Source organism: Homo sapiens, chromosome 2, assembly GCF_000001405.40.
Source record: "Homo sapiens chromosome 2, GRCh38.p14 Primary Assembly".
In the NCBI taxonomy this organism is placed as follows: Eukaryota; Metazoa; Chordata; class Mammalia; order Primates; family Hominidae; genus Homo; species Homo sapiens.
In genome coordinates, this window is record NC_000002.12 from 112,717,155 (window position 1) to 112,855,674 (window position 138,520).

At 43.6% G+C, this 138,520-nt stretch overlaps 4 protein-coding genes, 2 long non-coding RNA genes and 1 pseudogene across 42 annotated transcripts, besides 17 other annotated features; 3 read left to right on the forward strand and 4 right to left on the reverse strand.

Annotated features, from left to right (window-relative positions):
* Window positions 1-1,721: 1,721 nt before the first annotated feature.
* On the forward strand, window positions 1,722-25,725 carry NT5DC4 (5'-nucleotidase domain containing 4). Of its 32 annotated transcripts, none has more exons than XM_017005477.2 (17): window positions 1,722-2,029; window positions 4,664-4,737; window positions 4,832-4,949; window positions 5,029-5,124; window positions 5,329-5,435; window positions 5,560-5,617; window positions 5,927-6,020; window positions 6,264-6,314; window positions 6,565-6,648; window positions 6,940-6,972; window positions 7,627-7,752; window positions 8,020-8,086; window positions 8,228-8,398; window positions 9,084-9,135; window positions 9,524-9,584; window positions 12,473-12,550; window positions 23,366-23,692. In XM_017005477.2, coding segments are annotated over exons 1-17 (1,425 nt in total). In that variant the 5' UTR covers window positions 1,722-2,027; the 3' UTR covers window positions 23,519-23,692. The 32 variants fall into 32 exon arrangements, 22 of the variants coding, with proteins under 22 accessions (XP_016860966.1, XP_016860965.1, NP_001380584.1 ...); XM_017005476.2 differs by lacking the exon at window positions 1,722-2,029 and adding an exon at window positions 3,866-3,999; NM_001393655.1 differs by lacking the exons at window positions 1,722-2,029; window positions 23,366-23,692 and adding exons at window positions 3,866-3,999; window positions 21,759-21,941.
* Window positions 8,941-9,660: an enhancer, noted in NCBI's record as "H3K4me1 hESC enhancer chr2:113483672-113484391 (GRCh37/hg19 assembly coordinates)". NCBI's record gives its function as "activates a minimal SCP1, AML or CMV promoter by ChIP-STARR-seq in primed H9 embryonic stem cells {active_cell/tissue: H9 hESC(primed)}" and the evidence as "EXISTENCE:reporter gene assay evidence [ECO:0000049][PMID:30033119]".
* Window positions 9,661-10,379: an enhancer, noted in NCBI's record as "H3K4me1 hESC enhancer chr2:113484392-113485110 (GRCh37/hg19 assembly coordinates)". NCBI's record gives its function as "activates a minimal SCP1, AML or CMV promoter by ChIP-STARR-seq in primed H9 embryonic stem cells {active_cell/tissue: H9 hESC(primed)}" and the evidence as "EXISTENCE:reporter gene assay evidence [ECO:0000049][PMID:30033119]".
* Window positions 19,195-47,455, reverse strand: CKAP2L (cytoskeleton associated protein 2 like). Of its 4 annotated transcripts, NR_130712.2 has the most exons (10): window positions 47,408-47,455; window positions 45,349-45,415; window positions 43,559-43,610; window positions 39,739-40,060; window positions 38,823-38,980; window positions 35,113-35,320; window positions 29,266-29,421; window positions 25,552-25,615; window positions 23,664-23,853; window positions 19,195-21,894 (listed from the first exon to the last, which is right to left on the reverse strand). NR_130712.2 is itself a non-coding variant. In NM_001304361.2 (9 exons), the coding sequence occupies exons 4-9, from the start codon at window positions 39,719-39,721 to the stop codon at window positions 21,669-21,671; spliced, it is 1,743 nt and encodes a 580-aa protein (NP_001291290.1). In that variant the 5' UTR covers window positions 39,722-40,001; window positions 43,559-43,610; window positions 45,349-45,415; window positions 47,408-47,455; the 3' UTR covers window positions 19,195-21,668. The 4 variants fall into 4 exon arrangements, 3 of the variants coding, with proteins under 3 accessions (NP_001291290.1, NP_689728.3, XP_011508968.1); NM_001304361.2 differs by having other exon boundaries at window positions 38,823-40,001; NM_152515.5 differs by having other exon boundaries at window positions 38,823-40,060.
* Window positions 32,851-32,900: an enhancer, noted in NCBI's record as "active region_16398". NCBI's record gives its function as "activates an Ori minimal core promoter by ATAC-STARR-seq in GM12878 lymphoblastoid cells {active_cell/tissue: GM12878}" and the evidence as "EXISTENCE:reporter gene assay evidence [ECO:0000049][PMID:35858748]".
* Window positions 47,085-47,224: an enhancer, noted in NCBI's record as "active region_16399". NCBI's record gives its function as "activates an Ori minimal core promoter by ATAC-STARR-seq in GM12878 lymphoblastoid cells {active_cell/tissue: GM12878}" and the evidence as "EXISTENCE:reporter gene assay evidence [ECO:0000049][PMID:35858748]".
* Window positions 47,675-47,834: a silencer, noted in NCBI's record as "silent region_11876". NCBI's record gives its function as "represses an Ori minimal core promoter by ATAC-STARR-seq in GM12878 lymphoblastoid cells {active_cell/tissue: GM12878}" and the evidence as "EXISTENCE:reporter gene assay evidence [ECO:0000049][PMID:35858748]".
* Window positions 56,771-67,339, reverse strand: IL1A (interleukin 1 alpha). Of its 2 annotated transcripts, none has more exons than NM_000575.5 (7): window positions 67,289-67,339; window positions 66,570-66,624; window positions 65,562-65,610; window positions 64,450-64,672; window positions 62,342-62,512; window positions 60,833-60,957; window positions 56,771-58,113 (listed from the first exon to the last, which is right to left on the reverse strand). In NM_000575.5, exons 2-7 carry the CDS (start codon window positions 66,614-66,616, stop codon window positions 57,913-57,915), a joined length of 816 nt encoding a protein of 271 aa, NP_000566.3. In that variant the 5' UTR covers window positions 66,617-66,624; window positions 67,289-67,339; the 3' UTR covers window positions 56,771-57,912. The 2 variants fall into 2 exon arrangements, with proteins under 2 accessions (NP_000566.3, NP_001358483.1); NM_001371554.1 differs by lacking the exon at window positions 67,289-67,339 and adding an exon at window positions 67,161-67,246.
* Window positions 73,138-73,432: an enhancer, noted in NCBI's record as "tiled region #10892; HepG2 Activating DNase matched - State 8:EnhW". NCBI's record gives its function as "activates a minimal TATA promoter and a strong SV40 promoter by Sharpr-MPRA in HepG2 cells {active_cell/tissue: HepG2}" and the evidence as "EXISTENCE:reporter gene assay evidence [ECO:0000049][PMID:27701403]".
* Window positions 76,441-76,530: an enhancer, noted in NCBI's record as "active region_16400". NCBI's record gives its function as "activates an Ori minimal core promoter by ATAC-STARR-seq in GM12878 lymphoblastoid cells {active_cell/tissue: GM12878}" and the evidence as "EXISTENCE:reporter gene assay evidence [ECO:0000049][PMID:35858748]".
* Window positions 76,561-76,610: an enhancer, noted in NCBI's record as "active region_16401". NCBI's record gives its function as "activates an Ori minimal core promoter by ATAC-STARR-seq in GM12878 lymphoblastoid cells {active_cell/tissue: GM12878}" and the evidence as "EXISTENCE:reporter gene assay evidence [ECO:0000049][PMID:35858748]".
* Window positions 76,902-78,101: an enhancer, noted in NCBI's record as "BRD4-independent group 4 enhancer chr2:113551633-113552832 (GRCh37/hg19 assembly coordinates)". NCBI's record gives its function as "activates an origin of replication core promoter dependent on BRD2, P300/CBP, MED14 and CDK7 cofactors, and independent of BRD4, by STARR-seq in HCT116 cells {active_cell/tissue: HCT116}" and the evidence as "EXISTENCE:reporter gene assay evidence [ECO:0000049][PMID:35650434]".
* Window positions 86,697-86,756: an enhancer, noted in NCBI's record as "active region_16402". NCBI's record gives its function as "activates an Ori minimal core promoter by ATAC-STARR-seq in GM12878 lymphoblastoid cells {active_cell/tissue: GM12878}" and the evidence as "EXISTENCE:reporter gene assay evidence [ECO:0000049][PMID:35858748]".
* Window positions 88,154-88,263: an enhancer, noted in NCBI's record as "active region_16403". NCBI's record gives its function as "activates an Ori minimal core promoter by ATAC-STARR-seq in GM12878 lymphoblastoid cells {active_cell/tissue: GM12878}" and the evidence as "EXISTENCE:reporter gene assay evidence [ECO:0000049][PMID:35858748]".
* Window positions 88,346-88,846: an enhancer, noted in NCBI's record as "H3K27ac hESC enhancer chr2:113563077-113563577 (GRCh37/hg19 assembly coordinates)". NCBI's record gives its function as "activates a minimal SCP1, AML or CMV promoter by ChIP-STARR-seq in primed H9 embryonic stem cells {active_cell/tissue: H9 hESC(primed)}" and the evidence as "EXISTENCE:reporter gene assay evidence [ECO:0000049][PMID:30033119]".
* Window positions 88,494-88,833: an enhancer, noted in NCBI's record as "active region_16404". NCBI's record gives its function as "activates an Ori minimal core promoter by ATAC-STARR-seq in GM12878 lymphoblastoid cells {active_cell/tissue: GM12878}" and the evidence as "EXISTENCE:reporter gene assay evidence [ECO:0000049][PMID:35858748]".
* Window positions 94,459-95,658: an enhancer, noted in NCBI's record as "P300/CBP strongly-dependent group 1 enhancer chr2:113569190-113570389 (GRCh37/hg19 assembly coordinates)". NCBI's record gives its function as "activates an origin of replication core promoter dependent on BRD2, BRD4, P300/CBP, MED14 and CDK7 cofactors, with strong dependence on P300/CBP, by STARR-seq in HCT116 cells {active_cell/tissue: HCT116}" and the evidence as "EXISTENCE:reporter gene assay evidence [ECO:0000049][PMID:35650434]".
* On the reverse strand, window positions 99,915-107,325 carry LOC124907871 (uncharacterized). The gene is made up of 2 exons (XR_007087195.1): window positions 107,107-107,325; window positions 99,915-102,286 (listed from the first exon to the last, which is right to left on the reverse strand). It is a non-coding gene; the product is annotated as an uncharacterized LOC124907871 (long non-coding RNA).
* Window positions 100,918-101,212: an enhancer, noted in NCBI's record as "tiled region #10273; HepG2 Activating DNase matched - State 5:Enh". NCBI's record gives its function as "activates a minimal TATA promoter and a strong SV40 promoter by Sharpr-MPRA in HepG2 cells {active_cell/tissue: HepG2}" and the evidence as "EXISTENCE:reporter gene assay evidence [ECO:0000049][PMID:27701403]".
* On the reverse strand, window positions 112,597-119,625 carry IL1B (interleukin 1 beta). 2 transcript variants are annotated; one of them, NM_000576.3, is made up of 7 exons: window positions 119,554-119,625; window positions 119,029-119,090; window positions 118,412-118,463; window positions 116,220-116,421; window positions 115,508-115,672; window positions 114,138-114,268; window positions 112,597-113,419 (listed from the first exon to the last, which is right to left on the reverse strand). In NM_000576.3, exons 2-7 carry the CDS (start codon window positions 119,073-119,075, stop codon window positions 113,207-113,209), a joined length of 810 nt encoding a protein of 269 aa, NP_000567.1. In that variant the 5' UTR covers window positions 119,076-119,090; window positions 119,554-119,625; the 3' UTR covers window positions 112,597-113,206. The 2 variants fall into 2 exon arrangements, with proteins under 2 accessions (NP_000567.1, XP_047300131.1); XM_047444175.1 differs by lacking the exons at window positions 116,220-116,421; window positions 118,412-118,463; window positions 119,029-119,090; window positions 119,554-119,625 and adding an exon at window positions 115,963-116,187.
* Window positions 122,638-127,049, forward strand: AMANZI (a master non-coding RNA antagonizing inflammation). Its single transcript, NR_197592.1, has one exon. It is a non-coding gene; the product is annotated as an a master non-coding RNA antagonizing inflammation (long non-coding RNA).
* Window positions 132,627-133,189: an enhancer, noted in NCBI's record as "OCT4-NANOG hESC enhancer chr2:113607358-113607920 (GRCh37/hg19 assembly coordinates)". NCBI's record gives its function as "activates a minimal SCP1, AML or CMV promoter by ChIP-STARR-seq in naive H9 embryonic stem cells {active_cell/tissue: H9 hESC(naive)}" and the evidence as "EXISTENCE:reporter gene assay evidence [ECO:0000049][PMID:30033119]".
* Window positions 134,044-134,637: an enhancer, noted in NCBI's record as "H3K27ac-H3K4me1 hESC enhancer chr2:113608775-113609368 (GRCh37/hg19 assembly coordinates)". NCBI's record gives its function as "activates a minimal SCP1, AML or CMV promoter by ChIP-STARR-seq in primed H9 embryonic stem cells {active_cell/tissue: H9 hESC(primed)}" and the evidence as "EXISTENCE:reporter gene assay evidence [ECO:0000049][PMID:30033119]".
* XIAPP3 (X-linked inhibitor of apoptosis pseudogene 3) lies at window positions 136,172-137,160 on the forward strand (annotated as a pseudogene).

The window sequence follows — 138,520 nt, forward strand, 5'->3', positions numbered from 1 at the left end:
GTGTCTGTTCATATCCTTCGCCCACTTTTTGATGGGGTTGTTTGTTTTTTTCTTGTAAATTTATTTGAGTTCATTGTAGATTCTGGATATTAGCCCTTTGTCAGATGAGTAGGTTGCAACATAGACCTTCTTTTTAAGAAATTTTGAAATTTGGAAGTAACTTCAAGTTTATGAAAAGTTTAAAGGTAAAAAATAGTACACAGACTGTCCTTACAGGCTTTACCAAGATGTACCTGTTGCTAACATTGTACTCTGTTTGCTTTGTTGTTTGTCCCCTGCTCTATATGAACACACATGGGTATGTATGTATGTATGTGTATGTATGTATATGTGTGTATGTATGCATGTATGTGTCCATCTGTCTGTATGTATGTGTATACACACAATTATTTTTCCTGAACCACTTGAAGGTAATTTACACTTATCATGAGCTTTATCCTAAATTCTTTAGTGAGTATTTCCCAGGAATAGGGATATTTTCTTACATTACCACAATATAGTCATCAAGTTCACAGGTTTACATTGAGACAGAACTTTCATCTAACCCACCACCCACACTGCAATCTTATTTGTTGACCCCATCATGTCCTTGGCACTATATGTGCCTGCAGTACAGGATTCTGCGTAGGCTTGAATATTGCGTTCATTCACCGTGGCTCTTTAGCCTCCTGTAATCTGGAACATTTCCTCCACCTTTCTTTGTCTTTAACGACATTGAAAAGTCAAGGGACTTTTGTGATGGGCCATGGGCAGAGGCGGTTTTGCCTACCGATTAAGAATACGGATGCTGGCACCCAGCTGCCTGGGCTCAGTCCCACTCTGCCATTTATCAGCCTGGTAAGTGTGGGAGAGTTGCTTAACCCTTCTGTGCCTCAGTTTGATCATTCATGAATCCAGTGAACAGTTAGCCTGTCTCGTGGGGCTGTTAGGAGGCTTGGCACACAGTAAAAATGGGCAACCATTTGCTTATTGTTATGGTGGCAAGTCTTTTCTTGAAGGGGCTCCCAGTGCATCAAGCCTCACAGGGGTGCCTTAGCATTGGCTCAGGAATCAGGACCAAGCGGGGCCTGTGGCAGCCTGCAGTCCTCCCTGACTGTACATGCGGTTAGCCTAAGGACTCTGTGGTCTGGACAAGCAGCCATATCCTAAGACGGTAGCAGAGACCATGCCAGCCAAAGACTCAACAGGGATGTGGCTACCTTAACAGACAGCAATGTGAGGACCTGGGACCCTCCAGGAAGTGAAGCCCTTCCCAATTACCAGTGTGGCTGCGGATAAGTCCCACACTGTCGAGTTGACCCCAGAAGAGGTACCTGGAGAAGGGACCCGAGAAACCACTGAAGTGATTCATCGTACCTGAACGTTGCTGGATGGCTTCACCACCCTCAGGTGCACAGAGCCTTCAAGATAGAGCCTAAGTTCAGCTATAGGAAAGGCAGGTTTTGTACAGCTGCCATGATGCCTCCCAGTGGAAGGGCTGAGCAACCCCTAGAGACTTCTCCTAACCAGGTATTACTCCTCCTTCTCTTTTCTGACCTAGAAAGGAGCCAGGCAATGTGGAAAAGGGGCTTAAAGGGCTCCCATGAGATGAGCAGAGCGCATGGAATAATGAGTGGAAGCGACTCCAGACAGCCTCCTGATTTCTGAAGCTCAGTTCTCCCCTGACACCTTCCGTGAAGGCTGCTGTATATAGCCTGCTAACCATCAGCCCGTCTATCCACGAATCTACCCATCCAACTGTCTGTCCATTCACTCATTCATGCATCCACCCATCTCTCCATCCATCCTCCATTCCTCCATCCGATGAGGAAACACATATCCTACAGCCTCCATATCCTTGCCTCACCATCTTAATACAGTCATGCGGGGCTTGACCACAGGGATCTGTTCTGAAAAACGTGTCATTAGTCGATTTCACCATTGTGTGATGTCATAGAGTGCACTTACACAAACCTAGATGGTACAGCCTACTACACACCTCGGCTGCAGGGTACAGCCTATTTCTCCTAGCCAGCATCACCACAAACATGTGAGTGATGCTTTGCATTATGATGGCGATGAGGTCACTAAGCCATAGGAGTTGTTGAGCTCCTTATCACCTTATGGGACTCAGTGGCATACGCAGTCCACTGTTGGGCGGAACATCGTTCCGCAGCACACAACTGTGCTTGCTCACCTGGCTTTGTCAAGGAAGGAGCTCTTCCATGGATATGTTTTTCTGTTGTTGTTCCAGATAACTTTTATCCTTTTAAGAGTGCCACCTTCATTTAGTTTAGTTTAGCCATTTTAGAGAGAAAGTGCTGAAACCGACTGTAAACTTGTCTGTCTTTTTTTTTTTTTTTTTTTTTTGAGACGGAGTCTTGCTGTGTTGCCCAGGCTGGAGTGCAGTGGCACGATCTTGGATGACTGCAACCTCTGCTTTCTGGGTTCAAGTGGTTCTCCCACCTCAGCCTCCTGAGTAGCTGGGATTACAGGCATGCGCAACCATGCCTGGTTAATCTTGGTATTGTTAGTAGAGATGGGGTTTCACCGTGCTGGCCAGGCTTGTCTCAAACTCCCGACCTAGTGATCTGCCCGCCTTGGCCTCCCAAAGTGCTGGGATTACAGGTGTGAGCCACTGCGCCAGGCCCTTTTCTTTCTTCCTTTCCTTTTCTTCATTTCCTTTCCTTTCCCTTCCTTCCTTCCTTCCCTCCCTCCCTCCCTCCCTCCCTCCTTTCTTTCTCTTTCTTTCTTTCCTTTCTTTCTTTCTTTTTCTTTCTTTCTTTCTTTCTCTTTCTTTCTTTCTTTCTTTCTTTCTTTCTTTCTTTCTTTCTTTCTTTCTTTCTTTCTTTCTTTTTCTTTTCTTTTCTTTTCTTTTCCCTTCCTTCCTTCCTTCCTTCCTTCTTTCTTCCTTTTTCTTTCCCTTTTTATTGACAGGATCTCACTCTGTTGCCCAGCCTGGAGTGCAGCAATCTCGGCTCATTGCAACCTCCAACCCCTGGGTTCAAGCAATTCTCCTGCCTCAGCCTCCCGAGAAGCTGCCAAGAGGCTAATTTTTTTTTTCTCCTGCCTCAGGCTCCCAAGAGGGCAATTTTTTTTTTCTTCGTATTTTTAGTAGAGACAGGGTTTCACCATCTTGGCCAGGCTGGTCTTGATCTCCTGACCACGTATCCACCCACCTTGGCCTCCCAAAGTGCTGGGATTACAGGCGTGAGCCACTGTGCCCAGCCTTGTCTTTCTTTTTAAAAGAGGGCCTGGCACTTCAGTTAAGTCTTTCTGGATGATCCAGGTCACCGCTCCAAATGGAAGTCACATGCTTGGTTGTGGAGCCAGTGGTATGGGCCCTCAGGGAGTATTTAGAACTCTACACTAAATGGCCCCAGTGGTTCTGCTTTTTGACACTTCCTTTTGTACTTTCTGCCACCCCCCCATTCTGAGATCCCAGTTATCTTCCCAATTCTTATAGCCCTTGGCATGCTTCTAGCAATGTCTTCTCTAAATGGCCTTGAGCTGGGAAATTTGATAACCAAATGTGTCAGAATTGTGCATAAAGCAAGAGTACTGAGTTATTTCTTTTATCATGAGTACAGTACGGAGCCTCCTGACTTTGTATCCCGTCATTTGCCTCATTCTGGGTTCTCCGCTACTCTCCAGGCCGCTGAGGTCCATGGATGCATAAGCCCTAGGAATGAGGAGGGTGCAGTGGACATGAATTGCTCTTCCTAGATCCTTGCTGCTTTTGCTCTAGAGAAAAGGATGGGATACCAGAGCCTGTCCTGGCTGACTCCTCCCTCAAAGGGGCTCGGGGGAGATGGGAGCACAGGGTGGGGCCAGCTGGGTCAGTGGTGCCTGAAGCTTCTGAGGGAGAGGAGAGTGGCTGGGCCCCACTGATAGTGTGCAGGAGGCTGAGGAAGGGACACTTGCCTCCTCCTCACTCTGGGTGACGATGGCCAGTGTAGACTGGAGAGAGCCGGAGGGACTGGTCTCCCCTCAAGGCCCGAAGCAGGACTGGCACCAGCGGTGAGATGGGCACCTGGGGTGGGGGCCAGGGGTCTCAGCCCATAAACACCCCACACGCCACAGCAGCACACAGGGGCTCCTTTAAATACACAGCTATGGGGACTCCCAAAATGCAGACGTACACTTGCACTCACAAGGGACGCACTTCCATAGCTGTAACAACCCATCAGGGAACTGACCACACACACTCCGGCGGGAGGTCCTCTTCACTTCCTTCCCTCCACGAAGATCTCTCCCCTTCACCACGGACACAGTGACATGTGCTATCCAATTGTGACAAACACATCATCTCTGAATTTGGACACTGGGGTCCCATTTCAGAAGGTGACAACCCTCACACCAACAACTGCACCTACTTTCTTACAGGGTTGGATGCCTATAACATGCCTGCATGGTGGGACAGCAAGCGGCTGATTGCCCGCACACACTCAGATGCACGCTTGCACACATGCTCACACATGCTTACATGCACACTCACACTTGCCTTCAGACACACATGGGTCCAGGCAGGGCCCTGGCTTGGCCTGACCTGCTTCCCCTGTGCTTTCTGCAGCTGCAGGGGGTGCTCTGCCCTCCTCTGCGGGGTTTCCACCCCCTCTGTCCTTGGGCCTTGGATTCTGGGGGGCTGGTGGACTGATGCCAACATCCTCCTCTCTCTCCCCAGGATTTTTGTCAACCGCAGCCTGGCGCTGGGGAAGATTCGTTGCTTTGGCTTCGACATGGACTACACTCTGGCTGGTAGAGAGGGCTGGAACACAGCGTATTGGGAGCTGGAGGGAGCAGGGGTGGGCAGCTGGGCACCAAAGCCCTGATTCTGTCCGGGCCTCTGCAGCCTACAAGTCCCCAGCTTATGAGGCCCTGACCTTCGAGCTGCTGCTGGAGCGCCTGGTGTGCATTGGGTACCCGCATGAGATCCTGCGCTACACCTACGACCCCACCTTCCCCACCAGGTGTGTGGCTCAGGACAGGTGGGAGGCCACCCGGCCTTGGTACCCCCACCCACAGTGCCCCCCGACCCCCCGTCTGCAGGCGGCTGGTGTTCGATGAACTCTATGGGAACCTGCTGAAGGTGGACGCCCACGGGAATGTGCTGCTGGGTGCCTATGGCTTCACCTTCCTCTCGGAGTAAGGGACAAAGGTGCCGGGAGAGTGGCAGGCCAGGAGGGGAGGACTGCTCACCTTGGGGGAGGACAGAGGGAGGGAGGGAGGAAGGACGCAGGCCCACGGTGGAGGCTCAGCACAGAAGGGATGCGTGGTGGTTGGAAGGGATGGCCAGAGCCTGGACAGGCCTCCAGGAGGCACTGGGGAGGGGTCATTGGCTGCACCCAGCCTACCCCTCCTCAGGGCAGAGATCTGGAGCTTCTACCCCAGCAAGTTCATTCAGAGGGACGACCTGCAGTGTTTCTACATACTCAACATGCTCTTCAACCTGCCTGGTGGGTGGAGGGTTGGGGGCACGGGAGGTGGTCCTGAGTTCCGGAGCTGAGGGTCCCAGCTCTGTCCTGGTGGAGAACTGTCTGGCTCCCTGGGCTGACAACTGACCATCCTGTCTGCCCCCAGAAACCTACCTCTATGCCTGCTTGGTGGACTTCTTCTCTGGCTGCTCCCGTTACACTAAGTGCGTCTTGTGCCCTGCCCAGCCCTGGGACGACCAGTAGGACACTGCTCAGGGACCAAACCCCAAAGAGGGGCCCCCCAAGGGCTCCCCAAGAGGCTGGAAGGGCTCCAGGAAGCTCAGTGGGAAGGCCTCTATTGCAGGCTAGCACACACCCTTAGCTCTGGGTGATGCCCCTCCCAGGATGTCTGGGACATAAGCCCAGTGAAGGCCCCAGTGTGGCTGGTGGGGTTGCTCTGGTGTGGGACTCAGGGTTGGAGGTCATTTCAGGCCCCCTTATTGGCCTCCCCGTCCCCTCTTTGCCTGCCCCAGTTGTGACACCGGCTATCAGCATGGGAACCTCTTCATGTCCTTCCGAAGCCTCTTCCAGGATGTGACTGATGCCATGAATAACATCCACCAGTCGGTGAGTGAGTGGTCCAGAACCCCCGGACCCCTGACCTGTCTGCTCTTGGTTCCCCGGGCAGCCTTCAGGCCTCCAGTCCCCATAGCGTTTCCATCCTCTTCCTACTGAGGACTGAGGTCTGGTCTGGGCTTCCCAGAGCCGCCCACTTTTCTCATCTTGGACACAGACATGTGGGTGGGTACACATGCACACACACACACACACACACACACACACACACAGGCACTTTGCTCCCTCCTGCAGGGCTGTCTCAAGAAGACCCTGGAGGACTTGGAGAAATATGTGAAGAAGGATGTGAGTGGCCACAGACCCAGGGCCATGGCCATCACCCCCAAAGCAGCAGGGCTGCCCCCGCAACCCTTCTCTGGCTTTCTTCGAGGTTTAGGCTGAGCTCTGCTCCCCGGATGGCTGGGGATCTTTCTATGGGGCCTGGTGCCTACCTGCCTGGGCTGGGGTGGGCTCCCAGAAGGCTGAAACCTGAGGAGAGGATCCCAGGGCAGCTCTGGGAGTCCCACCCCTGCAAGTCCCTCTATCTCTGCCCCAGCCACGCCTCCCCATCCTGCTGGGGAAGATGAAGGAGGTTGGGAAAGTGTTTCTGGCCACCAACAGCAGCTACAACTACACCAATGTGAGTATGTGTATGGAGGGGTGGACCGTCGGCCTCCTTCCTGGCCCCAGGGGACACAGTGGCACTGCAAGCAACAGGGAGGGGTGGGGCGGGGAGCCAAGACCCTCCTACCCCCACCACTGGGCTGGTCTCCTGGACTCCATTTCTTGGCCTTTCAAGGCCTCAGAAGAATGAGCAACTTTCTCACCATCTTGCTCCTGTGGCCACCAGTGTGCTGGGGGGATGGTGGGTGAGGGCAGAGGCAGGTGGTGGCCCAAGCTTGGTGCCCTGACGCTGCCTTGTCCTTGCCAGGCCATCATGACCTACCTGTTCAGCATCAGTGAGGTGAGTGTTGGAGTGTTGCGTGCACGGCTGGGGTGGGCTGTGCAAAGGGCCAGGGTGCCAGGCTGCACCACGATGCTGAGGGCCTCTCCCACGTCCAGCCTCCCTTTGAGGAAGACCTGAGTGTGTGAGTGGTCATTTCTCATGAGTGGAAGCTCCCCAGTGGGTAGGAGCCTGGTGACCTCAGCCAGGCCCTGGGAGGAGCCTTTGGGGGTGATAGGAGGCAGTCAGGTATGTGGGGACGGGCGGCAGAAAGTGGGTGAGACGAGGGCATGGCAGGTCAAAGGGAGGGGTGCTGGGAGTGACAGGTCCTGGGCACTGGGAGTGACCAGGTGTCACTGGGCAGGCAGCAGGGCCCTAACTAGGTAGCCGTGCTGGTGCCACCTGTCCCTGGGTCTCTGTGCTGTGAGGAGCTCTGGAGCCTGGCCTGAGGCTGCACATGATGTTCAACACCCACCTCCACAAGGTCCTTTTGAGCACTTCCTAGTGCCCAGCTTGGCTGGGGAAGCTGGGCAGCGAGACCGGGTTCCCAGGGGCTGAAGAGGTCTCATCCAGCTGGGAGGTTGGTGGGGAGAGGCAGGCTGTGGTGGGTGACTGGCTGTGGCAAGGTCAGATTTACCAGGCTGTGTGTGTGCAGCCCGTGTGCACCCCCAACAGGCTGAAGCCTCGGGCAGGCCCTGGAGGTCCTACTTTGACCTGATCGTGGTGGACACGCAGAAGCCCCACTTCTTTGCAGAGGGGTTGGTCCTGAGGCAGGTCAACACGGTAATGGCAGGTGCAGAGGTCAGTCCACCTGCACCCATGGACCACGGTTGGGGAGGGCAGCCTGCCTGCCCCTTAGACTTGACCTGCCTTTATAGCTGGCAGCTCTGCTGGCCTGTCTGTCCCTGGAGGCAGGGAACCCGAGGCCGCCTTCAGCGCCCTCTGCTGCCTCCTTCCTCCCACACCCCCCATGGTTACCTCTGCCACTCCCAGCTCCCTGCGACCCTCCCTAGCTAGAGACCAAAGATGTGGTTCTCCTGGCTCCAGGGCACCCCTCTGCCCCTCCAGGACTCAGGAAAGCTCCACGTGGGCACCTACACAGGGCCCCACCAGCACTGTGCTGTCTACTCTGGAGGTACCAGCTCCCACCATGCCCCATCACTCCTTGGGCACCCTCCTTCCCTCGACTAGGAGCCCAGGCCCCTCACCTGCCCCGAGTCACCTACCCCAAGGCAGGAAGGGCAAACGAGTGTCTGTCCTCCCCTTGGTGGGGCAGGCTCTTCGGACATGGTGTGCGAGCTGCTTGGGGTTCGGGGGATGGACATCCTGTACATTGGGGACCACATTTTTGGGGACATTCTCAAGTCCAAGAAGCGTCAGGGCTGGCGGACTTGCCTGGTGGTTCCTGAGCTGTCCTGGGAGCTGGACATCTGGGCCCAGGAGAAGGGTGAGCTGTTGGGGTCTGGAACAGTCAGAGGGGCACTGGCCTCCCATGCAGAGGCCCCAGCACTGCCTTCTCCTTTTTCCCGTGGGGGGTTAGTAGTTGTGACCAGGAATCCTGGCCACTCTGTTGTTTCTGAGGGAGGAAACAGACAAAGACATACAGACCCAGAGAGGCTAAGCGGCCTGCCCGAAGTCACACAGCCAGTAGGGGGAAAGCTGAGAGTCAAATCCACTTCTCCTGACCCAAGAATCCCGTGGTGTTTCTGCAGGCGGTGCCTTCCTCCTGCACCTGACCCCACCCTCCCCACCCACCCCAAGGATGTTCAGTGAGTGGAAGGTACACACCTTCCACCCAGGTATGACTTGAAGTCATCCTCCAGGGCAGGGAGTTGTGTGAGCCCACACAATTTGGGCTTTGTCCTGAGAGCTGAGGCTTTAGGTTTGAGTCATTGCCGTGTGACCTCAGGAAGGTCACCTGACTCCCTCACCTGTCCCATGGGGCCTACGGGGCCTATGCTGTCCCTGCCTCAGTCTGGGCAGAGTCTCACGTGATGTAAGGGGCCAGGGGTGTTATGCACACAGCTCAGGGTGTGCAAGTCCTCCGCTGGGCCAGGGCAGACACAGGCAGGCAGGGCCAGTGGGTGACACAGGCCGTCACTCACCCCCACTGACCCCTGGTGGCTTTTCAGAGCGGTTGGAGGAGCTGAAGAGACTGGACACGCACCTGGCAGACATATACCAGTGAGACCCTGGCCTTTCTGGGGGTGGGATGGGGCAGGGAGAGGTATGGAGGGGCAGTGGCTCACATCCCTGCCTGGCGGCGAGGTCCCGGCCAAGGTTGTCAGAACATCAAGATCTGTTTCAGGCTGGGCTTCCCTAGCAAACTGAATGTGGGGACCCCTCTCACCCCCTTGGGACTGCTCACACTCTGTGACCTCTAGGCCCTTCCTCTGAACCTATCCAGCACTCAGGGACCTGCCCTCGCACGCATGCACACACCCAGCCCGGCACCCCCACTGGATGCCCGCACGGTGTCCCCCCACCCGACCCCTGCTGGGGTCTAAGGAGACTGTCCTGGCACTCGGAGGCTCTGTGCCTCCCCTGGGTCACCTAGCTATTTTTGTACCAGGCACATGGATGGGAGCAGTTGTGAGCTGCAAGTCATCAACTTCACCAAGAGAGAGATCCAGGTGGGAGCTGGGTGGCGAGGGAAGGGACAGGCCCAGCAGGGGCGGAGCCGGGTTCACTTCCCCACTGCTTGCCTGTCGGCTTTGTCCTCGGTGCCAAAGGCCCAGTTACCCCATTCTCCTCAGCCTCGCCTGGGCTCCACCTGCCTTGTCAGCCAGCGCCCTCTGCTGGCCGACATTCCAAAGGGCAGCGGTACCCTCTTGAAGGGCTGAGTTGAGCCTGATTTGCAGGCTTTGCCTCCAGTCCCACAGTCTTTGCCAATCACCCTGCCCGGGAAGTGCCTGCGTGCTAGCTGGGCCCTTATTGACTGACTAGCCAGTTCTGATAGGAAATGTGATTTAGGGCCAGTGAGCCCAGGGTCCTTGGAAAAGAGAAGAAAAGACAGTGTTCCCTTGTGGCATTACTGACCGGCCACCAAAAAGCTGGAGGTGCCCATGGGTCAGCCAGGTGGAGGGAGTCAGGTCACTTGGTCATCCCAAGCCCAGCTGGGGCCGATCACAAAGGGTCTTTGCAGAGCCTTTTACAAAGCACAGCCGTTTGATCTTCCCCACAGCCTTAAGAGGTGGATGGAGCAGGGATTGTCACCTTTATTTTACAGATGAGGAAACTGAGGCTCAGAGAGAGGTCATCCTGGGAGTAAATGTTGGAACCATTCTCTAGGCTCTAAAAGCAGACAGGAAACAGGGCCTGGTGGCGGGGTGGGGCCTGCCAGGATAGTAGGAGCGAGGCTGGGGGTGTCGCCTTGCCAAGTCCTCTGTTGGACTCAGATGGTAAATGAAGCTGTGGGTTTAGTCCTGGGTGGTCCATCTTCAGGGCCAGGCAGGTAACTGTGATGGAAAGCTGCAGCGGGGCCTGTGGCAAAGTGAGGAGCTGCCCCACCTCCAAAAGCCAAGTGTGCAGCCTGTGGGTCTACAACATGCTGCTCCTTCCTACAGAGAGTCACAGGTTTCAATGTCCCCCGGTGAGAGGCCCAGAGAGGCCAGGGTTGCCCAGAAAGGGAGTAGGCCAGGTCAGGCCTAAGCGGGCTGGGATTTCAATTCAGTGTGTTGCCCCTCTGGCCAGAGGGTCACCCAGGAGCTGGACCTGTGCTACAGCACCATGGGCAGCTTGTTCCGCTGCGGTTTCCGCCAGACACTCTTCTCCAGCCAGCTGATGCGCTATGCCGACCTCTACACTGCCGCCTGCCTCGACCTCCTGTACTTCCGAGTGAGCTCAGCTCTCTCGGGCGGCCCCGGAGTTGGTGGGTCCCTGCGGAATCTCCACGGCTGTTTGTGAACATTTATCCTAGAAGGACCCACTGGTCCCCAGCCTTGCTAGGAGCTTGCAAGGTCACCAGCCCTAATCTCCCACCTTCAGACTCAGTGGGATCACAGTCTTGCAGATAACTGTCTGTGTCTTAACAGACGCATGGGAAGAGTTAGGTTTATACAGATAAGATGCCTCGGCAGGGATGTTCTTCCTCATGCCCAACCTTAACTCCTGCTTTAGATTGAGACCACACTATCTCGTCATTTCCTTGGTAGAAAGGATATCAGTTGCAAGGAGGAAGGCACAGTCCTCCTACCCTCAGTAAACATACAGTGGCTTCCGAAGGGGTGGAGGAGGCAGCAGATGATACAGTAAACACTCTGGCTGGTTTTCCTCTGGGAGACCGGAGGATGCTTCTGGGTTAAAAACAGGGTGGTAGAGGTGGCTACGATGGCACTGGGCAAGGGTTAGTAGGAGTCATGGGACTGGCCAGCTCAGGGCTTCCCTGGAACCTGCACGTGTCAGTCCTCCCAAGTTGGCATCATCATTTCCATTTGATAAGACGTAGAGCTTGCAGTTTAGGATCTGAACTTGAAGCTAGACCTCTGAGGCTCCCTGTCGCCTGCCTTCCCTGCTGCCCTTGGCTGCCTTCCAGACGTTTGAGAGGGGAAAACCATTTATTGAGTGTCTGCTGTGTTTCCTGCACTGGGCTGGGTGCTTTTCATCGATTATGCTTAATGCTCAATATAACTCAGCAAAGTAGGTTTTATCTTCCTCATTTTATCATTGATGAGGAAGCACAGAGAATCTAAGTGACTTGCCATCACACAGCTAGTGGACCACACAGCTGGGATGTGAGCCTGTCAAGCTCCAGGGGTCACACTGTGTCTCCTGCACTGTGCTGCCACACACATGGGGGAACTGGCTTTCACCGGGCGGCCTCATCTCATCTCTGGACTCTTAGATGGGCTGGCCCAGACCGCTCCTGTGGGCAAAGCTGGGGGTCCAGGCATAGCCCTCTGTGCTGGTAGATATTATTGTTAAAGTAGAGACCAGACAGGTGAAGAACACACCAACCCCCCATCCCCAAAAGTGACAAGGCGAAACACTTAAAGAAATTTGACCTTGCCAATCTTCCTGGCTTGGGATTTTTTTTTTGGCCAAGTCTAGCTCTGCTGCCCAGGCTGGAGTGCAGTGGTGCAATCTCTGCTCAATGCAACCTCCACCTCCCGGGTTCAAGCAATTCTTGTGCCTCAGCCTCCCAAGTAGCTGGGATTACAGGCATGCACTACCATGCCCAGCTAATTTTTATGTTTTTATAGAGACAGGGTTTCACCATGTTGCCCAGGCTGGTCTTGAACCCCTGGGCTCAAGTGATCCGCCTGCCTCGGCCTCCCAAAGTGCTGGGATTACAGGCGTGAGCCACCGCGCCTGGCCTTGGCCTGGGATTTTTGAGGAAGTGAAGTCCAGCTGCCAGAACCTTCCTGCCCCTGCTGACCTTCCGAGGTTCCTTCCTCTGCAGCAACATCGTTGGGCAGGAAGTTGGCAGCTGTGGGCAGGGGAGCCTGTGCATAGCTGAGGAATCCTGGAAGGCCGTACCCGGGACGGAGTGCTTCACCTCCACCTGCATTTATCCCTACAGATGCCACATGAGTCAGTTGTGGAGCAAGAACAGGCCAATCTAGACCCTGCCTCCTGCCTCCTCTCCTGCAACCAGAGGGTGAGTGGCTGTGGCCGACGAACTCTGTGGCTTGGGGTCCCATGGGCTAGAGTAGTGGTTCCCAGTGGGGTTGTATCAACCCCAGGACGCATGAGGCAATTGGTGGGGGGGCTTGTGGGCTTGTTTTTGTCTGCAAGCATAGTCATTCCTCATTATTTATGTAAAAATGCGTATTATTTTATTGTAAAATGCTTTTCTCTTTATTTCTCCTTTGTTAGAGTATTATCTTGATACTTTAAATTATAGAGATGATAATTGTATCGATGAATTTCAATTCAGGATGGAAAAGTAGAAGCTAAATATTTGTTTTTAAAATGGGATATTGGAGCCAGGTGTGGTGTTTCACACCTGTAATCCCAGCACTTTGGGAGGCTGAGGCAAGTGGATCACCTGAGGGCAGGAGGTCGAGACCAGCCTGGCCAACATGGTGAAAACCCGTCTCTATTAAAAATACAAAAATTAGCTGGGCATGGTGGTGGAAGCCTCTAGTCCCAGCTACCCGGGAGGCTGAGGCAGGAGAATCACTTGAACCCAGGAGGCGGAGGTTGCGGTGAGCTGAGATTGCACCACTGCACTCCAACCTGGGCAACAGGGAAAGACTGTCTCAAAAAAAAAAAAAAAAAAAAAGCGACAGTTGGATCCAAAAGGGCGACAGGTTCTGCTCAGCAGTGCTTTGTGCACTGTTGGGCCCTGCACCCCTACGGACTGCTGTTGGCCAATCCATACACATTATTCCCTCCAGGGGAAGTTGCAGGATGTGCCCTCTTCCACATTGAGGCTTCCTCCCCAGACAGGCTTTGTTAACATTAATGACTAGTGGCTCTAGCTTCAGATCCCTTTGACACTTTGTGAGGCTTGACCCGCGTCTGAGCTGAGACAGGAGTGGATGCCTGGATTCCTCGTTGGGTTCTGCACCCCCAAAACCCTGCATAAATGTTCCTCTTTCTCCCTTGGCTTTCTGGGGGCTCACTTTAAAAGATGTGTATCCCATAGGTCCCCTTTAGCTGGGTTGTACCAGGCACAGTGTTTGTTCTTTCAACCAGTATTTACTGAGCACCTCCTGTGTGCCGGGCAGTTTAGAAAATAAAGTGTAAGTTACTTCATTCCTGCCTAGGAGAAGCTCAAAATTCAAGTGCATTCACAGGCTTTAATCAGTGGTTGGCAACTGTTTTTCTATCCTAGCCCAGCAGAGAGATGGACACACTCCTGTCAGTAACAGAGGCTTGCTGGGGAAGCCTGTGGTTTGATCCCTCTATATCCTCACCCCATCAGGATCCAGCCTAGGGCATTTTGACACATTATCTACCCCTGGTTGGGCGTCACTGTGTGAGCTTGGGAAGAAAATATCCATAGTCACTTTCTGTGTTTCTTATAAGGGTTAGGGCAAAGAGAGAAACGAGGATCAGGAAAGTTACATCGAGGCTGACGGAATCCTGGACATGGGCTGGCATCACGGGCCATCTTCTACTTGAGATATTTTTCAGATAACACAAGTATGGAAAAAGGAAAAAGCAACTGTATTGAAATCTCCTAAATGCAGCAGATTTGGAGCCTGCAAACACTTCTTTTAGGGAGGAGGCAGTATTGCTCTTAACCTAGAAGGCATCCTCAATGGTCTTTGAGACGTTTGGAAACGTGTGCACAAGTGAAATTATTTTACCTACTTCTCTTGAACGCATGATGTCTCATATCCAATTTTATTTCTAAACATTTCTTTTAAAAAATAGTTATTTCTGTGCACTTCTGATTCTGTTACTAGTAAGAACAGTAAAACCTGATTGGCTATATATTGCCTCACTAACTGCTCTTTCATTCTGGGTCACTACGAAAGATGTTAAATGAGATAGCCCAAATGTCTTTGAGTTTGTGTATACACATTAAAACACATAAAAAGTCATACTCATGATTTTAAAACTTGACTCTCGAATGTGTTAGAAGCTTCTCTGTGGTATTAAAGTGCTGAAGCATCATTGCTCTGATGTCACTGATTTCAGTTTACTCCTACAGTTTACTTTTTGTCTGTTAGTGGTATCATCTGGCATTCTGTGGAGACCTAGGTTGAATCTGCATGTTTGAAATGACAAAGTAAACCCTTGAAGGAACAGGTCTGAGGACACACTTCATTAGCTTCATTTTCTGTGGATAAACAATGGCAACACTTAGATACCTGAGGATAAATAAGGGACAACGGGCCATGGAATCAGAGAGTTTACTTTTTTTTTTTTTTTTTTTTTTTGAGACAGAGTCTCATTCTGTCACCCAGGCTGCAGTGCAGTGGCACGATCTCGGCTCCACCTCCTGGGTTCAAGCAATTCTTCTGCCTCAACCTCCGAGTAGTTGGGATTACAGGCATACTCCACCACACCTGGCTAATTTTTGTATTTTTAGTAGAGACAGGGTTTCACCATGTTGGCCAGGCTGGTCTCAAATTCCTGACCTCAAGTGATCCGCCTGCCTCGGCCTCTTAACGTGTAGGGATTACAGGCGAGAGCCACCGAGCCTGGCATTTTTTTTTTTAAAACATCTTCTTTGCATTTCAGAAGCTTCCAGGTTTGACACTGCCAAGGCCTTTTCTTCCTTTCCCTGGTTTGACTTTCAGGTCCCAGAGCCTGCAGGGGCAGGTTCTCCAGTAAATCCCAGGTCTCACTGGCCTGTGTCTTTACAGGGGCAGGTTCTCCAGTAAATCCCAGGTCTCACTGGCCTGTGTCTTTACAGGGGCAGGTTCTCCAGTAAATCCCAGGTCTCACTGGCCTGTGTCTTTACAGGGGCAGGTTCTCCAGTAAATCCCAGGTCTCACTGGCCTGTGTCTTTAAACGCTTGATTCTTAGTCAAGAGCTAAAGGATAGTATTTATCAGAAAAACTGCTCAGACCCTAGAGCCCATACTTTTCCGGAAAGGTCCTGAAATATAGTGTGGTAGCTAACACTACAAAAGTCAAATCTCAGAATTCCTACCCAGGGTAGAGAGGATACAGAAAAGGACTGAGGGATAAACAATCTGGCAGAAATGCTTTAGGGGATCCTAGCGAGGGAAAGGAGAGAGGTGGCCAAAGGGCCTTTCTTGTGCTTTTCCTATGTCTGGCCCATTCCCTGCCTCTTCTCCCTGTTACCTCCGCTCTCCCCTCAGCGAAGATCCCTGACTAGACCAGTTTCTCTTTAGTCCCTCGCTCATAGGCCTCTATTTCTCAGGACTTGGAGTCTTGCATTTGTGGTTCCTAGATTAACACGTGTCCTCACTAGACTCTCAGCTCCAAAAGGTAATGTCCTTTTGGCTCACCGTTGTGTCTCTGGCATCTACGTACCTGTGTATTTTATTGAAAGACACATGTCACCCAGTTTATTATTACTCTTGTAGAACTGCAGGGAAAGGGCAGGACAAAGAATATGAGAAAAAAGAAAGTGGAGAAAGGATATAGGGCTTTGGATTAGAATGCTACCTCCTACCCAGACACATTCATGAGAAAACTCATATCCTTAGACAAACTCCTAATTCTGTATCTGTCCTACCTCATGGGTAGGAGGTAGGACAGATACTTCTATTTGGGTAGTTTTTTTTTTTTTTTAAACTTAATGTCACCTCTACACTCCTGTTTTATCTATACCTTAGGGACAGAAGCACACCATTGCTTCCAAGACTGTGTGCAGACACTGACATTCATCTCCCATTTCTGGAAGAATTTTTAGCTGGGCATGTGGCCATCTGATACACATTTCCCTGCTTCTTTAGATGGGGTGGGAGGGGGGGACATGGGACCAAGTTCTGGCCCCTAAATTCTGGACAGAAGTAATGGTCCAACTTCCAATCCGTGACCTCAGGAGGGGCATACCTTCCCGTTCCTCTCTTCCCCCTTCCAGCTGGCTGGAGAGTGAAGTTGGGTGGGAGCCTTCTTTGGCCACATGGACGAGGCTGCCTCCAAGGGATGGTGGAGTCACAAGACAGACATAGGCTGGGCTTGGCAGTAGATTAGCATTGGGCTGTCACTTGGATGGCTGATGTGAGAGAGATGCATTTCCATTTGGGACTAGTGACAGCAGCTGAACTGACATCCTCATTCTGGCATCGTCTTGAGCAGTCAGGAAATGAAGAGAACAGAAGCAGCATCTCTGTGGTAGTGAACTAGTGGTAAAAATGTGATCATTTATTTGTAGAATAAATGACAGTACTTTGGCTGTCACAGTGATTCCTGCTTGGTAAACTGGGAACAGTTCAATAATTTATCTTGCTCAGATGTGTTTCCTTATCATCACCTTAGTCCTCATTTCCTTACTTTAAATAGAGATAGGAGTTAAAAGTTCTGAACCTGGAGCCAGACAGCCCTGACTTTGAAATTGCAGGACTGACATTTATTAACTACTCTATTTCCATAACCATGTCATAAAGCTATTATAAGGATATAGTGAGATAACGGACATGGAGCTTGGCCAGAGTAAGCACTAAATAAGTGTTTTCTATGCTATTATATATATGTGTGTGTGTGTGTGTGTGTGTGTGTGTGTGTACATTAGTCAGGATTTTTTCTTTAGCAACTGAAGGAAACCTAATGAAACTGGTTTGAGAAAAAACAGAATTTATTGGTTCATATAACTAAAAAGTCCAGGGTTAGCCCAGCTCCAGGCATAGCATTAACCAGGGAGTCAAATCAATGTCATTGGACATAGCTTGCTCTCTCCAACTCTCAAGTTTATTCCATGTTGGTACTATTCTCTGGCAGGTTTTGTCCATGAGGTTATAAGATGGCTGTTCCCAAACTCCAGATTTCTATCTTTATCTTTTCAGCAACTCTACCAGGAAGCATCTTTCTAATGAAAGTCTGGGAAATGATGCCTCACTGGTTGTGACACTATCCCATCCTCCAATCAATGCCACTGGCCAGGGAGATGCCAAGTTTGGCTTTGCCAGGACTGGGTCACATGCGCATACTGGGGTTGAGTCCATTCTTCTTAACCATGTAGATTGTCAGCAGGAAATGGGTGGTAGTAGGGAAATTGGGGTGCTTTTTTTGTGAGACAGAGTCTTGCTCCGTCGCCTAGGCTGGAATGCAGTGGTGTGATCTCAGTTCACTGCACCCTTTGTTTCCCGGGTTCAAGTGATCCTCCTGCCTCAGCCTCCCAAGTAGCTGGGACTACAGGCACACTCTACCACATCTGGCTAATTTTTGTATTTTTAGTAGAGACAGGGTTTCACTACGTTGGCCAGGCTGGTCTTGAACTCTTGGCCTCAAGTGATCTGCTCACCTCGGCCTCCCAAAGTGCTGGGATTATAGGCGTGAGCCACCGCACCCAGTCTGGGGTGCTTTTATTGGAAAAGGGAGTACATGCCAGGGAGGCAAGAACATTTTTTTTTTTTTTTTTTTTTTTGAGACTGAGTCTTGCTCTGTCACCCAGGCTGGGATGCAGTGGCATGATCTTGGCTCACTGCAACCTCTGCCTCCCAGGTTCAAGCAGTTCTCCTGCCTCAGCCTCCTGAGTAGCTGGGATTACAGGTGCGTACCCCCACGCCTGGATAACGCCTGTATTTTTAGTAGAGACAGGGTTTTGCCATGTTGGCCAGGCTGGTCTCAAACTCCCGACATCAAATGATCCACCCGCCTCGACTTCCCAAAGTGCTGGGATTACAGGCATGAGCCACCATGCCCAGCCTCAGGAACAGTATTTTATAGTATGTAAAAGACTCAGCCGAGTGCCTGGCATAGTGAGCACTAACAAATGTGAACCATCATGCCTCTCCTCTGTCTTCTGGTTCATGGTCATTCTGCACAGAGATGCTATATATAATCCTCCCCCCCCTTTTTTTCTTTCTTTAAAACTTGCTTTACACTCACCTCCTCTAAAAAGCCATCCCCGAACAACATTAGACTTATTTTTGCAAAGGCCCATATTTCCACTACAATTCCCTATGAATCTCCTTCCCAAATCATTAAGGGCCCACCTTCTTTCCTTCCCACTCTCCCTCCTTCCTGCTCCCTATGTCTAGGAGCAGCTATTTACTAAACAAGAGGGTTACTGAGTATCTACAAAGAGTCCCAGAATTAGGGTGCAGTTTTCTGCAGCTGCAGTACCATCCACAATCATTTCCACAACCTTTTGTGTCTGCAAGACTCTATAGTCTGACGAGGCTGATCGAAACCTCCAATGTGCCATTTTGAAACTTATAATTATTAGACACCAATAGTTCAACCTACACTGTTATTGTTGGTACCCAGGGTAATACTGTGAGACATCCTGCAAGGAACTAGCAATAAAGAAAATAAAACTGCTCTTTTGGGAACTAAGCTGTAATGTCAAGACAATGGTTTTGAGGAAAGACATAAAACCACCATAAAGAGACAACTGACTCCTAGGCCTGGGGTCAGGGGAGGGATTTAGGTAGCAAAGATGGACCACTCTAGAAGCCAGAAAAAAAGTAAGTGCACAAGCAATGGATGGCACTGCAGGATCGATCATGAGAACCTGGTCGACGGGCTTAGGACAGTGTCTGAGGTTCAAGGCAAGAATATTCCTAACACAGGACTCACTTCAGACTCTCTAAGCCTGGTGATTTTGAATATTTGATGCCTCTACGTCCTATGTTCAGATTTTGTGATCTCTAAGCAGCCCTCTGAGCATTACTTGGCTTCACAGGTAAAGTTAACTCTAATTCTTGCATTTTGGTGACAATTTTATTTTATTAGGTATATTTAAGATTTACAACATGATGTTATGGGATACATATAGATAATAAAATGGCTGCTATAGTGAAGCAGATTAACATTATCATCTCAGTTTTTTTGTGATAATAGCAGCTAAAATCTACTTATTTAACAAAAATCCCTAATACAATTGTATTAACTTTAGCCCTATCTCTAGACTTGTTCATTTTATCTGCTATTTTGTATCCTTGGCCTGCATCTCCCCATTTCCTCTTCCCCAATCTGTGGTAAGCACTTTCTCTGTGTACTTGAGCTCTTTCTTAAAAAATTAAATATTCCATATGTGAGATCATGCAGTATTTTTCCTTGGGTCTGGCTTATTTCACTTAGCATAATGTTCTCCAGGTCCATCTATGTTGTGGCAAATGGCAAGAACTCCCTCTTTTCCAAGGATGAATACTATTCCACGGCATGCATATGCCGTATTTTCTTTATTTGTCCATTGATGGGCATTTAGGTTGTTTCCACATCTTGGCTATTGAGAATAACACTGCCACAAACATGTGAGTGCAGATATCTTTATGAGGTGATGATTTCATCTTTTTTTTTTTTGAGATGGAGTCTTGCTCTGTAACCCAGGCTGGAGTGCAGTGACGCAATTTTGGCTCACTGCAACCTCCACCTCCCGAGTTCAAGTGATTCTTCTGCCTCAGCCTCCCAAGTAGCTGGGATTACAGGTGCCCGTCACCATGCCCGCCTACTTTTTGTATTTTTAGTAGAGACGGGGTTTCACCATGTTGGTCAAGCTGGTCTTGAACTCCTGACCTCAGGTGATTCACCCACTCCAAAGTGCTGGGATTACAGGTGTGAGTCACTGCGCCCAGCTGGTGATTTCATCTTCTTTGGGTACATACTTACTCAGAAGAGGGTCAGATAACAGTTCTATTTTTAATTTCTTTAGGAGCCTCCATACCGTTTTCCATAACGGCTGCCCCAGTCTACACGCCCACAAACAGTGTACTAGGGTTCTCTTTTCTCCACAATCTCATCAACATTTATCTCATGTCTTGTTAATAGCCATTCTTATAGATGTGAGGTGATAGCTCACAGTGGTTTTAATTTACATTATTCTTATGATTAATGATGCTGAACACCTTTTCATATCTATACCTACTGGCCATTTCTTATGTCTTCTTTGGAGAAATGTCTGCTCAGGTCCTTTGCCCATTTTTAATTATTAGTTTTTCCACAATTGAGTTGTAAGAGTCTCTTATTGAAAGTCTGCTGGTATTACAGGTTTATAGCTCAGTTTTTTGAGCTTTATTATAAATCTGACTTTCAGAAATAGATCTGCTTCCCTTAAAAAAATCTAGTTCCTGGATGAGGCTGATAGACCTTTGATCAAAGTCCATTCTCCTTGGTAATGAATGCTCCTTGTTTCTTAGGACAGCCAACTGGTATATCCTTAGACAAACTCCTAATTCTCTATGCAAAGCCATTATCATGGTTTTCTATAATAAATAAGATAAACAAGCAGGAACTAATAGAAATTTAATGTTGTTTTAAGATAATACTTAAATATTAAGAAAGCTAAAATTTAAAATGTGTTGACTAGGTTTTTCTACACAATTATATTTACATAATGACTAAGGTAAAACCTTTCCACAAATAGTTGCCCAGGAGGAAGAAAAAGCAACCTACAACAGTCTCTGGGGCTTGCACTGCCTTCTCAGGCCAGCTATACCCTAGCTGAGCAAAGAACTGAAGAAGCAAGTGTCCACTCCCCACCCCTCTCCCCTGCCCCCCTTTTGTTACTTGAAGTGTTTCTGAGTAACAAATGCAAAACTAGGTTTGAATATAAAAGCTAGACGACCATGCCAATTCAGGATTGTGTTTCATCTGAGGAGACCTGGCATAGAAAAAACAAGAATTCTCTCTCATTTACAAGGATACTGTGATGAAAGTCAAAGATCACACATAAATTTATGATCTCTGAGCAAAGGCACAGCTAGCATAAACTCATCTGTAAAATGAGGGGTTTTGACTTGGCCATCTGTCAAGGTCCATTCAGCCTGTCAAGCTAGCGTCAAAGTTCAGATCTTCCACGATGAAAGAACTTGCCCTCTGCTAAGGTGGATGCAGAAAGAAAAGTCCCATTATATTGTGGGACCAACCTTCTGATATAAAAAACTATGTTGGGATTAAAGTAGATCAATAAAGTATAAATATTTATCATAGTTGTAGGGTAAATATTCAAAAGTTTGAAATTTATGTATACTGTAAAACTGGCAAACTGGTCTTAAACACATAAAGCAAAGATTTTCCCATGGGGAGAGAAAATTTGAGAGTAAGCCCAGTGAATTACTTAAGTCCTGAGCGTCCATAATCTGCATCCATGATGCCTCTCTTTTTTTCCAGGTCACTTGGACAAGAATATTTCTTGTCTTATGTTGGTTCTGAAACACCTTTTTTAAAAAAAGCATCAAGAAATTATGATTCAGGGGTTTGAAACCCCAATGTTACAGGCAGCGCCTCATTTCTACGGAATATAAAACATTTTGTTTCTTCCACTTCTAACAGTTCATCAAGAGAAGCCACTACTAAATCGTGTTCCTGCAGCATTTCTGGGTAGCGGGACACTGCTCGCTCAATCCTCGACGAACGCCGTACAGGAGTGATAAATTTCATGTCTTGCACTTCCGGCATCCCATTTATTCTGAGAGACAGCAAGAGATGCATTAAAAACCTTATCATTTAAAAAAATTATCTTTATTATTTTTTGTTTCTTATTCAATAATAAAACAGGGAAGACATTTTAACATAGGGTGATACAAGAGATATGTCTAGAGCAGCTTTCATCTTCAGATGGCTTTTTCTAGGAGTTCGAGACCAGCCTGGGCAACATAGCAACACACTATCTTTACCAAAAAATATAAAAATTAGCTGGGCATGGTGGCACACACCTGTAATCCCAGCTACTCAGGAGGGTGAAGTGGGAGGACTGCTTGAGCCCAGAAGGTCAAGGCTGCAGTGAGCTATGATTATGCCATTGTACTCCAGTCTGGGCAACATGGCAAGACCCCAGTCTCAAAAAAAAGGCTTTTCCCTGATTTCCAGAATGTACTGGGTGGTGTCCATCTGTTCTTGGATGGTGTAAGCATAAGGATTTATTGAATGAAGTATGAAGTGTGGTTTTTATTTGAAGTCAAATATTTGGCAGTTGGTGTTCATTTATTCTATAAACTTTCAAAACAGATGACAAGTTTTAAGGAAATGGGGCCTAATACCAAATTTGGTTGAATTAATGAATTCCAAGATTCTTTCTAGCTTTTTCTTTTTAAAGACAGGGTCTCACTCTGTTGCCCAGGCTAGAGTCCAGTGGTGCAATCACAGCTCACTACAGCCTCAACCTCCTAGGATCAAGGCATCTGTCCACCTCAGCCTTTCAAGCTGGTGGGAGCACAAACGTATGCCAGCATGCCTGGCTAATTTTTTATTTTTCATAGAGTTGGGGTCTCCCTATGCTGCCCAGGCCACTCTTGAACTCCTAGGCTCAAGTAATCCTCCTGCCTCGGCCTACCAAAGTGACAGGATTACAGGCATGAGCCACCATGTGCCCAGCCTTTTCATTTTTTTTTTGAGATGGAGTTTCACTCTTGTTGCCCAGGCTGGAGTGCAATGGTGCAATCTTGGCAGACTTGCCTGCTAGTTTTCCTTAGGCTAATGTAATTAGTGGTTTTGTGAATTCTAGAGCCATTAAGAGGTAGTTTTTGGATTAACTGTTTTCATCTACTTATGAGCTGACTGTAGTTCATCCACTTATGAACTGAACTGTTTTCATCCTCTTATGAGCTGACTGTAGTGGGAAAATGGTGTGTGTCAGAGAGTTTAGGATTGGAAGAGATTCGGCTGTGCTTTCCAGGTAACTAAAACAAAGAACTGTTGTCTTGGTGCCCTTGTTTGGAATTCTTTCCAGATCATGATCAGAGAAGAGTGGTGCTACACTCACATTTTAGAAAATGACACTGACGCCCTGACATAGCTCCTTAAATTACTATGGATTCTGCCTTAAATTTATATTTGTTAAAAAATAAAACGTTTCTGACTTTATGAGCAGTCTCTGACTAGTACATACTCCACTGCTCTCCGTTCTTAGAGGGGTATTCACTGTCCCTTTTCTCCCACAGCTACAGAGTTTGCTCCCGCTTGGGACTTTGTGCCCCATCTTATCACCCCAACCATACCCAGCTGTGTCAGGACTTGCAGGAAAGGCAGATAGGATCTGCAAGTGCAGGACAAATGAGAGTGAAAAGGTAGGCGAGACCATAGGACGGGGGTGAATGCATTCTAATACCCCTCCTGACTCTGGCAGCACCTTCCTCACTGCAGGTCAGGTCTCAGTTACTCTAGATCTGTGAAGGAAAAATCGAGACTTGGACTAGAATTAAGTCTGTGAACACAAAGTCTGCTTTAGAGTTTGCTTACCTAGGGATTGGACCAATCTGTAATTTGATACCAGGATAATTATGCTGTTCTGCCTTGGCTATTCGGGGTGTCGCCGTGACTTGTTCCCTCTCTTTTGGAGAAAGACAAGACTTCACAGATTCCATCTTCTTGGCCAGCTCTTCCACTGATGTTATACTAGTTTCAGCAACTAAAGAGTCAGAAGTAATCCCTGTGTATGTAAGATCATGAAGGAAAGTAAGATTTACCAATTTAATACTTCAACTAGAAGTCAATAACATGAAAAATACATACATACAATGATTTCCCAGTGATCTTCATGGGCTCCACATACTGAATAGTGATTGATTTGAAGTGTGACTTATAACTTGTTTTTTCACGTTAAGCTCTGTAGCAGTGTCTTGCTACATCAGGCTACCCTCGTAGCCAGCCCCCGAGACTGCTGTACGTAGATTCTTGACACCCTTTCAAGACTCTGAACATATCTCCAGTCTCCTATTCACTCTCAAGAGAGCTCTCTTAGGGACTAATCACTGGCCTTCTACCCTTACACCACACCTTGGATCAATTTTCTTGACTCACTAAGGTTAACTCACACAACCTCCCAATCCCATTCCTCCCCAGGATGACCACATGGTTACTGCCTTGGACAGTGGGCAAAAACTGTCTTGCATTAATAGTTTTCATGGTAGCCCAAACACAATCACCAAAATGAAAGGAAGGAAATCAGACTGTGCCAGGCACACTGTGGCTAGAGGCTGACACCCTAAGTGAGGTCAATAGGGTGCAACAAAGGCATGGATTCCTGTCTTCTCTTTTTATTCCTTTTAAAACACTACCATGTTTTAACCAAATAACTGAATTGTAGCCTCATTCTCAAAGAATCTACTATTATCTATTTTATGTCCTTCTTACCACATGTAGTGGGTTACTTAGCTACATGACTTGATTGTTCCCCAGTTAAATCTACTCTTTTTTTTTGAGATGGAGTTTCGCTCTTGTTGTCCAGGCTGGAGTGCAGTGGCGTGATCTTCATTCACTCCAAATTCCACTTTCTGGGTTCAAACGATTCTCCTGCCTCAGCCTCCTGAGTATCTGGGATTACAAGCACGCACCACCACAACTGGCTAATTTTTCTTTTCTGTTTTTTTTTTTTTTTTTTTTTTTTTTTAAAGACAAGACAGGGTTTCACCACGTTGGTCAGGCTGGTCTCAAACTCCTGACCTCAGGTGATCCACCTGCCTTGGCCTCCCAAAGTGCCGGGATTACAGGCGTGAGCTACCGTATGCAGCCTAAATCTACTATTAAAGGAAAAAGATTTGTCACCTTTTAAGATAACAAGAAGAATCCAATTTATTTTCTAAAGATAGCTTGTTTTTTCTTTCCATTCATATAACAAGTATCGTAAGCAATTATAATGTCACTCGTGTTTGGCACAATATATGTCTCATAGAAGAGTCTTCTAAAGGTTATGACCACTGACAGTGATGGTCATCCAATTGAAGAGATTCCTGAGATAGCTATTTTTAAAGCGTAACACAAATTTAGATGAGTATGTTGGTGGGTTTATTATGATTAAACATGTAACTTAAGGCATTTCTCCTTTCTGCCTCAGTCTCTTCCAGCAAAGAGCTGTTTGTCTTCTGCCATCTAGGATTCCAAGGAAGTGGGACACTCCAGTCTAGGCTGTTTTGGTGGAAACAACCTTTGTTCAGTATTGAGTAGTGCATTTACTTGTAATAATACAAATAAGTCAGCTGATGACAATGGCTGAAAGGGCCAGGTCATGGAAACCAAGAAGTGAGAAGCATTTCAGGGGATGATTCTTTTCTTCTTTTTCCTATATGTCCTGGATGATTTTTACTGGTACAGCTAGAGAAGATGAATTTAAATTCAAAAATAATAGTACCTTCTGTGGTTCTGTTTGAGTCTTGCAAGATATTAAGAACAACTTTCCGCAACTCTTGTATTGGCTGGAAGGAAGGAAGAAAACATACAAAATCTTAAAAACATTCATGCAAAAAATTTGCTAAGGAACTTTAACTTCAAATACATGTTTTATAATAAAAGTTTCCTTTTAAAATCTCGTCTAACTATAAATCTTTTGTCTAGCTTGACAGTTTTATAGCTTCATGAGAAAAGTAAAGGAACAGAGAAAATTCTGATTAAGTGTTGGCACACTCGACTTAATGAACAGATGTATTTAAAGTTGTCCATAATGTAATTTGTCTACATCAAATTCTATTTTCCTATTGATTTGTATAATACTGTCAAATATGTATTCCTACATAAAAATTCTGGCCCAATGATGTAAAGCTAGCCACACAGAAAATGCATTTTATATATAGATATAGATATATTTTCTTGAGACAGAGTCTTACTCTGTCCCAGGCTGGAGTGCAGTGGCGCGATCTCGGCTCATTGCAAGCTCTGCCTCCTGGGTTCATGCCATTCTCCTGCCTCAGCCTCCCAAGTAGCTGGGACTACAGGCGCCCACCACCACGCCCAGCTAATTTTTTGTATTTTTAGTAGAGATGGGGTTTTACCGTGTTAGCCAGGATGGTCTCGATCTCCTGACATCGTGATCCACCCGCCTCGGCCTCCCAAACTGCTGGGATTACACGAGTGAGCCACTGTACCTGGCCCCAAACACAATGTTTTTTGAGATGGAGTCTCTGTCACCCAAGCTGGAGTGCAATGGTGCGGTATCGGCTCACCACAAACTCCACTTCCAGGGTTCAAGTGATTCTCCTGCCTCAGCCTCCCGAAGAGCTGGGATTACAGGCATGCGCCACCCCATCTGGCTAATTTTTCTATTTTTAGTAGAGACGGGGTTTCGCTACGTTGGCCAGGCTGGTCTCAAACTCCTGATCTCAAGTGATCCGCCTGCCTCAGCCTCCCAAAGTGCTGAGATTACAGGGGTAAGCCACTGTGCCTGGCCCAGATACAATCTTTGTAGGCATTTTGAGTAATTTTCTCCAGCTTTTCCTGTCTTTCTTCTTTTATTTGTTAACATACTTAGAAAAAAAAACCTTCATGGAAAAGTAATTTTCTGATAAAATTATCTGAGATAGGCTTTATTTTTCAAGTATGTAAACCATGCCATGAAGCAGAAGCTGCACTTTCCCACAAGAAAATTATAGTTGGAGGTTTGTCTTCCTTACCTGGAACTCTGTATCAAATAGATATAAACTGACAATAAAGCATAAAAGCAAAGCTTTCCGTACATTTTTTCAAAATCCAAAATAGAATTATGATTTCAGCTAAATGAATGGGAATAAATGTATAGAATATATTACAAAGAGTGAATTCTATACAACATTCATCAAGCATATTTTATATTTGTATAGCCTTCTGGTTAATGATGGTGGATTAAATATACGTTTATTTCTAATCTCTCTTGAAAATCGACTGAAAGGATAATAAAGGGATTAAGAAGAGGCAATAACCACAAAACATAGGAGAGAAGAAATGACAATAAGGTTTTGGAAGCTGCAGTGCAGAAGGAAGAGAGGTAAACAATTTGATCTACTTGAGAGAGTTGAATCCCAAGCTGGCAGTGTGGCTAAGAAACAACCTGACAGAAAGGCTAAGGAATGGGTGGTAGGGCCCAAATTAGGAGGACTCTTTAGCATCTGTTCAAAAAGCAGTCAGACCTCCAAATCCATCCTGCACCCCTAAACTCTATGCAGCCTAGTAACTGTGTCTGACTCCCTTCATCCTAACAGAAAACTGGGAATGTATTCTGCAAGTCTCTGAGGGATATCATGCAAGATTAGGATAGGGTGCTTTCTGAGAAAAGGAGATAAGCAAAAGTTTCTATGTTGAGGGTTGAGACTCCCTGCTCTCTTCTCTCCCACAGCACTGGCAGCCTGGTGTCTAGCTCCCAGGAAGGAGATTGGAACAGATTTCTCCAGATAACTTGACCAGCTTAAGAGGAAAGACCTAAAGATACTGATATTGAGGGTTTTCTAACTAGTCAACTCAGCCAGATCACCCTGTGTTGAAGCCCCATCCATGTGTCTCGGGCTTTAAATAAGCTTTTTCAGACCCACCTTTTATATGTGCAAACAGCCCAGTTTCACCAGCATCTGTGTAAAGCCTTTAAAGAATAATAGAGAACAAAACAAAAAGAACAAACAAACAATAACAAGAGAGAAAGAAATGAAAAACATTGGAGAAGAAATAGACAATGTAGGAAGAAGAAAACTAATATGGGTTCTAAAAACAAGGGATCCACCCAACTTAAGAAGGATGTAAAGGGAATCTAAAGGTGATGGTAAAGAGATCCCAGAAAGACAGCTGGTGAAGACGGCAGTAAAAAGTAACTTGTTCAGTCTGGAATAAGCCAGAAGGGTCTAGGAGAAAGCTCTTTATCTAAGAAAAAGGAATCAATAGAATATCTGATGTTTTCAAAGTATTGAGGAACTTAGACAATTAGCGAAGAGTTTGTGAATTAATTATATAATAAATACTCAGAAAACTAAGCAAAGGCAAAACAAGACAATAACTCCAGGAAAAGTAGAAAGTTGTGCTTGAAAGGCAAAGTAATCATAGTATATATTGCATGGCTCAACATATTCATGTATTTTTTTTTTTTTTTGAGACAGTCTTGCACTGTTGCCCAGGCTGGAGTGCAGTGGCCCGATCTCGGCTCACTGCAAGCTCTGCCTCCCAGGTTCATGCCATTCTCCTGCCTCAGCCTCCCGAGTAGCTGGGACTACAGGTGCCCGCCACCACGCCCGGCTAACTTTTTTGTATTTTTTAGTAGAGATGGGGTTTCACCATGTTAGCCAAAATGGTCTCGATCTCCTGACCTTGTGATCCACCTGCCTCGGCCTCCCCAAGTGCTGGGATTACAGGCGTGAAACACCGTGCCCAGCCCATATATTTCTTATATATTCATAACAATGTGAATGCTAAATAGTGACCAGAATTTCCATGACTCTAATGAAAGTATAAGGAATGGCAAAGGTCTATAAGGATGGTAAATAGGGGTGTGTATTTGTGTGTGCTGGGGATCTGTGTATGTATGTGTGAAAGAGGGCTAAATCTTCACTCTGCATAGCTGGAAGTCCATAAATCATATCTAAAACTGAAAAATCAAGAAACAGAAACACGTTTTCTGAAACTATAGAGGTTAATATAAAAATAAATCAGTTTGCTCTAGGAAGGGGAAAATGGGAGGGAAGGAAGGCAGAGGTCTTACTGAACGAAACTTATCAAACTACTTGACTGCTTAAACTATGTGCATGTACAATTCTGATTTTGAACCATTATGGAAAAAGGTATCACACAGAATACAGAACATGACATGGAAAATGACATTTTAAGGAAAAGCATTATAAAACTATTTGATGCAGTTTTTGTAAATAATAATTATATAGTTTTTTTTTCTAAATTTTAGAATTAAAAGTTATTTCATGCAATGGCTCTGAATTATTGATTTAAGGATGCTGACGTATTGGGTTTAATATATTTTTAAGTTCTTTATGGTAAGGTATGACTTTATAAGTGTTGGATATTGATGTTGCAAACTTCTAACCATCATATTACAAACAACAACAGAGAACTCACATGAAAGAGAATTTTAAGAAGTTACCCACCCAAGACAGATACTCACTGTTGCCCCATTTTTAATGGCCTCTTCATATAGCCCAATAACATCAAAGGTGCCTTTACTTGCCAACAACTTTGCTTTGCAGATCCAGAATTTAGCAAATTTTTCAGCTTCAGGAATGCTGGACAATATGTTAAGTATTTCATTAGAAGGTACACCCTGAAATAAACCAAAATATCCAGAGGTAATTATTACCATTTCACTGTTAGTCTCACATCTCCTAATATTTATTACAGCAGGTATGCAGAAATTGGTTTGATCACTAATATTTTTGAACTTTTAAAAAAATTTCAATTTTACTGAGGTACAATGTACATGTAATAAAATGCACCTGTTTTAATTATCCATTTTAATGATTTGAGATTAATAATAATTATTATTTTTTTTTTGAGATGGAGTCTTGCTCTGTCGTCCAGGCTGGAGTGCAATGGCGCGATCTCGGTTCACTGCAACCTCCACCTCCCAGGTTCAAGCAAGTCTCCTGCCTCAGCCTCCCCAGTAGCTGGGACTACAGGCACATGCCACCACATGCTCGGCTAATTTTTTGTATTTTTAGTAGAGATGGGGTTTCACCGTGTTAGCCAGGATGGTCTTGATCTCCTGACCTCGTGATCCGCCCACCTCAGCCTCTTAACGTGCTGGGATTACAGGCATGAGCCACCATGCCTGGCTTAATTTTTCTTTTTTTTTTTGAGACAAGGTCTTACTCTGTTGCCCAGGCTGGAGTGCAGTGGTACGATCACAACTCGCTGCAACCTCTACCTCCTGGGATCAAGCAATCCTCCCACCTTAGCCTCTCGAGTAGCTGAGACCACAGGCATGAGCCACTGAGCCTGGCTTCCTCATCATTAAATTTTAAGAGTTATATGAGACCAAATAGAAAATGTTTATCATAGCTGAAGGTAAGAAATATGTTCATTTTTACATGGTACAAAAACAAAACAAATCCTAGAGTAAACATTTACATATTCATAATATTCCATATTTATAATAACGAGAACACTGAGTAGTGATGAGAATTTCCATAGGACTAATAGCAGTGTAAAGAATGACACAGGCATGCGAAGGTCATAGGGGTGTATATGTGTAAGTGTCAGGGATTTATGCAGGTGTTTATGAAAGAGGGTTAAATCCCACAAAAAGATAATTTGAAATGGATTCACTGGTTTGGTTCCCTTCTGGCTTGTGCCGTAAGCAGGACAGTGACATGGACCCAACGAATGGGGAGCACTACCATGCCCAGAAATCCAGGTACTGGCACACTCAGCCAAGCAGCACCTTCTACTGCTAGAAATGGGGGAGACGCAAAGGTAAGTTCACAATTGAGAATCACTAACATTTGAGAAAACCAACACTACATGAAAGAGGCATAAAACTCAACAAACAAGAATGAACACTGGAGCAAAGAGGAATACTTTTAAGAGTATCACAGTCAATATCTTCAGAGTGATAAGAGAGAGTATTGCTATCCTAAAACTAGAATGGGCTGTTATGAAAAATAACCAACAGAAAGGCAGAACAACTGCATGGACAGCGCTGAAGAATACATCTGTGAGCTGAAAATTCAGCTGTGAAATCCTCCTAGAAACCAGTGTAATAAAACAATGAAGTGAACAGTATGAAAACAACATTTAGAGTTCTGAAGGATATATCCATTACTCAATAACTCCAATATCCATCTAAGAGAGTTTCTAGAAGGAAAAAAGTTCAACACACAAAGTGGTTGTAGAAGAAGAATTTCAAGAAATGAACAAAGAAACAGTTGTTCAGGTTGAAAAGGCTCTCAGATAGTTAAGCAGGATGAATGGGAGAAAAAAATATAATAGAAAACCAAAGATAAAAAGAAAATCGTACAAGCTTCCAGAGAGGGGGAAGAAAAGGATTACCTATAAAGGAATGAGAATCAGACTGACGTGAGACATTAACAAATCAACAACTCCAGATGCAAGAAAGAAAATGAAGCAGTCACTTAAATTTTTCCAGGGAAAACAAGCTGAAATTAAGAAATTTCCCCCAGCCAAACTATGATTCCAGCATGAAGGCAAATAACAAGTTTCACAAGAATACAGACTCAAAAGGTTTGCCATTCAAAAATCATAAAGTCACTAGTGAGTAAACTTTAGAATTCACATGAAAGACTTGAAATAAAAGTAACTGCAGGCCAGGTGCAGTGGGTGGTTCACACCTGTAATCCCAGCACTTTGGGAAGCTGAGGCAGAGGACTGCTTGAGGCTAGGAGTTTGAGACCAGCCTGGGCAACACAGTGAGACCCTGTGTCTACAAAAAAATGTAAACTATAATGGGTGTAGTGGTGTGTACCTGTAGTCCTAGCTACTCAGGAGGCTGAGGTGGAGGATCACTTGGGTCCACCCAGGAGGTTTAAAGTTGCAGTGAGCTATGATGGCATCACTGCACTCCAATCTAGGCAAAAGAGTGAAACCCTGTCTCTTAAAAAAAAAAAAAAAATGAAAAAAGGAACTGCAAGAAGAATATGATATATATTCTGCAAATCATGTTTGAGCTTACATCTATCACTTTATTTTCATTTCAGTGTATTATTTTATGAAATAAAACTAGATTAAACACAGAAATGAGGAAAAAATAATTCATGTAAGCTGAATTACAAAATAAAATAGCAGGCATAAGTTTAAACATACAAGTAATCATAATAAATGTGTACGAACTAAATTTGCTTTTTAAAAGCAGAGAGTTTCAAATTTGTTTAAAACATTTAACTGTGTGCATTTATATGAGACATACCTAAAATAAGTCAGCCCATGAAGGCTTAAAGTAAAGGGATGGAAAAAGAGCTACCAGAGCTACCAGACATATTCTAACAACAAAAAGCAGGTGTGGCAAGATTAATCAGACAAAAGAAATCAAAGCAAGTCATGAATCTTTCTGTACCTAACAACATAACTTTAAAAAATAGAAAGTAAAAATTGACAGACATATGAAGAGAAATTGTCAATGATTAATCACAGTGCCAGTGACAGACTTTGGCATATTTCTTTCAGAAAGCAATAGATCAAATAAACAAATAGGATATACATTATTTTCAAACACTTTTGGAACATTTACCAAGAATGATCAGATATTAAGGCCACAAAGAAAATTTCAACAAAATCCATCAAGTAGAGTACACATAGGCCACATTCACCAACTACAATGCAATATAATTAGAAATTAACAGCAGAAAAAAAAAATCTACACATCTGGAAATTAAAAGATACTTTTCTAAGATATTTTTTGGGTTAAAGAACTCAAAATGGGAATCTCAAGCTATTTAGAAATGAACAATGACAAGATATGTCAGTTATGAAGCTTTTGTCTATTGGCCCCAAACCCCATCCTCTGCTTTGTGATGCTGGGGATAAAACTCTGTAAAACTTTCTGCTGGGCAGCAGCTCCCTGCTCAGCTCTGCCAGCAGGGGGCACGAGAGGGAGGCTGCAGGGATGGAGAAGGAAGACACTTGCTTCTTCCTATTTGCTTTCATCACCCCAGCAACGGTCCCTCACCCTGGCAGTAACAGTTGGTTCTAGCATCTTTTTTTCCCCCTCAGAGCCCACCTCCCTGTGCAGCTTCAGAGCAGAAGCACCAAATGGATAGCATCTTTTCCTCAAAATCTGAGCCCCAGCCCTGCAGGGCCTCTCCTCCATCATCTGCTGGGTAGTATGCCTTCCTTACAGTTGGAGTCCCATTTCTACCAGGGTTTGTCTCTCCTGCTTCTTGGTTCTGATACCCTAACCTCTCTTTGTTCTCCTAGACCCAGTGGGTACAAGCTGCTTCCTACAGTTATCACATTACCTCAGGTTCCTGTGTGCTGTCAGCCCTGTGTGTAGCACCCACACTCCTTCTGATCCCTTCAGCATCTTGTGCACACAGGCTTACCGCGTGCTTTCACAGCCAGCATCTGTGCTCCCTCGTATGTGCCCAGAGAGTGAGAAGTGCCTGACAATTCTTGTCCGCCCGAGGCAGCCATGAATAAATGACCATGGAAGCTTTAACAATGTAGCTCCCTTGCCTCTGATCAGGATGACTCTGAGAGATGTGACCTACACTGTCTCCAGAGCTCCCCTGTGGGGCTGTGCCAGAGTCACCGTCCATGGATTCGCTTTTCTGATCCTACAACTTCACTCCCCTCCCAGTTTTCCCTGGAGTGTCTTCCTAATAAACTACTTTCACATGGATTCTCCTCTTAGGCTCCACCTCTAGAGAACCCACATAAGATACTGTGTAACCAATTACATTCTTTCTGTGGTTTGTTTTTCAGACTTGATCCTGACTGATAAAGAGTATTACTTAGTCAAATCTGAGGGATATGACCAAAGTAAAATTCAGAGGCAAATCTGCTATAGCACTGAACATATTTATAAAAAAAAAAAAAAGAAAGACTCACTTTTAAATGATCTAAGGTTTCAATTAAAAAGCTAGGAAAAGAGCAATAAATATAAAAATAGATGCAGACATTGATGCAAGAGAAAAAATAATCAATAAAACCTGAGGTCTTTTAAAAAGATTAATGAGAAAAAATCTTTGGCAATAAAACCTGAGATCTTTTAAAAAGATTGAGAAAAAATCCCTTTAAAAAGTCACAAAATTACTAAAGTTGACTCAAGATATATGAACTCTAGAACAATGACCCCATAACAAATTGAGAGGATATATACAAAATTATCCTCCAAAGAAACACGGTCCAGATGATTTTTATGGGCAAGTTTTTATCAAACCTTCAAAAAATAAAAATAATTCTCATGTCATACAAACTATTTTCAGTTTATAGGGCAAAAAGGAAAATACTCAACTCATCTGCCTAAGTCAGCATAACATTGGTACTAGGAAAACACAAGAAAAGACAACCAAAGTACACAAAAATGTGAATAAAAGAATTGCAACTCACAAAAATATAATACTTCATTTCTCGACATACCTATACTGTATGGACATGCATGAAAACAGAATGAATGACTGGCAATGGTGGTCACCTCCAGAGAGAAGTTTGGGATGCCTAAGTATGTATGTTTGTAGAGGGAGAGGGCTGATCATTTATCTGCATTACTTGAAATGATTTCAATAATAAAAAGGTACTCATTTTTAAATAATACAACAACAAAAAAAGAGGATAAGAAAAAGAACTCAAGTTCAATTCCACAAGGAGAAATAGTTAATATTTAACTGGATGTTGTGAAAATGTTGCCTGGAGTAGACTTAAACTGAACTTTTCCTTTTTTTTGCTGATGTTCAACATTACCAGCCAAAGGACTGAATGAGTTTTGCTCTAGGCAAGGATCTTAGAAGTTTATTCCATCATTTTTTATTAATATATTTTTCCTTCAGGAAAAATTTCTCCTAAGGATCATACTCTTTGCCTACCATCTATTTTATCCTTATCTGCAGAATCCAAGATAAAATTTAAATACTATTTGTAGCTACCCAGAGTATTCAGAATACTCCAACTTTACACAGAAACTTGCCTTCTGACCTCAGTTTCAATGTTAAATGTGTACTCTTCAGAACTTGATACCCAAAGAAAGCAAAGTTCCTTTTGGAGCCAGTTTGTTTGGATTAGTTTTCCAACTTCTTTGTGCCTCAGTTTTGTTTGTAAAGTGGTCATAGTAACAGTGGTTATGATAATTATGTGAGATAATCTTAGCTAAGTGCTTATAAAAGCACAGATACACAAAAGACACTGTTTATGGGCATGTCATTATTATTATTACTCTGTATTTACAAGAGTAGCTAAATTTCTACTTAGATGAAGGCTATCTCTCCTATATTATATTTAGGAATATGTTTAAAAATTATAAGACTTTGGGCCAAAGCTGGAGGAGCTTATCTTCTTCACTTACCCCTTCGATGAGGTTCAGACATTCTGTCAGAGTGTTGTTAATTTTACTGGACAGTTCGAGTTGTGCTTTCTTTTCTTCCTCTTCTTTTTCAATGCTCTTCCAGAATGAAATATTCATTTCCTTTATTACTTTTCTTTTTGTTTTAAGTTCCATAGGAGGCCGTTTATAGGTTTTTCCCTTAGATTTCTGCCATTCTTCTAGTTGTTTCCTGAAATTCAATTAAAGGGAGAGTGGTTTTATTTATTTTTAAACATAGTCAAGCTGCTAAAGTATATGATATGTATAGATAGAGTATAATTAAATACTTTCAACTACAGACAAAATCAGGAGAATGGAATTAAAAAACAATTTACAAATGGGTAATGGCAGCATTGGGTTGCGCCCACCCACGAGAAGGCAGACACCAAGATTCTAAGATCACACGTGGCCAGCACTTCAGACTTCAAATAGAATTCGTGATTATGCATTATTTTTCTCGGAAAGTTTTCACTTCACTATATGCTACTTGACACTTGCTTTCCTAAGACATCCCTCTATTTTTGAGATGACTAACTCAGCAATTCATTTCTCTCACGCATAAGCTGTCACTCAACCCAAACCCACCAAGCCTGCATTCTACCCTCAATAAGGTCTTGGTGTGTAAACTGACCCACTTCACCTAGTTCCTTAGCCCTCTCTTGACCAGACATGACTCTTTCATAAGCTAGACCTATAAAGTCAGGGCTCTTAAGTAGCTGATCTCTGATAGTGCCAAGTGTCCCCCACTGTTCACATTTTCCACTCCAGCTTCTAACAGGTGATAGACTGCTTTTTGGGGGTAGGGGCACCAAGACATATAGACCTCATGTTTGGATGTAGACACTCCAGTTTCTTTAAATTACAACTACATATTAATAATGACTTCCAAGTGTACATTTCAGTCCAGATCTCTCCCTGGATCCCCAAACTTTGTAAAACCCACCGCCTAGTTGATATCTTTTGATGTCTGACAGGCATTTCAAATTTAATACTGTCACAAACAAAGTTATTGATTTTCATCTCTGCATCTGTTACAAATTTTTCTTACTTTGGTAAATAGCACCCCAGGCTGTGTCACTGCCAAGAACTTTCCACAGCTCTTGGAATAAAATTCAAAATATTTTCCAAGGCAGAAAGGCACAGTGTAATCTGGCTCCTGCCTACCTCTCCAACCTCGTATCACACTAGTCTCCCTGTCACTCACCCCCTCCAGGAGCTCAGGTATCCTTAAAGTTTCTTTTCTTTTTTTTTTTTTTTTTTTTTGAGACAGTTTTGCTCTGTTGCCCAGGCTGGAGTGAAGTGGCATGATCTCAGGTCACTGCAACCTCCGCCTCCTGGGTTCAAGTGATTCTTGTGCCTCAGCCTCCCAAGTAGCTGCAATTACAGGCGCGTGCCACCACACCCGGCTAATTTTTGTATTTTTAGTAGAGATGGGGTTTCACAATGTTGGCTAAACCGGTCTCAAACTCCTGACCTCAAGTGATCTGACCACTTCAGCCTCCCAAGGTGCTGGGATTACAGGCGTGAACCATTGTACCCTGCCTCCTTGAAGTTTCTTGATCCAGACTCATTCCTGCCTTAAGGTCTTGCATCTTCAGTCCTCCCCTCAAATGACACCTCCATGAAGACGCAATTACCTGTAATTACCGTGTCTTATTTAGTCAATGTGTTGGTTTTCTGTCTCCTCCACTAGAGTGTAAGCTCTATGAAGGCAGAAACCTTGGCAGTCCAGTTCCCAGCACAGTGCCTAGCACACATAGGTATTTAATAACACACAGTAAAATTCACCTTTTAGTGTGCAATTCTGAGTTTTGACAAATGCATCAAGTCATTTAAGTCTGACTATTATCAAGCTATAAGATGGTTGCAACACTATCACTAATTCCCTCATGCTCCTTGGTAGTCAGTCTCACCCCTAACGCCCCCCTCCTGGCAATCACTGATCCGTTTTTTGTCTTTATAGTTTTGGTTTTTCCAGAATGCCAATAACTAAGTTTTGAATGAATGAATGCTATTAACTCTCATTTCTGACTCCAGAGCAACATCCATGCAATATTTATTATTTCAGCCCCAAATACTGCCCCCTCACCTTCACTCCAACCACCTACTTGATGATACAAGGTGAGACATTTGGCATGTGCTTCCTCCATGTTCCTAGCATTTTCCCTATCTCCTTAGCCTTCCTTCTAATCATAAACGAAGAGTGAACTTTCCCTTTCTAAAGGCAACTTACTCCTAGGACCTCGATGCCATAATTTTGTTTCTCTAGTACTTTCTATATATACACCAAACAATTAGCTCCAGAAAGGTAAAGACTCACTGTGTGCTCATCACTGTGTCTCCTAGCGCCTGGCACACTGCAGGTGCTGAAGAAACACCTACAGAATGAGTGAATGAATCTCTCCCTCTCTAGACTCCTTCTCTTTTGTAATCAAACATGTTCAACCTGCAACACAGTCTTATGACCAATCCTCTGTTGTCTGACCTAGGCTGAGCTCCAGGGCTGGGACCCTGACTTCCTTATTCACCACCTCAAGGTCTCTGCACTCACTTCTCTTTCTGCTCAGGATTGTTTTTCTTCTTGTCACCAGTCTTTTCTCAGACTTAGGTCTCAGCTCAGACATTGCTGTTGAAAGTACTTCTACTGATCCTTTTATCTAAAGCAGCCATTCCAGCCCTACTCTCTTGATCATAGCACCCTGAATTAAGTTGTTTACTTACTGTCTCTTCAGGAGGGCAAGGAGCTTGGTGGTGGTGTTCAGGGCTGTACCAAGCTGTACCTTGCTTCACCCTGCTACACTTTTTAGCAACCATCTAATTTTACATGCTCCCTTCACTCGTCAGAAATTTCCTTATTTTCTACTTCAAGCAGGTATACATATGTGCTTCTCCTGGGAGGCTCACCCACTTCATGAGACTACATTTGGTCCTGGGTAGAAAGTGTACAAAATCCACTGGCTCAGTTTTAATCAATGTATGTTAATATTAACCAACCTGAGATCTTGATTTCCACGCCTGGCTAATTTTGTATTTTTAGTAAAAACAGGGTTTCTCCATGTTGGTCAGGCTGGTCTCGAACTCCCGACCTCAGGTGATCCGCTCACCTCGGCCTCCCAAAGTGCTGGGACTACAGGCATGAGCCAGCGTGCCCGGCCTAAGATCTTGATTTCTACCATCTGAACTCTGTATTTGAACTGACTGCTCCTGCTTGAGCTTACTGGCCAAAACTTGGCCCACTCAGACTCACGGAAGTTTCTGGTTCTTCCCTGGTAACTTTTCTGAACTTAACCACTGGTTTGCTTGACAAGAGATTACCATCTTCTCACTTCCTAGCTATGTGAACTCACTTATCTGCTCTATTGCTGTTCAGTCTAGCACGGCACTTATTGAACGAGTGTCTACATCTGCACCCCCTACTTCTTACTCATCCATTCTGTTTCAATTTCTTAAAAAGAAAAAAAAAAAGCTATTGTAAACATACGATTACAGAAAATGATTTATAACATGTGTATGTACCACCTAGCCCTGTCAAGTCTTAATATTTGTTATATTTGCTTCAAATCTTTTTTCAGACTGTAGTTAAAAATTACTTAGGAGCCATTATTTATGGCCTATTTCCTGACCTAGTCTTCTTGATGGTCAATTTGCCTAATCATCTTAAGTTGCAAAAGCTTAGAATTAAAGCAAAGTACCTTCGATCCTCTGCTGTTGCCTTCTTTTTAATATTTGGGTTTGTTTGGGTCCCATTTACGGTTGTGACATCAGCTTGAGTTTTGGGAGCTGTCTTGTTCAGAAAATGGTTCTGGGGAACAGCCTTTTTCAACTTGGAGTCCAAAGTCTGTGCTTTTTGCTGAAAGCCATTATTGTTATGTTTATTACCACTGGTTCCATTTGGTCTTATGCTAGGGGTGCTTGGAATGGCTGAATTAAATCTGCCAACTGTCAAATTAGGCCTCTGGCTTATGGCTTTTGACTTTTGCAGTACACATGATGTCTGAGGTATACAAACTTGGCTGGACTTCTGATCTTGCTTGATGTTTGGATGTCTGTTGTTATATTCACCCTGAAGCAAACTGGGGTATGTTCTGGGTTTGGTGTGCTTCACTCTCTGTTCAGTAACAGGGTATGACCGTATCTTAGTTTCATTTGGTCTTTCATATTGACTCCTATTAACCTTTATATCTTTGATGTTCTTGACTACTGGTTTCTTTGATGACTGAACTTTACTAAGGGTCCGAATAAAGTGAGAGGGAACCGTCCTTGAGGGTTTTACTCCTGGTCTTGCAAGATCTGCTCCTCTAGAGAGTTGCTGTGATTTTACTGGGAAAGTCCTGCTTTGTGTTTCTCCAACAAATTGTTTATTAACCCTATCTTTCAGAACAGCACTATTAACTGAACTTTTGCCCAAGGCTTGTTTAGGAACTAAACTGTTCTTGGTTTGATTATAAGAGTCAGTCTTTGGCTTACTTCTGGTATATAATTTAGGATCTGGCTTCCTCTCAGGTTCTGTTAAGATATCGAGCAAGTTCTCTTTGTTTGTTTCTTTTAGAAAGTTATCCAAAGATTCGTTTTCAACATGGATATTATTCATAAAGTCTATACATTTACCATTTCCTTGATCTGTTAACTGCTGCTTTGTAGTTTTCAATTGCTCTATATTAAGTGACCCCACAGGTTTTCTTGACAGTTCTCCTGTTGTGGACGATCCAGCTTCACACTGTTGAAAACTCTTGCTAGAAGGCTTAGAGTATGGGTTAGAAGAAACACATTCTGAAGTCAGCCTTTTGCCCAGAAGTTTTGGTGGCTCCAACTTCGGCTTCTGGGACCCTGCAGTATTAGGTGGTCTGGGCTGGAGTTTAATGCTGATGGACCTTTTAGGTTTGACAGGCAAAACAACATGGTTGGTAACATCATTTTTGGGTCTAATAGTCTGAAAAAACAAAGAAAATACATATTAAAAAATCCTTAACATATCTTATTGTTTTTAAAATAATAACTGTGTTTAACACATGCTAAAAAAAATAATCATTTTTAGAATTTCATCTAAGAAAGTTGAATCCTCAGAAAGTAAAGAAAGACTCACTAATAGGTAGTTTTTGTGTTTTTTTTTTTTTTTTTTTTTTGAGACAGGATCTTGCTCTGTCACCCAGTCTGGTGTGCAGTGATGCAATCTTGGCTCATTGCAACCTCTGCCTCCTGGGTTGAAGCAATTCTCCCACCCCAACCTCGCAAGTGGCTGGACTACAGGCGCATGTCACTACACCTGGCTACTTTTTTGTATTTTTAGTAAAGTTGGGGTTTCACCATATTGGCCAGGTTGGTCTTGAAGTCCTGACCTCCAGTGATCCACGCACCTTGGCCTCCCAAAGTGCTGGGATAACAGGTATGAGCCACCACACCTGTCCTAACAGGTAGTTTTTACAACTTGAGTTCCTATCAGAAGTATATTAGAATCTTTTAGCTTGACAGAATTAAGCAGAGATGCAGTGAATATACAAAACTTGCTCTTTCAAAAATGAATTTGCCTCAAACAGTAGTTGTTGAATGCCTATTATATCCTAAGTGCCCTCCAAAGAACCCTGAAAAAATACATACATAATGAACTTATGTTAGGGTACCTCCCAACAAATCTCTCCTAGTACTTTGTATAGCCACACTATATGTTTTTTAAACCACTGCCTTTGTAAACATCACAGTATCACTCAAGAACCTCTGTCTCATCCCTGGAGATCAGTGACAAGGAGATAGGTGGCAGATGATGTGAGGCCTGAGATATGCTGCCACAGCTCTCAATAAACATGTAACATCTTAATAGTCATATTTGTAAAATCAGCCAGGACAGGGTTTTAAGGTTAGAGTCTATGTTAATAATAAACAAATGTTTAGTCATGTGATTTAAGTTTGGATAAGAAAGGTAGGACTCGATTACAGAGAATTTTGAAAACTAGGGAAGGGAGTTTAGAATTCATATGGTAAGTAATTGGGCAAGCCACTATGAATTCCTGAGCATCTCTCATGAAAGCAATTACTCAGAAAGGAGAATTTCACAGAGATTTATGGAATATGTTTCCAGGGTAAGATATGGGAATGCTAGAGTTACCACTCTATTTTTGATTTGACAAATATTGTGAAGAATCACTACATAAACTTGGCGAGTATGTAAAGGATTTCTAACCAGAACCATTTGGCATTGAGGGCAAAGAGATGTCTACTCTGGATGATAGCGGTGTGTGTGGTGTTACTAGGAGTGAAACAGCGGAGTTGGGAGTGGGAGGCAGAGAGATGGATGGTATACCCACAATGGCTATATCTGGATTAATCTTTGAGCACCAACATTTATATACACCTCGGATCTCTCCATCATTGCTTACTGAAGAGGTGGAGGGACGTTGGCATGAAAGCTTCCAAATGTGTTTTTTTAGTTGCTTTCTTATATATTAAAAACAAATTGATATAATCCACAAACCATAAAATTCACCATTTTAGTAAGTGCACACTTCTGTGGATTTTAGTATAGCCACACTATTATACAGCAATCACCACTGTCTAATTCCAGAACATATTCATCACCCTAGAAAGAAACTTGGTTTACTTGTTGGCAGTCACTCCCCATTTTCTGCTCCCTGCAGTTCTTGGCAACCGCTAGTCTACTTTCTGTCTCTGTATGTCTATAGATGTGCCTATTTTAGATGTGTCATATAAATGGAATCATGTAATATGTGGCCTTTTCTGTCTGGCTTCTTTCACTTAGCATAACGTTTTCAAGATTTACCCATGTTGTAGCATGTATCAGTACTTCATTACTTTTTAAAATTAACTTTTTTAGAGCAGGTTTAGATTCACAGCAAAATTAATAATAGTAAAAGTATCTATTATCTAGGAAGGATGCCATATATCCCGGTTTTCACAAGATAGTTTTGATTTATGCCTGTTGGTCAAAGAGTACTGCTTTTTACTCTCAAAGTGTCCTGGTTTGGACATTAAAGCATATGGCCAACTTCCTCACATGGTTGTTCTGAGTGAGGTAATGTATATAAACATGTCTGGGTGTTAGTTATTGTTGTCATGTATCGAAAGTGTTATATAAATTGTCAAGCATTATATAACTGTAATGATGACTATTATTTACATCGTGCTTTTAGTTTCTCCTAAATTCTGTAATTCCCTTCCTGAGTTCACTTTTTACTTTTACAACTGTGTAAAGCAGATAAGGTAGGTATCATCCTCATTTACGAGCTGATGTACTGAAGTCAGTATTGTCAACTTCCAGAGAAGCCTCTGGGAAGTCTGAATGAGGGCCCTTTCCAGTAGATTTTTCCTTAAGACTTGCATACTATACTGGTTCAATCTGCATAAAGTAAAAGTGTAACCCAGTGCTTCCCAAACGTTAAACCATTGTTCATAAATTTTGCCTTATATACATTTTGCTATCCTTCACAGTGTCTAATGATGTCATGTATACATACAACATATATATGTCTACATATGCATATGCATATGACTGAAATATGACTGAAGTGATTTGGTGAATCATTAAAACTTATTAAAATTCTCACCAGTGAGAATTTTTCACTTCAGGAAGCACTATTTTAGTTACATTTCAGAACACAGATAAAAACTTATATGTCTATATATGCATATGCATATGACTGAAATATGACTGAAGTGATTTGGTGAATCATTAAAACTTATTAAAATTCTCACCAGTGAGAATTTTTCACTTCAGGAAGCACTGTTTTAGTTACATTTCAGAACACAGATAAAAACTATGTTTTAAAAAACTAAAGGTGAGATTTTTATTGCAGATGAATAATCTGTGCCTCTTTCAGAGGGCTAATTTCTTCCATTTAAACTTTAAGTTAAGGATCCTTTACCATTCTATCTAATGTAGCTAAATTAAATTGATTAGGAAGCATATACTTGTTAAGTGGCTTGGAAGGTTCAATGCAAATGTTCTCTTTTAATGACTACTGAGCTATTTAACTTCATGGCAGCATACCAAAGTGGTTAAGATCACAGGCTCTCAGCTTTGTCACTTAATAGCTATACGACCTATTTAACCTTTCTGTGACTTAGTTTGCTTATCTGTAAAGTGGGGCTACTAATAGTAGCCTCATAAGATTGTGAGGACTCAGTGAGGTAATGCAAGTCAGAAAAGTATCAGGCACACAGTAAGCATTCAATAAATGTTAGCTATCAAGAGGACTAAAGTTCACTTGAGGCTTTTCTTGGTTAATAAAACTAAACTACTTTTCAAAAAATGTCATACTTTTCAAAAAATGATTGTCTCTTATTAAACCAAACTGTTTTTATATCTGTAAGAAATACCTTTCAAATACATGTTCTTTAGGTTGCTAACATCTTTATTATTTTTATTACTAATCATACTTATGAATGCATATTTTTAAAAAGACTAATTTCTACTTACAGATTTAGAAGGTGGTTGATTCTGGCAATTATTCTTGGATTTTAGATAAGGCCTATAAAAGACAAATTAAAATTAATCCTCAGCACAGAAGGATTCTAAGCTAAGCTTGGGAAGTACAGTGATTAAAAATTATGAATAGAATTTTAAATAATTAGAATTTCTGTAATGGCAAAATAATTCAAAATTATATTTAATAAAGTCTCCTTATCATCATTTCTTTAGTTCTGTATCCTCCCCCTTGGAGACCACCAACTGCTCCTACTCTTTTTTTTTTTGCCTTGTGATCCTTACAGAGACTGTCTATACATAAATCTAGCATTCTCACAATATTAATGAGATATATGTGTTTCCTTCATATTTATATAGTCTTACTCATTCACACATCATTCCTGGAGCACTGCAATGTGCCAGACACCGAAGACACAATGCCAAATAAAACCATTAACTGCTTCTTTAAAAAATTTCCGGCTGGGCGTAGTGGCTCACGCCTGTAATCCCAGCACTTTGGGAGGCCAAGGCAGGCGGATCATGAGATCAGGAAATAGAGACCATCCTGGCTAACACAGTGAAACCCCATCGCTACTAAAAATACAAAAAAATTAGCTGGGCATGGTGGCACATGCCTGTTGTCCCAGCTACTCGGGAGGCTGAGGCAGGAAAATGGCGTGAAACTGGGAGGCAGAGCTTGCAGTGAGCCAAGATTGCGCCACTGCACTCCAGCCTGGGCAACAGAGTGAGACTCCGTCTCAAAAAAAAAAAAAAAAAAAAAAAAAATTTCCTTGTTTTCAGTATCTTCAAATACTATCTCTTCTAACTTTAAGGGGGTAAAGAAATATTAAAAAAAAAAAAACCAAGACACACATGAAATATAGCTAGTGAGACAGGAAATGCAGAAAAAGGATTGGAAAACAGAGGTGAATTTAGAAGGAATCAATCTGCATGGACCAAAAACAATTGCTAGACTAACAAGGACTTTGATTATGACTTGTTTGATGTTTGTCTCTCCCATCTACAGCATAAGCCCTGGGAGGGCAGGAATGTCTGTCTTGTTAAGCGCCATTATCTCTAGCATCAGAAGTGACTGAGATGTTATAGGTACTAAATAAATATTTGTTGAATAAGTGAATTAGGTTCATTTAATCAAGGAAATAGAGGTGAGTAAACACCCAAGATAAAATAAAGGGTGAAAGCTAACTTTGTAAAAATTAATTTTCAAATAAATACTTAGCAACTCAAATGGGGAAAAAATTAATTAATGCTAAGAAAGGACAAATAACACGACAAAGATGGTAAGAATCTACAAAGGATAAAAATGAAGTGGACATGTTCTGTCTACCTTAACAGTAAATGCTAAGAGAATGACCCAAGAGCAGAGGGTATCACTCTGCTACGGAGGATTGATTGTAACTGGCTCTCCTGCCTTAGCAAGAAATGCCAGAACCATGGTCATTCAAGTTCTTGACCAAAAACTGCCTTCATGAGAATCAACTTCCCCAAGAAAAAAAAAGCAGAAACAGGCAAAGCTTCCAGCATGGTAGGTAATACTGACCCTTCTTCCCTCCTTCCTTTGGAGATTCACACAGTAATAATGCATAAAGCTTTGCCAATGGACTAAGCACTGCCCAGGGGTTTTTGTCATGCCTGGACTGAAATGCTCTTTTTGCGTTATCATAGAATCCCAGTGCAGTCTGAGTAGACTCTAAGCAAAAGGGACATTTTTCAAAAAGGCTTTAAATTGCTAGTACAAAGAAGGCAACAAAACTTGCGTAACTGTGGACAGATAAACTCACTTGGTGTTTTGGCTCTTCAGTTTTCCCTTGGCTGCAAGGTACTCCTGAAGCTTTCTCTGCCGCTCTTCTGCAACACAGGCAAGCAAACAAACGACATAACTTTAGTTCAAGATTTTAACCAGTTCATTAATATTCTAAAAGATGACACTTTTCTCTAGTGATTTTGCCTTTGCAACATAATGTTATAAAATCCCTAGTCCTATAAATGTGCCTTCAAGCTAACATCAACATCAACAATATCATTTATATGCCAGGCCTACACTAAGTTCTTTAAACTTACTACTTTTTTTTTTTTTTTTGAGACAGGGTCTTCCTCTGTCACTGAGGTTGGAGGGCAGTGGCACAACCACGGCTCACTGTTGACTTGATCTCCCAGGTTCTAGCAATCCTCACACCTCAGTCTCCTGAGTAGCTGGGAATACAGGCGTGTACCACCATGCTGGATAATTTTAAAAAAATTTTTTGTAGAGACAGGATCTCACTATGTTGCCAGGGGTGGTCTCAAATTCCTGAGCTCAAGTGACCCTCCTGCTTTGGCCTCCCAAAGTGCTAGGATTACAGGCGTAAGTCAAAGCACTCGGCCTAAATTTACATTATTGCTTTCAATCCACAAAACAATCCAATGAGTTTTTGCAATCTGAAATTCAGAGAGAGTAAATGTCATGCCCAAAGTTACCCAGCTAATATGTGGCAATTCCAGGACTTGAAAACAGGCTTTTCTAACCCTGGAGCTCACAGCCACTGTTCTCAGCTACAACAGTCTGTTTTGAAGAATTTCTGTTACTGGCCCACCTGAGCTGGTGAGCCAGGCCTGGTCTTACGTCTTTTGTTTTTTTACAGGGATGATGATTTTTACCCACAAACCCTTATATGGCTTCCTTTGTTGGTACTAAGGATAAAATACGCCCGGTCTGCTCACGGCAGACACCTATACTATGGTGACTTTCTACGCAAGCCATTTGTGAGGGGATGACAAGTCAATAATTTCTGCCTTCAAGAACTTTCAAACTAGTAGTGGAGATAAAATCAACACAGCAACAATTACAGTATAAGGTAAAATCTAAGGGCCATAAGAGACGAAAAGAAGTATGGGAGTTCAGAGGTAGGGCATAAATGAGGGGAGTAGGTGGCTAGAAAAGGTTAAAAGTAAATAATGATGTGAAGGAAGACAAAAAGACGACAGGGGTGCCAAACGACTCTTAACCTCATCTGAACGGAGTTGCCCTGTTTTGCTCTCTGATGCTCATGTATCTATCCTTAGAGACAGCTTGGCGGGCAATGTAGAGCGTAGGGGCTGACATAGGGGGTTGGAGTCCCACCTCCGTGACTTCTAGCAAATTAGCAAACTTTGCTGCTGCTAAGCCTATAAGGCGGACAGAAATGCCATCTTTAAAGCTTGTTATGTAAAGTGCCTAGGACCTCGTAGGCATCAACAGGAATAATGGATGAAACAAAACAACGGTGCGTATCTTGGAGAAAGTGGCATCTGAGCAGGAGTATTTTGAAAGGTAGGAAAGGGCTCCAAGCACATCTAAGAGATTAGGGAACGCAGAAGCCTTAGCCCTGGGTGCAGATTTAACCAATCAACTTCTAACCACCGCAGGCTGAGAGGTGTGGAGTGAGAGCCCCGCCAGAGGCAGGAGACCCGGGCTTCGGCCAGACCCCGCCTCCTGGCACAGAGGACCACGCCCGGCTCTGCCTGGAGCCAAATGTGGATCAAAACAGCGCGCAGCTTCCCACTGCTGGTGAAAACCCGAGCAAGGGGCCTCAGTTTCTTTATCCGGAACGTGGTGACAATGACATCTCTTTGCAAGGCTGCTGCAGGGCTTTCTGGAAATACGCCCGTGAGGTATCTGGGCCTGCGCACAGCCTCCCCCGCCCAGGACCCAGACGTCTACCTGGGGGTCCCGTCTGCGCTCCCGGGATGGAAAACGCCCAGGGGAAACTTAGGCAGGCGAGCGGACGGGCACCTCCCGCGGGACGAACTCACTCGGTGGCCTCCTACTTCCCCGGCCGTGTTCCAACGCCTGAGAATAACGGGAACAGCGGTCGTACTCACCGACAGCGGCAGCAGCGGTAGGCCCGGGCCCCACCATGACTCTTCAGTGACAGTTTTTCTTCAAACGCCGCGCCTGTAGCCAGGACCGGCGTGCCGCGCGTCCACGCGTCCTCATTGGCTCCTGCGGGTTTGAAACTCGCTAGTCGTCAGCACGGGAGGGCGGGACAACAGGCAATAGGCTCTTTGCGGTTGGCTCTGGCCTTGAGAACCCGACCTTGGGGCCCTTTGATTGGAAGAACGTGCAGCGCACCTCGGCATTGAGGGCGGCTTCCTCGGGGCGCGGCGCCGCCCGCCTCTGAGTGCGCCTGTGAGTGCGCCTCCGAGTGGGCGTGGGACCCTCCGTGGGGGCCTCAGCCGGGCTGGTGGTTGGGGGGCGGTTACGCTGAATCCAGCTGGGGTTGGCGCGCCGGGAGTCCCTGGGCGGAGAGACAGGGCGGTCCTCCCAGGATGCTGGGGCCGCTACCTGATTCTGTCCTTTCAAAGTCTCAGACTCACAGGAGCTGTGAAAAAATAATATTATAAAGAGGACATATGGGTCTTATGCATCTAAAGGCTCCTAGTTCTTAGTACTGCAGGGTGGCTCGTTTAATTGTGGTAAAATATGCATAACATCACATATACCATTTTAACCATTTTAAAGTGTTAAATTTTTCAAAAATGTGCAGTTTAGTGGTATTAAGTACCCTCACATTGTGGCACAGCCACCACTACTGTCCTTTCCAGAACTTTTTCATCTTCCCAAATGAAACCCTGTACCCGTCACTAACTCCGCACTCCTCCCTCCCCCAGCCCCAGGCAATCACCATTCTAGTTTCTGTCTCTATGGATTTGACAACTGTAGGTGCCATATAAGTAGAATCATGCAGTATTTGTTCTGTGACTGGCTTGTTTCACTTAGCATAAAGTATTCAAGGTTCATCCATGTGTAGCATGTGTCAGAATTTCCTTTCCTTTTAAGGGGGAATAGCATTTCGTTGTGTGGAGATGCCACATTTTGCTTCTTGGTCCATCCCTCTCCGGACACTTGAGTTGCTTCCACTTTTTGGCTATTGTGAATAATAATATGAACATGAATGCACAAATAACTCTTTGAGACTCTCCTTTTCATTCTTTTGGGTATATACCACGAAGTGGTATTGTTGGATCAAACGGCAATTCTATTTTTAATTTTTTGAGAAACTGCCTTACTCCTCTCACGGTGATCTCTTGTTCAAGGTATATTTTCGATTTCACCTGATCAGCTGACTATAAGGCCATAAGGCTAACGGAGAAACGCAGGCCTAGTTTCTCCTAGTTACTAGGAGATCGCAGGCCTCGTTGTCCTGAATCCCTAGACACACTTCATTCCCCTTGTTTTAATCCTAAATTTTTTTTCTTTTGAAGTTTGTCCTGTTTCATCTATTCTCCAGTTTCTTAAAGAGGTCTGGAAAATGCTTTTGGCTCCTTGTGTATGAAGGTTCCTCTTCCATGGATGCTGGAGAAGTCGTGTGTGGAGGGGCAGTCATATCTGGGCACCTGTTGGCCAGGTTCAGCTTACCAGTTGGGTACTCAGCAGGGCATGAAGCCACTGCAGCAGCCCTTCTCTTTAGCCGTAAATAGGGAGTTTGGAAGAGAGCCAGGGTTTCTGGATTTATGCATTTTGATATTTTCAATAGTGTATTAAATGTTTAAAATAGGAAAACTGATCATTATTTTTGTTAATGACTGAGAAAGGGACTCCTTCACCAACAGTTTCAGAAAAGTGAAGGCGGTTTTGTTTTGGTCTTTGTAGAATCTAGGTGGTTGAATGCATGTCAGTTGTAGAAGTCACCTTGCCTGATATCCCACGCAGTGCTGGAGTATTCCACAGACCCCATGTAGGTACTGCACCTTTGCAGGTATACTGCTGGTGTTGGTGAGCTGCCTTACCTGTCCTGTTATTGGAGACCCCTGCTTATTAGGAAACTTAAAATGAACTCAAATGAGCTTCCTTGCTTACTGGTCCTAGTCCTTTGGAGCAACATAGGCCAGTTCTGCCTCGTTTTTTTCCATCCTTTGGGTATTTGACGGTCTATTTTGTAGGACACAAAATGTGGGAAAATAGCTAGGCAGGTTTAAAAATTCTCAACTCTACCAAGCATGGTGGCTTATGTCTGTAATCAATCCCAGCACTTTGTGAAGCTGAGGCAAGAGGATTGCTTGAGCCTAGGAGTTTGAGACCAGACTGGGCAACATAGCAAGACCTCGTTTCTTAAAAAAAAAAAAAAAATTACAAAAATTAACCAGGCATGGTGGCACACACCTGTAGTCCCTTCTACTCAGGAGGCTGAGGTGGGAGGATCACTTGAGCCCAAAAGTTGAAGGCTGCAGTGCACTGTGGTCATGCCACCGCACTCCAGCATGGGAGGCAGAGCAAGACCCTGTCTCCAAATAAATAAATAAATTAAATTCTTAACTCATTCATCAAAGTATCCACTGTAGCTTTCCATGATCCTGGTGTTGTTTTTTTTAGAAGGATCTGGCTCCATTGCCCGGCTAGAGTGCAGTGGCATGATCTCAGCTCACTGCAGCCCCCACCTCTCTGGCTTAAGCGATCATCCCACTTCAGTCACCCATCTGGGTAATTTTTGTATTTTTTGTAGAGATGGGGTTTTGCCATGTTGCCCCAGGTTGGTCTTGAACTCCTGGCTCAAGCGATCCATCTGCCTCCATCTCCTAAAGTGTTGGGATTACAGGTGTGAGCCACCACACCAGGACAATCCTGGTGGCTTTTAACGGTTTTCCATTGCTCTCAGGCTAATGACCTATAAGCCCCTGCGGGCTTGGCCTTTTACTCCCTCAGCATTAGCCACCTCCCTTAGCCTTAGCCCACACTACTCTCCCCTTGCTCAGTGTTATCCAGACACTTTGTTTTTTCCTTTCCATACTCCTCTCTGTCTGGGAATCCAACCTTTCTTTCTCATTTCTCTAGTTGATTATTATTATTTTTACTCTAGCAGCCTTATTGAGATATTTACATACCGTACGATTCTCCCACTTACAGTGTACAATTCAATTTTCTAACATTTTCATCACCCCCTAAAGAAACCCTATACTCATTAGCAGTCACTCCCCATTCTCCCCTCCTCTCAGCCCCTAGAAACCATGAATCTACTATCCATCTCTATAGATTTGCCTTCTGGACATTTCATATGTATGAAATTATGCAATTTGTGGTCTCTGATGGGCTTCTTTTGTTACCAAAATATCATGGGTTTGATCTAGGTCCTGCTGCTCGCTGCACAGAAAGCCAGCCACTGAGATGACAAGTATTGCCAAGGAAGAAGGCTTTAGTCAGGTGCTGCAGCTGAGGAGATGGGGGCTCAATCTCAAATCCATCTCCCTGACCTAAAACCAGGGGTTTGGATAGCAGGGAAGAAATGTAACAATGCGTAAGAAAACAGGAACCAGGGAGGGGCAAGGAAGCAATCCTGATGAATGAGTGGTCCAAAGTCTCATTGCCTGGATGTGGTGATCTGGCGAGTTTCAGTTCTTTGATACTTTTTTTGAGAGGCCTGAAGTCTTTTCCCCAGGAAGGAACTCAAACAAAACAAATACAAGCTTCCAGCTTTAAGACCAGAAGCGTCAATTTCTATGTTTATCCGAAAGAACAGTCTATGGGACTATTGGTTAAGTTTCACTTTCACTTAGTATGCTGTTTTCAAGGTTTATCCACATAGCATGTGTCAGTACTTCATTCTTTTATGACTGGGTATTCTATTGTGCGGATATACAATATTTTATTTGCCATTCATCAGTTGATGGACATCTAGGTTCTTTCCACTTTTTGGCTATTATGAATAATGCTGTTATGAACTTTCATGTATAAGTTTTTGTGTAGACATATGTTTTCAACACTCATGGGTATATACCTAATGAGAGGAATTACTGTGTCATACGATAATTCTATCTTTAACCATTTGAGGAACTGCCAGACTGTTTTCCAAAGCAGCTGCAGCATTTTACATTCCTACCAGCAGTGTATGAAAGTTCCAGTTTCTTTACATCCTCAACAACACTTGTTATTGTCCATCTTTTAAATTACAACCATCCTAGTGGTTGTGAAATGGTATCACATTGTGGTTTTTATTTGTATTTCCTTGATGACTAATGATGTTAAGCATCTTTTTATGTGTTTACTGGCCATTTGTATATCTCTATTCAGAGTCTTTGCCAATTTTTAAATTGGGTCAGTTGTCTTCTTCCTTTTTTTTTGAGATGGAGCCTCACTCTGTTTCCCAGCTGGAATACAGTGGTGTGATCTCAGCTCACTGCAACTTCCACCTCCTGTGTTCAAGTGATTCTGGTGCCTCAGCCTCCCAAGTAGCTGGGATTACACGCACCTGCCACCATTCCCAGCTAATTTTTTTCTTTGTATTTTGAGTAGAGACGGGGTTTCACCATGTTGGCCAGGCTAGTCTCTTTGTTGACTCTTAACCATCCTTCAGTCTCAGACAAAACATCCCTTTCTCAAGGATTGTGATTAGCTTGATTATTTGCTTATCTTTCTCCCTGCTAGTCTGTAAACTGAGGGTAGGCCACTATATTCATTGTTCTTGGCACCAAATAGAAACTAAATTAATGTCTTTTGAATGAATAGGGCTTTCTCCTTTTAAAGATCCCTTCAATACAGTAACCACACTATATATAAGTAGCCACAAGCCCATTCAATAATACTACTAGCTCTTATAGCCCATATGTCTCTGCCTTGTCTACCACAATATCAGTAGAGACTTTGCTAAATGCAATGGTAAAAATCAAAATACAGGCTGGGTACGGTGGTTCATGCTTGTAATCCCAGCACTTTGGGAAGCCAAGGTGGCAGGATTGCTTGAAGCCAGGCATTTGAGACCAGCCTGGGAAACATAGAGAGACCCCATCTCTATGAACCACACCCCCAACCCTCCCAGAAAAGAAATAAGTATGGCTGGGTTGAAGTCACCAAAGATGGCTGACTGGCTGGTCAAGTAACTTTACCTGATGGTTTGTAGAATATTTACCTTCACCCAGGTGGGAGAATTGCTTGAGCCAACCCTCAGTGTGGATTCAGGAACTTGATTTAATTGGTATCGTGATTGTGGATTAGATTCTCAGGGATGCATTCACTAAGTAAAAGTGATAATAGCTACTTTTAAGTAAAATAATGAATGAATCAAACACTCTAAATCCATGGTGCTATGCTAAGCTCTTTCTGTATTTTATCTCATTTGATATTACAAATATTTGATGTGTTAATAGTAATGACTATCTCCATTTTTACAAGTAAGGAAACTGACATTGAGAGATTAAAAGACTAGCACAAATCACAAAGTAAATGAGATTTGAATCCGGTCTTGATTCCAAACTCTACAGTATTCTAAATTCAAGGAGACTAAATTATAAGATGGAGAGCCAATTTTACTTTATAACAGGGTTAGAATGGCAGAAGAGACCTGACATTCACACCTCTAGCCAGTGCATCATCTTCCTGTAGGCAAATATGCAGGAAATCTATAATAAGAACGTCCTTTGGTGAAGGCCAGGTGCAGGGGCTTACACTTGTAATTCCAGCACTTTGGGAGGTCAAGGTGGGAGGGTCGCTTGATGACAGGAGTTTGAGAACAGCCTGGGCAACATAGTGAGACCCTGTCTCTACAAACAAAAACAAACACAAAACAACTTCAAGAAAACTCCTTTGGTATGGATCAGAACAAGATGAATTATCTATCTGATCCAAATGCTTAATGACATTAAGCCACAGTCCACTCACTGCCACAATAGAGATATACCTGCCAATGCCACTCAGGTAATCCCATCAAAAGTGGTAATGAGGTCTGCAGCATGACTTGTTCTTAGTGATCCCAGCCTGAGACCTTGAGATTGCAGCATTTTATTCTACATATGCACAAAACATCTGTTGAAAAATCTTCTAAATTGATGCAATACATTCGTATCAAGAATACCTGTCTGTAATCTCCATAAACCCTCTCCTTTCTGTTTTAAAAAATAGTAACAGCATTTCTCCTTACATGACAAAGAAATGACTTCACCATCTACGAAATAGTGAATAGGAGCTGTGTGGAAGGAAATTAGCTCTACTTCTTGGTGGAGATGAGAAGGGAGTGTTCCTCTGAAAATCAAGGCTCTTGTCATGCTAGGAGCCAAAGTCGTTTTTTAGAGTGTGGACAGTTGAGAAGATAAGACAGGGACCATCCACTCATGTTTTTCTTATTCCATAGGCCTCTCTCAATTGGGCAAAGCACTCCAGACCTTTTGGAAGAGTGACACCAAAGGCAAGCACCTGCTTGGCAGGCCCCTCAGCTTCTACGCAAGTATAAGTGAGTATATAAAATGGGGGTACTTGTGCTGTTGAGTACCTTATTTCCAAATGAGGCCTGCCGGTGTCCCTGTGGCTGTGAGAAGGCCTCTACTGGATAGGTGGAAGTTGTGTGTTCTCATCTTTTCTAACCCTGGATTGACTTGCCCAAAAGGAAGCCATTATTAACACTATAATAAAACCATCCTTAATCTGGGACTCTCTTCATGCAGTGGTTCTTAACCAGTGATAAACATGAGAGTTACTTTTGGAGCTTAAAAAAATTAAGATGCTCAAGGTCTACCCAAACTGACTGAATCTCCAGAGGTGAGGCCCAGGGATGTATACTTTTGAGCCAGACCTCAGTTTACCCTGCAGAGCTCATAAGGTTGCATAACACCCTTTGTCAGCCACTCTGATAAAAAGAAAAATTGGTGAGGAATAAGTTTTAGAGAAGAAGGAGCAAAGGTGTTCTTGGCCAGTGAGAGCCAATGACAGGGAAATGCAAACAATGTATCCACAAGAAAGGTAAATTACCCTATAGAGCATTTTAGGATAAATGAACATCTCATGCCTAGGGTTGAGAGAGGGTACAAAAAAAAAAAAAAAAAAGACCACTCTGGATACACAACGCGATAAATGGAATAAAGAGTTTTTTCCTTGTAAATTAAAAAAAATCCTTTGTTACTGAGGTATAATTTAATCTATTTTATGTATAGTTCAATGAGGTGCTATAGATAATAAATTTTTTTTGTAAATTATTATATTGTCATATACTCATACATTCATTTTTAAAAGTCAGAAATGTATATAACCATTAAACTTATAAATCATTCAGTCATTCAGAGATATAGATACACGAGCATATTTTATATCCACCACAATAATTATTACCATCTCAACAATTCCATCACCCCTCAAATTTCAAGCGTAGGGGTTTTTAAATGTCAGAGGAGTCTACTCAGTGGGAGGAAGGTTAGGGAAATATCTTTTGGCTTTTTGCTTCTGTCCCTTGGGTTTAAAGGCAGGGATTTGGCTTTACTCTCATTGATTTGGAACTTGATATATAGGACTGTAAGAAAAGAAATAGACTGTAACAAGTTCTGTGCTAAGACTGTTGAGTCTCACCATGGTGACTCTCTTACTGTTTAGGCAATGAGGGAGGTGGGGCAGACCATAAGGATAGCTGGCCTGGGAGAATAACGCTCCAAGGCCATTTCTACAATGATTCCATATTTCACTGTTAATCAGAGACTGAGCAGCTATTATACTTTTTAAGATTTCTTGAATTTGTGTTGCTTGCTCAGTGTTTTGTATTTCCTTATTTCTTAAAATATATTAATATAAAAATAATTCTTTAATATTTCTTAAAACAAAAGGACATTAAGGAATCAAGTCTTACTTAGTCTTGCTCTAGCCAGACTTGGGCTAAGGAAACCCTAGGAAAGTCGTGGCTGCTAGAAAGAACAGGATGAGACAAATGAGAGACCAGTTCTCTGTGGTGCTCTGTATCAGTTAAGCTAGATTTGACTGCAAGTCATAGCAAACCCAGTGAAATGGCTTAATAACAGTAGCATTTCTTGTTTTCTTAAAATCTGGAGGTAGGTTCTCGGTGTAACAATGTTGTCAGAGATGCTGGCTCTTTTTCTCCTTCCACTCTGCATTCTTCATTGTGTGGCTCTGACTTCCCAGTCGTTGCAAGTTGCTGACCACAGTTCTAAGCTTCACTTCCTCATAGAACATATCTCATTCAAGGAAGAAGGAAGATAAAGGACCATCTATATGGCTCTTTATTTTATCAAGGTAGAAAATCTTTTCCAGAAGTTGTTTCCAGATCGACATCTCATTTGATAGGATTAAGTCAACGTGACTTAGTCATGTAAGAATAGAATGAACATAATCTTAAACCAATTGGATTCATCAATTGGGGAAGGGCATGTTGACTTCTCAGTGAAATCAGGGTTCTGTCAGTAAGGAAGAAGAAGAGATGGCAATTGCATGGACAAACAACAGTGTTCACCATATACTTCTCTTCTCCCTTTGACATCACTTTTAGGATTTTATCTACTACATACCTACTGATGTCTTTCATATCTATATACAGTTATTTTTCTGAGTTCCAGATAGGTTATCATCTCCCCATTGTACATCTGCAATTGAGTGTCCTTCTAGTAGCTCAAATTACATGCCTAAAATTTTACTCATCATTCATCCTGGAATGGAGAAGACCTCCATATTTCTACCAAAAATATGGTTAAGACGCTGCCACTCATCCAGTCTCCAGTACCAAGAAACAGGGTCATCTTAGACTACTCCTTACCCAAATCTACCACACCTAATTCCAAGATCCCTTGATTTTAACCTTGATTTTCCAACTAAATATATCTTGCATCCATGCTTTGATCTATTAGTTGTTCTTTTAAAATTCTCTTTTATATATTTTTTAACATTTTTAAAAATTTATCTTTTGAGACTGGGTCTCACTCTGTTGCCCAGGTTGGGGTGCAATGGTGTGATTATGGCTCACTGCAGCCTCCATCTCCCAGGCTCAAGTGATCCTCCCACCTCAAGCCTCCCGAGTAGCTGGGACTACAGGTGTGTACTACCATGTCCAGCTCATTTTTTAATTTTTCATTTTTTTTTGTAGAGATGAGATCTCACTATGTTGCCTAGGCTGGTCTTGAACTCCTGACCTCAAGTGATCTTCCCACCTTGGCCTCCCAAAGTGCTGGGATTACAGGTCTGAGCCACCGTGCCTGGCCTATTAGTTGTTTTTAATGTAGCTCTGTATGTGTGAGTTTGTATAAAGATGGGAACACATGTTTTGTGTATGTGTAATGTGAGCTTTAAGTGAACCCGGAAATATTATCATTCTTAATGCCATTTATGCATACTGGCAGCTAACAAAGAGGAGAAAAAAATATAAAATCTTGGTTTGATTTTATAAAGTAACACTAAATACAATTATTTATGTAAACATTTACCATTTGTCCCTAATTACCATGCAGTAAAATAATGATTAAGGCAATGAATAACTATGTGTCAGAGAATTTTGTTGCAAGCTTTATTTAGTTATGACTGATAACACTCTATCAATCACTATTGTTGATAATAATGTAACATTATGGTCTGATCACAATTTTTAGAACCTAGAAGAAACATTGATTACATTCCAGAAAAGAAAGTTTTGATAACAGTGGTCTCATGGTTGTCAAAGTTGAGTTCATCTAATTTTAGCTTGTAGGACTTGATTGCAGGTGGAATTGAAACAAGAATGCCCAGGTAAGTTTAATGGCAAAAGAGTCAAAGATCGGACCAATTACTGGCTCAAGGTAATTAATGTACATTTATTATATGATTACAGGTCTCCCAAGTACTAGAATGCAGAGTTTCCTGGCTATGGGATAAGCACAACTTGGACCAAAATGCCCTGTATTAATGAAATCAAACTTACTTATCCCAGAAAACACTGTCTGCTATTGTGGAGGATGCCTGGTCACACTCAGAGGATGAAGGGGTTCCCATAAATATAGTATATTATAATTATCTTAAATATATTTATAAATACATATATAAATAATAATTAAAAAATAACATTTCGTGCTTTGCCTTCATCTTGAGGCTCGGCTTCAAGAAGTATTTTACCAAAATGACCTCCCTGATTAGCATAAAAAACTGTTGCGGCAGGAAGGCTTAGGTATTATTCCCTCCATTTTGAAAATGATAAAACTGAGGTCCCAGAAACTTATGCTATTTGATTAAGAGTTCATCAGCAACTTAAAAGTAGAAGGCAAACAGTTGAAATGAAATCATGAAATCCTAGGTCTGTGGCTTCTTGTTTCAACTGCTATTGTGCATATTTCTTAGTTTTCTTATGCCTTAATTTGCCCATCTGTAATATGGGTAGAGTCTTTTTGGTAGCCATAGTCAGTAGCTCTGGTCCTCCTAAAATTGTTATGAAGAATAATAATTAAAATGATTGGTACTATGCAAAATATAGGGTGTTCTTTAAATAACAACATTATATGTTAGTGTTGGTTCCACTCTTACAAAGAGTGTAAACATTCATTTAGAATTACAAGGCTCAGTACATGCTCAGCAAATGACTAACAGTAAAGGATTTAGCTTCTTCATGTACATGGTACATATGAACTGTCAACACTGCACAAGTGAGACAAGTGAGACTCCAGACCTACGCCTGGTTTTCCAGTATCTGAAAGTCAGTGATAGAGGGTGGCCCCCCTGCCAAGCACACCCAGTAGTCTTGCTTTGTGGCAATAAACAAGTTTGGATGGGCAACTGATGTGAAATAGTTCTTAGTGCCGTGAGTTTCCCAGAAGAAGAGGAGGTTGGTCTCACTACCTGTGATGGTTTTGGGTATCTCAGGCATCTCCTATGAAGAAAAGAAGAGAATTCTGTTAGAGAACAAGATGGTAGAAAAAGGACTGAAGCTCAATCCCTTAGCATTTGGCCTTCATGAGAAACAGCACTTTAGGACTATGGCTGTAACATGATGCTATAGGCTCTTCATTCATTTGTTCATTCAGCAAGCATTTATTACATGCCTAGTAGATGTGTGGCCCAGTCTATTAATAAGAGTTGATTTCCTTAGTTGATTGGAGAGAGATCTAAATTAGTTATGAAGATTGTCAGTGACACTAGTATCTTACTGTATCCAGGCAGGTAGGAGGGAAACATTGTTTCTGTCCTGCCTTCAACATAGGCCTAAGACATTTTGCATCAAATCTGAGCACTACAGTGATTCTAAGCCCCCTAAACATTTTGATCTCCAAGTGAACAAATCATACCTTTGGAAATCAATTTAGCATTTAGATGACATTTATCTCAGTATTTAAGTCAACAATTGAAGGTTAAACACACGCACACACATACACACACACACATACACACAAAATTCCTAAGTATATCAGTAAACTCTTTCAATATACTCTTTAGAATGTACTTTTCTTGTGAGTATGAGTAGAATTTAACAATACTTTTATGGAAAAATAGATTTCAAATTCCAAGTTGAGATGCTTCTTTCCTATTCTTTTAAATCTAAAGCAAGTAAATATACTTTTGAGGCTTCCTTGGGGTTTCCAATGTCAGCAGGATTTATTTCCCAAACCTATTCCTCTCCTACTTTTTCCCTTCTCAGTAAATGTTGTTTCTCCTCTTCCTTCTGTTGGTTCTATCTCCAAAATATAACCCAATTCTGTCTGTTTCTTTCCACTTCTTTTCCTTACCCCACCCCCATGACTGCTGTGAAACCTCCTCATTGGACTTTCTGCTTCTCTATTGCCTTCCTTCTGATCTGTTTTCTATTTTAGGAAATATAAGTGAGGTCAGGCCATTGCACTGTGTGAAACCCATTAATGGGTTTTCATTGTACCTCAAATGAAATCCAAATGCAAGCTCTGCAAGCACTAGTCTCTGCATATTTTTCCTCCTTCTCAAAATGCCCCAGTTCCAAGAATGCTTCTTCTGATCCTTGGAGCTGTCCTTTACCATCTTGAAGTTGTAGGCCTGGGTGCATTCAGACTCCTCTGAATGTCCCAAAAACCCACAACCATGACCCGCCCCCTCCTCTGAATGTCCTACCCAAAAACCCACAACCACGACCCGCCCCCTCCTCTGAATGTCCTACCCAAAAACCCACAACCACGACCCGCCCCCTCCTCTGAATGTCCTACCCAAAAACCCACAACCACGACCCGCCCCCTCCTCTGAATGTCCTACCCAAAAACCCACAACCACGACCCGCCCCCTCCTCTGAATGTCCTACCCAAAAACCCACAACCACGACCCGCCCCCTCCTCTGAATGTCCTACCCAAAAACCCACAACCACGACCCGCCCCCTCCTCTGAATGTCCTACCCAAAAACCCACAACCACGACCCGCCCCCTCCTCTGAATGTCCTACCCAAAAACCCACAACCACGACCCGCCCCCTCCTCTGAATGTCCTACCCAAAAACCCACAACCACGACCCGCCCCCTCCTCTGAATGTCCTACCCAAAAACCCACAACCACGACCCGCCCCCTCCTCTGAATGTCCTACCCAAAAACCCACAACCACGACCCGCCCCCTCCTCTGAATGTCCTACCCAAAAACCCACAACCATGACCCGCCCCCTCCTGTCGGCAGCTCTCATCTCACAAGGGGCTTTGTTTTTACCACTTTGTCTAAATAGCACTCTCCCACTTTTCTCTATCTTAGCACCCTATTCATTTTTTTTTTTTTTTGCAGCATCTTGCTCTTTTGTTGGTTGTTTGGGTTGTCTGTTTTCCATATCCTCCAGAAGACTAAGTTCTATGAGACTAGAGGCTTTGATGCACCACTGTCCACACTGCTGTTGGCACTATGCCTGAAAAATAGAAGGCTCTCAGTGAATAATGCTTGTTGAATGAGTTCATGAATGAAGCTACTGCCCTACTCTGTAGACATCACTTGATCCAGGTAGAAAAGCACAGGCAGGCACATAAATTCTACTTGGGAATAGAAGGTCTTGGATTATATACTTACAAATTGAGTCACCTACTTATCAGTGGAGAAAACATCTAAGGCTGTTGTGTGTGTGTGTGTTTGAGGGGGAAAGTGGTAGTGGAGACAGGACTGGGACGAAGGATAATGCTGACATCAATGCAGAGAGAGGGGAACTGGAAGCAGCAGGCCCCATTTTGGGACTTGGCTCCCAGCTTGTTGCTTTGTGCCCATTGGCAGGTGATTAATCCTCTCTGATCTCAGTTGGCTTATTTGAGTTTCTTGGAGGCAGGCCACATTGTCCTAATGTCTAGTATTGTGTAGGTCAGATAATAGATGTCAGTAAAGATCAATGGAATAAATGGATGCTCTGGGATGGGAGGTGAATAAGGTCAGGCAGGGAAAGGAAAAAGAAAGAAGGTAATTTTCCTCTTACTCTCTGTTATATTTTCTCATAGAGCCTGCCTAGGCACGCCTCTGGAATCAATGGGAGTGGGGTGGGCAGGTGGGGGCTGTGGTAGGAAGGAAAGAGGACAGTGTCACCTTGTTAGAGGTGTCTGCCTATTGGGCTTATTTACAAACATATGAGATGTAAATGAAGGTAAGTTGGAGACAAAGGACAACTGACCTTCAGCAGCACTGGTTGGTCTTCATCTTGGGCAGTCACATACAATTGAGTTTTTGAGATTCTTAGAATCACGGTAATTTTAGCATCATCCTTTGATGACTTATAAGCACCCATGTCAAATTTCACTGGTGAAGAGAAGAACCAAAAAGAAAGTAAATTCATTGTATTTGTATAAAATCAAGTGTTGATGTAGATTGTGTGTGCATGGTGTGTGTGTGTGTGTGTGTGTGTGTGTGTGTGTGTGTGTAGTTAGGTCCCCACCTATGGTGTAAATACCTGGAAGTCAGGAATGGAATTCTATACATCTTTGTGTCCTTCACAATGTCTTCCACACTCACTAGGCAGGTAAATACTTGGTTAATGTTCTTAGAATTTTCTACGTTGAATGAATCCTTCGGGGCTGAATAAGTGTTGAATCTCTTATAATTTCATTAGTGGGATAAGACCCTGTAATTTGTTAGATCATAAGTTCATAATGACCTAACATGGAGGGGTTTAGGAAGCTGATACACTCATATGTTGCTAGTGATACTGAAAAGTAGTTCAGTTTTTACTTACAGAATAATGTTTAATAAGAGCTGTCAAATTATTTGTGCCCATTGATCTAGGCATTCCTCTTTGGGATGTGCTCAAAGAAATTACAAGATAGGAGAAAAAACAATAATATATACAAAGATATTTGCAATCAAGCTATTTAGAGTAAACCCAAGGGACCAACGTAGCAACCTGATTGAATTGTCTAGTGATATTAAAAATGGCAAATACATACACGATGTCAATATTGGGAAAATTGCAGAAATAATATTAAGTAGAAAAATAGAACACAAAATAATTTGTAAATGTAGAGTTGAAAGCATGTTAGCTGAAGTGCATCCAATCAGAAAAAGTCTTGCTTGTTTATTGCAAAATTGCCTCTCTGGACCTTTGAAAATATGTATACTGTTGAAACTAAAACATGTCCGCCATGAAAATTGGATGTGTGTGATAAAAGTTTTTGGACACTAAACTTCATCCTTTAAGCCATATTTGTAGCTTATTGGAGGTTTTGCCTCACAAATATGTTATCAGAGATAATAAAGATCTTCCTAGTTTGGTGTTACTTGTGAGTTTGATCAACAGACTTTTTAAAGGAGAGTGATTGTTCTTCATTGGCTTCTGGGTAAATCTGAGTAAATCATTTAATATGTCTGACAGTTTCCTCAGTTTTAAAATTGAGGGTAAGAATGTCTGAAAGAACCAAAGAGGTAGTACATCAGCTAGCTTTGTGCACAACCCTTTACTCTCAAAGATAGGAAACTTCTCTCTTGTGGAACTTCCAGATTTAGTTGAACCTTCTGCCCTGGCTTGGGATTTTTATGGGGGTGCTGTGCTTCAAGCTATTCTGGAAGAATTGTGCAACCCAGAACTCTGAAGAGGTATGTTTTTTGCAAGCAGAAAGATTGAAATAAATAAATAAGTAAATGAAAGGAGGGGAGGATGACAGAAATGTCTGGTGCCATTTTAATGTACCTGCTTCATCCAGATTATGTAATGCAGCAGCCGTGAGGTACTGATCATTGGCTCGAATTATACTTTGATTGAGGGCGTCATTCAGGATGAATTCGTATTTGATGATCCTCATAAAGTTGTATTTCACATTGCTCAGGAAGCTAAAAGGTGCTGACCTAGGCTTGATGATTTCTAAAACCATGATCACAAGTGCAGATTAATGTCTATGTACAAACACAGATGATATACACAGTCTAGTACAAACAGGGAAAATAGTTCTGGAGGGGATATTAGGAATATTCCAATCCAGATGAGGAAGCAAAGAGAAGTGAAATCACCCAGTCAGCAGAACTGGTTTTCTAGGATTATCCTTGTTGTTGCTTATGTGCTTCTTTTTAAACTTCAATTCCTCAGGCAATAGTTTCATTGTTTTTAGAGACTATTTGTGCAACTTTTTCATTTTTCATTGTTTGGGTGTTTCTAACTGACAAGGAAGACTACCAGTATTTCCCGTCTATGTTTTCAAATGAATGCACTCTGAGAAAAAAAGAATGCATTAAAAATAATTATATATGTCACAGAGAGTGCAAAGTGGCACATATCAATAGCGTCACAAATCCTCATGGCTCTGGGAAATTCTACTTCTAGGAATATATTCTAAGGAAATAAAGGGTGAGAGAAATGAATATTTATTTATACAGATGTTCATTGTTGCATTGCTTATAATGGTGAAAAACGGGCACTCTAAAATGTCCTCAATACATTGCTAAGTAAGAAAAGCTGGATATAAAGTTGTAAATAGTGTGGTCTTGATGTTAGACATATTTGTTCACATGTAGGTATGTGTATAGCAAAGATTTTAAGGAAACATACCATAGTGCTGGCAGTAGTAAACTCTCACTGACGATATGAGTGATTTTTATTTTCTTATATTTTGTTACATTTTAAAACCTTCTAGGTGAACATGCGTTATTGCTTAGGTATTATCTTAAAAACAGGAATATTGGGTTTATAGTTCATGTGGAGGCTTGTACAGTAAAGGGATGGAGGAGAAACCATGATTTTTTTACTCAGGTAGAACTGAATTAGATTTGAGGCTCTCCCACTTACAGATGTATGCCATTGGGCAGTTTACCTATCTCAATGAGCTTAGTTTCCTTTTATGTAAAATGAGAAGGTAGGATTCTTGTGAGGTTTAGACATAATCCAGTCATTAATAAATTAGTATTGCTGGTAGTATTCATATAGGTAGTAGTAGTAGTAATAATAATAATAATCATAGGCCGGGCGCGGTGGCTCACGCCTGTAATCCCGGCACTTTGGGAGGCCAAGGTGGGTGGATCACGAGGAGATGGAGACCACGGTGAAACTCCGTCTCTACTAAAAATACAAAAAATTAGCCGGGAACAGTGGCGGGTGCCTGTATTCCCAGCTACTCAGGAGGCTGAGGCAGGAGAATGGCATGAACCCAGGAGGCAGAGCTTGCAGTGAGCCGAGATTGCGCCACTGCACTCCAGCCTGGGTGACAGAGCCAGACTCCATCTCAAAAAAATAAAATAAAATAATAATAATAATGATAGTAATAGCTAACATTTATTGGGTGCTTACTTTGTACCAGACATTATTCTAGTCCAGAAGTTAGGGGATGTTGACTCATTTAATCTTTATAACAGTCAGGAGGGCCCAGCTAGCTCAGTCTGTAAAGCCTGAGACTCTTAATCTTTACAGCAGTCCAATGAGTGGGGGATTCTGATTATCTCCATTTTACAGTAGAGGAAACTGAATCACGAAAAGATTATGTAACATGACCAAGGAGGCATAGTTAGTATGAGAGGAACATAGCTCGTAAGTGGTCTTATTACTGCTTTCTCCTGAAAGGCTAAAAGTCACACGACCTTTACAATATGGCTAAGAAATAATGGCTGTGAGCAAGTATTCTCGATTCAGGCCACTGCTCATTTCTCCCTCCTGGAGAAGGATAAAAATTAATTTTCCTCTGTATAGTTACCAGACTAATGCTTGGTTGTCTTCTTGTTATTCTGACTCCACGTTTAATTTTCCCCTAAATTCTACTGTCCCTACTTGCTTAAAACTGTAAAAGAAAGATATTATTGTGCTTGACCCCTTACCTTCCTCTGAGTCATTGGCGATGGCCTCCAGGTCATCATCAGTGATGGATTGGCTTAAACTCAACCGTCTCTTCTTCAGAACCTTCCCGTTGGTTGCTACTACCACCATGCTCTCCTTGAAGGTAAGCTTGGATGTTTTAGAGGTTTCAGAGATACTCAGAGACACAGATTGATCCATGCAGCCTTCATGGAGTGGGCCATAGCTTACATGATAGAAGGATTTCTGTGAGGAAGGAAAACAGAAGCTGAGAGGCTGTTCATGGTCAGGGAATGAAAGTTCTTTCAGTAGGTGCTGTATTCAACAGAGGTAGTGAGGAGGATCTCCATTCTGGTCTTAGGTAACTGGTGTTTCATTAGGCTTCCCTCCCTCTCTCCCTTTTGTCTCACCTTCCTTCCTCCTTCCAGGATAAAAAGATGATTTTTTTAGGAAGACTTTTTCATTTATTTGCATGCTCAAAAATGAGATGTTGTAACTAAATAGGTTAACAATGATTGTAGTGAGTGGTAGCTTTCCAATTAGTTCCCTCTCAGGAGGTTAAAAATCTGCTTAACAATGCTCAAAATATTTTAGAAATACTCCTTTGGGGACAGCTTTTAAAGCCAGTACTGAAGACATACTAGGCAGTACTTATAGTGTCTATTTGTGGTCTCCAAACACAATAACACAGATTGATGAGTGGCTGTAGACTTCTCACTTTCAACTGGCTTGCTTCCTCTCTCTCAGCTTCATGTTTGGAGACTTTCTCTAACCTCTGATGCTGGTGTCAGAGAAGACAACCACAACACATCACGTTAGGAGACAGACACCTGGTGAAGCGGCCTGCGGGGCCTTTCTCAGGATGGCATAACTAACATCCTGATGAAGCCTGCCCCAGGAGACTCCAGTTCTCAGGGATTTGGGATGGTTCTGCTCTGTTCTGGGAGAAGCCAATGCACATCAACTATTAGTTTAGAGAGGCAGCTGGTCTCACTTATAATGAAAGACAGGTCTCTGGACCTCTAGTGAGGGTAAAACAAAAGTATTGAAGATTCAAGTCATTGCTGTTCTCTTTGGATGAAGAAACCACTGTGTAAGAATAGCAGTCCCATGAGAATTACAGTCATTTGCTTACCTGATTCAGAGACAGATGATCAATGGAGGAACTGTCTTCTTCATTTTCACTGTCAAAATAAGATGATGAGAATGTAATTGTTGTTATTTCAGTGTGGTCTCTGGCCAATGTACTTTAATGACCATGATAGTTGTGGGTCACACACATACACATGGCCATTACTGTCATCTTTGAAATTTAAGGACTTCTACACATACACATAGGTAGAGTAATTCATATCTTACTAATCTGGAATTAGTAGTCATCAAGACAGGCTTTGAGCTTTACCTGTGCTTTATCTGTAAAAATTGGACTTGGCTAACAAATTGAAGAGCTTTAATTGAAGTTCAGGGAAGAATGTTAAGCTCCTTTAGAGAAAAGAAAGGTTTTGAAGCACTTCCTTTTTATTTTAACCAAATAGATTATATGTTACACATTACTTTCATGTATTCACTAAAACAGATTTCATAATTTATACTTAGTAAAATATCCAGGCAAAATTTTGACAGCCTAGTTTGTGTTAGTATTTACTACAGATAATGGAAACATCATGTTAGTTTAATATGTTCCGTAATTTTATCTTTGTGTTCATTTACCTTTCTTCTACATCTGAGTGAGATTTGCCTGCATATGTGAGTTCACATGCCCAGCTTGCTGTGGAGCCATTTCCTGTTCCTGAATGAGATCAAGTTTTCCTGAGAATGGACCAGTAAAACCCATTCTTATATCAGGGCATGTGATCTCAACAGAGGCTGTGTCTAAGTTGATGCTGATATTCATGTAGGGCTCAGCAGACCTCAAAAATAATTTTTCTAAAATGGCGGTCTCCCTGCCAATGTAATCTCAGTTTAACATGCTGAATGCTTAGTTTTTCTGGGTCTTCTCTGAACCTGCTCTGACTTCAGGACTAGTACACATCTCTACAACCTCTGCCGGCCTGCCCCCATGCTGGCCACTGTTATGCCTAGCTGGATTCTGGTGAGCCTTGAAACCCTCATTAAATCACAAGAGATAAATCTTATTCCTTACCTGTAACAGTTCTTCAGGTCTTCAAACATGTCTGGAACTTTGGCCATCTTGACTTCTGCAACAGAGAACACCAGCCACCATCAGCTCAGCCAGCCTCTAATCCAGATATCTGTGAGGGGAGCCCCTCCTCTTTGTGCTTCCTGAAAACTTTGTTGAATGACTTAGTCCACATTCAGCATTTTCTCCATCTTCTAGCTCCTTTGAATTAGTTTGCTATGTACCTGTCTCCTTTATTAGATCGTAAACTTCTTTTAGAATGTTTTATTTATGTTGGTATTCCTTATGTGCCCAACCTAATGTATTGCCAGAACAGGCATTCAATCAATGAAAGTTTGAAGAGGTTACAAAAACACCACAAGAATAAGGTATTTGCCTTACACAGAGGTAAGAGAGAGACAGAGTTGGAAATTTTCAATTTTCTCCTAATAATTTTGGATAGTAGAGATTCCCTCCCATGAGAAGCCTCAGTTGTATTCACCCATGCCCTCATAGGAAACTAGTTCTGCTGTCCCTCAGTATAACGAATCAGTCCTTATCAGCAAAATGAGAGAATCATTTTCTGAAATCTGACTGTAATTCTAGGTCACATACCAAACCAGGGAGGGACAAGAAAAGAAAGGAGAGGCTGTAGCTTTAGAGAAGGCAATGTGAGAGAAAACAGCCAAAGAGAAAAACAACAACAGAAAATACTTTAATAGCCAGAGATGTGAGGACAATACCTTTGCTGACTCAAACGCCAATGAAATGACTCCCTCTCTGGCTGGCAGCTTAAGCCTGAGTCAGTCTTCTTCGCCTTTTGTAATTGTCTTAAGTAGGCGTGGCTACGTGGCTACAAGTGCGTCGTCAAAACGGGGAATTTACAGGGAAGAATTCAGTTTTGTATTTTTCTATGTTCATTCAACTCGATACTGGCTAAAATAGTGAAAGATGGCATAGCTGATATTATTGTTGTTTGCAGATATTCCAGAAGTTATTGATTTGGTTCATTTATTCACCCCTTTGCTTTATAAGATGACAAACATGTAGTCTTAGAAAAAGGGAAGCGCGGGAAACTTATCAAGTTTCTAGGAGGAAGGGAGAAATCGTGAAATCCGAAGTCAAGGGGCTAGATTTGGAGAGGAATTTATTAATAATAATAGTTCTAATAGTAGCTGTAGTTGTGTTCTGGCTGAATTTGTTGATTGTGCTCCAGGGTGAATTGGCAGAATACTTGGCAGCTCCTGGCAACTTTTGAGGGAAAATGAGCCATCTTTTCTGAAGAGGGAAGTTTGCTTGATTAAGGCATAAATCACCTCAGAGTTTGGGGTGACAAGCTCCTGGTTAGGGCAGGGTAGAGAAGAGAACAGTGGTATTTGAGCACAAAGAAGTCTTGATCCTCTTACTCTTCTGAATATTGTCAACACATTTCCTATAGAGGGGATGGAGCTTCAGGAGAGAACTCTCCACCCTGGCCCTGTTACAGTAAAGTAGCCCTCTACCAAGGACCAGAGAGAAGCCTGGTCTTCTGTAGGATATGCCCAAGGTGTGTCTTCTGTAGAAGAAGGTGTGTGCAAGCCCCGGGAGGTATGCGTAAGGCCTCAGCCAGAAGCCAGTGGCTAAGTTTGGGAATGGAGATTGGGAGAAAGGAAGGCATGGATTTTTACATATGAGCCTTCAATGGTGTTGCCTGGTTACTATTATTAAAGAATTTCTCAGCTTTTATAATTCCTGTGGCCAGCCTAGTTCAGGTGGTAGAACACCAGACTCTTAGCAAATGAATGTTTTGGGTTCCCAGTTGGAGTTTAAGCCATGTATATTTTAAATAGAGGAAATGAACTAGGTGTGATGGCATGCCCCTGTAGTCCCAGCTATTCAGGAGGCTGAGGCAGGACAATCACTTGAGGCCCAGAGTTTTAGTCCAGTGTGGGCAACATAGTGAAGCCCCCATCTCTAAAAAATAATAAACGCAAAAAAGCATGGATCTGGGAGGAAAGCAGCTTGTGTGAGTTGGATAAAGTATTCCCTCTGTTCCTGTTTAATTGTAAATAATGGGGTTGGTTAGGTGTCATAAGGTCTATTGCAGGTGCAAAATCTCTTATTCTGATTTAATGCCAGTCTAATTCTCCTGGTCATAGACCTGGTGCTATAATAGTTATAACAGGAGCCACAGAAATAACCACACTTGGATGTAAGCAATGTAAGTGTAGCACCAGACTAGGGTAGAAGCTTGGGTGTCTAAGGATGAATCCTGAAGCAACAGTGATGCCAGCCAACTGGCTACATTTCTGCTTACCTTGGTTCCTCTTTAGGCAACACAGAAATGTTAATCCTGATTAACCCTCTCCTCCTGAGAATCTTGTGAGGGCTATTGCTAAGGAACAATTGCAAAGCACATTGTGAATGTGAGCTGCTATGGAGATGCAACTAAACAAAAATAATGACAATGCTAATGATGGCTTCAGTCACTCAAGAACCTGTATAGTCATCATTATAATGCCTCAGTTCACCAAAGAAAATATAGTTCTTATGAAAATACTGGCTTGAAAGCTTCAACAGGGATAACATTTTCAGGTGAAGGCCACCATTGAAAGCCTGAAGATATTTAGCTTCTGGGAGCAATGCATACCATCTCTTTGGTAATCCAGGAAAAAAACCCTGGTTCCACCAACATAGGCAATACCTATCCTGGTCCCATCCTCACTCCTCTGTTGTAAATAATTCCCCAAAGGTGGTTGTTGAATTTTTCAAAGAGAACTTGGTTGAGAAACAGCTAACTTGGGTTAGAATATCACCCAACCTTTTCCTTCACATGATCTTCTTGTAAATTGATTTTTAAAGGAAAACTAGGGTGGGTGAGGTTCAGAGAGAGGTGGGTCCTTGCATTGTTTTGGGGAGCCCGCTTTTCTGGGACTGTGAACAACAGTCACCTCTTCTAGGGAAGGGACAGTGGAACGTACTGGGCAGGGCTCTACTGGGTAGATAGTGGAACATACTGGGCAGGCCTGTGGTGTGTGCGTTGGGAGCCATCCTGTGACAGGGACTTTGGGTGGCTTCAGGCACCCACCTCTCGACTCTGAGGAGGCCTCAGGAAACCCTTAATGAGTCACTGTCATCTAAATCATTTAGGAAAAAAAAATTATTGTGCACTTATCCTATGCCATGGGTTTTGCTAGGAATCAGCAGTTTTTCCCCATGATCCACAAAATCAGATATGCAAGGTGAGATGATCTATGTTGGTGGGTGACTGGATATGTTTTATAAGATTGGAGCTTGTGGGTCCAAAGAATCACTGTGATGCGTTTCATGTGACAATTGTTTTATAGTTTACCTGCACTATCTCACTGCCTCCTCACTGCACCTACAAGAATTAGCTGATACTATCCTCTTTCACAGCTGAGGACCCTTGAAGAGGTTAAGTGACCAACCCAAGATCACAAGACTGATGAAACCAGTGCTTGAACTCAAGCTTCTGATTCCGAGTCCAATCTTCTCTTTCCACTGCATAAAGATACTCGAGTCTCTTATCACCACCAACACCAAGTGATGGCTTATAAAGATCATCCTTAGGGTCTTTCCCCCTCAAACGTGCTATCATTCAGTAACTCTAGGATCCTTGTTAAAAAAAAAAAAAAAACGGGGGTTGCGGAGAAGGGATTGAAATATCTCCTCTCCCTGTCTTCACCTCCTCTGATGAAATCTGATTTTATTCTGTGATATGTAAGACCTGAATGAAGGTGACTGAAGTAATTGGGTACATGGTTAGTGGTGGAATCCGGATGTGAACCTGAGTCATGGTCTTGCCATTGTTCCTTGAAGACAGGAAATATTTGTAAATATATTTGGAAGCAACTTTAAAATTGTTGCATGTGGTTGGGTCTAACAGAATCACTTGAATGAAGAGAAAAACATAACTTTTTCCTGTGAATTTTCAGGGAAATGCAATTATTTCCTTTCACTTGGTATAAAAGCTCTTCAGAGGAATAAAGCATGCATGAGCCAACACATGCAGAGACAATTGAGCCTTTAGTCGCAACTCATGCTCTAGTTATAATGTGTTTTTAAATTCCATGATAGCTACAGAGAAGGAGGAAAGGACTTAACATAACAGCCTACCATGTTCAAGGGATTATAATACATTATCTCATTTAATCCTCTCATGAAACCTGTGAGGTAGATGTTCTTATCACATCTTACAGAAGAGGAAGTCATGGTCTAGAGAAATTAAGCAATCTGCCCAAGATTGCAAGGTTACCAAGTTTCCTAAATGGGATCCAGACACCAGGGCATACACTTCTTCAACCATGAGGATGTCTCTTTTGCTTAATGTAGCTGCTTCCTTTCCTGTGTTCTTTTAAATTAAGTTTTAATTATTCTGCTTTATCTTAGTTTATTGAAGGTTCCAGAATATGTTAGAGAAGGATGCATGTCGGAGACCATCTAGTTTAAACTCTTACTTTTATAAAAGAGGAAACAGGGTACAGGGGAAGTATGGCCCGAGGTCACATGGAGAATTCATATGAGAGTGTGAGGTAAAATTAAAACTCAATTTCTTGAGTTCTAGTTCAAAGTATCCTACTACTTAGTGACCCTGGTGCCTTAGTGAAGAGAGAAAGAAAAGAAGAAATAATCTCTAATGGCTTCTCACCCATAAGTAAAAAAGGAGTGGCTGGGTGCCGTGGCTCATGCCTGTAATCACAGCACTTTGGGAGGCTGAGGTGGGTGGATCGCCTGAGGTCAGGAGATCGAGACCAGCCTGGCCAACATGATGAAACCCCGTCTTTACAAAAAATACAAAAAATTAGCTGGGCGTGGTGACAGGCATCTGTAATCCCAGCTACTCGGGAGGCTGAAGCAGGAGAATCACTTGAACCCAGGAGGTGGAGGTTGCAGTGAGCCGAGATCATGCCATTGCACTCCAGCCTGGGCAAGAGTGAGTCTCCATCTCAAAAAAAAAAAAAGTTACAAAGAATGAAACCCCGTTAAGTAAGTAAAATCAGCTATGATTCCTGCTATCCTGAAAGCTGACAGTGAAGACCTTCATCAACACTTTTCTAAATGAGTAGATAATTACAAACTGAGATAAGCACGGTAAGGGCGTGTGACATAAGCACATGTCTTAGACTGGGAGTGGACAGTTCAGTGGAGAGCAAAGAGGGAAAATTCCAGGCTGAGATAAGTCCCTGGGGGTCAAAAAGGGTGGAAGTAGGTAATTGGGAGTCTGGAGCTCAGAGAGAGGAGGGGGAAGGAGTGAGGGGTATAGGAGTGGAGAGTGAGTTGGTGAGATGAGGATGAGGAGGAAAATAAGAGCCAGGTAGTCATGGCCTTATGTAGGCTCCATAAAGTCTTTACTCAAAGTTTAATGGGAAGCCATTAAGAGTGGTATATATTGGTGACACAATCAGCTTTGAGCTTTTAAAGGATCACCTTTGTGTTTGTAAACAATTTCTAGATTTTAAAGCAGTAGACAAAGGACAGAGATTATATAAAGAAATGAGAAAGCTTCCACAAAGTGTACATGGAAACCAGTCTTTCTGCCTTAACTCAAACTGTGTGATGAAGGCAGCAAGTGCTTGGGAGCCCAGAGAGTCAAGGGATGGCCATGGCTTGGAGGATATGGAGCAATTCAAGTGGGCTAAAATCTGAAGTCCATAGCAGGAAGGGACAGCTTCACGTTCAGTCAGCAAATTTCTATTTAGCTACAATTACCTCTTCACCTTAGCTCATCTGTTCTCTGATGGATGTGCTTTTTTTTTTTGTTTCTAAATTCCCTTTTCCTTTTCTCTGGAGATGGGTGATTGATGTAGTCTGGGTATTTGTTCCCTCCAAATCTCATGTTGAAATGTAATCCCCAGTGTTGGAGGTAGGGCCTGGTGGGAGGTGTTTGGATCATGGGGGCAGATCCCTCATGAATAGCTTGGTACTGTCCTCTCAATAGTGAATGAGTTCTCCTGAGATATGGTTGTTTAAAAGTGTGTGGCACTCCCCCATTGCTCTCTTGTTACTGCTTTCGACATGTGACATCCCTGCTCCCCTTCGCTCTCTGCCATGATTGAAAGTTTCCTAAGGCTTCGCCAAAAGCTGAGCAGATGTGGGTGCCATGCTTGTACAGCCTGCAGAACTGTGAGCCAAAATAAACTTCATTTCCATATAAATTACCCAGCCTCAGATATTTCTTTATAGCAACATAAGAGTGGCTTAATACAGGCTGGGCATGGTGGCTCACGCCTGTAATCCCAGCACTGTGGGAGGCTGAGGGGGGTGGAACATGAGGTCAGGAGATTGAGACCACCGGCTAACACGGTGAAACTCCATCTCTACTAAAAATACAAAAAATTAGTCGGGCGTGGTGGTGGGCGCCTGTAGTCCCAGCTACTCTGGAGGCTGAGGCAGGAGAATGGCATGAACCCGGGAAGCGGAGCTTGCAGTGAGCCGAGATTGCACCACTGCACTCCAGCCTGGGCGACAGAGTGAGACTCCGTCTCAAAAAAAAGAAAAAAAGAAAAAAAAAAGAATGGCTTAATACAGAAAACTGGTACTGAAGAATGGGGCATATAGCTATAAAGATATCTAAAAATGTGGAGTCAACTTTGGAACTGGGTAATGGGCAAAGATTGGAAGAATTTAAAGGGCTCAGAAGAAAACAAGAAGATGAGGGAAAGTTTGGAACTTCTTAGAGACTGGCTAAATGGTTGTGACCAAAATGCTGATAGTGATACGGACAATGAAGTCCAGGGTGACAAAGTCTCAGATGGAAATGGGGAATTTGTTGGGAACTGGGCAAAGGTCACCCTTGCTATGACTCAGCAAAGAAATTGGGTGCATTGTGTTCATGTCCTGGGGATCTGTGGAAGTTTGAATGTAAGAGTGATGACTTACGGTAGGGTATCTAGTGGAAGAAACCTCTAAGCAACAAAGTGTGTTGCTTAGAAATTTCTTTCTTTCTTTTTTTTTTTTTTTTGAGCTGGAGTTTTGCTGTGTCGCCCAGGCTGGAGCGCAGTGGCGCAATCTTGGCTCACTTCAAGCTCTGTCTCCTGGGTTCATGCCATTCTCCTGCCTCAGCCTCCCAAGTAGCTGGGACTACAGGCGCCTGCCACCATACCTGGCTAATTTTTTAGTATTTTAGTAGAGACGAGGTTTCACCATGTTAGCCAAGATGGTCTCAATCTTCTGACCTCGTGATCCACCCGCCTTGGCCTCCCAAAATGCTGGGGTTACAAGCATGAGCCACCCCGCCTGGCCTGCTTAGAAATTTCTAAGCCAGGATATGGCCTGTCTGCTTCTAACAGCCTGTGCTCAGGGGTAAAGAAATGACTTAAAGTTGGAACCTATGTTTAAAATGGAAGTAGAGTCTAAAAATTTGGAAAATTTGCAGCCTGGCCTTGTGGCAGAGAAAGAATCCAAGTAGGCTGCAGAGCAATCATTGCTAGAGAGATTAGCATGACTAAAAGGGAGCCAAGTGCTAATATTCAAGACAATGTTAAAAAGGCCTTGAGGGCATTTCAGAGATCTATGAAGCAGCCCCTCCCATCACAGGTGCAGAGGTTTGGTGCACTAGGCCCAGAGGTTTTATGGGCCAGGCCAGGGCCACACTGCTATGCACAGCTTTGGGACACTGCTGCCCGCATCCAGGCCACTCTGCTCTGGCTCCAGCCTTGGCTCAAACGGGCCAAGATAGAGCTTGGACCACTGCTCCCGAGGGCACAAGCCATAAGCCTTGGTGGTTTCCATGTGGTGTTAAGCCTGCAGGTGCCCAGAATGCAAGATTGAGGGAGCTTGGGCACTTCCACCTAGATTTCAGAGGATGTGTCAGAAACCCTAGGTTCCCAGGCAGAAGCATGATACAGGGGCAGAGCCCTTGCAGAGAACCTCTACTAGGGCAATGCCAAAGGAAAATGTGGGGTTGGAGTCCTCACACACGGTCCCCACTGGGGCACTACCTGGTGATACTGTGGGAATGGGGCTGCTGCCCTCCAGACCCCAGAATGGTAGATGCACTGGCAGCTGGCACCCTGAGCCTGGAAAAGCTGCAGGCACTCAACTCCAACCCATGAGATCAGCCACATGGGCTACTCCCAGGGAAGCCCACAGAGGCAGGGCTGTCTAAGGCCTTGGGAGCCTACCCCTTGAACCAGCTTGCAGGACATGGAATCAAAGATTATGTTGCAGCTTTAAGGCTTAATGTTTTCCCTGTCAATTTCAGGCTTGTGTGGGACCTGTTGCTTTTTTTTTTTTTTTTTTTTTTTTTGGTCACAGGTGTTTGAACCAGAACAATTCCATCTTGAATAGGGGCTGGGTAAAATAAGGCTGAGACCTACTGAGCTGCATTCCTAGGAGGTTAGGAATTCTAAGTCACAGGAGGAGATAGGAGGTCGGCACAAGATACAGGTAGCGAAGACCTCGCTGATAAAATAAGTTGCAGTAAAGAAGCCAGCCAAAACTCACAAAGCCAAAATGGTGATATGGTTTGGCTCTATGTCCCCACCCAAATCTCATCTCAAATTATAATTCCCATAATCCCCACATGTTGAGGGGAGGACCTGGTTGGAGGTGATTGGATTATGGAGGCAATTTCCCCCATGCTGTTCTGGTGATACTGAGTGAGTTCTCATAAGATCTAATGGTTTTATAAGTGTTTGGAAGTTCCTCCTACACACATGCTCACACTCTCTCCTGCAGCTTTATGAAGAAGGTACTTGCTTTCCTTTCTGCCATGATTGTAAGTTTCCTGAGGCTTCCCAGCTATGCAGAACTGTGAGTCAATTAAACCCGTTTTCTTTATACATTACCAGTCTTGGGCAGTTCTTTACAGCAGTGTGAGAACTGCTGGCGATGAGAGTGACCTCTGGTTGTCCTCACTGCTCATTATATGCTAATTATAATGTATTAGCATGCCAAAAGACACTCCCACCATGACCCCAACAGTCATGCCTGTGCCGGTCTCAGCACCATGACAGTTTACAGATGGCATAGCAACGTCTAAAAGGTACCCCATATGGACTAACAAGGGGAGGAACCCTCAGCTCTGGGAAGTGCCTACCTCGTTCCCAGAAAGCTTGTGAATAATCCACTGCTTGTTTAACATATAATTAAGAAATAACTATTAAGCATCCTTAGTTCAGCAGCCCAAGCTGCTGTTCTGCCTATGGAGTAGCCATTCTTTATTCCGTTACTTTCTTAATAAAATTGCTTTTACTTTACTGTATGTACTCGCCTGGAATTCTTTCTTGTACGAGGTCCAGAGCCCTCTCTTGGGTCTGGATCGGGACCCCTTTCTGGTAACATTTTGACCAATTTCTCCCTTCTGGAATGGGAATGTTTACACAATGACTGTATCACTTTTGAATCTTGGAAGTAAATAATTTGTTTTTGACTTTACAGCCTCATAGGTGGAAGGAACTTGACTTGAATTTCAGATGAGACTTTGGACTTTGGGACTTTTGGGTTGGGGCTGGAATGAGTTAAAAGTTGGGGGGATTATTGGGAAGGCACGATTTTATTTTGCAATATGAGAAGCACATGAGATTTGGGGGACCAAGGGTGGAATAATATGGTTTGGATGTTTGCCCCCTCCAAATCTCACATTGAAATGTAATCCCCAGTGTTGAAGTGAGGCCTGCTGGAAAATGTTTGGATCACGGGGACAGATCCCTCATGAATAGCTCGGTGCTGTCCTCTCAATAGGGACTGAGTTCTCACAAGACCTGGTTGTTTAGAAGTGTGTGGTACCTCCTCCCTCACTGTCTTGCTCCTGCTCTTACCATGTGACATGCCTGGCCCTCTTTGCCTTCTGCCATGATTGGAAACTTCCTGAGGCCCTCACCAGACACAGATGGTCGTGTCATACTTTTTGTATAGCCTGCAAAACCATAAGCCAAAATAAACTTCTTCTCCTTGTAAATTACTCAGCCTTAGGTATTTCTTTATGGCAACACAAGTATGGCCTAATACAGTGATGAACAGGACTGCTTCCTCTTTTTCTTCTTTTTTGGAGAACTGTCCTTCTTTCCCTCTTCATGGATGCCCTTTAAAAATCAGAGTTCCTCAGAGAGCTTCCGGTGTGGCAGTCATGTCTGTGCCCGTCTCTCACTTTTCTTACTAATTCTGGTTATCTCATCAAAAGTGCATTTTTAAGAAATTCCCTTTCCTTTTGAGTCATTTTCTTTAGTGGAGTCAAGGTTATCTCTGGTCTGAGCTTGTTTTTCAACTTCCAGGAATAGCTTGTATTACTTTTTTCAGATTCTAAAACATGTTCATTAAATTTTGCTGAGGAAATATAAAAATATAAAGAAGAAAAGAAAATCCGCAATTTAATAACTAGAGATAATCATTGTTATGACTCCATTGTCTTTTCTTTCAGTCTTTCTTTTTTTCAAGGCATATATAGATTTGTTTTTAGACAATTAGGACACTAAAAACTTTTTTTGATATTTGGTTTCCTGAAATCTAGAGAGCATACATGTGGTAGGCAGTGCTCACCAAATACCTGCTCATTTGAGAGATTACTCGATTAATGTCTGTCTTAATTTCCTGGTCTCCCTTGCAGTTTAGACTGGGGACATGTGTTTTTTTCTGGCCAGAGAACTGTGAGAGGAAGTGATAGATGAGGTGTTGCGTGTCTTGGCTGATGCAATCAAGGGCCAGTGTATGCCTGTGTCACATAAACTTGCCCTGATGCAGCAACTTTGGAAGTCACGTGTTCTAGAGAATGTGCTACAAATGAATTAGGTGTGGTTGCAAATGCATGAGAATAGAACGACCTGTATTAGATGTATTAAGTCACTGAGATTTCGGAATTTATTTGTTACTGTAGTATAACCTTTATCTCAAATTCCTCTTTCACAAATCATTTTCTTCTTGGACAGAAATATGCCTAGATTAGCATTCCTCTGTCATATTCTCTACCTTCTGGGAGATGAACTTTCCAATAAGACAAACCCAGAAACTAATCAGATGCTTTCATGTTGGCCAAATTTGGATTCCAGATTAAATATAAATTAGCTGTGAAAATAAAATGGCCAATAATAAAGTTGGTACTGTTAATATCCCAGATACAAATCATGTAATAAATATATTACTAATCTAACATTTATATGGTGCTTTACAGTTTTTCAAAGCATTTTTCATAAACATAAATATAAGCATTCAACCTGATACAAGGCTTTTTATCCATTGCAAATAGTCAACAGTGAAGTCCTGTGCCAGTGCACAGTTCTCTCCTTCCTCCTTTTGGTGTGAACTCCTGGCTGCAGGGGAGGAAGGGACCCTGGTTAGGGCAATTGTGGCCTCAGACTGGGAGTGGCAGGTGTGGCATACAATGTGGCTGGAGACGCAAGAGACTTGGATCCTCATCCTGGCTCTGATCCTAATGAGCTACGTGACCTCCGGCAATTCCCACATGTCTCTGGGCTTTCCTTATCTATGAAAGGAGGAGATTGGACTGGCTAACTACTGGGGTTCTTCCAGCCCTGTTCATTCAGTATTTCATGACTACCCTGAACATGACCATGTTTTGCTTCATGGCACCTCTATGCTCTTGATAGATTGTGTTTGGTTGCTCAGGACCCATGCTAGACACATTCTCCTCAATAGATCTTTGTCTCATGCACAGTTGAGTTACATATACATACATGCTACGCTCTTTCTGCTTTACTTCGATGGCAAATTTAACTTACCACCCTGAGTATAAATATAAATTTTTTCTAGTATAGAAATATGTAACAGTTGCTGATAAATTAGAAGGAAATGGCCATTTAGCCATGTGTGTTAAGTGATTATGACTTAGCTTTATTTTCTAGAAAGCTTGACATACCTGAAGGACCACTGGGGCCTTTGATGATCTTCAAGAAAAGGACGCTTAGGTTTTTGAGTTTGAAAGTCTGGACAAGTACTAGAGCATTTTGTTAAGAAAATGCACATCTTAAAAAAATATGATTATCGTTTTCCCTTTCTGTACTCTTCCCTCCATGGGGTCTTTGTGCTGCCCCTAATAGGCCATTCTATCCCATGCAAAGTTGCTCAAAGTTACTGTGGCTCCCCAAGAGAGAACGAGCAGGATGAGAGAGTCTGAGCCTGGACTCAGGAGGAAGACCCAGGGCCTGGGGGGAGCAGGTATTCCTGTAGAGCACAGTTCCATGCAAACCTGCCTGAAGCCAGCTTGGTAACCTGTTTTACAACTCTGTCATGCATGAGGCACTGTGTTAGAAGCCCTGGGGAATGAGGTGGCAAAGAACACCACTTGCCCTTAACAAGCTTTTAACTTGTGAGGAAGGCAGGTGGAGATGACTGTGATGCCAGCAGAATAGAGAAGTGTTATAACAGAAAGGAAACAGAGGGATGGGGAGGGAGCAAGTGAGGCTAACAGAGTGAACACAGGGACGGTTTCTCAGACATTGCTATGTGTTAGCTTGAAGAGTTAGATTTGCATAGTGGAGGGAGAATGGACATTCCAGGCTGAGGAAATAGGATGAGGAAAAGCATAAGACATACATTTCATGTTTGTTTCTCCTACTTAACTTTTTAGAGCTTCCATTGCCTCATCTGCAAAACTGGGATAGTAATTCTTGTTTTTTGTTTTTTTTTTGGTTTTTTTTTTGTTTTTTTTTTTTTGAGACGGAGTCTCCCTGTCACCCAGGCTGGAGTGCAGTGGCACGATCTCTGCTCACTGCAACCTCTACCTCCCAGGTTCAAATGATTCTCCTGCCTCAGCCTCCCAAGTAGCTGGGATTACAGGTGTGCACCACCATGCCCAGCTAATTTTGTATTTTTAGTAGAGATGGGGTTTCACCATGTTGATCAGGTTGGTCTTGAACTCCTGACTTCAGGTGATCCACCCACCTTGGCCTCCCAAAGTGCTGGGATTACAGGCGTGGGCCACTGTGCCTGGCCCTGGGATAGTAATTCTTACTTCACAGAGTTTTGGAAGGATGAGATTGTGTTTGTGAGACTGTTTGGTTTAGTGTCAGTTTCCTTTTCCTTCTCTCCAAATGTCCAGCCTTCCCCAATCTCTACACCTTTGCTCAATCTATTCTTCCTTTCAGATTTAGTCTCTCTCTCCCACCCATGGAATTTAGACCTTTCTTGGCCCTACTAGTCCAGGTCCTTCCTTGACTTAGGATGGAAAGCATAGATTTACTTCAGGGAATGTCAAATGTGGCTGGCCAAAAATAGAGTTAAAGCCCAATAAATTTGGAGTAGAATGCAAGCTTGTTAATAGTAGGTATAAAAGGCTGGAATAATTATTGAGGGTTATCAGTTCTTTCATTAATTCATTCACTGACTCCTTCATTCATAAAAGATGGGGATCTTTGATTCAGGAACATGCTTAGAGCTAAGGACTGTGTGGGAAATAAGAAAAGCGTGGTTCCTAACCCCATGGTGCATCCCTACTAGCAGAGAAACCATAAATTACACGTATAATCATGGTTGGGTGGCACATCAGTCTGTTTGTGCTCCTATAACAAAATACCATAGACTCGGTGGCTTATGAAAAATAGAAATTTATTTCTCACAGTTCTGGAGGCTGGGAAGTTCAAGTGCCAGCATATTGGGTACCTGGCAAGGGTCTGCTTTTTGGATCATAGACCATACTTTCTTGTTGCATCCTTACACGGTGGAGGGGACAAGGGAGCCCTCAGGGGTCTCTTTTATAAGGCTACTAATCCCATTCATGAGGGCTCTGCCTCCCAAAGAGCCTTCCTCCAAATATTATCACATTTGGGGCTAGGTTTTAACATATGAATTTTGGAGGAAGACAAACATTCAGTCTACAGCAGGTGGTCATTAAGAAAGGAGTAATACAGAGTGCTATGAAGATATATACTGGGGAGACCCTGATTAGTTTAAAAAGTCAGAGAGAGTCCCTGAGAAAGCAACATCATGAGTAGGAAGGGTAGGGATTAATCAGATGAAGGTGCAGGTAGAGATAGGGAGAGGGATTCATGTCTCAGGCAATGGGAACAGCACTTGCAGAGGCCCCAACACTAGAAGGACTATGGTGTGTTAGAGAACCTAAAGGAGGGCTAGGGAGGCAGAAGCCCAGAGAGCGAGGGGCAAGGGGCATGAGATGAGGCTGAAGAGATGGGCAGGGCCAGGCCATGGGCAACCTGTGAACATGTCAAGGGCAGTGGTTTATCCTGAAGGCAGTTTTGAGGTGTTTCAAGCAGGAGAGCAAGCACATCAGATTTGTATTTTAAAACAATCTATATACATCCAAAGGAGGGGGCAAATGTGGGAGAAGGTGAATGCAGTCATCCAGGTGAGAGCCGCGGGGATGTGCTTGAGAGATGTATCTTCTGGAGGGAGCAGCCAGGACACGGTGTTCTGAGGGGAAAATGCTTTGAAGTATGATGGGCCTGTGAGGCAACACCGGCAGGAGTCGCCTACATGAAGTTAGAGCTCAGAAGAGGCAGATGGGCTGGAGCTAGAGATGCGGCTCCTCTGCAGTGCGAGCCGTGAGAGTGGGTGGGGTGGCCAGGGAGGGTGTGCAGAGCGGGAAGGTACGCCCAGCAGCTGACCGACCAGTGTTCACCCAGGATGGGGCAGATGAGGGCCCCGGGAAGCAGAAGCCGGAAGATGGGAGGGAATGTGGAGAGTGTGATGTCCTGGAGACAAGGGAGCCGACAGCTGTGGTTCATCCACGTAGAGATAAAATCGGTGTGGTACACACCTCCCTGTGAAGCCAAAATCATCACCGGCTCCTCATTGCTGCTGGTGTTCCTCATTGCTCTTTCCAGCAACCTCTGGCCTGATTTCAGTGCCTTCTCTTCAGTCATTCAGTGCCATATTCTGCCCCCAGCTCTTTCTCAACTTAGAGGAAAATAGTCTGATAAAGTCTTTGATGAAAAATTCCTAGAACCTAATGTGGTACAACTTACAGGCACTTATGTCTTTCAAAAGATGAGTTTGGAAAAAGTAAGGCCTTACCTTGGGCCTGGGACCTTTGCCAAAGTGAGGGCTATTGACCCACTGAAAAAAGTAAATGCATGGGCATTAGGTACAATGTAATTTAAAATTTTGAAAATTAAGATTAGGCATTGTAATATTTTATTCCATTAGCCAGATGTGGTGATGCACACCCGTAGTCATAGCTACTTAGGAGGCTGAGGCAGGAGGATGGCTTGAGCCTAGGAATTCGAGGTTACAGTGAGATATGACTGCACCATTGCATTCTGGCCTGGGCAACAGAGTGAGACCCAGTCTCAAATAAATAAATAAATAAATAAATAAAATTCTTTATTCCATACTTGAAAGCAATGTTAAAAAAATCCATAAATCCAGTTCATACTAAAAGTAGAAGAGAGCAATAAAAGAATACATAAATGACAGACGGAGAGTCTGTCAGAGTAAGGAGAAAAGATTAGAGAGGTAGGTGGCATAGGGGCAAATTGTGCTGGGCCTTCTACGTTTAATATCTAGACTTTCATTAATGAGCAATGAGGAACCACTAGAGTGTTTTCAGCAGAGTAGTGAGGGGATGCAGAAGATTCTGACAGTGATGAACACAACAGATTACCACATGAAGTGAGTGAAGGCTGGGAGATCAGTCTGCTGCTCCAAGCGCACAAAAGGAGAGCCTGGGCCAGGGGAAGCGGTGATGGGCCCACCAAACTGATGGGAGGGAGGGTGGGAGAATGGATCTGGGGAGGGAGGGGCATCTGGGTATGCAGGAGAGCAGAAGGGGGACTCTAGGGTAATATCAAGATCTTGACTCTGGACCACAGAAATAGAGAAGTCTGGAGGAGGAAATGGTTTGGGGTGGAAAATGATGCTTTGGGCTTTAGACAATCTGAGTCACCATATGGGGCAGGTTTAACAGATAAGTATTTCCCAGATTTCCCCATAAGTGAGTTCTGCTTTGTCTGTGGACCCTGGGAATTTCTATAGACCTGAGCCAGGGGCATGTCAGAGTTTGGAAAGAAGGAGTTCTTAGAAATAGATAGAAAGTGTGGAAGTGACACATTTACCACCTCCTGGGTTTGAGGAAGGAAACTGGGCCTTCAGACTCTTGGTCTCAGATTTCCTTGAATGTAGCCTGAATAAGGCAGTGGGTTGTATTTCAAAGCCAAACTTGCAGTATTTAAAACCAGAGGGGGAAAGCGTGGGTTAATAAGTGCTATTTTGGAACCAACAAAGCATCTGAAAAATTAAAAAATAAAAAGGCAGCTGGGCGCAGTGGCTCACACGTGTAATCCCAGTGCTTTGGGAGGCTGGGGCGACAGGATCACTTGAGCCCAGGAGTTTGAGACAACATTGCAAGACTGGGCAACAAGCAAGACTCTGTCTCTACAAAAAATAAAAAAAATTAGTTGGGCATGGTGGTACATGCCTGTGGTCCCAGCTACTCCTAAGTTGACGAGGGAGAATTGCTTGAGGCCAGGAGTTCAAGGCTGCAGTGAGCTATGATCACACCACTGCACTCTAGCCTGGGTGACAGAGCAAGACCCTGTCTCTAAAATAATAATCGTAATACATTTTTTTTAAAGTAAAACAAAAAAAGGTCACACTTTCTCATACCAAAATAAATTCCAAATAAATTAAAGGCTTAAACATGAGAAAGTTAAACCATAAAATTACTAGAAGAAAATAAAAGCAAATATTTAGATAATCCTGGGGATAAATTTCTTTGGAATGAATTTCCTTAAGATGAATCTCTAAAAGTGAAATTCAGGGTTCAAAGGTCTTTTCTTTGTCCTTTTCTTTTCCCTTTCCCTCTCCCTTTTTCTTTCTTTCTCTTTCTTTCTTTCTTTCTTTCTTTCTTTCTTTCTTTTTCTTTCTTCCTTCCTTCCTTCCTTCCTTCCTTCCTTCCTTCCTTCCTTCCTTTCCTGCTTGCTTGCTTGCTTTCTTTCCTTCCTTCCTTCTTTCTCTCCCTTTCTTTCTCTTTCTTTCTTTCTTTCTTTCTTTCTTTCTTTCTTTCTTTCTTCTTTCTTTCTTCTCTTTCCTTCCTTCCATCTTTCTTTCTTTCTTTCTTTCTTTTCTTTCTCTCTTTCTCTCTCTCTCTCTTTCTTTTTTTTTCTGGTGAGACAGGGTCTCATTCTGTCACCCAGACTGGAGAACAGTCGCATGAACATGGCTCACAGCAGCCTTGACCTCCGAGGCTCAAGCGATCTTCCTGCCTCAGTCTCTCAAGTAGTTGGGACCACAGGCACATGCCACCATGCCCAGCTAACTTTTCTTATTTTTCATAGAGACGAGGTCTTACTGTGTTACCCCAGGCTGGTCTCAAACTTTTGGGCTCAAGCAATCCTCCCACCTTGGCCTTCCAAAGTGTTGGCATTACAGGTGTGAGCCACTGCACTCAGGCCAAAGTTCTCTTCAGTTGTAAGGTTTTTGGTACTCTATTGCCAAATTGTCCTCCAAAAAGGTTATGTCTTTTTACCCTCCTGCCAACATTATATAAAAGTGTCCACTTTTGTAGACTTTTACCAATGCTGACTACTTTTGGTTTCAAAAAAGCTTTCAGTAATTTTCTATTAATTACTTTTACCCTTTTTTATTGAGGGTGTTCAACTTTTTATTGTTAGCATATTCTCTCTGGGCTCCATTGGACGCCTTGGCAGCTTTTTGGTAGTAGGTGCCTTTAGAAAAGTCCTTCTCGTCTGGCCCTTTCTAAGCAAATCTAGTGAACAGAATTGGCTCTATGCTCAGCATTGCTTAATACGGTTGATCCAGGGCCTAGGACTCATTCCTTCATTACCATCCACTTGCATTGTCTTAAAGCAAGGCTCTATTAATTTAATTTGGCATTTCCTGTCCCAGCTCTTTAGTTTCATTAAACAAAGGCTTTAGAAAACTCCCAGTAGATGCCTATGTTGCTTCCTTTTAAAAAATTTTGGAGCTGTTTCCCTAGCCTAACCTTTTCTTCAGGGCAGGAGTTAAGTCCCTTCTACTGCATTCCTGTGAAGATGGTGATTCAAGAGGCAGGGCACCTGTTGCTTTGTGAAACAGTCCACTCTGCAGCTGGGCAGCTCTGTTACTAGAATGTTCTCCCTTCTGGGGAGCCAATATTTTGATGTCCTCTGTGAGTCTCATCTGCTTATCCCATCTGTTTATGTCCTTGAAGATGCACAGGTCTGACACCACGAGGTAGCCCTTAGAAATTTGATGGCATTTCTGATGTGTCCCCAACTCTTCTCCAACCACTCCTCCCAGAGCTTGTTTCTTAAGCCCCTTGTGGAGCTGATTGCTTTCCTCAAGGCAGCTCAGTTTTTCCCAGTTTGCTCCTGGTGGTCCTGAAATATGATTGACTCCTGAATACTCCAGGTGTGAAGGAGAGTGGGGGTGGCCTTTCTACTTGTCATGGCCTGGGTTTTAAGTTGCTGTCCAGTGGAGCAGAGGTGACTTTCCCAGTGAACTACATTTTTTCCCCTCTAAATCCTTAGCAATTTTGTCTCCAGAGGCAAGACCTGGCCAAACCATTTGTGTTGAGGATTGAATCAAGAATGATTGAGGAGATGACAGTAGTCCCCCCTCATCTGAGGAGGGCATGTTCCAAGCCCCTCAGTGAATGCCTGAAACTGTGGATAGTACCCAACTCTATATGTCTATGATTTTCCTATAAATTAATACATGCCTGTGACAATGTTTAATTTATAAATTAGGCAAAGAGGCCAGGCGCAGTGGCTCAAGCCTGTAATCCCAGCACTTTAGGAGGCTGAGGCCTCACCTGAGGTCAGGAGTTCGAGACCAGCCTGACCAACATGGAGAAACCCCGCCTCTACTAAAAATACAAAATTAGCTGGGCATGGTGGCAGGCGCCTGTAATCCCAGCTACTCGGGAGGCTGAGGCAGGAGAATCACTTGAACCCGGGAGGCGGGATTTGCGGTGAGCTGAGATCGTCTCATTGCACTACAGCCTGGGCAACAAGAGTGAAACTCCGACTCAAAAAAAAAAAAAAATTAGGCAAAGAAAGAAATTAACAACAATAAGTAATGAAATAGAACAATTCTAACAATATACTATAATAAAAGTTGTATGAATGTGGTCTCTTTCTCAAAATTACCTTTTTTTTTTGAGACAGGGTCTCACTTTATTGCCCAGGCTGGAGTGCAGTGGCACGATCACAGCTTACTGCTGCCTCGACCTCCTGGGACCAAGTGATCCTCCCACTTTAGCCTCCTGAGTAGCTGGGACCACAGGCATGCACCACTGTATCTGGATAATTTTGTTTATTTTTTTTTGCAGAGAGAGGAGGTCTCACTATGTTTCCCAGGCTGGTTTTGAATGCCTGGGCCCAAGGGATCCTCCTGCCTTGGCCTCCCAAAGTATTGGGATTACAAGCGTGAGCCACCATGCCTGCCCCAAAATTATCTTATTGTTCTATACCCACTCTTCTTCTTGTGATGATGTGAGGTGATCCATTGCCTCCTTGATGAGATGAAGTGAGGTGACTGATGTGGGCATAGTGATGCAGTGTTTAGGCTGATATTGGCCTGATGATATGTCAGAAGGAGGGTCATCTGCTTCGGTGATCCTGGATCATAGAGTCATGATGATGTCAATGGTTGGATGTCAGGAGCAGACGATGTCAATGACTAACGATAAGCTGGACAGGTGGGATGGTGGCACAAGATTTTATCACGCTACTCAGAATGGAGCACAATTTAAAACTTCTGAATTGTTTATTTTTGGAATTTTTCATTAATATTTTTGGATTGCAGTTGACTGTGGGTAACTGAAACTGTGGAATGTGAGACTGTGGAAAAGTGAGGGAGTACTGTATTATGGAACTGTAACTCTATTCGGTAGGGGAACAGAATTCACATTTGTGGGGCCCAGGTCTCTGCATCTGTAGGGATCCAGTTGTTTCATTTCTCGTTGTAGCAAGAACTTGGCTTTGGAATCAGACAGATTGATGTTTTCTATCATTCTAAATGGGTGCAGCTACACTTTCCTCAGGAGGTAGTTCTGAAAATTTAACAAAATGTGAATTTCTTGGTAAAAAAAAAAAACCTCAAAAATATTCAGTTTCCTTTCCTTTGTGTCTGATGTACTCCATCAAATACTTGGAAATATGTTTCTCTCATAGAAATGTCATTGATCTTTGTAATTCTGATTATCCACAAACCTTGGGGATTAGCTGTTTCAATGTTCCTATTTTACAGATAAGAAAATGGAGCCTGTGGTAAGTTAAGTGAGTTACTCATGGCTACTTAACTAATATTTTACTAGGTGATAGGCCAGAGCTAGAGCCCAGGTCACCTTCTTATCAATGCTCTGCCTTGTCTCTGTGCCTTCCTGTCTGTCTGTATGTGTATGTGCCTGTTGACAGTAAGGCATAGTTTAACCCAGTAGAACTACCGGTTTGTAATGAATTCCACTTGTAAATGACTGACCATTCAAGGAACAAGTGTTTTTTCTATGCTTGACACCTGTTTTGGATGCCAAAAAGGATACAAATGTAACTTCAGACACTCTGGGCCTCATTTTGCACTCATTAGCATGTCCAAAATTAAAAAGACTGACCACACCAAATATTGGTGAGGATGTGGAAGAACGGGAACTTTCATACACTGCTGGTGGGGATGTAAAATGGTACAATCCCTTTGGGTAACAGTTTGACGGTTTCTTAAAAAGTTAGACATATATATTTACCATATGACTCAGCCCTTCCACTTCTAGGTCTTTACCCAAGAGAAATGAAATGCTGTGCTTTTACAAATGTCTATACAGGAATGTACATAGCAACCTTATTTGTCATTGCAAAAAACAGAGACAATTCAACGTTGTCAAGAGTGAATGGATGAGCAAGCTGTGGTCTGTCTATGCAATGGTATCCTACTCAGCAAGACAAAGAGATGGGCTAAGGATACGCACAGCCATAAGCATGAATCTTGACATAATTGGGCTGAAAGAAGCCATACATGAAGGAGTATATACTCTGTCATTTTATTTATGTAAAATTCTAGAAAATGTAAATGAGCCTATGGAGACAGAATGCATCAGTAGTTGTCTGATGTTAGGGGGCAGGGAGTTGGGAGAGAGGGGTTACCAAGGGGCGTGAGGAAATTGGGAGTGATGGATATGTTCATTATTTTGACTGTAGTGATAGTTTCACTGGTGTGTACATTTGTCAAAATTATCAAATTGCATACTTTACATTTGTGTAGTTTTTTCAATGTTAGCCGTACCTCAATAAAGCTGTTAAAAGACTATACTGGCTGGGTGCAGTGTCTCATGCCTGTAATTCCAACACTTTGGGAGGCTGAGGCCAGAGGATCACTTGAGCCCAGGAGTTCGAGACTAGCCTGGGCAATACAGAGAGACCCAGTCTCTACCGAAAAAAAAAAAAAAAAAAAAAAAAAAAAAAAAAAGCCAGGCCTGGTAGCATGCAACTGCTGTCCCAGCCACTTGAGAGGCTGAGGCAGGAGGGTCACTTGAGCCTGGGAGGTGAAGACTGTACTGAACCATGATCACACCAGTGCACTCTAGGCTGGGCGACAGAGTGAGACCCTGTCTTTAAAAAAAAAATAAGAGAGACTCTCTGGACCTCATGGTTGTGCGGATGTAAAGGAATTGTAGTAACAGTAATTCCAATTTCCCTAGTTCCTGTTCTCTTCTGACCAAGAACTTGGAGCTGCCAGCTAGTCTCAGCCTGGTGTATCTCGGAGTCCTCAGAGGCCATCTTACATGAAAATCGGTCTTGCAGCTACAGTCCCCCAGGCACTGTTCCTGTTATTGCTGAGAGCTCATTGCCTGTGAAGCTTCATGATGGCCCAGCACTCGCCCTGCTGCTGCTGACCAGGGGAGAATGCGGGTGTCCACTGTGGAGGCCTCTCTCCTCTGAGGACCCATGTGTGTGTTTTAAGGCCTGTGGCCATTCTGCATTCGGGTAGGAAAGAGGGCATCTCCCTGGTACTCACTGTGTCTTGGGCACTTTTTTACACTCACATCTCACAGTGAAAATAACGCCTCCAAGCCTCTTTCTCTGTGACCTCCCATGGCTGAGCAGAGACAGCTGCTAAAGAAACGTACTGTGCTGTTTTCTCACGCCCCATTCCTCCGCGTGTTCTCCCCGCCCTTGCATACAGATCAGTTCATACTCATACATGACTTCCTGCTGCTTGCCCTGTCAGACCACCTGACATGTCTGGACGAGTCTATCCTAGCATGGGCACGAGGCCTCAGCTGGGCATTCCCTCCCCACCGTGGGGCCAGGTCTTCATGGCAGCTTCCCCGGCAAGTACCACGTACAAAAGACTTTTCCATTTCCCAGTGCCTCTTCTTGGGCTCCAACTTAGAGGTGGAAGAGCCAGAAGGAGGGGAAAGAGGTGAAGAAAGAGTGAAGGATGGACCTGCTGCCCTTCCCCGGAGCTGTGGGTCGGGCTGAAAATTGAATGGGCTGTGGGGTTGATGTTTTTCTTTTTTTCTCATCCCCCAACCTCAATTCTCATCATGACATTTTCCAAACATACAAGTTAAAAATGAGCATAATGAATATCTGCAAACTCAACTTCCAGAGGTTTTAATTTTTTTTTTTTTTTTTTTTTTGAGATGGAGTTTCACTCTTGTTGCCCAGGCTGGAGTGCAATGGTGTGATCTCGGCTCACTGCAACCTCTGCCTCCCGGGTTCAAGCAATTCTCCTGCCTCAGCCTCCCGAGTAGCTGGGATTACAGGCATGCACAACGCCCAGCTAATTTTGTATTTTTAGTAGAGACGGGGTTTCTCCGTGTTGGTCAGGCTGGTCTCGAACTCCCAACCTCAGGTGATCTGCCTGCCTCAGCCTCCCAAAGTTTTAATTTTCGAATATAAGTTTTGAGTGGACTAACCTGGAATGAGTTTTAATTACTAAAATGAGACTTTTATCTTCTTTTTCAAAAATCCAGTTAAAAAATAATAGTATTATTATTTTGTGTTTTTTAAAAAAGATCCAAGTTCTACATGTAAACAGTCAAATGGTTTTACAAAATTTGTTGCAAAAAATAATCAGATTCTTGCCCTCTTCCCCCATCTCTCGCTTCCTATCTGGTGTTTAGTGCTTGTTTCTTAATGACCGCTTTTACTGTTACTTCTTGAATTTTGAGTTTTACGTATTAACAATTATCTTTAGAAAATGAGGATTTAGGTTCTTTGTCCTGCCCTAGTCTATACCACACACATCCACATTTCCTACCTCTTGATCTTCCTAATGCAATTATATCTTCATTTTCTTAGACTAGTAATGAGTGCTTGTATCATTATGAATATGTGCTATTCAGAAGTGAACCATTAGTAAACTAGGTATTTTTCTTTGTTTTTTTTCCCCCTTATTTGCATAGTTTCCTATGTACTTATCATGAAGGCTGGATATAGTTTATATTGGTGGTCTTCTTTAAGAAAACAAATATAAAATTGTAAACACAAAATTAGGTATAGGGTCTTGGAAAGGACTCTTGCAGATTAAGTGTTCTGAAATTTAAATTTGATTAACTTTACAGTAAATCCACCTCTGATTATCATTAATTTCACTTTAAACTTTTCACGAATTATTTAAATCTCCTCTTAAGACATTCAGATGTATTAGGCAGTTTCTTTTTATCTTAGGAAAAAAAAATTCCTAGCGCTCTCTGACCTGCTCCAAGTTGGACTGGTGGCTCCTTGTTGCTGTGCCTGCTTTCATCCTGGGATCTCCCTTCACCATCAGGATTGCCTTCACCTCATTCCAGTCTTGGATCTTTCTTCTTGTTTCTTGAGTATTTTTTTTTTTTTTTTGCTGCATTCCCTTCAGTGGCCTCTTGGGAAAAGATGTGTAGGGAGAAAAATTTTCTTTAGAAACTTGCATATCTGACAATATATTTATCCTATCCTGACATTTGGTAGATAGTTCAGCTGGGTACAGAATTCTAATTAATTTTCCTTCCTGATTTATAAGACATTGCTCCATTTTCTTCTGGCTTCCAATATTGCTGCTGAGAAGTCTGACACCATTCAAATGCCTGATTTTTTCCATGTGATTGTTGTTTTCTGTCTGGAGTGTTGTAGGATTGCCTCTTTATCTACAGTGTTCTGAAATTTCATGACGTAGGTCTTTCTTCATTCATTATGGTAGACACTCAGTGGGCCATTTAATCGGGAAAAACATGTGTTCTTCAAGTTCTACAAACTTTATTACTTCCTTTTTCTTGTGTCTTTCTCTGGTCTGTTTTCAGCCCCGAGTCTCTTAGATCTGTCCTCTAATATTCCTATTGACTTTACTTCATTTTCTAAGTCTTTATCCTTTTGCTTTACTTTCCGAGAGACCTGCTTAACCTTATCTCCCAACTCTTTTATTGAATTTCATTTCTTTTACTATATATTTTTTACTTTGAATACACCTCTCTCTTCCTCACATTTTCCCCCATAGTATTTTGTCTTCAATTGACAGTTCTACTATCTTATTACTCTGGAGATATTAATAATAGTTTTTAAATTTTTATTTATTTTTATTTTCAAAACAGTGTCTTACTCTGTCACTCAGGCTGGAGTGCAGTGGTGTGATCATGGATCACTGCAGCCTTGATCTCTGAGCTCAAGCTATCCTCCTGCTTCAGCCTCCCAAGTAGCTGGAACCACAGGCATGTGTCACCATACCCAGCTAATTTTTTTGTTTTTGAGGTGGAGTCTCACTCTGTAGCCCGGTCTGGAGTGCAGTGGTGCAATCTGGGCTCACAGCAACCTCTGCCTCCTGGGTCCTGGTTCAAGCAATTCTCCTGCCTCAGCCTCCTGAGTAGCTGGGATTACAGAAACACACTACCATGCCCAGCTAATTTTTGTATTTTTGTAGAGACAGGGTTTCACCATGTTGGCCAGGCTGGTCTTGAACTCCTGACCTTGTGATCTGCCCACCTTGGCCTCCCAAAGTGCTGGGATTACAGGCGTGAGCCACTGCACCCGGCCACTAATTTTTAAATTGTTAATAAAGACGAGGTCTTGCTATGTTGCCCAGTATGGTCTTGAACTCCTGGGCTTAAGTAATCCTCCTGCCTCAGCCTCCCAAAGTGTTGGGATTACAGGTGTGAGCCACTGAATCTGACATTTTTTAAAAGTTTTCTTCTCTTTACCAAGTCTTTTTTCCCCTTTCTGCTTTTTTGGGTTGTTTTATTTTGATCTCTATCTTGCTAGAAACTTTCTGCAGACGTTTAGTAATACTAGATTTTTGAGAGTGGGCAACTGGAAAGCTGATTGGAAACTCTGAATACATGGGTGAGGCTTGTTGGCTGTGAGTGTCATTGCTTGATGTCCTGGCAAGGCCAATGGGTTTGGGACCCCTACTATTAGTATAGGCCTGATTCCCTGGGAAAGGCTCTTTTGATCTCCTGCCTGGAGGATAAAGGCCTGGCTACCAGCCTTCTGTGTGTAATGTGAGGGAGAAGGGCTGGAGTATTCAACATCATGCTGAATCCTTTCAATGATCATCTTGTTTTTAGTAATCTCCTACCTTAACTCTCTGTCTTCTGCTAGTATGGGAAAGATGACCTGAAAATCTAACCATTTATTTTTCCCCCATTAATATCATTTTATGATTATTCAGAAGTTAAATAATTGTCATGCTGTCCTCCAAAAAGACTGAATCAACTAGCAACAAATAAGAATTTTCTCACAGCTCTGCCAGCATTTTAAAAGAATAGCTTTATTGAGCCCAGGAGGTCAAGGCTGCAGTGAGCTGTGATTACACCACTCTACCCCAGCCTGGGTGACAGAGCAAAACCCTGTCTCAAAAAAGAAATTTAAGGAACAGCTTTATTGTTGTAAAATAGACATACAATAAACAGAGCACATATTTAAATTGTGCAACTTATACTTTGATATAACCCTGTGAAAACATCACCACAATCAAGATAGTGAATATATTTATCACCTCCTGATACAGTTTAGCTCTGTGTCCCCACCTAAGTCTCATGTTGAATTGTAATCCCCAATGCTGGGGGAGGGGCTTTGTGGGAGGTGATTGAATTGTGGGGGTGCACTTCCCCCTTGCTGTTCTTGAGATAGTGAATGAGCTCTCATGAGCTCCCCTTCACTCACTCTCTTTCCTGCTGCCATGTGAGGATGTGCTTGCCTCTTCTTTGCCCTTCTGCCATGATGTGTTTCCTGAGTCCTCCCTAACCATGCCTCCTGTACAGCTTGCAGAACTGTGAGTCAGTTAAATCTCTTTTCTTCATAAATTACCCAGTCTCAGGTGGCTCTTTATAGCAGTGTGACAAGGAACTAATATACCTCCTAAGTTACCTCAAGCTTCTTCTTAATTCCTTCTCCTCCCTTCCTTCATTGCCAAGCAAACAACCACCTGTTTTCTGTCACTATAGATTAGTTTACATTTTGTGGGTTTTTTTTTTTTTTGAGACAAGGTCTCACTCTGTTGCCCAGGATGGAGTGCAGTGGTGCGATCATAGCTCATTGCAGCCTTGAACTCCTAGTTTCAAGTGGTCCTCCCACTTCAGCCTCCTGAGTACCTGGGACTACAGGGGTACACCACCACAACTGGCTTAAAAAATTTTTTAAATAAAAATGGGGTCTTGTTATGTTTCTCAGGCTGGTCTCGAACTCCTCGCCTCAAGCAGCCCTCCCTCCTTGGCCTCCCAAATTGTTGGGATTACAGGCATGAGTCATGACTCCTGGCCTAGTTTACATTTTCTAGAGTTTTGTATAAATGGAAACATACAGAATGTATTTTTTTGCGGAGTGGGGGAGTGTTTCTATTTCTTTCTTTCTTTTTTCTTTTTTTTTTTTTTTTGAGACGGAGTCTCGCTCTGTCTGTTGCCCAGGCTGGAGTGCAGTGGTGCGATCTCGGCTCACCGCAAGCTCCACCTCCCGGGTTCAAGCAATTCTCCTGCCTCAGCCTCCTGAGTAGCTGGGACTACAGGCGCCCGCCACCACACCTGGCTAATTTTTTTTGTATTTTTGGTAGAGACGGGGTTTCACCATGTTAGCCAGGATGGTCTCGATCTCCTGACCTCGTGATCTGCCCGCTTCGGCCTCCCTAAGTGCTGGGATTACAGGCGTGAGCCACCGTGCCCGGCCCAAGTGTTTCTATTTCTTAACCAGCTTTCATGCAATCTTTTTTTATTTTACCATCTCTGTGATCCCACTCCCAAAGGTACTAGATGTCGATTGGTCCTTAGGATCAGCTACCATTTGCCCAACTGCTTTCCAGCCTTCCAAAAATTTTTTTCTTTTTTTCTTAAAGATACTCCTGTGTGAGGCTCAGAACTCTTGAATTGCTACTGCAAATATGAACTCGGTGATGTGAATGCCAGGGAATTGCCTGATTGATCAAAGAAATGTATCCCCTTCTCCCTCACTCTTGCTGTCTTCTCATTTGTTTTCCCCATCCTTGTGGATTCGTGAATTTAAATATCCCTTTAATGTTATAATATTTTAATGGCGTTTGGCGAAAAGTACAGAATTAGGTGCAAGAGTGCATAGCTGTTATTTTTTTTTTTGGCCTCTGAGACTGTTCATATATGCAAGTTATTTAACAGAAAGTTCTGCAGTGACCTGAGATGTCAGGGGGGTCTGATAGAGTACGTTTGAAGGCAGTTACTGGAAAAAAATAATGCCATTTCTGGTTTGTACTTCGGTAAGTTCAGATGACCCAATATATTGTTTACATGTGGCATTCAGTAAAAAAGTAGCTTCCCCTCCCTTTCTTCTTCCTTTTCTCCTTTCCTGCTTCTATAAAGCATCTGCTTTGGGAAACTTCTTAGGAGGAGAGCTTGCCAGCCCGTGGGTAATGGAGAGGTCTTGCAGAGATAAAAGAGATGCTCCCACTCAATGCAGGATGGTGTGGAGGTAAATGGGGATATGTCTGGCATCACTCAGGAATGGGCCTTCCTGGCAGGGAAGAGAAGGGAGGGGAAAGAGGAAGGGAGTCAAAGATGAATTGCTGAATACGGGGATTCCAGGGCCTGGAGCCAGGAAGAGAACTTTGGGAGGTGTGAACCTGGAGGGCATCAGCTGATGAGGAGCAGCCTGAAGTCCGGGGAGGACCTGTTTTTGGTGGCCAGGAAGAAAGTGCCTTCCACACACAGGGAGGCCACAAGGCTGATGGGCTGGGGGTTGGAAGGACAGCCCTAGGACAGGCTTGGGAAGCAGGCTCAGGTAGGGACTGTGAGGTTCTTGTTGAGTCTTTTTCATTCCTGGTCTTAGAAAATAGAATCCAAGGCCTCTTGAGAGTGGAAGGTGGGTTGGGAGGAGGGCAGATGGGGCTTAGGCCCAGGACACCCGTAGAGCTACTGCCCAGCTGTCTCTCAGGGACTCTGCTGAGGTCACTCCAAGGATCATTCTTAGCCTTGCTAGACAGTACTGACAGAGGGAACCGTAGTATCGCACCCACTTCCTTCTCTTTCAATGAAAGTTTAAAGGTCACCATTTCCTCTGGCAAAGGAAGTTCCACAAATATTCCATTTCCGGTCTTAGAAACAGCAAGGTATCAAGCAATTGCAAACTTCCTGTGCTGGGGAATTCCCAAGGAAGTAGGGGCAGAGTTCTGGTGGAGACAAAGTGAATTCCGAGTGATTAGTCAGTAGCAGTAGCAGTAGCAGTAGCAGTAGCAGTAGCAGTAGCAGTAGCAGCAGCAGAACCAGAATTTCCCCGCACGTGTCTCAGGCTCTCATTTGCCAACTCAGTCTCTAAGTATTTTTATTGGCAGGAAAAATAAAATAGCTATGAGTGAAATAATTCATTAGACCTGAGCCTCCATCAATTTTGTGTTTAAAGGCCTGACTCTCTTTACCTTTCCCTGGGATGGAAGATGCAAATGTTCCTGATGTCACTGTCAAAAAAGAAGAACCAGTGGGTATATTGTATGCTTGAGTTCCAGCCATTTGTCACAATAGATAGAGATGACTGCCATGTGTGTAGACTTTCTATAGACTGTGTGCTAAACCCGACCTGCCACTTCCAAGGAGTAGATGAGGAATGTCCATGGTTCTGGGGAGCCCTACCCCAATTTGGGGCAGACATTCCAAAGCTCATTTTCTGTGGAGGGGGTTGATGGTTAAAGGACGGCCTGGGAGTAACTCGTCTGTACTAGGGCCCAGGAGAGTTACATGCTGCTTCCCATGTTATTCATCATTCCCCCATGTGAATAGCTATGGCGTGAGGTCCAAGGTTAGGGCCTTTCTACCATAAATGGGGGAATAAAATTCCCCTACCAGCCTGAGAAGTTTCTGTTATAAAGAGGCCTTTTTTTTTGCGGGGGTGGGGGAGCAAGCCGACTAATGTGTTATTTCCATACGGTTTGTTTTAAAATGTAGACGTCATATGCAGGAGAGGTGGTGTAGTGAGTCACAACGGGATTAGAAGGACCAGTCCGAAAAGCAGAAGAGGGTCAAGTTCAGGGCACGGAGGACTACTGCATTCAGTGGCGTGAAAGGCAGATGGCTGAACAGGAGGGGGACATTACATTGCTTGTTCTCCTTGAGCCTCGATTTCCTCATCTAAAAAGAGGGTCATTTATTCACAGAACATTTATTAAACTTGTGCCAGGCACCGTGCCAGGAGCTGGACTAAAAATTAAATCCACCCCTGTGAGCTGCTCTGAAGGCTAAAATATGAAGTATGTAAAAGTAACCAAGTGCTGTACACATGCAGCTATTCAATGACTGTGTGGGCATTGCGGCAGATTTTAATTTTCTTTTTTATTTCTTTCTCTTTAGTGAGAGGTGTTGGTTGTTATTATTGTCGTCGCTGTAACTGTCTATTTCACTTGCTTTTTTGTTGCCTCCAGCCCATTCCAGGGCTGTCATCTAGGACACTTCTTATCACCTAAATAACCGGGGAGGCAAAGCGCTTTCTTAAGAGATGGATCCAGAAGAACAATGCTGGTTTTCTGTACAAAAAGGGGCTGTGGGAAGTAGAGATAAGAAGGGAATTGGCCAAGATGAATGTACAGAGCCTTATTTTTTTTATAACACAGCAAGATTAGATACAAAACAGGACAATAGCATCATCTGTTTTTATAACTGGAAAGGACCTCACTTTACAGGTGGGGAAGAATAGAGTGGAGAAGTGAAGAGAATGGTCACAGAGTCAATCAGCATGTCTGCGTCAAAGCTGGGATTCCCGATTCAGGGCTCTTACTACAGTGACGTATGGCTAATATTTTGGCATTGTTTCGGGGAAAAGCTGAAGCCCTGATGGTGTACGTCACTCTTGAGATAGTCTGTAGTCCAGCAGGGAGGAAAGCAAGGAAGGGAGGTGGAGGCAGCATTTTTGGGTGTAACATTTCGTTCTTGTTTTGTGGCCAAATCATAGTGTGATTGGGACAAGCCACTGCCTTTCTCTGAGCCTCCACTTTCTTTTTCTTCTTAAGAGGGAGGGAATAGTAGAGTAAAAGTAGTCATTTTATCAAACACCTGCTATTTTGGAGCCATATTGCAAGTGGGTTGGGGGTTGAACAGTTGGCTTTATTACCCATAGGATTAAATCCAACCTCGATACTGTGGCATTCCCAAACTCCAGTCTAATCTTCTTCTCCATCAGCCATGCCCCACGACACCCTGGTCATATCTGATGTTGCCCCTTGCACTTGCCCCCTCCTTATCTTTGCTTTCTGACCTACCATATGGCTATTGGTTGAAATTCTCATTTTCCAGGGCCTTGCTTAAATATCATCTCATCCATTAAAACTTTCTTGAACCTCCCCTTGCCCTGTTCCTCCCTAATGTCTCAAGCCAGAATTTATTTCCTTTTGTGGCCAAGGGACTGGGTTTGTGACCTCTCTCACGAGACTTAATATTGAGACCAAACGTCTTTAGACCTCACCAGCCAGAGAGATGAGCATCTATGGAATGCAGGCTTTTGCCTGGACTTGCTGATGCAGGGCCTCTGCCTTCCTCCAGGGCCTCTCCTGCTGTTTTAGGAATTTCCCTCATGGCACAGTCCATGAGCTCAGGGTCAAGTTCATACATGTTTTTACTTCTTCTACTCTGCAAATGGTCTTCTTGAACTCTGAGGGTCCTAAAGCTGCTCTGCAGTTTGTGGGGTGAGTAGAAAGGGGCTTTCAAAAGTTGTGCTGTTGTTTCCCACCCCAATAGCATGAAACACAAAGATGCTTACAAATAGCTGCCTTGCTTTCTAGTCCCAACTTCTCTCTCCTGAGGCTTTAAAACAAGTCCCCTAGGTTGAGCTGGACTGGAGTTGTATCCTATCTTCATTATCTGTCTACTCTCTTTCTGCTCTCTAGAGAAGATATTATATATGTGTGTATGTATGTGTAAATATATAATATCCATATATAGAACATATATTGTTATATTTACATATACATACATAACATATGCATGTATTCATATATACATATGTAGTATCAAAGTTGGAATTAAACTGTATATTTTGTAATTTGCTTTTATTTGCATCTATCACTGTAAAATGAATATTTATCCATACCGTAAGATATTCTTCAATGTATTTTTTTTTTTTTTGAGACAGGGTCTTGCTTTGTTGCCCAGGCTGGAGTGCAATGACCCGATCTTGGGTCACTGCAGCCTTGACCTCCCCGGCTCAAGTGATCTTCCCACCTTAGCCCTCTGAGTAGCTGGGACTAGAGGTGTGTGCCTCCACACCCAGCTTTTTAATTTTTTTTGTATTTTTTTTTTAGAGACAGGGTTTTGCCACATTGCCCAAGCTGGTCTTGAGCTCCTGGGTCCAAGCAATCCTCCCACTTTGGCCTCCCAAAGTGCTAAGATTACAAGCATGAGCCACCACACCTGGCCTCAATGTAATTTTTAATGGCTGTATAGTATTCCATCATGTGGTTGTACCCAAAATTATTTAACCAGTCCCCAGTTTATTTCAATTTTTTTTTACTATTTTGAATAATGTTTTAGTAAATACCCACAAAATATGTACAATGGCTGGGCTTAGTGGCTCACCCCTGTAATCCCAACACTTTGGGAGTCTGAGGCAGGTGGGTCACCTGAGGTCAGGAGTTCGAGACCATCTTGGTTAACATGGTGAAACCCCGTCTCTACCAAAAATACAAAAATTAGCCGGGTGTGGTGGCACACACCTGTAATCGCAGCTACTTGGGAGGCTGAAGTAGGAAAATCACTTGAACCTAGGAGGCGGAGGTTGCAGTGAGCCGAGATCACACTACTGTACTCCAGCATGGGCAACAGTGAGACTCCATCTCAAAAAAAAAAAAAAAAAAAAAAAAGTACAATTTGTTGTACCTCCCTGATTATTTCTTTTAAGTAGAATTTTCTTATAATTTTTTTTATAAGTAAAATTTTGAATCAAGGGAGAAGCACCTGGAGTCCTTCAGATACCTATTGCCAAACTGAACTTTTCTGTTCCAGGTTTACTACATTCAGCCTGACTCAGGGTTTGGGGAGTAGAGGAGGGGGTGGAGGCAGAGGGCCTCTCCCTGTCCCCACAGACCTCCCTTGGTGAGGTCCAAGTCTGGACAGGTGGAGTGTGGCATTGCACCGTCAGGTCCTGCTTCCTGTAATTCCCCTAAATCCATCCAGTGGAGCCTCATTGTTCAAGTCTTTTTTTTTTTTTTTTTTTTAACTCCCCTGAAGACGGAGTCTCACTCTGTCGCCCAGGCTGGAGTGCAGTGGCACGATCTTGACTCATTTCAACCTCTGCCTCCCAGGTTCAAGTAATTCTCCTGCCTCAGCCTCCTGAGTAGCTGGCACTACAGGCGTGTACCATCACGCCCGGCTAATTTTTTTTTGTATTTTTAGTAGAGACGGGGTTTCACCATGTTGGCCAGGCTGGTCTCGAACTCCTAACCTTGTGATCTACCCGCCTCTGCCTCCCAAAGTGCTGGGCTTACAGGTGTGAGCCACCAGGCCTGGCCTCAAGTCTATTTTTTAACTCCAGGAGGCCTGGTATTCAGAGGGATTAGGGCTGGCAGAAGGGCCTCAAAGCTTTCAAGGCCTGGGGAATAGGCTGCAGCCTGGTTCAGGGTAACCCAAGTGATTTTGGTTCCAAAGGGACAGGAAAAAAAGTGATTGATATGGAAGTTGTCAAAGTGCAACTGTCAAGACATTAAAAAATGTAACCCTTTTACTAATATACAGTAGACTTGTGTTAAATATTTAACTGATTGTAAAAGGAAAAAACCAGACGCAGTTTTCCCTACCATACTGTCACAACACCTCAACACTGAGTTCTTCTGTGACCTCTAGTCACCGAAATGCTTGGGGATTTCTCCCACCACTAGTCCTCCAGCAGCCGACACCAGTTGGGTGTCCTAATTCACTCCAACACTATCTACCTGGAGTTAGCGTTAGATCCCACAGGTTGAGGGCTCAGTCTCACAAGACTGCCTCCCACTTCAGGTGCCAGTTACAAGTGGTAGGTTGTCACCTATGCTTCTGACTGATGGCTATAAATCTGGGTTTGCTTCCCTCGGGTTCCGTGAATTTGCTAGAGCAGCTCACAGAACTCAGGAAAACACTTAAGTTTACCAGTTTATTCTAAAAGATATTACAAAGGATACAGATGAACACCAGATGAAGAGATGCGCAGAGCAAAGCATGTGAGAAGGGGTGTGGAGCTTCCATGCCCCTCTGGGGCACCACCCTCCAGGAACCTTCATGTGTCCAGCTATCTGGGAGCCCTTCCAAACCCTGTCCTTTTTGGGTTTTTAAGAGTGGCTTTATTACGTACACATGATTGACCGAACCATTGGCCATTGGTGACTGACACAACCTTCAGCCCCTCCACTCCCTCCAGTGGTTGGGGAGTGGGGCTAACAGTCTCAAGTCTCCAATCCTGCCTTGGTCTTTCCTGTGACAAACCCCATCATGAAGCTACTGCATTGGGGCTGCCAGCCAGCAGTCATCTATTAGCATGCAAAAGACACTCTTATTATTCCAGAGATTCCAAGGGTTTTTAAAAGCTGTATGTCAGGAAACAGGAGATGAAGAACAAATATATATTTCACAACATCACACTCGTTGGGGGAATTGACAGGATAGCAAAACTGATTAAAGGAGGATAGGAGAGACTGAGATATATATTTCCATATATATATATAGAGAGAGAGAGATATTTCCATATATATATATATAGAGAGAGAGAGAGAGAGAGAGAGAGAGATGATGCAGATATACATATACATATAATCAGTGGAATAAAAAGTGCTGGAATGAGAAGCAAAGTTAGCTGCATGCAGTGGTTTGTGCCTGTAATCCCAGCTATGCAGTAGGCTAAGGTGGGAGAGTCACTTGAGGCCAGGAGTTCAAGACCAGCCTGGGCAACCTAGTGAGACCCTGTCTCAAATTTATTAAAAAATATATATTTTTAAAAGAAGCATAGTTATATACAAATTAGGGCAATAATATTAATTTGTTAAAAAATGAAGCAAAGTTACATACAAAACAGGACAATAATATAACAGTTGGGTTTATCTTTTCTACTGAACAGAAATAATTTTATATTCTGGTGAATAAAAATTACTTGCCACTCATCAATCTTCTGCAAGTTAACAAGTAACTCTACAGAGCCTTGTGTTCAATCAATGGTAAACAGCAAGTCAAACAAAAATACTTTCCTTTACAGAAGGGGTCAGCAAACTATGGCCCATGGGTCAGCTCTGGCCTCTTGCCTGTTTTTGTAATCAAGATTTACTGGAACACAGCCACACTCATTTGTCATGTGTTGTCTGTTGGCTGCTTTCATGTTGTAATGGTGGTTGAGTATTTGTGACAGAGACCTCATGCTCTTCACGCTGAAAAGATTTACTATCTGATCTTTTACAAAAAAAAATTTGTGGACTCCTGCCTGAGAGCATCAGATGCCCCTTGGGCAGGCAGCTTAGACACTAAAAAGGCACACCTACTCTCTTTGCCTTTTCCTCACATTTGGATAATTTTTAACACAGTGTTTTGGCCTTTTCCTTCTTATGTCTGCTGTCATAAGGGCAGTTCTGCCTTAGTCAGTCTAATTGTTTAGACTTTTGTGATGCTAAATCTGTAAAAATGCAGGGATCCAGCCTGGGTGCAGTGCCTCACACTTGTAATCCCAGCACTTTGGGAAGCCGAGGCAGGAGGATCACTTAAGCCCAGGGGTTCTAGACCAGCCTGGGCAACCTGGCAAGACCGTGTCTCTACAAAATAAAAGAAAAAAATTAGCTAGGCATGGTAGCACATACCTGAACTCCCAGCTACTGGGGAGGCTGAGGCAAGAGAATTACTTGAGCCCAGGAGGTTGAGGCTGCAGTGAGCCATGATCATGCCACTGCACTCCAGCATGGAAGACACAAGACCCTGTCTCAGGAAAACAAAAAACAAAAAACAACTAGGGATCTGGGACATGGAGTAGGGATTTTTTTTTTTTTTAATTTAAATCAGAGCAGCCTCCATTCCACAAAATTGAATAAAAGTTCGCTGGGGCAGGGATTTTAACAGGGAGTTTGGAAGAGAAAGGTGGAGACAGCAGTAAGGAAAATGGATATGAGAGAAAAAGAGAATATTAAGAAATGTTGCTTGGACAATGTACAATTTTCATGGAGTTTGTGGAAATAAGCAAAGGATCAGAATTATTTTAAATTGCTTTTTTTTTTTCTTTTTCGGAGCCAGAACGTGTGTGCATGTGTGAATGTGTGTGTAAGTGTGAGCGTGTGGTGGGTGGGTGGATGTTTTCCTGACTGGAACTCAGTGCTGAAACGGGCCTCACAGTTGCTCATCGTCAGGGATACAGAGGATCCAACAAGGATGAAGTACGCAAGGATTGTCAACCTGTGGGGGATGACTGGCCGCACAGCCCCATGAAGACCACCTGGGCAGCTCCTCTCTCAGGCCTTCTGACTTGAAGAATGGCCAGCTCCTGTGGGGTCAATACAAGAATAACTTATGTGCACAGAAAGAATATTTACAATTACTTGAGCTTAAATTTATGTAATTAAATTTATTATAATTATAAATTTAAAAACATAATTTTCTTTTTCTTTTTCTTTTTTTGAGACAGGGTCTCACTTTGTAGCCCCTGCTGGAATGCAGTAGTACAATCTCAGCTCTCACCGCAGCCTTGACCTCCTGGGCTCAGATGATCCTCCCACCTCAGCCTCCCGAGTAGCTGGGACCACAGCTGTGTGCTACCACACCTGACTAATTTTTTTTTTTTTTTTTGAGGCAGAGTCTTGCTGAGTCGCCCAGGCTGGAGTGCAGTGGGACTATCTCAGCTCACTGCAATCTCCGCCTCCCAGGTTCAAGTGATTCCCCTGCCTGAAGCCTCCCGAGTAGCTGGGATTGCAGGTGTCCGCCACCACACCCAGCTAATTTTTTTGTATTTTTAGTAGAGATGGGGTTTCATCGTGTTGACCAGGCTGGTCACGAACTCCTGACCTCAAGTGATCCTCCCGCCTTGGCCTCCCAAAGTGCTGGGATTACAGGCATGAGCCACTGCACCTGGCCTAATTTTTTTATTTTTAGTAAAGATGAGGTCTGTGTTGACCAGACTGGTCTTGAACTCCTGGGCTCAAGCAATCCTCCTGTCTTGGCCTCCCAAAGTGCTGGGATTACAGGTGTGAGCCACCCTGCCTGGCCCCTAAATTTTCTTCATGCTTTAAGTTCAACTTACAAATCTTACTATCCTATTTATAAGGCCTCTTTTTAATACAACAAAGAGAAAAGCCACTTTTCTTTGAATCAGTGTTCAGTTATGCCATTGCTTTACATCACCAACCTAAATCACAAACAGAGAGAGGCTCTCTAAAAGAAAATGATGTTTGTTTGGGAATAGAGCATTGCAACAGGAATATGCACTTCATAGTAAACTCTGTGCATATTCAGGGTAAGTAAAGAAGACAAAGGTTTTTACAGGAAGACAAAAGTTTTCAAAAGAAAAAAAATGAGCATTACATCACTGTTTTGAAATAGTTATGCTGGGCTACTAAGATCAATAACAAAGATATTGCCAGTCTGAGGTTGGACAGGCAGTTGCTGGGCACATGTCCTTTTAAAGTAGTATTTTTTGTGTAAGGTTGCAATGGCCTTTGTGCAAGGTTTTGTTTTTTGCAGAGTCTTTTTCATGATCAGGGATACAAGTGTGAGAACTCTTTCTTCATGGCCTTCCCTGGCTCCATTTATCAGGGTTTTCTTAACATTAGTGTCTCCATTTTGATTTTCACAACTTTAACACCATATTAAATCCTCCTAAATACTTAACTCTCTTTTCTAGCATAGTTAATTGAGTTCCCTTAAATATTTTAAACTACAAATTTGATATATCTGATTCTTTCAAACACTGCAAGTGCCTGCCAAGGCAGACTTAAAAATCTGATGAATAAAATCTTTCTAGCCATCTAAGCAATCCCTAAAACTCCAAAAAAAAAGAAAATTAAAAAAAAATGTAGTAAATCAGACTCAAAATTCACACACCTTTTACAAACTTAACCACATTGTTTTAGACATTTCAAATTAAAATAGAAGTCTAATGTCAATTACACATTTCAAATTGGAATTACAAGGTAATATTTTATATTCTTTAATGTGCAGAATTGTCTCAGACACATTAAATAACAAAGGCATTACCTGGAGGATTCTAAAACAACACTTATTTGTAAACTTAACACAAAAGCGTTGCTGCAATGGGTTTCCTTTAGGTCATCAGCTCTATGCCTTCCCCCTCCCCGCCCCCGGTGTTGTAAAGCCCTGAACTAAGGGGTGCAAATTGCAGTTAACCACTACAGGTGGTTCCTAGGTCAAAGGTTCTGACACTGAGGTTTCTGAGTCAAAGTTTCAAGTACTTGATATGGGCTGTTGGCTAGTGACTCTGAGACAGGATCATTGGTCTACACTAGCCACAGGGTAACACACTGAGTCATTCTCAGAGTTGGGATCAGGCTCCTAAGTCAGCGAGAGGTCCTAAGACTTTTTAGTTGTGAGTTGGTTTTGTAACCACGTCCCATGAATACCTTTTAAATGTCATGCTTACCTATTTTATCTTATCTGCTTTCAACTTTTTCCATCTGATTTATGTAGGTACAATTTTGCACCTCCTATCTGGTTTGTAGTTAATATCTTTTATTGCTTTATCCTACTCAACTAATTTTTTTAGTGCCTGTTTTTTTTTTTTTTAATGTGTGTTGATGACTACAATTCTAAACTCATTCTACTGATTCATGGGTGCTTTAAAATCTGAGCAGTCTTTCGCATTTACTGCCTGTGATGGCCCATCCCACCAGCTAAAGTGTGTGGCCACTGCTTACAGCACCATGTGATAACGAGTAAGGGAGAGATGCCGCCCAGACTCTTCTAGGAGCAGCCAGTAGGACCTTCCAGGGGTTGCAAGCAAACCACAGCAATATGTGGAGTGTGGCAGAGGATGGCCCCAAGAGGATGTGGCAGCGGCTAGTGCAGCTCAGCTTAGTCTGAGAGGAAATGCTGGAGAGGAGAGCCCAGTCTGTACAGGCATGACAGCCACAAGGACTTCAACAGCTAACATGGCTGAGTGGACTTTATGTGCTATCTCATTCAGAAAACAGGAGCAATCAGAAAGGAGTCACCTCCTATTTGTACCCCAGGAATTGCTAACCTACTTGCATCTGAATGATGTCCATCACTTCCCTTCATCACCTCCTCTGGGGGCTCTGCAAGGATTTGACTCCTGCATTAGTGATCTGTCTCACCTACGTTGTGATTCACATGAACTTACTAATGTGCTATGTGACAACTACCATCTTAAACACAAAAACCCTCTTTTGATTCTGTGGCTCCCTCCAGCTACCCCTGCATTTCTCTGTCCCCCTGCCCCGTCTCTGCACTCACTTTTATTTTACAGCAAAACTACTCAAGGGAGTCTCAGTGCTCCTTGGCTCCATGTCTCCACCTTTCATTCTCTCCTCAGTTCACTCCTGTCAGGCTTCCGTCCTCAAGCTCTTCTTCACTTTTGTTCTAGGGCCGCTGACATCCTCTTTCTTGCCAAATTCAGTGGCCAGGTCCTCACTTACTCAACTGCTCAGCATTGTTGGGCCTGGTGGACCACATTCTCCTTCACCCACCTTTTGCTGCTCTCTCTTCTCTCCAGATGTTTCTCTCTTCTCACTGGCTACTCCTCTTTTGTCTCCTTTGTTAGCTCCATTTCTTCCTTCCAACCTCACTGTGCTGGTGTGCCCAGTGCTCAGTTTTTAGCTATTCTCTCTTTTCCAGTGGCATTCATTAGATGGTATCATGTGACCCATGGCATTATATGCCTTCTACATGACAGTTACTCCTGAATATGAATCTCAGGAAAGATTTGCATTTATTTTTAATTAATTTTTTTAAATTTTATTTTAATAAATGAGGTCTCTCTCTGTCATCCAGGCTGGAGTGTAGTATTGAGTGATGTGATTATAGCTCACTGCAGCCTTGAACCATGGGCTCAAGTGATCCTCCTGCCTCAGCTTCCTGAGTACCTGGGACTACAGGCATGTGCCACCATGCCTGGATGACTTTTTGTGTGTGTGTGTGTGTGTGGAGACAGGGTCTTGCTCTATTGCCCAGGCTGATCACAAACTCCTGGCCTCAAGTGATCCTCTCACCTCAGCCTCCCAAAGTGCTGGGATTACAGGTGTGAGACCATCCTGGGCTAAGATTCAGATTTTGTATTCAATTGACTGTTTGACATCTTCACTTGGACACCTAAGAGGTATCTCAAATATTAATTAACTTGGCCAAAATACAGAACTTTTGACCCCTGCCCCCACAATACTTGCCCCTTCCCCAGACTTCTCCATTTCTGTTAAATATCCCCAGTTACTCAACCCTCAAACCTATGAATGCCCTTTGATTTCTTTCTTTCCCTCATCTCCTACGTTGACGCCATCAGCTAGTTCTGTTGCCTTTATGCCCAGAATATAATCCTCACCACCTTCTCTCCTATTGCCCGAGTCTAAGATGTCAGTCTCTCCTGCACAGTCCATTGCCCTGACCTCCTGAGTGGTCTGCTTCCACTTTTGACATTTCTACTCCTCCTTCCCCCAGGGTCAATTTTTCACAGCAAGAGTGGCATTTTTTTTTTTTTTTTTTTTGAGACGGAGTCTCGCTCTGTCGCCCAGGCCGGACTGCGGACTGCAGTGGCGCAATCTCGGCTCACTGCAAGCTCCGCCTCCCGGGTTCACGCCATTCTCCTGCCTCAGCCTCCCGAGTAGCTGGGACTACAGGCGCCCGCCACCGCGCCCGGCTAATTTTTTGTATTTTTAGTAGAGACGGGGTTTCACCTTGTTAGCCAGGATGGTCTCGATCTCCTGACCTCATGATCCACCCGCCTCGGCCTCCCAAAGTGCTGGGATTACAGGCGTGAGCCACCGCGCCCGGCCAAGAGTGGCATTTTTAAAACCATATATTAGATCATCGCTTTTGTGTTTGGGAACCTCCAAGGGCTTTGCATCATATATCAAGTTGACACCTCTCCTACCCAAGCCTGGCTCTTTCCTGCTCCTCTGTCCTCTCAGCCCCTCCACCCATTGTTCATGCTGCTTCAGCCACACTGGCCTTCTTGCCATGCCACATTTGTGCTAAGCCCACATCCAATCTCGGGGCCTTTGCACTCGCATTTCCTCTGCTTGGCATGCTGTACCCCAGATCTTTCATGATTGGCAGCTTCTGTACATTCAGCCACCTGCTCAAGCCACCCTTTCAGAGGGCCTTCCCTGGCCACCTCACCTGAAATAGCACCTCCGATTGCACCCATCCGGTTATTCTCCATCCTGTTCTCTTGCTTGGTGATTTTCCATCACTGATGAGGAAATGAACCATGGAATGCTAGGGCTGATGACCAGAACTTTCCCCCACCCCCACATTATTACAGAGGAGGAAATGAGGTCGGAGGTAAGATGGGCCCAGGATTTCTACTCCCGCCTGGACTGCAGGCACAGCACTGACCTCAGCTGTGCTCACTCTTGGCATTCACCCAACCCTTCTATCTCCAACTGCCCCATTTACCAGAAAGTGAAATGTTCTCAGAGACGGTGAGCCACCTGACTTGGACAGCAGCCCAGGGCCCCTGGCACCCTGCTTTCTTCCTCCCTGCCATCCTTTCCTCTCCAAGACCTACCTTTCCCTGTGATTCTTGCCCACATGCTGCATTTCATGGTTTTATGACCTGATTTCTGAGAGGGATTTGAATTTTCATGATTATTTATGTAAGCAAATCATTATGCTTATACAAATGAGAAAAGGAGTGCTTCTGGACTTCCCAGGGACAAAATCTTGTCACTTGGCTTGCTTTCATATTGCTAATTAAGGACCCAGGATGTGGGTGAGATGTGCTAAAAGCTGAGAGGAGGCTCTGGACTCTGACTATGGGCCCACACCCCTGGGCAGGCATCACACTAGTCCTTTAGGTCATCCTCAACCCAGCTTCCAGTTGAATCAGATGTTTGTGAATAACTCAGCAAGGCTGTATGGGAAATGAAGAATGAGGTGGGGAAGAGGCCTGTGCAGAAGACACACTGACTTACCCCTCTACCTCTAACTAGGGTGTTGTAGCAGCCACCCACCCACCAAGTCTGTCTTCCAGACCACGTATGCTTTCCTCCACCTTTGCATCTTTTATCTTCTGCCAGCCCAGATGCTTGCTGACTCCAGCCCAAGCCTATAGGATAAGCCACAGCCTGTCCCTACAGACTACGCATTGCAGAATCTAAGACATCAAGTCAAGTTCGGAAGCACTTGCCTTCTCCTCTCCAGGTACACAGGCTCTCCTGGAAAGCTGGTAGCAGCTGTGGAGGTGTGGTGTGTTACCTGCTGCAGGTGCAGAGAAGTTGACTTCACAGCCCTTCAGAAAGACTGCCTTCTTCCAGTTGTATTTGTGTACTTGCTTGGGTGTGGGGAGGATTCTCAGCTTTCTCCACTCAAATTATCAGACCCTTTCCATTTAGTGGTAGACCATTTCCCTCGTCCAGGCCAAGGGCACATAGTACAGAGAAATAGGGAGTTGTTACCCAGGGAGAGAACTTGGCTCTAAACCTGTAATAGAAAGGTCAGTTCTGGTCTGGAGGGTCAATTTTGATCTTTGGCTCAGATCCAGGAATTGGAACCAAGGCTTTTGAACATTTTAATGCAGGGGATTAAAAAAATGATACGAGTCATTCACGAATATATTTGCTTAACATCTAAAGAGATCCCTCAAAACACTAGAAAAAATAAGAACAAAAATCTAATAAAACAAAATTTGTTAAACACATTTACCAAATTTTTTTTTTTGGTAAAAATTCAAATGTCATAAATAAAGCTAAAGTTCCTCTTGATGACTCGCTCCTCTGCCCTATTCCACTCCAAGTAACCACTATTATCAGTCTTGCCAATACCCTTCCAGACCTCTCTACCTCTATATACCATTAGAAGCACATGGTTTTGCATTGAGGATGTGCAGTGTTTTGTTTTACGTAAATGTTATCACTCTGTTCTTGTTCCATAATTTGCCTTTTTCTCTCAATGATTTGCTTGGCTATCTTTCTATTTCAGTAGCATCTCCTTTCTTTTTAACTTACCATTGTTTATTTAACCTTGCCTCTATCAACAGATATGTAGGTTGTTTCTAGTTGATTTCATTAAGTATTTATAAACAACGCATCAGTAGATGTCCATAAATTTCTTTACGGAAGATGGCAAGTAGTGGAATTGCTGAGCCAAAGAACATGTTTAAAAAACCCAAAAAAACTAGACGCTACCAATTTTCTCTCCAAAATGGCCATACCCACTTACCCATACAGAGATGATTTGGAATCTGGCTTCCTCACAAGGTGAGATGCCTTCACAGTTTCATTCTTCCTGGCATGTCTTCCCTTTTGTATCTGAGAGAGCTGGCAGAATTGTGTCACTAAATCAAGGATAGAGGGTCAAATGACAGCTCAAGCTCACAGGCACCTCTGCTTTCTTCCCAGACCACCTGCTTTCCTGCCACCAGCTCTGTTCCATCTTATAGAATGGTTGCCACTTGGGTGTCTGCTCCGACAGCCATGTCATCCTTTGCACTGCAGTTATGAAGCAGACAGAGCTAGGAGAGGGGCTTTGCCAGCCTCTGCCCTAGCTTGGAGAACTTCAAAGAAGGAGGGTATTGAGAGTGAGCTGCCGAAGACTGGCAGCTCCCTCAACTCAACAGTTGTCCTTCCACAAGAAGTCAGATACATTTTTTTGGGATAAAATATTTAAAAATTATTATTTTATTTCTGAATAATATATTTACATGATTCAAAAATCAAACTGTAGGCCAGGCATGGCTGCTTATGCCTGTAATCCTAGCAATTTAGGAGGCCGAGGCGGGAGGATCACTTCAGCCCAGGAGTTCAAGACCAGCCTGGGTAACATAGTGAGACCCTGTATCTACAAAAATTTAAAAACAAAAATTAGTTGGGCATGGTGGCTGATATGGTTTGGCTCTGTGACCCAACTCAAACCTCATGTTGAATTTTAATCCTCAATGTTGAGGGAGGGTCCTGGTGGGAGGTGATTGGATCATGGGGGTGGGTTCTCCCTTGCTGTTCTCATGATAGTGAGTGAGTTCTCACAAGACCTGGTTATTTGAAAGTGTGTAGCACCTCCCCCTTCACTCTCTCACTCTCCTGCTCCGCCATAGTAAGACGTGTGTGTTTCCCCTTTGCCTTCCGCCATGATTGTAAGTTTCCTGAAGCCTCCCAGCTATGCTTCCTGTACAGCCTGTAGAACTGTGAATCAGTTAGACCTCTTTTCTTCATAAATTACCCAGTCTCAGGTCATTCTTTATAGCAGTGTGAGAGTGGATGAATATAGTGCCATATGTTTGTATTCCCAGCTACCCAGGAGGCTGAGGTAAGAGGATTGCTTGAGCCTGGGAGTTTAAGGCTGCAGTGAGCCATGACTGTACCACTGCTCTCCAGCCTGGGTGACAGCGAGACCTTGTCTCCAAAAAAAAAAAACCCAAACTGTGTAAAATGTGTTCATAAAAGTGTCTTGCTCCCACACCTGTCCCTATATATCTTATTCCTCAGCCTCTGACAACTACTTTATTCATTTCTTATGTATCTTCCAGAATCAAAAAAAAAAATCAAATACAAGCACAGTGGAATGTATTGCCCTTCTTCCCCTCCCTTTTGTTACATCAGAGTTAGCATATCATAAATACGGTCTGCATTTTCTTCTTTTTCAGCTATCAGCATGTTTTGGAGAGGATTTCATATTCGTGCAGACAGCATGTATTAGTCAGTCCTTGCATTGCTATAAGGAAATACCTGAGACTGCATAATTTATAAAGAAAAGAGGTTTAATTGGCTCACAGCTTCGCAGGCTGTTCCACAGGAAGCATGGCAGCATCTGCTTCTGGGGAGGCCTTAGGAAGCTTTTACTCATGCAGAAGACAAAGCGGGAGTGGATGTCTTATATGGCAGGAGCAGGACTGAGAGAGAGAGAGAGAGAGAGAAAGGATGCCACATACTTTTAAACAACCAGATCTTGTGGGAACTCTGTCACGAGAACAGCACCAAAGGGATAGTGCTAAACCATTCATAAGAACTCCACCCCCATGATCCAATCACCCCACACCAGGCCCCACCTCCAACATCGGGGATTACAATTTGACATGAGATTTGGGCTGGGACACAGAACCAAACAATACCAGAGTGCTTTCTCATTCTTTTCTATAGCTGCCTAGTATTCTATGTCCTTTACTTCATTTAGGCAGTCTCTTGTTGATAGACACTTGGGTTACTTCCAATTTTTCCTATTACAAATGATGTGCAATGAATAATTTTGATCATTTTCCATTTCACATGGGTTATGTCCATCTGTGGGATAAATCTCCAGGAGTGAAATTGCTGGATCAAAGGGGAAGTGCACTTGTGATTTTCATAGTTAGCAAATTTTGTTCTATAAGGGTCATATCAATTTATAGTCCCACGCGTAATATTTAACAGTGGGGATTTCCCGACAGTTTGACCAACAAGGTCTGTTGTTAAACTTTTGATTTTTGTCAATCTGATGGGAAAATACTAGTATCTCAAAGTGCTTTTAATTTGACTTTCTTATTACAATGTTAAGCATCATTTTACTCTGCCCAAGATCAAATAGTATTTTCTTTTCTGTGAACAGACTGTTAAGATCCCTTGCCTCTTGTTTTGCTGGATTTTTGTTCTTTTTTTTCAAATGTTTTGAGGCAGTTCTTTACATGTGAAACAAGTTATCTCTTTATCTGGGGTGTGAGTTACAACTACTTTTCCTCTGGCTTGTTTTGCGCTTTGACTTTGCTTCTGGTGATTCCCGCAATTCTGAAAGTGTACTTTTTGCATCATTCATTCTTATACACCCATGCTCTTGTTCACACTGGTTCCTCTACCTGAGGGCTTTTTCTTTTCTTTTCTATCTGGGAACATTTTTTAGAGACAGGGTCTCACTCTGTCACCCAGGCTGGAGTGCAATGGTGCGATCACAGCTCACTGCAGTCTTGAACTTCTGGGCTCAAGCAATCCTCCAGTGTCAGCTTCCCAAGTAGCTAGGACTACAGGTGCATGCCAGCATGCCTGGCTGATTGTTTTATTTATTTATTTATTTTTTGTAGAGATGGGAGTCTCACTATGTTGCCCAGGCTGGTCTTGAACTCCTGGGCTCAAGCGATCTTTCTGCCCCTGCCACCCAAAGTGCTGGGATTACAGGCGTAAGCCACCATGCCCAGCCCATGTGTGGAAATCTTCTGTTTATCCCTTTAGGCTTGATTCTTATGTCGTTCTCCTCCCTCCTTCCTGGCTACTCCTCTTGTTCTTTATCTTACTCTACTTGTCATGTTACCTTGTTTCTGCTTATAACTAGCTGCCTCTCCTATCTGAGGAGGGACTTGTGACTGTTCTCATCTCTGTACTCCCAGCTCCTAGTACATAGCGCTTGCTCAACAGATGTTTGGTGCATTGATAGATAAATCACTGGTAGCTGTTACTACCAGTCCTGACTCCCTGCAGTGCTTCAGCTGATCCTGTTCCAAATGTGCACTGAATATCCTTCTGTTGAACAACAGAAATAAAGGGGATGGGTGAGGAGGATAGTCTTCGGTGGCCAAGGATATTTCTAGGTACTTTGCAGCACTCAGCAATGAGGAGTGGGCTTTAGTCCCCCAAGAACTCTCACAGCCCTGTTTGTCTTTACTGTTCAGTGTCAAATCCAAGACAAGTCAATGATCAGGAAAGACCCTTTTTTTTTCTTCAGTGAAGTTTATTTCAGAACCATTGAACAGTATGATATTTGCTCATTTATAAATATTCCCATTTAAATAATCTGAGCTTATATATTTTCAGTCTTAATTAAAGGACTTGATTTAAAGAGAGCACACCAGTCCAAATTGAATTGATTCCATAGCTATTAAAAACTAGGCTCTTTTACAGACACTGCTACTTCTTGCCCCCTTTGAATAAATTAGACCAATGAATAAAACAAACAAACAAATAAATAAATAAATAGGGAAGCGGTTGCTCATCAGAATGTGGGAGCGAATGACAGAGGGTTTCTTAGAACCAAATGTGGCCGTGGTTTCTGTCAGGCGGGCTTTAAGTGAGTAGGAGAGGTGAGAGAGGCCTGGCTCAACAAAAGGGCTGGGGATTGGCCCTGAAAGGAGAGAGCTGACTGTCCTGGCTGATGGACAGGAGATCCTCTTAGCACTACCCTAAGGCAGGCAGTTGGGCATTGGTGTAGACAACAGGAAAGTCCAGGCTATAGCCGTACTCAAAAACCTTTCTGTTCCCTTTCTGCCAGCCCTAGGGATTGAGTCCACATTCAGCACAGGACTCTCTGGGTACAGCTCTCTTTAGGAAGACACAAATTGCATGGTGAAGTCAGTTATATCCTGGCCGCCTTTGGTCCCTCCCAGGAAGACGGGCATGTTTTCTGCTTGAGAGGTGCTGATGTACCAGTTGGGGAACTGGGCAGACTCAAATTCCAGCTTGTTATTGATTTCTATCTTGTTGAAGACAAATCGCTTTTCCATCTTCTTCTTTGGGTAATTTTTGGGATCTACACTCTGCAGCGAAAGAGAAAGAAGAATTTTTGTGGGGCAAGGGACAAAGATGCTATGGGAAAGATGTTCTTTGGGTTGGCCAGAAAGGAAACTGACGAGCAGGTCACATGATCAGGAGCCAGACTCCTGAGTTGTAACTGGGCCCCCAACTTTCCGTGTGATTATTAAAAGAGCCCTTCTTCTTTTCTAAAACTTAGTGCCAAATGCTGAGGAGCATAATGTAGGTGAGAATTTTTTTTTTTTGGGGGGGTGAAAATTAAGCTAGAGCTTCTTGAAGTACCTAGTTTCCAGGGGCTTTTTATTGTATTTTTCCTTATGGTCCTAGAATGACATCAACTTGGAAATGAAGCTTTTGCTGAGAAAGCTGGAGGTGATAGTGGTGGTAATTTTGGGAGTGGAGTGGACATGATAATGGGACCCTTTAAGTCATCTATTTCCCAAGGTGTCTATCAAATGAGAGCAGCCCTAACAATATATAATCTGTTGGGGTTGTAACTATGGTAGGACATAATAACATCGGCAAAATGATTTAATTTTCTGCAGCAGGATTGAAGGTTGCACGCAGTTAAAAATTATGTTAAATTTATTTACATTAATGCAAAATTGTCAAATAGACCTGTTCCCAGCTTTTCCTAGGGATGGGGGCGGGGAGAAGGTGGTTGTCTGGGAATAAGTGGTAGCAGGAGGCTGAGAAGGGCTTCATTCCATAGCATTCACTTACCTCCAGCTGTAGAGTGGGCTTATCATCTTTCAACACGCAGGACAGGTACAGATTCTTTTCCTTGAGGCCCAAGGCCACAGGTATTTTGTCATTACTTTCTTCTCCTTGTACAAAGGACATGGAGAACACCACTGAAGAAAGAAGGGGGTCTTGTGGTTAGGGACACAGCAGTGCAGGGTCACCCCAACCCCTAGGCCCCATGAGTAGGATACATGTAATTTGGTAGCCTCTGTGGGAACCCACAGTGAGGTTCCTTGGCCTAAGACACAGGATAACTTGACTTCTCACAGACAATAGCAGGGTCATTTTGTTGATTTAGGGTTTCCCCTCAAAGGCCTGAGGGTTTCTCAGAGCCTCATAGCAGTAGGAACGGAGAATGAAAGAGGGTCTACATTTTAAATGCTGAAGGAAGGAAGGAAGGAAGCCATTGTGTCACTGGCTGGCAATGTGCCCATCCACAGGAGCGGAACAACTTGATCAATGTGGAAGGAAAGGAAAGAGGTGAAGCTGTACTTCTGCCAGAAATCAGGCACCAGAACTGTTTCAGGAACAGAGAGTAGCCCATGGGAAGAAACTGGGAGAGGAGAGGCTGAGCTGGGAAAGTGGCTCCAAAGAGAGACACTCATTTTGATCTTCCTCAGTCACAGCAGTGTCAATTGGAGGCCCTGGGATCACTCTTACTACCCGATTCCAAAGAAACAGGATTTTCTTGGCCTGGCTGAGAGCAAATAGCTTCCCCCTGAGTGAGGCTGTCCTTCAAAGTCAGCAGCCTTAGTTGCCCACACTCCTGTGCAGAGGCTTTGGCTACTGTGGCACGATGCCAGGCAGATCACCACAGCTAATGATGGGTTCACCGCACTTGAAACTTTTGCCCGTTACAGCGGAGAGATATAAGTTCCTGCTGGGCGGTAAAATTTCCCTACAAGGAACCACCTGGCATTGGGTGGGACGGATGTTGGGGCAAGGGGGGAAGACTGGGGAGGGGGATGGACACATTATCGCTCCAGCACTCTTGTTTCAGCCTCAACAACAGGAAGAGAGAACCCACAGGCAGTTAGGCCATGTCCATCAAATGACCCCATATTGTGGAAGAATTGACATTGCACTATGCCCAAGAGACTTGGGTGGACATGGTCCTGGGAGTGCTTGAGCCGTCTAATTTCTCAGGGTCACACTCCTGTTAACAAATGCACTGGCCAGTGCAATCAAATGTGCCATTTCTAGGACCAAAGTTTGTATATTCCTTTTTAATATTTTTTTTCACTTGTGTTGATCATTTGCCTTAAATTAACTTTCTACTTTGTTTAAAACATGGAGAATTAGCAAGCTGCCAGGAGGCCAGGCAGGGAAACCAGGATGTTTCCATTTACCTTGTTGCTCCATATCCTGTCCCTGGAGGTGGAGAGCTTTCAGTTCATATGGACCAGACATCACCAAGCTTTTTTGCTGTGAGTCCCGGAGCGTGCAGTTCAGTGATCGTACAGGTGCATCGTGCACATAAGCCTCGTTATCCCATGTGTCGAAGAAGATAGGTTCTGAAATGTGGAGCACATGTTGTTTAGGTATAAAATCAGAAGGGCAGGCCTCGTGAGGCGAGGCGGCAAAATTTGATTTCTTGGAGGACACCTGAGCATATACGGTCAAAGTCTGATGACAACACCAGTAGGGATGAAGCTGGGAGTGGGGTGGCTAAGAACACTGGACCTGACACTATTAGACATGGGTTCCAGCTTCAGGTCTATTACTGCTCACTGTGGCCGAGCAACAGAGCTACTTAGGTAAAATGGTGATGGTCATAACACTAGCCCACAGGGAGGTTACGAACCTCTGGTGACAATGTAAGTGAAAGGCCCCTGAGAAAGAGTGAGGGAGTTGCAAATGTCAGTAGCCATCAAGATCTTCTTTAAGAATAGTTTCCACTAAAGAGATGATTGCTTTGGTTTCCAGCCTTCTTTGTTTTGTCTCCCCGCTGGGCCTTCTACCTTTAAAGGGCTTTGGCTCTGGGGGAATTGAGTTGGCTGGGGCTTGATGACTTCCAAGAGGACACAAGTGGAGATCTACTGCCTGCTCTTGGCTAACTACCTTCTTCAAAGATGAAGGGAAAGAAGGTGCTCAGGTCATTCTCCTGGAAGGTCTGTGGGCAGGGAACCAGCATCTTCCTCAGCTTGTCCATGGCCACAACAACTGACGCGGCCTGCCTGAAGCCCTTGCTGTAGTGGTGGTCGGAGATTCGTAGCTGGATGCCGCCATCCAGAGGGCAGAGGTCCAGGTCCTGGAAGGAGCACTGCGGAGAGAGCGAGGGAGGGAGCCTGGTGAGGTGGTCCTGCCAGGAACCATGCTTTGACATCAGAGAGTAGAAAGCTCAGAGAGGAGGAAAGGGCTTGAAAGAATCCCGAGCTTCTAAAGATCATCCCTCTCTGGGCCAGGCGTGGTGGCTCATGCCTGTAATCCCAGCACTTTGGGAAGCCGAGGTGGATGAATCATTTAGGTCAGGACTTCAAAACCAGCCTGGCCAACATGGCGAAACCCCTTCTCTACTAAAAATACAAAAATTAGCTGGGTGTGGTGGGGTGCACCTGTAATCCTAGCTATTCAGGAGACTGAGGAAGGAGAATCGCTTGAACTCAGGAGGTGGAGGATGCAGTAAGCCAAGATTGTACCACTGCACTCCAGCCTGGGCAACAGAGTGAGACTCTGTCTCATAAAACAAAACAAAACAAAACAAAACAAAATAAAATAAAATAAAATAAAAAGATTATCCCTCTCTGAAGCTCAAGGAGGTTAAGTGTGTACTCAAGGGCACACAGCAGGTTAGAGGCAGACTCAAGACTAGAATGTGGGCTTTCTGACACCTTACAGGCTATTCTTTTAGAATAAATCCCATTTCTACTTTGTTCATCTTTTTTGTACATGCCCCACCTACACCATACATGTATACCTTCTCTATATCTTTTTGTATCCCTAATGCTGTCACACTATGATTTGCTTTTTCATGCAGATGACCATAACATTTTCCATTCACCTATGCTCACTCAGCAAGTATTCAATTTTTCTACACTGTTCTTTTTTTTCCTTTTTCATAACACTGTCTCATAGGCATTCTGCAAATCCTGTGAGAGTACTTTTTGTGAAATGTTACCACTTTCCTCTTATTCAGAGAAGCTCCGTATTAAGGCTTCACTGAGGTTGCCTTAAGGCATGATAATGGTTCAAAGGCTTGAAAGACAGTTAAAGAGACCTGTAAGTGCACAAAAGAAAGTTGAGCAGGAGAGAATTTCCTGCCTGGAGCAGAGCCAAGCTGCTGGAAGAGGCAATGGGGGCAAAGGCCAGGCAGACAAGCCAATGGGCTCCTCCCACAGCTGCAGCCAACAAGTTATGCCAGTCTTAAAACTTCTAAAGAAATATGTTTTTAACAAGATTGAGGACTGGATTATGAGGCTAGGGGAGGCTATCACAAACTGGAATAAAATAAAGCCAGAGAAAAGTGGCTGCCTCCCAACCTGCACAACTGACCTAGCTAGGCTGATGGCTGGGCCACCTAGGAAGGCTACTGAGCATCATATAAAACAGAAGGGACAGCAGGAATATAACATGGCTCTTTGTAAGGATGAGTCTGAAAAATGACCATTTGCTGCCCAAATGCCCTTAGCTACAACTGAAAATATTTCAGAACTGGAGGTTGCAGGATGCTGGAATCTCAGAGATCATCCAGCTCAGCCCTTTATTTTTCAGATGAGGTCCAAAGCGGGTAAAATGACTTGTCAAGGTCAAACAGCAAGTGAATGGTTTTCTTTCAAGTCTCAATTCATCTTTTTGTTTATATCATCTATGTCTTGTTGTTATAAGCTTCACCCCAGGTAGCAAAAAACTATTCTACTCAAAAGGGGTAGACATATGTTAGTTCTCAAGATCATCTCTTGGTTTCAGAGTTTAACTCAAGTGATTGGCATAGGCTGAATCCATCTCTTAAAAGGATAATCAAATTTATGTTGAAGACTTGGTTGTCTTCCTACTATGAAATGGGAAACATTATCACTACTCCTCCCCTGTCACCACCAAGTGTGGCCACCACCACCAACGTTAGTGAGTGACTGTGGTGATATGATGACCAAGTGGCCAGGTCAGCAAGTGGTGCAGCCTGTGTCTCACTGGAAGAGGTTAAAGTCTTTCTAAAACAAAATACCATGGCATCAAAGTGGCCCAGAACTCCCTTCTTTGAGCTTTCCCTGTGTTAGAGCCCTTCCTTGGGTTGGGAGTTAAACCCATAGTCTTACCTTCATCTGTTTAGGGCCATCAGCTTCAAAGAACAAGTCATCCTCATTGCCACTGTAATAAAAACAGGGACATGTCTCAATTATGTCTTCTAAACAGGTTTATTTTTCCTTCCCTGTGTACAAGACTTGACTGTTCATAAGAAACTGCAAACAGCCTGCCTCTCAAAGCTGCCTGAAACACCTGGCAAGTTTCACAGTGATATGCGCAGAACAGTCCAGAAGGCAGATTCTAGGCCTGGCAGGTGGGCACCCTGGGTGCTCCCTGTTGGATCTTGAGGCCTAACCTCTAGCCCAGCAGAGTCAGCTAAAATCTGAGCTCTCCCTCTCCCTCCAAGCCACACTTTGCAAAGGGATTCCTTGTATTGTGGGCTTGGAGTCTTTTCTCCCCATTTGCCTCTGCAGGAAGCCCTTGCAACAACACATCTGGATAGCCTCCAGGTCCCAAGGCTGGAGGGACTTGTAATGGGAAAGTAGTCTTTAAATCAGATTTACTTGGCACCCTGTTTGCCACTGAAAGAGGCAATTTAGGGGAAAAATCTGGTCTCCAAGCACAGATAACACTCTACTCTTGAAAGAGGAGACCTGCTCATGTTACTGGTCTCAGCGTCTCCACTGACCTGTAATAAGCCATCATTTCACTGGCGAGCTCAGGTACTTCTGCCATGGCTGCTTCAGACACCTGTGTAAAAAGGAGAAAATGAGTGACTTCCCCATGACGGCTACGTTCATGTGTGATTTCTCTCAGCATCCAGTGCATGGCAGTCATGCAAAGAAATGATCTCTGAGTAAATGAATGAATGTGTGAAAGAGAAGTCCTTTGGGTCTAGAGAAAAGCATTTGCTAAACCAAACCCCAACTAGCAATGTATTGGCTAGGAGAGCTGGAGCAGAGGCTTTGACACTAACCTTTAGGGTGTCAGCTGTTAGATAAGCAGTATCCATTCCCAGAATATTTCCCGAGTCATAAGCATTATATTACACCTGGCATTTTTGCAAAAAGCTGAGAGAGGGAGGCAGAGAGGGAAGGAGAGGGAGAGACAGAGAAAGAAAGAGAGAGAGAGAGAGAATATGCATACACACAAAGAGGCAGAGAGACAGAGAGACTCCCTTAGCACCTAGTTGTAAGGAAGATTAAAGTCATACTTGAGCAATGAAGATTGGCTGAAGAGAATCCCAGAGCAGCCTGTTGTGCCTTGTGCCTCGAAGAGGTTTGGTATCTGCCAGTTTCTCCCTCGCTGTTTTTATGGCTTTCAAAAGCAGAAGTAGGAGGCTGAGAAATTTCTCTGTTGAATACCTGATTTCACAATCAAGTTAAAGGAAAGGGGAAAAGAGTATTGGTGGAAGCTTCTTAGGGGAGGGGACTAATAAACTGAGATAATTCTCTGGTTCATGGAAGGGCAAGGAGTAGCAAACTATGACACATTTTGCAAATGTATCACCATGCAAATATGCATTGTTTTCCTGACAATCGTTGTGCAGTTGATGTCCACATTAAAATACTGGATTTTCCCACGTTAGAAGAATGTTTAAATTTAGTATATGTGGGACAAAGTGGAAGACACACAGATTTATACATGCACATACTTTTCTTCATTCACTTCTTTGTACTTAAGTTTAGGAATCTTCCCACTTACAGATGGATAAATGGGTACAATGAAGGGCCAATAGCCCTCCCTGTCTGTATTGAGGGTGTGGGTCTCTACCTTGGGTGCTGTTCTCTGCCTCAGGAGCTCTCTGTCAATTGCAGGAGCCTCTGAGGAGAAAATTGACCTTTCTTGGCTGGGGCAGAGAACATACGGTATGCAGGGTTCAGGCTCCTGACGGAGTTGGGGCAACCCTGGAGATAAGCTCACACAACCCTGCAAGACCAGGTGCTGTTACCCTAGCCAATCTCATGGATGAACCAGATCAATGCCAGATGAGCTCTGCCTAAAATGATTTTTTGGTGAACTCTGAAAAGTGGAATATTGTTTCTGTAAGAATATCCATCTGAGACTCTATCTCTTGGTAATACCAACCAAGAGTTATCAGTTTCTCTTTAACCGAGACACCAGCAAAGTGCCTGCTCCAGGGTACTGCCCAGGGGAGCCCTCCATTTGTAGAATGAATGAGAGTCCAGGTTATGAACAGTGCCTGGAGTGTAGGAACACCCTCCTTTGCCTCTTTGACAGGTCTGCATCATAACACTTTTTTTTTTTTTTTGAGACAGAGTCTCACTCTGTCGCCCAGGCTGGAGTGCAGTGGCACGATCTCGGCCCCCTGCAAGTTCCGCCTCCCGGGTTCACACCATTCTCCTGCCTCAGCCTCCCCAGCAGCTGGGACTACAGGCACCTGCCGCCACGCCCGGCTAATTTTTTGTATTTTTAGTAGAGACAGGGTTTCACCATGTTAGCCAGGATGGTCTCGATCTCCTGACCTTGTGATCTGCCCGCCTCGGCCTCCCAAAGTGTTGGGATTACAGGCGTGAGCCACCGTGTCCAGCCTGTAACACTTCTTATAGCACTGAGTTGAAACCTTGCTCCTCCTGGTTCCTCCAGGAAACTGAAATCTTTTTGAGCCAAGTCTAGCACAGTGCCTGGCATGTACATTCAGGTGGTAGAGTTTGCTGCTTGAATGGGTGAATGGGAATTTGACAGCATTTTTATTCAAATTAGTATGTGCCAGGTATCGTGCTCGCTCTGCATTATCCAAGGGAGTGAGCCTCTGTGCAAGTATTTGAGACACGAGGGAAATAGGTTCTACTGTGGGAAAAAGAGCATTTCATGGACTTGCTCTCCAAGCAGCCTTCTGATTTTTAATTTGGCTCCCAGTATCTTGATATCAGGAGTCAGTCACAAGAACTCCATCTTTAGTAAGTTATATTTTCCACAGGAAATCTAAAAGCTGTTCAACATGTTAGTTTCCTGTGAATTTGATAAGCCATAATCCATTCCTAACACTGAGCCCTCCTGAAATTTGGTGTCTGGTCCTGCAGATAGCTAAAAGCCCTGTCTGGGTGGCCTAGGGGACTCCTCTGTTTTGCCTCCACAGGATCCACTTTGCAAATTAACCACTGGTTCTCCCGTTGTAGGAACTGCCACCTTCCTCAGAGCCTGTCTTTCTTCCTTCCTTCCTTCCTTCCTCTTTCTTTTTCTTTCTCTCTCTCTTTCTTTCTTTTCTTTTCTTTCTTTCTTTCTTTCTTTCTTTCTTTCTTTCTTTCTTTCTTCCTTTCTTTCTCTTTCTCTCTTTCTCTCTTTCTCTTTCTTTCTTTCTTTCTCTCTCCCTCCCTCCCTCTCTCTCTTTCTTTCTTTTTCTTTCTTTTCTCTTTTCTTTCTCTCTTTCTTTCTCCCTCCCTCTCTCTCTTTTTCTTTGTCTCTCCCTCCCTTCTCTCTCTCTTTCTCTTTCTCTCTCTCTCTCTCCTAGACAGGATCTACCTTTATCCCCCAGGCTGGAGTGCAGTGGTACAATCATGCATTCATTGCATGATCACAGCAGCCTCAAACCCTTCCTCAGAGTCTTTATGCGGCAACCAGCAGGGTCTGGAGGGTTGGTGGCTCTGTGAACTCTCCTGACAGAACACAGAGATGTCTTTGGTCTGTTGATGTGATTACAAGCTGAACGAAGGAGGATCAAAGCCAGTGACAGGAAGGGAGATATGCAAGGGACCCGAGCATCAGCTCTGAGTTAGTCCATTCTGCTTCTGGGACTTGGGATACAGGTCAGAAACCTTGAGCTTCTACTTCTCCATCTTCCAATTGTAGCATCCAGGACCTCAGAATCTGCCAGCTAAGAGGAGCCCTAATGATTGTCTGGTGGGATATGGTGGGACCACAGAGATGAAGACATGAATAGCTATTTGAATGTGAACAGCAGACGAAGAAATCAAGGCTAGGAGGGTGGAAGTGACTCATCCAATAGCACAGTGTGGTTGAAGCAGCACTAGTATCCAGGTTGCATGAGCCCCTGATGCTTTCGCTCGAGGGAAATTTTGGAGCCATGGGGCAATGCCCCCTGACGTAACAGTCTCCACAGTTCTGCCATGTCTCATCCTGGCCCTGTAACCTGGACCCAAATCTGCTACCATCCCATCCATCTCAGGAAGTGAAACCTCTTATGTCAAATAGGTTGTGCAACGTATGTATCAGATCCTGTCTTCCCAAGGAGACCGCTCAGGCCACAGCACTTCCTTCCGATCCCCAATGAGCAGAAAATATCTCGCTATAAACATAGTTGGCACTAAGGGAGGGAGTGGAAGAGTGATGATGATGTAGATGGTGATGTAGCCCCAAGGAAGTGGAACAAGCAGAGATGGGGAGCTGGAAATGCCAGGATGCTCCAGCTTTTGGGGAATTATTCAGCTCTTGAGTCACTAAAGCCTTTCTCAGCTGCAAGTTCCTCTTTACCCTGTCAGGTCATTCTTCCAAGACAGGAGACTGACATTTATTCAAAGCAGCAAGTGCCCTGATACCATCTTGTGTCTAATCATGGGCTTCGCAGCCAGTTATCAAGGTTGATCTCATCTCATTGGTCTTCAATCATTTTGAACAAGAAGACAAGCAAAATAATCATGGGTTAGTTCTTATATTATTGTGTGTACATGCAGTGATGTCTGTTCTTTGTAGTGAGCTGTTCCTTCCTTGTTCACCCTCTTGCTTAGAACAGAACTAAGCAATCTGCCCCCAACATTTTCCCCAATTTCCCATCTCATTCTTGGCACTGGCTTCCTAATATTTGTTCTTATGAGTCATTTTCTTGTATCATTTCCATGAGTCCCTCTGGGATCTTAAAGTATGAAAAATGTTGTGTGTACCCACACCTGTCTTTGTGGATATTTCTCTCCTTTCCCTTCTGCTTCTGGGATTATTTGGGAATGGGCACTATGATTTTTATCATATCGCTTCCACTTCCTTTATGGCATCATCTCCAATGGGCTTCTTCTCCCTCTTGGATCCAGGTTCTCAGATTGGGGACATGCAGAGTCCAAGGGACATTCCATTCTCCTCCCTGGTCTAGAACAAGGAGGGCTTAGATATATGAGCAGGTGGCTGGGGCTGGCGAGCTATGTAGTCTCCAATGGCTTTTCCCTGATGTCGGAGTTGTTATGTCAGTTCTGGGAGACCAATAAGACCTTGTCCTTCCTTTGGATCCATCAGAAAAAGCCCCTGGGTGGGTAAGATGGATGGCAGGGCTCTCCTACTCTATGTCTTTTCTCACACCTAGTGGGTATAAGAGAGGGGACCACAAACAGAGGGGGCTCTGGTACCACTTATCCAGGGTCTGGAAACATTTTCTGTAAAGGGCCAGATAATAAATGTTTCAGGTACAACTACTCAACCTTGCATCATTTCAGAAAAGCAGTCAGATAATACATAAATGAATGGGTGTGGCTGGACTTGTCCTGCGGTCCCCTGTCTTATATCATTGTATTATATCATTTTTTCTTACATACAAATTTAGAAGCAATACTTAAAAAAAAAAAGCCGTCCTTTATTGAGCACCTACTAAGTGCCAGGTACCTTTTTTTCCCTCATTATCTTATTAACTCTTCATAATAACCTTTAAAGTAGATAATATTGAACCATTTGACCTATGCAGAAACTGAGGTTGAGACAATAAATTATTTAAGACCGCACAAACAGTAAATGCTGGAACTACGACTCAAATATGGGTTAACTGAACCAAAACCAGATCTTTATTTCTCACTTTTAATTGTTACATATGTTTATTGCCTCATCTCCTGTCCACATGGTGCCCATCGGCAGACTCCTTTCTCATTCTCAGTGATTGAGTGACATTCTAAACTACATTGGCCTGGCAGATTCACCTCTGTCCCCTAAATGTTTCCACATTGTCCTTTTAGGATTGAGATCCTCTCTGTTCCCTTGTCTTCCCTCCTTTCTTCTTCTGGCGGTGACGTGCTGTGTGAATTTGTTTCTTTCTCCTCTCAGGGTAGTACTGGGACTTTCCAAATCAGGGTTTTTAGTGATCTCTCTTCCCTTTTCTGAGTTTCTTCCTTATTCCCATTCACTTTCTCATCTATAAGTGGCAGCTTTGTTGCTGGAGGATTTCCTTTGTCCTTTTATTCTTCTTTAAGACTTTGTCATAACTGTCAAAAGCAATCCCTTGAAGGTATCTGTCCTTGGAATTGTGTGCTTATGATGCTGAAAAATACTTCTCTTCTAAAAGCTATGATAAAATGCTTCTCTCCCAAAATGTCTGTCGTTGCTGTATTCTACTCTCTGGTTATTACACAATCAAAGATGATTTGGTCATTTCCTTCCAGGACTTTGTTAATTTCACTTCTTCAGCTGCTTCCCCCTTGTTGGCTGGAACTGAGTTTTCTATCTTCTGGGAGAAGTCCTCAGCAAGGCCACTCAGGATTTGTTGGGTGCATTTTGTCAAGTCTAGGACCCAGGCTCTGGGTGACTGATTTCCTCTAATTACCGAGCAATGTAAAATGAGGAAGTCTGATTGTGTAAAGGTGTTAAACTTTTGTGTGACGGCAAAACTTTAATACCATGAATAGAGATTCCAGAATTTTCCAACTTCTAACGGGATTCCTTTCACTCCCTGACATTAGAATGTTAGAAAATCTACCACAAAACATCTGTGAGGCTATCCTACAAGGCCCGTTTTTCAAAATAGGTTTTTACAAGGATTGCTATTTGGGATGATAGTTTCAGAAAGGCGCTATCAAAGTTAATTGATGATGTGTGCAAGCTGAAAGTTATATGTTAGAACTAGCAGTGATTTCAAAAATATCCCTTTTAGGCTTTTTGCTAATATATCTGCTCATTTTCAAAGTTCCAAATATTATAAAAGTATTTAAAGCAAAAAGAAGAAGCCCTCCATTTCTGCTGGCCCACTTCCCTGTCTCAACTAGAAAGTATTTTCCCAGGCAATGCTATCCCAGGACTCACACTCCATCCATCCATCACCTACCATAAGTTCTTTGAAGGGCTCATTCTGAGCGCTTCCTGAGTGCCTGGGATCTGTTATTTCTCTCCATTTCTGCTGCTGCATGGTAGTCCAAGTCCTCCTCCCTTTTCCCCTAGGCCATTTGAATCATCTGCTAATTGGTTTTCCTGATTGCCACGGAAACTTCCTCCATCCCTTCCTCACATATCAGCCACAGAAGTATCTCCAAAAAGCAAATCTGGTGACATGAAGCCCTTGCACAAAACCCATTCATTACTGGTTCCACATCTCCTTTGTGGATAAGTTCAAGCTCCTGAGTGTGGCAAGCAGGGCCCACCTGGAATCCCCTGCCCTCCTCTCCTATCCCACGCATCAACCTTTCCTGTCTATTTGCAGTTCCTTGAATGTGATATTCTTTCTAGTCTCTGTGCTTTTGCATAACCTGTTCTTCCTGACTGGAAACTCCTTCTCCTCCTTGTAGTTTGGCTAATTTCTAGTCTTTCAAGACTCAGCTCATGCTTCACCCCCTCTATAACAAGTCCTTTCCCAAGCTGGGTGGTGGATGCTCCTCTGTGCTGTGTGAGTCTTGAACATCCTCAGCAAACCTCAGCTTTGTTTGCTTGTCTCCCTTGCTGTCAATGCACCTGATTCAGGGCTGGCATATACTGTTCACCTCCATGACTGGCTCATGGTGGTGCTCCGTGAATATCATCCACCCAAACGGATGAGAGCTACCATGCCATCACTTGTGACTTCCATCTGGAGCTAACCTCCCCCGACAGGAAAGCGTTTCCTTAGGAAAGAATATCTTTGGGTTAAATAGAAGTAGAGACTCACCAGAAGCACTATGTCCAGCTCAGAATGAACTGCTCAGTAAGCAGCCTTGTCAATGAGGAGGCAGCAGGCCAGCCCCAGAGGCCTCAAAGTGGGAGAGTAGAGAAGCGCAGTTCCTGCCACAAAGGCACAGTGGACACCTTGCTCCCCTGGCTGGCTGGAAGCAGATGGTGTCCACCTGCTTCCATGGGAATTCTGCACCTTTAATAAAGTTTTATGGGACAGGAAGGTGACTGGCATTGACATTGTAACGAGGAATGGGTGGTGCCACCTTTGCTGTGTCTTACCAGAAATACCTGTGGCAGGTAAATTTCTAGAGAGACCCTCCCATTTCTCCCATATAGCAATTTTGAAATGTTTCCTGAGGGCTTTCCAAATTCATCTGGGAACATAGGAGTTCCAGAAAGATGAAATCAAAGGTGATGGTATGCCAAAGAAAGTAGCTTTTAGAATGACTTACATTAGCCATTCATCCATTCAGCACACCAGGCATTCAGTTTGAGGGGTGTGTGTGTGTGTGTGTGTGCGCGCGCGTGCGTGTACATAGGGGAAGGGAAACAAAAGTACACAAGACATGATAGTTGTCCTCAAGGAGGTTTTGCAAATGTTCACAATTTAAGAGAATATGCTGTGCTGTGGCTGGTGTATAAACCAACTGCTAGGGAGAGGCCTTCCACACACACTTGGGGCAAATGCGACCTCTAGGACTGCCAGTGGAATCTGGGCATGCTGTTTGTGGTCGATAAACCCTGGTCCCTTGATCAGGGACCTATGTTTACTTTTCCTCTCCCTGGAAGTCTTCATTAGTGGGCATCCAGAAGGTCTTGCACAGGGCAGAGGGAGGCACAAAGACAAGAGTTTGAAACCAGCCTGGACAACAAAATGAGTTTCTATCTTTACAAAAAAAATTTTTAAAAAATTAGCCAGGTAGGATTGCATGTGCCTGTAGTCCCAGCTATTCAGGAAGCTGAGGCAGGAGGATTCCCTGAGACCAGGAATTTTGAGGCTGCAGTGAGCTATTAAGTTGGCGCAAAAGTAATCGTGGTTTTTATCATTAAAAGTAATGGCAAAACTTTTAATGACAAAAACCGTGATTACTTTTGCACCAATCTAATATGATTGCACGACTGCACTGTGCTCCAGCCTGGGCAACAGAGTGGGACCCTGTCACAAAATAATAAATAAATAAAATGTAAACATGTAAAAAAAACCCCAAAAACAAAAAAAATGGGTGTTGAGACCCCTGAATTGAGGAATAATAGGAAGGAGTGTGATTCTGTGTGTGCATGCATGGGTGTGCACCCTCAGTGCCTGGGTGGCTTACCCTGGGCTAGTTCAGGTGGCAAATGGTTTTCCTCCAGCTGGGCTACCACCATCTTCCCCCAGGGCCTGTCCATGTATTTGGTGGCAAGATACCTATGGACTAGAGTCCCTCCTCAGAGGAAAGGCTCCTCCCATTTCTCTGGCTTTCAGGTAGTAGTCCATGACTTCAACAGGTCCCCACTGCAATGTTATGGGTTAGTTTAGGTGGGGTCTCCTCTGAGAGCCTCCCATAGCCCAAAAGGCCCTGTCCTAGCTGGCACTGCATCTCCCTCTTCCCAGCTCTCAGCCTTTCTCTTTGCTCATCCCACTCCGCACAGGCTTTCTGCCTGATCCTTGGATGTGTCAATCCTGCCCCTAAGGGATACAAGGCAATTTGTCCTTTTATTATTAAGATCTCTCCTGAGGCCACGTGTGGTGGCTCACACCTGTAGTCCTAGAACTTTGGTAGGCCAAGGTAGGAGAATTGCTTGAGCTCAGGAGTTCCAGGCTGTAGTGAACCATGATTGCACCATTGCATTCCAGCCTGTGTGACACAGCGAGACCCTGTCTTTTTTCTTTTTTTTTTTGAGACAGGGTCTCGCTCTGTCATCCAGGCTAGAGTGCAGCGGTGTTTTTCTGCTCACTGCAGCCTCAACCTGCACATTTTTTGTAGAGACGGTGTCTTGCTATGTTGCCCAGAGTGGCCTCAAACTCCTGGGCTCAAGAGATCTTTCCACCTCAGCCTTCCAAAGTGCTGGGACTACAGGCGTGAGCTACCGCGCCCAACAAAGACCCTGTCTTAAAAAGAAAACAAAAATAAACAACTCCCTCAAGTCTTTTTTTTTTTTTTGAGACGGAGTCTCGCTCTGTCGCCCAGGCTGGAGGGCAGTGGCGCAATCTTGGCTCACTGCAAGCTCTGCCTCCCGGGTTCACGCCATTCTCTTGCCTCAGCCTCCCGAGTAGCTGGGACTACAGGTGCCCGCCACCACGCCTGGCTAATATTTTGTAGTTTTAGTAGAGATGGGGTTTCACTGCGTTAGCCAGGATGGTCTTGATCTCCTCACCTTGTGATCCGCCCGCCTCGGCCTCCCAAAGTGCTGGGATTACAGGCATGAGCCACCGCGCCCAGCCAGACCTCTTGAGTCTTAAACTCCTCTGTAGTTCCAGCCACCCTTTAGCACATGACTCTGTTAATTTTGTTCTCACTGTCTGAAATCATCTCCTGTCCACTCTTGACTGACAGGTCTCTGCACTAGCCCACTGCTTAATCAGAGTAGGTCCCTGTCAACTTATTCATATTGTGTCCCCATGCCAGTGTGGATGATTAAAATTGTTGAGTGGAGGCTGATCAGATGAGCCATCTCCTTCCAAGTCCTCACTTGCTGGCTCCTGTCTTAGTTTTAGTCCCCATTCTTCAAAGAACGTGAGCCCTGGAAAGTATTTTAGTCATTTAGTTCAGTGCCTTTGGATGGGAGGATCACATCCCTGGGTCCCGTCCTGCAGACTGTTTTGCTCTAGCTGACTAGGCAGGATTCCCTGCCTTCTCTCACTTCTGCATGGGACTTCCTTCTGAAATTGCTGCTCAGTCAAGAGAATGACCTTCCCCAACATAATCCTACTCCACAGGGACTTAAAGGTGTGTCAGAGATCTCTTGCTCATCTTTCTGGCCAGGTGCCAACGTCAGTTTATAGCCAAGGGACAAGACTAGTTAGCAGATCAGGCAGGTCTTAGACCCCAGCGTAAGTGCCAGACTTCTAGCTGCAGTTGTTCCTGCCCACACTGGGCGTTCAGGTGGAGAGAGGGCATGGCACTACACTGAGCTCTCGGCGAAACCCAGGACTCTGAAATCTCGGTGTCAGCCCCAGGCCACTCTCTTCAGCAGAACTTCAGTCAGTCCTGTCACTAGGAGATGGGACCCTGCCTGATTGCATTCTTACAAATGGCTACATTGACAAGGGGACTAGACTTGACTGAGTGGAGATTGGGGGAAAAGGAAATAAGCCCTCAGTGCTTTCTCTGAGCACATCACCCTTGCTGGCTTAGCATCTATTGTTTGTCAGAAGACTTAGCTATTATCTTGGCAAATATTCTCTGCTTGACCAAATTTTAGTCAGGCTCCTGAACCTTCTCCCAGGCACATTTGTACACTTTCTTGTAAACTCCTTTTTTAGCAAGAACCTTCTATGTTCAATATCTGATCACCCTTGAAATCTCACTGGATTCCCCATCCTCCACCATCCCCAAAGTGGTGTCCAATCACCCTGTCCTGTCTTCAGCAAGGATCCGGTTAGGTGGGTTTAGGCAGAAGCTCCCTTATTTTTCATGTTTCCTCTTAGTAATTTCGCATCCACTGATCTTTGCTCTGCTTCCTGGCTATGAATATGTCCTTGCCCGTGCTGTATATGTAGTTGTGTTCAATCTCTCTCCCCCACCGCAAAGTCCCATTGCAGTGTTTCCTATATCTTCTGTGCTGGTTCTGAATGAAATCTTCCTTACCATGAATTTAAAAATATCATTGAATTTTTTTTTTTTTTTGAGACAAAGTCTTGCTCTGTTGCCCAGGCTGGGGTGCAGTGGCTTGAACTTGGCTCACTGCAACTTCCTCCTCCCGGGTTCAAGCGATTCTCCTGCCTCAGCCTCCCGTGTAGCTGGGATTACAGGTGCCCACCACCACACCTGGCTAATTTTTTTTGTATTTTTAGTAGAGATGGGGTTTCACCATGTTGGCCAGGCTGGTCTCGAACTCCTGACCTCAGGTGATCCACCTGCCTCAGCCTCCCAAAGTGCTGGGATTATAGGCATGAGCCGCCGTGCCTGGCCAAATAATTTTTTCTTTGACAACATTGTCCTGTAGATAACTGGATTTCAAGGAATTAACCTTTGTGAAATCTAGCATGTTCTTTGACTTCCTTCTTCTAAAGGTTGATTTTATAGGAGGCAATATTTTAAAGTATCAAGGCCACCTGGGAATTCATTTCAAGCTCACTTTGTGCCAGGGAAGGGAAATTTTACTGAAAATTTCTTTTAAGTTCTAGCCAGAAAAAAAGCAATCTTAAGAATAAGGAAATAGACCCATCATTTTAAAACCCAGAAAAGAACCTTTCAACATAGCATTCCCCAGGTACCAAGCCTCCCTGATTAGTAGGAGGTTGCTTTGATTGTGACTGGTCAGGAACATACCTGGCCCTCCTCACCAGTGTGTAAGTTCCTGGAGAGCTGTGACAAAATCGCCCACATCCACTCCTCCTGTGCCAACTTACCTATAGTATGCACTTCACAAATGGGCTGGTGGATTGCAGGGGGCACTCAGTGGATAAGCCAGAAAAAACAAAGAGGGGTTTATATGTAGCTTTGCCCTCTCAGCTATGTCCCCAGAACTCAACTTCCTGGCTGGATGTCCTCATGTTCAAAATGTGGACATCAAGACCTACCTCTCAGAGTTATTATAAAGATAAACAAAGTCACACATGGGAAATCACCTAACAGAGATGGACGTGGTTGACAAGCAGGAAAGATTCGTTTGCCCTCCTCCCTCCTCCTTCCTTTCCTTCCTAATGAGGATAGCCTTGTCTTCATTGCTGCCATCGAATCTCTGATGTCAGTGGTCACCCAACAGGGATCAGTGGTCACAGGTGGGCATGTGTGTTAAGACTGCAAAGTGTTCCCTGGTAACGTTTACTCATAAAGCAGTCAGCTGGCCTGAGCTGCAGTAGGGATGGGGAATGCTGCTCCAGCATGCATCTCTGTCCCTAGGTCTCATCCGTTCCCTGAGGCCTTTGTCCGAATGGAGACCTGCATTGGGCTCACCACAGGCTCATACTCAGGCTCAGGATCAGGGACGTCTTGAGTTTTCCAGCATCCTTAACAATTTAGCAGCACACATTCTCAAAGGTTTGATACCTTTCATATAATATTTTTAGTACTGCTAGGAAGACACAGATGAATTAAATATGGGTACTTCTCTTCTGGGAACTTATTATCTTGAGTACAAGGAATTAAGAGTAGGAGGTGAGAAGAGGCACTCCCTTTGGCCACCCCCATGGTCTGGTGACTCTTGGAATCATGTTCACAGATGTCCGCCTCTTGGATGACAGCCTCCAGCCTTCCTGCTTTCTCACCCTCTCTCTTCTCAAAGCACCAGTGATTTGTCCTTTTCAGAATCGCGAACCCATAGATATCCCCTCTCTCTATCGGCCCTTTCTGCTTTTCCGTCCTTTTTGATCCAGCTTAATTTCTGTGCCCCATCTCTTCAACCATTTTCTTGCTGGTCTCTTCAGCACCCTTCCCATTTTTATTCCATTACACTCACCAGACAAAACTTCAGGCTGGGTTGTATCGCTAGTCTGCTTCCTCTGTATCTCCACTGGGGCTGCTAGAGGAGGTTGGGAAATGAGTTTACTCAGCCTCACAGGTGGTTGCTACCATTGGCACAGGACCACCACCCCCCACTGGGCTCTCACACTGCCCACTAGTCCTACAAAGCTTTCCTAGTCAGCTGCCCACAGTGATGTAGAAGGAAAATAAATCTTGGGGCCTCCAAATCACTAAGCTAAAGGGAAAAGTCAAGCTGGGAACTGCTTAGGGCAAACCTGCCTCCCATTCTATTCAAAGTCACCCCTCTGCTCACTGTGATAAATGCATATCTGATTGCCTCCTTTGGAAAGGCTAATCAGACACTCAGAAGAATGCAATTGTTTGTCTCTCACCTACCTGTGACCTGGAAGCTCCCTCCCTGCTTCAAGTTGTTCTGCCTTTCTGGAGGGAACCAGTGTACATCTTACATATATTCACTGATGTCTCATGTCTCCCTAAAATGTGTAAAACCAAGCTGTGCTCAGACCACCCTGAGCACATGTGGTCAGGACCTCCTGATGCTCTGTCATGGGTGGGTGTCCTCAACCGTGGCAAAATAAACTTTCTAAATTAACTGAGACCTGTCTCAGATTTCCAAGGTTCACATGTTGGTAACCACGAAGGGATTCTGAGTGGAGATGCCTCTTACCTTTGACAAATCTCCTACTGGTGTTTGGTACCAGCATGAGCTAACTTTATGGCTCAAACCAACAGGACAATTTGCTGAGGTCTGAAAGCATCTCCTTCAGAGAATTCCTGATCTCCCAAAATTTGGTCAAAATCAAAAGTTTATTTTGCTGTACAACTCCCTGTTTTTTTCTTTGTTTGTTTTGAGTTTTACTTGCTTCCAACAAGGAAGGCAAGATTTCCTGCTTCCCTGATGATGGAAGGCAGGTAACTCCTTTAAGGAGTTTGAGCTCACTCCCCGCAGGTAAGAGAGGAGACCACCCCTCATATTGTCTTATGCCCAATTTCTGCCTCCAAAGAAAGAAGTAATAACTAAAAGGCAGAAATGAAATCCACAAGCAGACAGCCCGGTGACACACCCTGGGCCTGGTAAAGATCGACCCCTGATCTAATCGGTTATTTGCATAAGAAAAGCACTGTGAAGATCCCTGTCATGTTCTGTTCCATTCTAACTACAGGTGCATGCAGCCCCCAGTCACATACCCCCTGCTTGCTCAATCTATCACGACTCTCTCATGTGGACCGCCTTAGAGTTGTGAGCCCTTAAAAGGGACAGGAATTGCACACTCGGGGAGCTCGGTTGTTGGAGACGTGAGTCTTGCCGCAGCTCCAGGCCCAATAAAGCCCTTCCTTCTTTAATTTGGTGTCTGAGGGATTTTGTCTGCGGCTTGTCCTGCTACACAGGTAAGACGAGTTCAAGTTTTATTTCTTGCTTCTAGAACGGTAGTGAGCGGTCTTCAGCCTGAGACCCAACCCTAGGTAAGTAGCTGAATTGGGGTTTTGTCTTGGCTAAAGTTTAACAACCAGCTGGTCTTAATTTCTCCTTACCATTAGAGCACTCAGTAATCATATAAGTTGTGTGATCATTCATTTTGCTTAACTGTTTGTTTCTGTTTTTATTGCTGTTTCAGTCTTTTTCCCATTGGGTTTGACCTACTCTATCTGACTTGATCAAATCCAAAGGAAATTTCCAAATTATGGGGAATGAGGCCTCTGAAGTGGCTAAATTCCCACCCTCCCACACACACAAACGTGGTATGGTGGGGGAAAAAACGGCCAGCAAAAGAAAAAAAAAAAAGGAAAAGATGTTTCATTTTGACCACCAAACGGGCTTTATTTACATAACAAGGCCACCTTTTTGCTAGCCAGGCCATACTGAAAGAGCAATGGCTGTTGCCCCATGCTGTGGGTTCCATAGCTAAGGTTCTGCCTTTTTTCCTACCACGACAGCCTGGGTTTGGTTCCTAAATCAAGCCTTTTCTGGTTTGATACTTGGTAATGCTGAAATAGCAGCAATTTGTCCTAGCTGAAATATCGTAATAAGATTTTAAAAGATTTATTTTAAAGGACCTCAATAGTTAAAAGTCAGCTTAATTAAAAGCTAACATCCAAGATGTGTGCATGTGTATGTATGCGTCTTTGTATTTAAATAGCCCTCATGTTTTTTTTTTCTTTCCTAGGAACTTGCCTTTTTTTGAGCAAAAGTTTTTTTCTTCTCTGTTGACTGGATTCTGTTTTCTTCATTTACTTCTGCTGTCTCTCCTTTCTCTTGCACCGTCTGCTGCATGAGAGCCCTAAAATAGTTTATAATAGCCTGGGGTTCCTTAAAGAAAATGGAGAAGGTGCCAGGCTCCCTTTTAGGGAGAAACTTCTATTTTTCCTTATGGAATCCCTAGAGTGTAAACAGACAAGTTCATTTCAGCTCTTAAACTGCTTGCGTTTGTGTTGTGTTACCTGATTTTTTTGACTATTATATTTTTGACTAGCTATTGCAACAGAAGCTACTCTTGGGTTTTCAAGGAAGATTGTAGTTTAGACATGTAGAAATGTCTTTTAAAAAAAAAACAAACTTTTTTTTAAGTGCACTGTAAAAGCATCATATGGTCTAGCCTCCTAATAATTTTCCCTTTTTGGAGACCAGGATTCAGGGTGGGCTCTGCCCAGAGCTCAGAGATCCAGTTAAAAGAGAGGTAGTCTCGGCCGGGCGTAGAGGCCCAGCCTGTAATCCCAGCACTTTGGGAGGCCGAGGCGGGCGGATCACGAGGTCAGGAGATCGAGACCATCCTGGCCAACATGGTGAAACCCCGTCTCTACTAAAAATACAAAAATTAGCTGGGTGTGGTGGCAGGTGCCTGTAGTCCCAGCCACTCGGGAGGCTGAGGAAAGAGGAGAATCGTTTGAACCCGGGAGGTGGAGCTTGCAGTGAGACGAGATGGCGCCACTGCACTCCAGCCTGGCGACAGTGAGACTCCGTCTCAAAAAAAAAAAAGATAGGTAGACTCGATGTTGTCGTACCCGAGCAAGTTAGAGCAACGCCACACTTTGAGACGAATTTAAGAGTCCTTTATCAGCCGGCGACCAAGAGACGGCTAACGCTCGAAATTCTCTCGGCCCCTTGGAAGGGGCTTGATTTTCCTTTATGCTTTGGTTTAGGAAGGGGAGGGGAGCTCAGTTGCAACAATTCTACAGGAGTAAAAACATGCAAAGAAATTAAAAAGACAAGTGGTTACAGGGAAACAAACAGTTCCAGGTGCAGGGGCTCTAAATCTATCATAAGATGTTAGGTATGGGGGCTCTGCCGGACACAAACTCAAGGCTTTATGCTGTTATCTCTTGAGCGAAATCCTGGGAACTTCGTACATTGCTTGCTTCAGTACCTTATCAGTTAATTGGACTCTTTGATATGTTGGGAGTCAGCGTACACAAGTTAACTCCTTGAGGAAGGGGGTGGGTAAGGAGTCCTTGATGTCTGGTAAATGAAGGAGCGAAATCGAGTTCCTCTGGCTTTCTCAGCTAAGGGAGAGCTTATTCATGTGGAAACAAGGCTAGGTGATTAAGGGAGAAAGGGAGAGTCTGAAAACAAGGTTAGGTATTACAATGTCAATAAAATTGGTCTCCTTATACAGTACTATGGTAGATTTCTTTCCATCTTTAATCTCCCTCTAGCACCACCAGACTTTTTCTCTCTGTACCTTGAGATGTAAATTTTGCTATCTGAATTTTCGTCTAAGAGTTGTTTCCTTTAATATGCAAATTTAGGGTTATTTAGCTGACAACTGCCAAAGTAGTGAAACAAGTTATCAAGAACTTGAACGTCTAAGGTAGGAAAAAAAAAAGTCTTTATGAATCTATAAGATGTATTTCTATTGGCATGCCTAATACGTCTATGTATTTACGTGTTGTGTACACAGTTTTTCACTACTGAAAATATATAGAGGAGTTCTAATTAATTGACTTAAGACAATAAAAGCGCTTGAATCAAATACCTTATCAGGAAAAAGGAAAAGACAAGTCAAATGCTTGTTCAAGTTTATATAACTTAAGTAAAATCTTTAATAAATAAGCTAGCTTTAACATTATTTGAAATGTCTTAAGAATTGCCAGCAGGTTCTGGGTTACAGAACTAGTGGGGGTGCAGTGGGGTGAGGGTTGGTGGGGTGGGGGGTGGTACGGGGGCTTCGTTTTTTCTTGCTGCCCCCTTCTGGGTTGGGGAAGTGGCAGGACCTTGGCAGCACCCCGAGCCGGCATGGCGCTAATAATGGAGGGATGCCAGACCCAAGTGGCTAAGGCCCGGCTGCAGAGCCAAGTTGGCATTTCCAGACTGGGGCTCGGGCCGCACCCTCTCCAGGACCCTCCCCTTGTACCGAGCAGATTGTCGCGGGCAGTTTGGGCCAGCTGTCCTGGCGTGGAATTTCCCAAATTCAACAAATCCTCCAAGAAATCAATCCATCCATTCATCCATCCATCCATCCATCCATCCATCCATCCATCCATCCGTGGCAGATTATGAAGCATGGATCATTACTTTTGGGATGTGGATATATTCAGTTAACAAGGAGCAGCTTTCAAGAGCTGGATTTTATGCTTTAGGTGAAGGTGATAAAGTAAAGTGCTTTCACTGTGGAGGGGGGCTAACTGATTGGAAGCCCAGCGAAGACCCTTGGGAACAACATGATAAATGGCATCCAGGGTGTAAATATCTGTTAGAACAGAAGACACGAAAATATATAAACAATATTCATTTATCCCATTCACTTGAGGAGTGTCTGGTAAGAACTGCTGAAAAAACGCCATCACTAACTAGAAAAATTGATACCATCTTCCATAATCCTATGGTACAAGAAGCTATATGAATGGGGTTCAGTTTCAAAGACATTAAGAAAATAATGGAGGAAAAAATTCAGACATCTGGGAGCAACTGTAAATCACTTGAGGTTCTGATTGCAGATCCAGTGAAGGCTCAGAAAGACAGTACACAAGACGAATCAAGTCAGACTTCATTGCAGAAAGAGATTAGTACTGAAGAGCAGCTAAGACACCTGCAAGAGGAGAAGCTTTGCAAAATCTGTATGGATAGAAATATTGCTGTCGTTTTTATTCCTTGTGGACATCCAGTCACTCGTAAACAATGTGCTGAAGTGGTTGACAAATGTCTCAAGTGGTACGCAGTCATTACTTTCAAGCAAAAAAATTTTATGTCTTAATCTAACGCTATAGTAGGCATATTATGTTCGTATTATCCTGATTGAATGTGTGATGTGAACTGACTTTAAGTAATCAGGATTGAATTCCATTAGCATTTGCTACCAAGTAGGAAAAAAAAATGTAAATGGCAGTGTTTTAGTTGGCAATATAATCTTTGAATTTCTGGATTTTTCAGTTATTAGCTGTCTTATTTATCCAATTTTTTTTACTGTTATTTAATTGAAACCCTAGACTAAGAAGCATCATATTATAACTGATCACAATGTGTATTCATAGTATATTGACTTAATTTCTAAGTGTAAGTGAATTAATCATCTGAATTTTTTATTTTCAGATAGGCTTAACAAATAGAACATTCTGTATATAAATGTGTAGATTAGAGTTAATCTTTCCAATCACATAATTCGTTTTATGTGAAAAAGGAATGAACTGTTCCATGCTGGTGGAAAGATAGAGATTATTTTTAGAGGTTTGTCGTTGTGTTTTGGGATTCTGTTTTCTTTTAAAATTGTAAATATGTACTTGTGTGAATGATTTTTTAAAATGATTTTACCATTTTTGGAAGGGTATTTAATGATAGAATATCATCGAGCCAACATGCACTGACATAGAAAGATGTCAAAGATATATTAAGTGTAAAATGCAAGAGGGAAAACACTATGTACAGTCTGAGCCAAATCAAAGCATGTATGTTTTTTATATGTGTACAACAAAAGGTTTGGAAAGATATGCACCAAATTGTTAAATGTGGTTTCACTTGAGGGGGTGGGAGGATGGGCCCCAGAGGGGTTTTTATAGGGGCCTTTCACTTGGTATTTTTTTCATTTTGTTCTGTTTGAAATTTTGTTTTTTCTTTTTAAATGGAGTTTCACTCTTGTCGCCTAGGCTGCAATGTAGTGGCGTGAACTCAGCTCACTGCAACCTCCGCCTCCCAGGTTCAAGTGATTCTCCTGCCTCAGCCTCCCATGCCTCCTGTGTAGCTGGGATTACAGGCACCCATCACCATGCCTGGCTAATTTTTGTATTTTCAGTAGAGATGGGGTTTCACCATGTTGGCCAGGCTGGTCTGTAATTCCTGACCTCAAGTGATCCACCCACCTTGGCCTCCCAAAGTGCTGGGATTTCAGGTGTGAGCCACCACGCCCAGCCCTGTTTAAATTTTTTATAAGTATGTACTACTTTTGTAATCAGAATTATTAGAAAGCATTTTACTGATTTAAAAGCTTAGACATGTTCAAATGCCTGCAAAACTACTTAACACTCAGCTTTAGTTTTTCTAATCCAAAAAGGCCGGGCAGTTAATCTTTTTGGTGCCAATGTGAAATTTAAACGGTTTTATGTTTTTCCTGTGTTGTGAATGAAAAATATTTCTGAGTGGTGGTTTTTTGACAGGTAGACCATGTCTTGTCTTGTTTCAAAATAAGTATTTCTGATTTTGTAAAATGAAATATACAATATGTCACAGATCTTCCAATTAAGTAGTAAGGGTTTATCCTTAATCCTTGCTAATTTAAGCTTGCATAAGTCACTTTACTAAAAGATCTTTGTTAA

Bases quoted from the DNA above. Each gene is read 5' to 3' on its own strand.
- NT5DC4 (XM_024452799.2), top strand. From the start codon at position 4,383: ATGCCTGCATGGTGGGACAGCAAGCGGCTGATTGCCCGCACACACTCA. The intron at 4,950-5,028 runs GTGTGTGGCTCA...CCCCGTCTGCAG, and splicing joins GACCCCACCTTCCCCACCAG to GCGGCTGGTGTTCGATGAAC. The intron at 6,021-6,263 runs GTGAGTGAGTGG...TCCCTCCTGCAG, and splicing joins TGAATAACATCCACCAGTCG to GGCTGTCTCAAGAAGACCCT.
- CKAP2L (NM_152515.5), bottom strand. From the start codon at position 47,444: ATGGTGGGGCCCGGGCCTACCGCTGCTGCCGCTGTCG. The intron at 29,422-35,112 runs GTAAGTGAAGAA...GGTTTATTTCAG, and splicing joins GTCTGAACCTCATCGAAGGG to GGTGTACCTTCTAATGAAAT. The intron at 25,616-29,265 runs GTGAGTATCTGT...CCTTCCTTCCAG, and splicing joins CCATTAAAAATGGGGCAACA to CCAATACAAGAGTTGCGGAA.
- IL1A (NM_000575.5), bottom strand. From the start codon at position 66,616: ATGGCCAAAGTTCCAGACATGTTTGAAGACCTGAAGAACTGTTACAG. The intron at 65,611-66,569 runs GTAAGGAATAAG...TTATTTTGACAG, and splicing joins GACCTGAAGAACTGTTACAG to TGAAAATGAAGAAGACAGTT. The intron at 62,513-64,449 runs GTAAGGGGTCAA...TCATGGTTTTAG, and splicing joins CGCCAATGACTCAGAGGAAG to AAATCATCAAGCCTAGGTCA.
- IL1B (NM_000576.3), bottom strand. From the start codon at position 119,075: ATGGCAGAAGTACCTGAGCTCGCCAGTGAAATGATGGCTTATTACAG. The intron at 116,422-118,411 runs GTAAGACTATGG...CTCTCTCCGCAG, and splicing joins ATGGCCCTAAACAGATGAAG to TGCTCCTTCCAGGACCTGGA. The intron at 113,420-114,137 runs GTAAGTGAATGC...CTTTCGCTGCAG, and splicing joins AGCCCACTCTACAGCTGGAG to AGTGTAGATCCCAAAAATTA.